Below are 144179 nucleotides of genomic sequence, written 5' to 3'. Positions count from 1 at the left end.
AAATACACCGTCGAGAGTTGGGCTAGTCTAGCTGCTTGGTAATACCTGAAAAGATCAGGGAGACCCAATCCCCCCCCCTTGTTTTGGGGCTATAGAGAATGTTGCGGGCTATCCTGTGACCTTTTTTCCCCCAAATATATTTAATAATCTTCCCCTGGAACTCTTTGAGAGGATTTTTCCTGATTGCAATCGGGAGTGATCTAAATAAATAGAGGAGCCTAGGGAGAAGGGTCATTTTGATAGAATGGACTTTACCCAGCCATGATATGTTCTAACGTGACCAAGCTAGGAGATCAGATTCAAGTTTGCGGAACATGGGAGGAAAGTTGACCTGGTACAGCTGCTCAAACTTGGGGGTAAGATTAATCCCAAGATAGCGAATTGTGGAGTCGCTTCATTTAAATTTAAATTAAGTTTTAAGTCGTTCTACTAATGAGGGTTGCAATGAAATATTTAGTGCCTGGGATTTGTCTATATTGACCTGAAGGCCCGATATTGACCCAAAAGATTCAAGGAGCTTACATATGTTAGGAAGGGAGGTTGTTGGGGAGGTGACAAATAGCAGGATGTCGTCCGCAAAAAGGGCGCACTTGTGGATGTTTGGTCCACAACGAACACCCCTGATGTTTTAATTTGATCTAATCGAATGGCCAGAGCGAAGATCAGTGGGGAGAGGGGGCATCCCTGCCTGGTGCCCCTGGCTATTTGAATGGGGTCCGAGTAGTATCTTTGCAGTTTAACCCTGGCTTTTGGGTCAGAGTATAGGGATTATAGGATCCCCAGGAAGTTTTCCCCGAATCCCCATCGCCTCAGGACTGCAAAGAGGAAAGGCCATGAAAGGGAATCAAAGGCCTTCTGAAGGTCCAACGAAAGTAGGAGGCCTTCCTGACAGGGCCTCCATCCCATCCCGATTGCAGTAGTGAGACAATGTCTACCGCCCATCTTACTTGATCTGGACCTTGTCTCCCTGGGATAAAACCAACTTGGTCCCTGTGAATATATTGATTGATGAACAAATTAATTCTGTTGACCAGGATTTTGGTAAGTATTTTTAAATCGTTGTTAATAAGGGATATGGGTCTGTAGTTTTCTACTAGTTCTGGATCCTTGTCTGGTTTGGGAATTACTGAAATGAATGCCATATTAAGTTGGGAGTCCACCGGGACCCCATCCCATTTGGAGTTTAAAAATTTAGTAATACGTGGAGCTAGGGTGTCAGAAAAGGTTTTATAATAGTGATTGGAGAAGCCGTCTGGGCCAGGTGCTGAGCCCCCTTTTAATTTTTTGATCACTTCTAGTGTTTCTTCTGTAGAGAAAGGAGTTTCCATGATTTCTATATGATCTTTACGAAGGATAGGTATATTAAGGTCAGTTAGGAAGGCATCTATGGGAGATTCTGTTATAGTGTTGCCTGATTGATATAATTTAGAGTAGAATGCCTGAAAGGCTTGTAAGGTTTTTTGGGGATTTAGGGTTGTAGATCCATCCTGTAATCTAATTTTTGGGAGTGTGAAGGCACTAAACTTGGGGGAAAGCTTTCTCGCTAGCATTGTACTCATCTTGTCTCTCTGAAGATAAAACTTTGCGTTATTCCAACTCATGGATTTCTCGGCCTTAACTGTATGAGCTAAGTTTAAAGCTAATCTGGCTGCATCTATCTGAGCTATTTGGACTTTTGAGGGGTCCCGTTTGTGTTGTTTGCATAAGGCCGAGAAATCCCTCTCTAGTTTCTCTATCTCCACTGCTCTTTCTTTCTTACGTTGTGAGGTCATTTGAATGAGCTTTCCCCCGGATTGTAACTTTATGAGCTGCCCACAGGGTCTCAGCCGAGATTCCCTCCACATCATTCAGCAAAAAATAATCTTTCAACTCCTTCTCTATTTCATTAACTTTAATAGGGTCAGTAAGCAGATTTTCATTAAGTCTCCAGTGAGAATTGGGGGGTCTGAGGAATCTACCCTGTAAAGAGATGACAACATTGGAATGATCTGAGAGGGCTGTGTCCTTGATATAGGCTTTGAGCACAGAGGGAATATGTATTGCTGAAATGAGAATGTGATCGATCCTGGAGTAGGATTTGTGGGGACTCGAAAAGTGTGTAAAATCTCTTTTTGTGGAGTTATGTTCCTTCCAGATGTCGGCTAGACCTTGTTGGTAAATCAATTTCGCTATTTTGGAACTAGATTTCATGGGGGGGGGGTGAGTTGTGCAGAGGGAGGTTTAGATTTGTCCAAGCTTTGATCGAACGCAACATTGGAGTCACCTACAAATATCACTGTATCTTCCAAAAGAGGGCCTAGGATTTGAAACAACGCTTGAAAAAATTTTGTCTGGCCCTTATGGGGAGAGTAATAGGATATAAAAGAGTACAAGTAGTCATCTAACAAGCCCTTAACCAAGATAAACCTGCCCTTGGGGTCTTTGTGTATTAGTAGGGGTTTAAATTGATATGTTTTCGCAAAAAGAATTGCTACTCCTTTTGTTTTATCCTCAGGATTAGCTAAGAAGAATTGGGGATAATGGGCATGCAGAAATGAAGGTGTATATCGCGAGGGGAAATGGGTCTCCTGGAGCATAACTACTGCCATTTTTTGGGATTGATAAGACTGAAATAGTTTTCGTCTTTTTATAGCCAAATTGAGGCCCTGGACATTATGAGAGACTAGCCTATTGGCTGTTGGAGACACAGTTTCACTTGGCATGGTGGTGGAGGGAAAGGGGCATAGGAAGATGGAAATCACTTACTTCCTCGGAAGTACTTTGAAATAGCATTGATCATGGGATGGAGCAGGACCTGGAACCTGGAGGAAAGGAGTGAAGCGACATCATCTGAAAACTGGCACAAGATAAGAAAAGATTAGTAGAAAAGAAAAGAGAAAAAGAGAGAAATAGTGCAAAATTGTCCAACAAGGACCTGCGACATCAGGAGGGAAGAAGGATCCTCCCAATATCACCGAACCAGATGCCATAGAGGCCCTCCAAAGGGGCCAACTGTCCATCACCCGAAAATGGTGCAACCATTGTCGTGAGATGGATGTAGGTGCATGACTGCTGCCCCAGCCGATGCCAACCCCGGTGGCAAAAACATTTGAATATTTTAGATAACATTATGTTTAACCAAAATAAGATCTATAACGTTATTTAGTATAAGAATCAAAGCCAGCCGGCTTTCGTTGTCTACAATAATCGATAGGGATTGGGGAGGAGAGGAGGGAGGAAAAGGAAATGGGTGGGAAGGAAGGGGGAAGGGAAAATGGAAAAGAAGGGGGGGAGGGAAAGTTCAGGAGCTCTGAGTAGTGAAGATCCCGTAATCCTGGGGTGGGGAAGGTCGTCTTCTAGGGAACCAGTGGTGTGTCTGAGCTGAAATCCAATAAAGTTTTTGGAGATTGCTTCTCAGGCAAGTTCCTTGTGCGCCTGTGTTTCTTTTGATTCAAGGGCTAATGTTGTGTATATTGATAGGGGTATGGAATCCAAAGATAAACAAATGAGAACATGTTGGATTGGCGGGGGAAGGGGAGCAGGACATGAATCAGAGTCAGAGAGGAGAACCCGTAGGAGTTCGCATGCAGGATTAGATCCTGAGAAATGAGCTATAAATGTCTTTGGGGTTTGCGTAGCAAACAAGTCATTCACAAGGTTGAAATTTATCATTCCCAAAGTCTTAGTGGAGAAAGAATGATTGGGTTTGGGGTTGCACTGACAACCTTTGAGATTACCTTGTAAGAGCAGAAAATGTGATTCAGGGGGGTCTCCAACAACAGAGAGGAGATGTTTTAGGGAATAAAGCACAAATGGCCTGTCCCTGAGGAAAGAGATGCAAGTGTAAAAGTTTCTTCTGGATTCAAGTGGGCATAGTTTCCCTCAAACGCCTGCTTTTGGGGAAATTGGACTTGCATTCGACATGTCCATCGCTAGATCTTGTGATATGAACTTCAGGAAGAGAAGCACCTGTACGCCTTCCTGTAGGGTGGTGAAGGAGTGGGTTTTACCTTTGTAGTTAAATTTTAGAGCAAAGGGAAAGGCCCACCAGTATCTGATTTCCTTCTGCGCAAGGATCACTAGAAGTGGTTTAAGGGCTCTGCGTTTTTGTATTGTCATTGGTGATATGTCCACGAATATCTGAATATCATGTCCTTGAAAAGAGATATGTGATTGCTGGTGGGAGAGTTTCATTATTTCCTCTTTAACTCCATAGTAATGTGGTTTCACAACCACATCCCTGGGGGACCCATCTTTCCTGGGAGGGCCTAGGGATCTGTGGGCCCTGTCTAACTCCAGCTTATGTGGGCATAATGCAGGTATGAGGACTTTGATTATGTCTTGGACTTCTTTAGGGACATCTGTGATGGTTTCTGGAATGCCTCTGACCCTGAAGTTCTCCCTTCTTGAACGATTTTCAAGATCGTCAATCCTATTTAAGGTTACATCCAATTGTTCTTGTATAACCTGAATATGGTCCGTGTTTTGATTGGCCCTTAACATAGTGAAATCAAGTTTCTGTTCAATTGCTTCAATTCTGGTGCCCAGATTTTGAAAATCAGAACCAATATCATTTGTGATTTTGTTGGCTGTGTGAGCCAGGCCCCTCTCAAGTAGCTCCGATAGCTTAATAAAGAGATTTCCAGCATTCTGGGGCATGTCAGGGTCTGGGCCTCCTGGAGTGATACTAGTGTCCTGGTGAATAGGAGTGTTCCCCATAGGAGTTAGCATGTAGTTATCCAGAGTACGCTCTATATATGATTCAGTGGATGTTGGTGATGGGGATACATTGAGGGGAGCAGTGGAGGTAGCTTGAGGGGTGAAGGCTAAGATTGCAGGGGCGATCACTTGACTGCTTTCTGTTTGTCCCCCCGTGACTGTGTCTCATGGCTGAGACGCAGACGCCATCTTGGATTAGGCCTGCATTCCTCCGGTGGAGAATTGGGGTCCCAGGCCCCTCCTTGCTGATCCACCCGGCATAGAGGGGATGAGGATATGTTCCCCTATCGGATCCCGCTGTGTACGGGCTGGCTGCCGGCTCCGATTCGGCGCTAGGGTGCCTGGTCGGCTCGGGCAGTGAGGAGCTCCCGGCTTACGTGGTCATATTGGAGTCCTCCACGCATGCGCCTCGTTTACTCTTATTTTTATGCTCTCTCTTAGTTTTAGGCTTATCTAACAGTAATTCCTCTTTGTCCATCATCAAAACCCTTTCTAGTCCTTGGTATATACCAGATTCATTATAACCTCGGTCCAATAAGCTCTGTTGAATGACCTTACATTCTAGTTCAAAGGTTGAGTTTGTTGAACAGTTACGTTTAGCTCGAATAAACTCCCCATAAGGGATCGCATTGATGGTGTGGGATGGATGACAATTGCCTGCAAAAAGTGTAGTGTTACCAGAGCATGGTTTCCTACAGGTGCATATTGAAACATCACCTGTACTTGGATCGCCCTTTAGGGTGATGTCTAAAAAGTTGATACTGGAAACATCATGCTCAATTGAAAAATGTAGATTTAACTGATTATCATTCAGAAATTTCAAAAATTCATGCAATCCCATAATGCCACCATCCCACACCATCACAAGGTCATCGATATAACGACCATACCAAACAATCTGCCTAGCAAAAGGGTTCCGGGAGAGAACAAAACTTGTTCCTCCCACCAACCCATGTAAAGGTTCGCCATGGACGGTGAGAATCTAGCACCCATCGACACCCCACAGCGCTGGACATAATATACGCCATCAAATAAAAAATAATTATGCTTTAATAAAAGCTCAGTGCTTAACAGAATAAACTCCTGTAGCTCCTGAGAGTAGGAACTATAGCGTTGAAGATGATACTGGATGGCCTGCAATCCAGCGCTGTGGGGGATCGACGAATAAAGTGCCCTCACATAGGTGGATATCCATTTGACAGATGTAATATGGGATAGGACTGTGCTCGTATCTCTGATGTAACCGGGCAATCTGTGTACCAAAGGCTGTAGGTGCCGGTCTACCCATTCTCCCAAATGCTCAAATAAGGAGCCAATTCCAGCCACGATTGGTGGTCCCTATATGGGATGATCAAGTTTGTGAATTTTAGGGTGATGATGGAAGACCGGCACCACAGGTTTATCCACATAGAGATACTCAGCAGTTTTGGATGACAGAACTCTCATACTGAAGCCCAACTGTAAATGTTTTAAAAGAGTTGATTGAAAAACAGTAGTGGGGTTGTTAGACAGGGGTCGATATGTATCACTGTCACTGAGCTGTCTGATGGCTTCAGATCTATATTGTTCCCTAGCCATCACCACTACTGCTCCTCCCTTATCTGCTTCCTTTATCACTATCCCTTTATTGTCTTTTAATTGCTGTACAGCCTCTTTCTCTTGCTTTGAGATGTTAGTCTTTCTACATGTTGAAGAAAGGAATAAGCCCCAGGGATAGTGCGGACATAGAGGAATAGAAAAATGTGGGTACACCTAAATAATGTAAAAAAATATTCACTTTATTGATACAAAATAATCAATTTAACAGTGAAAATATACAAAAGATAAAAACAGTAATACATCTCAATGGGAAAAGTTGCTAGACTTATAATACCGACATGTTTCGGAAGCCGAAAAAGAAATACTTTTGACATTTGTATCTCCTTCTTCAAGGTAATAGAGTAGCACACTTTTCCGTATTCTATCAAAGAAAGGGAAAGAGAGGGGGGAGAGGAAAGGGGAGTATTGTATCAGTATTGTATGAAAGTATTATCCAAAAACAATTGGTTAGAGCACAGTGGTAATGTAACACATATATGAATTTATATATGCATTTGTACTTACAGATATATGCTCAAGTCTGATAGACATGCACACCAGTAGATGAAAACGTCAGGCCAAGGGCATTTATTCAGCCGTGCCTGGATGGCTCAATTCATAAGGTATAAAATGAGGAATGAATCCCATCAGTCTCACATATAGGAGGCAGATATAGGGGAGCTGTATCTATGCTCCAAAAAAGAGGTAGTAGGTATGTTGTATGTCCCAAAGCAGCCCACCAATGCTCGCAAGGATACCTCAAATGGGGGAGACGGATGTCTGAGAATGTAATAGGATATAGGTATAAAGACAGCAACAATAATAGTGTTTATAAGAAAGTAAGCAAGACCCATTAACATTTACCTCAGAGATAATAATTCAAACACAATCACAGGAGTCTCTGGCGTTTCCTGGCTGTGCAGCAGTAAATGCCATCCACAGCCACAGTATATAAGCCCGGAGATCAGGTGAATATGTTTGAAGCTAATTAGCAATGTGTGTCAGTTTGATAATGAGGGGGAAAGGGGAGGGGCAGGGACAAGCGCTGTGGAGCGTCAACCGACCACTCCCCCAGACACTTGTCATCCAGCACCAGTTTCCCCATCTGTCTCCCATACGTATCCCCCGTCCGATGCGGCATCCGGCATCACCGCACCTAACCGTGGTGCCGTCAGACGTCGACACGGCCGCCGACACGGAAGTGGGCGGATGCGCTGGGAGATGGAAATACCCAGTGCGCATGCGTGGACAAGTACTGTCTGCACAGAGAGCTCCACCAATGCCACCCTAGACAGGGAGCTGCCCCAACGGCGGCATAAGACGCCACCAAAGGGGCCCCCCGTGCCGGGGAACCTCGATGGGCCACCAGGGACAACCCAACCCGCCCAAATTAGTCAAGGAGCAATAAGTGTATAAGCACGGCATGAAGATCAACCCGGGCCATCGGTTGACACCTGTAAAATTGGATTTGCTGGTGGTAAGCTATCTGTAACAAGAAAAGCATACACAGTTATTGAGTACAATGACATTTTTACAATACAAATGAAAATAAAAGTTAAAGTGTGCTACTCTATTACCTTGAAGGAGATACAAATATCAAAAGTATTTCTTTTTGGCTTCCGAAACATGTCGGTATTATAAGTCTAGCAACTTTGCCCATTGAGATGTATTACTGTTTTTATCTTTTGTATATTTTCACCGTTAAATGTATTATTTTGTATCAATAAAGTGAATATTTTTTTACATTATTTAGGTGTACCCCCATTTTTCTATTCCTCTATGTCCGCACTATCCCTGGGGCTTATTCCTTTCTTCATTTGTATTTTTGGGATGTGACATAAAGTGAAGGGTCCCCCTAGTCCTGGTTAGCTTCCATCTTTGTTCTCCCTTCATTTGTCTTTCTACATGTTGAGCTACGTTGTTTCAGTTGTATCAATTCCCAGTAGAGTTCCTCGCATTTACAGGGTAGAAAAACTTATCCCCATATTGTGATGTACTGCATGAAACTCCATAGGAGCCCATATGCGATTCTGAATACAGCTGTTCTAAAGTTAATGATGCAGATAAATCCTGAAACATAAAAGAAACATGTATTTTTTTCAAGGCTGATCTTTGTTTTATTTTATTTTTAGTTTTACTTCAGAATATTTTTGTGTGTGTTTTATGTGTCAAGTTACCACAACACCATTGATATCTTATATTATTTAATCTCAAGGAGATTGTTTGGTGTTCGTGTCCCTTGTTAATTTCACATTGTACTTTAGAAATGTACCTGCCTCCTCACAAACAAACTGTCCTTTTTGAAGGAAAACACACATAGGAGAGTATAATTGAAACCAAAAAGCCTTTATTAAGGAATCAGAACCAAACAAAGAGGGAGACAACACTGGAGAAACAGCAGAAATTAGCGCAGCCTTGGACCCCCAGGGCAGACATCAATTCTTTAACATCAAAATTGGTGGCCTGAGGAGTCCATATGTAAGGGAGTGCAGTCTGGTCCAGAAGTCCCAGAGATCCGAAAAGCAGCAGATGACATCTGTGTCCCCAGGCTGTGGTACCACAAGAGGCTGCATCTTTTGCCAGACCAGACTGGACCCAGGTCATCACTTTCTGGTCTTCTTTCCAAGCTTCCTTCCCAGCTGTGGCTCTGCTGTTGGAGATGTGGCAGGAGGAGGAGTAGGACCTGGAGGAGGAGGAGGACTAGTAGGATCTGGAGGAGGAGGAGAAGTAGAAGGACCTTGAGGAGGAGGAGGAGGACCATGTGTGAGGTCACAAATGTGGGTAACAGATGTTATTTGGCCCCTCAACCCCTTATTGAGAGCTTCCAACATTAATGACTCACACATGAGTTGTTGGCCCTCCTCCATCCGCTGCATTTTAGAGGCAATTATGCCAGCAAAGTCCTCCTCCACGGTGTGGGGGGCTGTCAGGGCCTCTGTAGCTTTCCAAAAGAGACCTATGGCAGCCTCCTCTAGGGTACTCCTCTTCCTGCCACTTTCTCTTTGCAGGTGTAGGGGAGGGACCTGCATCTCAGGCAGCCTGCTCCTCCTGGCTGAGACTTCCCTGTGTGTGAAAAAGGGACATGGTTTTAGTTTCTGCATCATCAATCCCAAACATAAATTAGTACTCCAAACTAACATCTAGTTAACATCATTGATTGGACAACCTGAACTATTTAGAGGAATGCTATACCTGGCTCAAGCTGGGCTCCTCCACATGTTGCTGCTTGGAAGGCCCAGGTTGGACATCAGAAGCCTCAGCTGGGGGGAAGGAAGCGTGGAAGGAAGACTGGAGAGTGATGACTCGGGTTCAGTCTGGCCTGCCAGAAAATGCAGCCTGTCATAGTACCACATCCTGGGGACATAGATGTCATCTGCTGCTCCAGATCTCTGCGAATCCTGGACCTTCTTGTGCTCCCTTAGATAAGTGCTCCTCAGGCCACCAATTAGGATCTTCAAATAGGTGGTGTCTGCCGTGGGGATCACCTGCTTCACAATTTCCAGCAATTGATCCAGTGCTTCCTTCCTCTTTGTTTGGTTCTTATAATGTGGGTGGTTTATCTGCCACAGACAAGGCAGCTCCCTGAACATGTCAATGAAGATTGCCATAAAGTCGGTATCGTTCAAGATATCAATTTTCACTGCAAGACACAACACAAGACAAACCCTAATGTCAGGCAAAACTCTCCTAATCTAGTTACAATATAGGCCTCAATCTAGAAGCAGTATAGGCCCAAGTTTGGCTCTTATCTTTGTTATCACGATCGGCGCCTCCGATACTCCTTCCTCCGCTCACAGATCGTACGTACTATGCACGTGGGTTACGCTTTATACACACTGCGCATGTGTGTAACTCCACCCGCCCCTGACGTTCTTTCTAGTCTATTCCCCGCCCCTTTTCGTTCGGGTGAAGAGCACATGGCAGAGTCAGAGCAGGTGCGTGCTAATTATAGCAACGAGGAGGAGGAGGAGGAAAGCCCGGATCCGAAAACGTCCCGATCCAGAAGGAGACGATTTAAGGCCTCAAATATGTCCTTTGGGGAGATGTTGGAGATGGTCGACATCCTGAAGAAGGCTGACTATGATGGAAAGTATGGACCTTACCCCAACCCCAATATCAGAAAGACCAAGATCATGGCGAAAGTGGTCAAAAGTCTGCACCGGAGTTCTGGGGTACGACGATCGAAAGATCAGCTCAGGAAGCGGTGGTCGGACCTGAAATTAAGAGAGTCCGAGCAGTACAGAAAGATCCGGAGAGTGCTGCAAAAAGTAAGTAGTTGTGCTGTGTTCCTATTCTTTTTGTCTTTATTACGTTTGTGCTGCTCCATGTGCTTTTCTTAAGTGTTGTACAGTTTAAAATGGCAACTTTCATGTTCATGGGCCCATTATTCGTTCGTATCAAACATTTTTCTTTCAGCCTATAAAACACCATTGTTTAGGCCATATGCATTTGCCCACATTTTTTAGGGCCTACTTGTATGTAAAAAATTGGGTTGTGTAGATGGGTTTGTGACTAGAATGAAATGCAAACTAGATTCTGTGTAAGGAGAGGACACTCAGCAGCTGTTTTCACATCTGGACACTGGAGCACTAGTGTGGGACACCAGAACACCCTTTTTATTAGGGGGCCCACACAGGTGCTCCAGTGTATACTATAGGGGGGTCTCCATCTGTGAAGCTTGTACAAGACAGGTAAAGTCTTGAAGCTTGACAACGGACAATAAAAATGCCACATCTTGGAACGCTTCCAAAATAGACAATTGTACCCCACTTCCAAGCAATGTTTCATCTTTATATTTCGGCCATCAAATATCTGTGTGTTAATTATACCATTTTTGTTTTACATAGGGGAGAAAAGACTCGGAGGACACCCCTCATCCGAAGAGACCACAGACCCCCCACCTCGGGAAGAAGGGGAAATACCCCCAACCCAAGCTGAGCAGGAGGAGGAAGAAGTCATGGTGGAAATTGGCACCACAACAGGTGAGTGTCTGCGACCACAGACTCAGGTAAGAGATGGATGTCGGCATATTTATAATACCTGTTTTTTTTGTTTTCTCTCTTTTTAGGTGATCGTGATGTTGTGGACCCAGGGCATTTCACCTCTGAAAGTGCACAGATCCTGATTGGGGAGATCATGGGGTGTAATTTAGCTTTGGAAAACATCAAGAAAAACATCAATGATGTTATTCAAAAAAATAATAACATCATTGATGTTTTGGGGAGAGTTTAAAACCCCTCCAAATCCCTTTGTTTTTTTGTACGCTACAATGTTAAAAATGTTTTAGCGATTTTTAGAAAAGCCAAATTTTGAGGATGCACACAGTGTGCCAACATGTGCTATCTGCCATCACGGGAGATCAATGGACGTGTTTTGGGGGTGCAACCCCTTCCTCAATAATAAACTAGCTGAGAGGAAGGGGTTGCTCCCCCAAAACACGTCCCTTGATCCCCCGTGATGTCAGCTAGCACATGTTGACATTTGTAAATTGGTGTGCATCTTCAAAATTTGGCTTTTCCTGGGGTGACTTCACCCCATCTGAACGCAATATCAAACACAGTTCCTAAACACTCATGTCTGATATTGCCTTCAAGTTTTACCTATTGTGAACTTTGTAAGTTCAAGATTTGTGTCTTTCTTGTTGGTTTTACACATGCCTGTTTTATCTTAAATGGACATTTCTATTTTTGATAATGCCACCCCAAAAAATTGTTATACAACAAACATGTTGGTTTGTTTTAAAAACCTTTTTTAAATGCACATGTGATTGTGTAGGTATTAAAAAGATTGTTAATCAAGAATGTGTGGATTATTGTCTCAACGCTACAACACTTTTGTGGTGATGTAATTGCTGCTTTCTGTGACAATGGGTGTTAATTCCTAAGGGCAAATCCACTTTGCACTACAAGTGCAGTTTCAGTGCATTTTCAAGTGCACTTGTAGTGCGAAGTGTATTTGCCTTTAGTAAATAACAACCAACAGTGCTTTGTATAAGGTTACACAATCACGCCATTTTCAGGACTCACCACATTTCTGTCAGGGTCAGCTAAAACAAACACAAGCAGTAAATGTCACCAAAGATTTGCTTAATTTTTTTTATTTGATCAAGGTTTCACAAATTGTCTGGCATATTGATGGCTCCCCTACCCGCAAAGAACTCAAGGTATCTTAGCCTGACATCACGGGCACTCAGGGAGGGCAAGCCAGGACGGCCACTTTCAAGTGCTGTCAGGGTTGTTTCATTTATAATTCCGGCCTGGGGCCCAACTGAGCCAGCATAGTTGGCAGAATGTTGCCGTAAAAAGTTATGTAGAACACAGCATGCCAGGATTATATGATTCAGTTTATACTCCGCCATATGGATGGGTGTAAGAAATAGGCGGAACCGGCTGGCCATGATTCCAAATGTGTTCTCCACCACTCTTCTGGCTCTGGCCAGCCGGTAATTAAAAACTCTCGGTTCCGGGGTGAGGGACCTCATCGGGAATGGCCGCATAAGATGATCCCCCAGCGCAAATGATTCATCCGCAACGAAGACGAATGGGAGTCCTTCCACATTCTCTTCTGGAGGTGGCAAGTCCAAGCTGCCATTCTGGAGATGCCTGTAAAACTCTGTCTGGGTGATGACTCCACCATCGGACATCCGGCCATTCTTCCCCACGTCCACATACAGGAACTCGTAATTAGCCGACACCAACGCCAACATCACAATACTATTGAACCCCTTGTAATTATAATAGTACGACCCCGAGTTGGGTGGTGGGATAATGTGGACGTGTTTCCTATCAATTGGCCCTCCGCAGTTAGGAAAGTCCCACCGCTGGGCAAAGTGGGAGGCCACAGTCTTCCATTCCTGTGGCGTGGAAGGAAACTGTTGAGGAAAACAAAAATAAATTAGTATTTTTGCACAAACATGGAAAGCAGATTAGACACAAACATTCTTGGCCAACATCCCGATAACATTTAATAAGGGGAATTTTACAACACCAAAGTATAAGGTACACCTATAATATTCCCCCTCCCCCCCTCTCATGGGCCATTTCTAACATTATAAGGGGGGATCTTGGACAGGTAACCCTCTCCACTTCATTGAGAGATGAATGCCTAAATAATGGGTATTACTTGGAACAGCCCCTCCTTAGTTACACTATTGGCAGACCACTGGACAGGTAAGAAGTGTCATAATACAAAGAAGTAAATACACACTGTACACATTTGAGCACATGTGGACATTCTGCTATTACCTAGCAAGATAATAATAGGATACAAAAACTTTAAACAGTACCATTTGAAAGTATTCAGGCAGGCCCTTGCACTACATGCTTTGGGGAATTCATCCATACATCTGACCACAAAAGAGGTGGGTATAGTGGCAAAGTCAGCAGATAGGTGATTGAGAATAGATAGAGAATTGGGATCAGCTGACTTAGCAGTTGGGGGGAGGGAGGGTTAAAAATGATTTGGGGACACCACAAAAAAAGCCTCTGGCACTCTGCCTGAATTTAATGCACAAATCAGATTTCTAAACATTTTAGGGGGTATTTAGGGTAAAGCACTACTATGGAGCTGATAAAATAAATTGTTAAGTGACTACATGAGGTGAATATAGGGCCAGGAGAACATGCTGGGGAGGTTAGTGAAGGCAAATATGTATGAAGGACTAAAAAAATAATTACAGAAAAATCCAGCATGCATGAGGACAAAGGGGACATTCACAGCATATTACAATCATGGTAATTAGGGAATGAGGAAAGAAATACAATATATTATGAAACATTATATACAATAAAATATGATGTTAAAGGATAAAAATCTTACCTTAATATACTCCTTCTGCAGGACCTGGATGATGGCAGAACAGGTCTCTGGGATAATGATAACCAGAGCCAGGGGGGAGATGCCTGTCGAGAACTTCAAGTCCTGCAGGCTTCTCCCCGTCGCCAAGTACCGCAGGGTAGCGATGAGCCTCTGCTCCAGAGTGATGGCTTGCTTAATGCAGGTATCCTGCCTGCTGATATAGGGGGTCAGCGAAGCCAACAAACGGTGAAATATGGGGTCTGTCATCCTGAGAAAGTTCCTGAAATCATCAGGATTATTCTCACGGATCTCACGGAGCAAAGGCATATGAGAAAACTGGTCACGCTGAAGCAACCAATTCTTGGTCCATGAACTCCTCCCCACCCTGTTCATGGACTGGACTTGTGTCAAGGTCAGGACCCCAACACCAAGCCCCCGCACAGCACGAACTCTACGAGGAGTACGTATACGCAACATGGCTAGAAAATGGTCGGCTGCTCAGAACGAAGTAACAGAACGCATTGAAGAACAGCAAGGCCTGTGAACAGCGACCTGAAAAATAGCAACGAACGAACAAGAACACAATGACTAATCCAAGTCACGCGTAGCTTGCTTGCATGCACTGAAGAGCAGATACAAACTCACAAGCACAAACTGAACTGCAGAAAATGATCTGAAAGCACGAATCGTCTCTCACCAAACTTTTACTAACACGAGATTAGCAAAAGGAGCCCAAAGGGTGCCGCGCTTGGTTCTGAAATGGCCTTTTCTAGTCTCGTTGTACGTGGTTGACGTCACTGCATTCTTGGCGATCGGAAATTCCGACAACTTTGTGCGACCGTGTGTACGCAAAACAAGTTTGACCCAAATCCTAGGATTTTGTTGTCGGAATGTCCGATCAATGTCCGACCGTGTGTACGGGCATAAGAGTTATAGATTGGAAACCCAACATCATAAATGAGTGAAATATACATTAAAGAGAACATGGGAATCTTTTGCACTGCAACTGAATGAGACACAGAGGAAGGAAGACGAAGAAGGAGAAGAGGAGCCCAAGAGTTATACAGTGTGTCTAGGACAGGGGCACATGGATGTATGTCACCAAAGGTATCAGGCTTGTTCAAACAGATTACTTCAGGCACTAATAATACTAGTAACCTTTTCATGGATCATGATCCAAGAGATTTTATGCTTGATTTGTTTAAAGGACACTGAGGATTTCTCCCATGCTCCTGCTATAGTGATGTTTGTTACCAGCAGAATTTAAGTGGGAGTGGCCACCTAGATGGTAGGTCACTTTTCGGAGCAACACAAAAACCCTATTCCAAAACCCTATTTCAAAGTCCTAATTTTGGGCATTCCCACCAGATATAAAGCATGGAAGCACGCAACTTACAACCCCGGAAGCACTCTGCGGTAGCTGTATTTTAAATCCTGGCCAGCCGAGTAGGAAGTAGATACCATCCGGTCAGCACTTTAAGAATGGCTTCTATCAGAGAAACTTTAAAATACCTTTATAGGAAACTTGAAGTCTTGACCAACAGTCCAGTTCCTCTTTACAATTTAGGTCCCTCTCCCAGGCAAGCATGTGTGGTTGTTTCTGAGTTGGGGTGACACCATAGAAATGCCCCCTCTAGTACCCCAGTCCCTAGTGCACAATTGTTCATACACTGTTAGAGAGGGAGACTCCCCTGAGGGCCACATTGAACGTAAAAAATTAGCTATTTGATAGAAACTGAACTTTTCTGATGGAGGCATCTCCAGGACTGAGGAAAAATGTGAGAGCGTAAAGGGGCCACAATGAGTAAAAAGATGACCAATACAATATAGGCCTTTATCCATTAACCATTTGAAAGCCCTAATGTCCATACTGGGAGGGAAATGAGGATTATGAAATATGTGTGCTAAATGAGTGAATGGGTTGGTCAGCAAAGGATTAGGACACAAACAATCCCATAAAGCAAAGGAATGGGACAATGTGGGGGACAGTATTAAGGGTCTATCTTTAAGAGGATGCCACAATAGAAATCAATAGTGAATGATGAAACAGCTTGTTGTTCCATCTGAATCCAGTCCTGTCTTTCGTGGTGGGAATAAACAGCCGACAGTTGCATTAATAGTATGCATAAAAGTCATGAACACCAATTCCCCCTTTTGACCTAGGAGAGAATAAGGTGGAATGCACCAATCTATGACCTTTATTGCCCCATACTATATGCGACTTTACTCTGAAAGCAGAGTAAGTCCAATCTAGTGACCGATACTGACAAGAACCAAATTAAACATTAAAGTTTGGGTAAGAGGGTCATCTTGACTGCGTGGATTCTACCCAGCCATGAGAGATCGTACAGAGCCTAACTAGAGAGCAATTGTTCCACACGCCAAAAACAGGAAGGATAATTAACTGCATATAACTTTAAGTATGAAGGGGAGAAATTAACTCCCAAACATGAGAGAGCTTTATTGTGCCATTGAAATCCTACTAAAGGCACACAGAGTCCGAAGGATATTCAGAAGCGAGGTAAGAGGGGAGAGGTAACAAAAAGTAAACATAATGCACACATATGTGTATGAGGACCACATAGCACCTTACTTACCTTACCAAACTTAATGTTTTCCCGTATAGCTAAAGCCACAGTTTCGTAGTATCCACAGCTATAACCACAGTTCAATGGAAATGGGGTCAGAATGCTATTCCATCAATTTAACCTTGGTTTGTGGATGAGAATAAAGTGTAACTAGTATGAATAAAAAGAGCACACCAAAGCCCCAGGTTTCCAAGACTTGAAACATGTAGGTCCAGGACACAAAATCAAAGGCCTTCTGCAAGTCCATTGACAGGAGAAGACCATCTTGAGGGGGGTCCCCAGCCTATCTCAACCGCAGGAGTGAAATAATATCCACTGCTCTTCTAATCTGATCTGGTCCCTGGTGGCTCGGGATGAAGTCCACCTGATCCCTATGTACATAACAGGTGATAAAGGAAGACAGTCTATTAGTTAACATATTTTTGAACAGTTTAGGATCATTATCAATTAGTGAAATGCCCCCAGGGTTCTTGTTAGGCTTTGGAACAACAGAAATATATGCCATTTGGGAAGAAGTATCTAAAGGGGTTCCACCCCTATTGAGGGACCAGAAAATCCTGAAATTTGCAGTCAAATTTTCACTGAAATATTGTTTAAGACTGATCCAAATGTCCTCACAATAGAGTCTCTCCTGCTCTGAGGTGTCTAGTTCCTCAGTACGTGGTGTGACCAACTTCATACAGTAGTATCTGCCATCTGGCAGCCCTCCTCAGAACAATGGGCATTCATAAGCTAAAAAAAAGAAGAAAAAGGAAGGAGCACCGACCTAGTGCATCACCACTGGTAAAGCTTTATTAAAGCATAAAACAACACGTTTATACTCACAAACGAGCATAGGTAACAGGCATTGGCAATAAAACAGGTTCGCAGTTCTGAACACCAACAAGCCAGGACACGACGTCAAGGGGATCAAGCGATGGCTGACGTATTTCGGGGGAGAACCCCTTTCCTCAGAGCCTAGGCGGGCAAAGGCTGCTCTCTCACACAGTCCCCTCTATATATGTGTGTTTGTGCACCTCAGTTGCTGCTAAACCCTCCCTCATAGGTCAAACCCACCCACATGGTGGAGCCCCCCCTGACTCCACCCAATTGATGGAATGTGACACCAAAGGGGTTTCAAGACAGTGACCCATACATGTATTAACCAGAGAATAGGGTAGATGGTATATAGTATTCAAAGCAATGGTGGAGGAGTGCATGGGGAGGCGGTACAGCCTCCCATTAGGAGGTGGTCAGGCATAAGATCTCTAAGTACCACTCCTATACTCCTCACATGCTGCGGGGAATAAAGGAATTGCCAGTGGTGATGCACTAGGTCGGTGCACCTTCCTTTCTCTTCTTTTTTTTCCGAATGTCCTCACACCAACTTGGGTCAGACAATAGATTCTTATTAAGCCTCAACTGATGAGCACATGGGGGAACCATAGGGCCAACAATGACATGGAAACCATAGCGTGATCCTACCATGCAATAGATTTAATGGTGGCTTATTGGATACTGGGCACCAGAGAACATGAGACAAATATATGATCAATATCAGAGTATGTGGAATGAAAACAGAAAAAAAAGTGTAATCTTGTGTTACGGGGTGAGACTCACGCCACCTTTCAAATAGATCAAATGAATGCAGCATCTTAGCCAACCGTAAGCCTGCTTTAGGGTTAGGGGGTCACTTAAGACAGGTGCGCATAGGGTTGGATTTATCTAAGGACAGATCCAGGTTTGAAGATAAGGCACAGAGTAATTTAGTGAAAAAAGTAGCTTGAGCAACATTGGGGCATAGTAGGAAACAAAGGAACATAGATGTCCCCCCATCAATCCTTTAACCAAAAGAAACCTCCCACTAGGGTCCCTAATTTCCTGTTTAAGAGTAAAAGAGACAAGTTACAAAAAAAATATAGCCCCCCTTTGGATTTGTCAACTGCATTTGCCAGAAAGAAAAATGGGTATTGTTTGTGTAGGAAGGACGGCCTGTAGAACTTGGGAAAGTGGGTTTCTTGCAGTAGGAGAATGTTCGCCTTACAAGAATGATAGTATTGTAATGTCTTCCGGCATTTGGTAGGGGAGTTAAGGCCTTGGGTGTTGTGAAAAATCACCCTACAGGAGGGCTCAGTTGACCTAAGTGTACTCATGATGGTGAAAAAATAAATAAATAATACTACGATACTTGTCGCCCCTCGCCCCAACCCAGAGTATGAACTCCTGCCCCAGTCGGGCACAAAGACTCCGCAATAAAGAATGTCCAAGCTGAAGCCTAGGTCTCCAAAGGGAAAAAGAAAGGGCATAGTTAGATAAAATCAAAAGTGGTGAAAAAGAGAAAAGTAAATATGTACACAAATACCACAGCCAGGGGACAGAAAAAAGTCCCCGGGCCAGGGCAGGAAAGGTTTGCACCCCGAACCGGCATGGCACGAAAATCAGGCCAATAGCCTTTAAGAATGGTAACCAATTCCATGACTCCTCATTTGTCCATTGGGTATCCTACTGGCAGAGGCCTGTTTGGACTGCAAACAGGGTAAAAAAAAAAAGAACTGAGTACCAACGTACTCAGTAGGGTCTGTCCCATGGGCCACAGGGGTGTCCATGAAACCGAGCAAAGGAGCAAGGGCAGCATTCGGTAAACCTCAACAGGGCATGATACAATGAGGAAAAAATTAATTACCAGATTAGAAAAATGCATATGAACAGGTAACATAAAACAGAAAAAAAACTCAAATGTATACGGAAGTTCCATGAAGCTTCAGAGGGGTAGCTCATGAGGGTTTCAAAGTTCTTGGCTGCCAAGGAGATGGAAGTGAGAGCGTGACTCACTATCCAGGAACCAAGGAGAACTTTAAGGGGGTCTAGACATTCCAGAGCGACCAGAGGATGCTGGATGCCACAATGGAGAGAGCCTCCTGGATGGTCCAGGCTAGCAGAAGAGGGATATCCCGGAGTCGGGCCTTCTTGAGAGATGAATATGAGCCGTAGTAGGAGTGCTTCACCCTTCTCAAAGGGGGAAAAAGAGTGCTGTTGATTGGAGTAAATGAAGAACAAGCAGAAAGGAAATGCCTATATGTACTTTATTGCCCTTACGTATGAGAACCATCAACAATGGTTTTAGGGTTCTGTGTTTCTGGACTGTAAAAGGAGAAATGTCCCCAAAAACTCGGATATAATAAAGCAGATACTTCTCTAGCCTACTGCATTACCAGTTCCTTAGCTTTATAGTAGTGAGTAGGGAGTCGAACACCCCCCGGTTCGGATCGCACCAGAACCTGCGAACGGACCGAAAATTTGCACGAACTCTACGGGACTTGAACGCTCGAAATCAAAAGTGCTAATTTTAAAGGCTAATTTGCATGTTATTGTCCTAAAAAGGGTTTGGGGACCCAGTCCTGCCCCAGGGGATATTTATCAATGCAAAAAAGTTTTAAAAACGGCCGTTTTTTCGGGAGCAGTGATTTTAACCACTTCCCTACCGGGCCAATTCTGACATTACTCTCCTACATGTAAAAATCATCATTTTTTGCTAGAAAATTACATAGAACCCCTAAACATTATATATGTTTTTTTAGCAAAGACCCTATAGAATACAATGGCGGTTGTTGCAACTTTTTATCTCACACAGTATTTGTGCAGGAATTTTTCGAACGCGTTTTTTTGGGGAAAAAAACTGTTTTGTGTTTAAAAAAAAACAGTAAAGTTAGCCCAATGTTTTTGCATTTTGTGAAAGATGAAGTTACGCGGAGTAAATAGATACCTAACATGTCACACTTTAAAATTGCACACGCTCGTGGAATGGCGCCAATGTTCGGTACTTAAAGTGGGAGTCCGGCGACCAATCTTTTTTTTTTTTTTTTTTTTAGGTCATTGAGACACTTTGCTAATCCCAAAATAATACTCACAGTTTGGGTGTAATATTTCCACCTCTGTCTGTTTTCGTACTGAAGAATAACTTTAAAAATGTGATGCTGGCTGTTTCCATCTTGCTTGTGGGCATGTGAAGCCCACAAGCATTGATTTCCTGGATGCGGTGAATGCTGTTCATTCACAGCTTGTTCACAAGCATGATCATTGTTCCCGCACTGAATCTTGGGAAGCCTGACACTAAGCTCCCAGGAGACAATGCGGTGCCGGGGAAAGGCAATAAACATGCCTACTCCCATGGGAGGAGAGACAGGAAGTGCCACAATAAAGTACAATATAAAGGTAATTACAGCGATAAAAAAAAAATTTGTGTGGAATTTGAACATCTATGCAATTAACTGAAGGAGGTAAGATTAAGTAAAAAATTTGAGTGGAACCCCGCTTTAAAAATTCCCATAGGCGACGCTTGAAATTTTTTTACTGGTTACATGTTTTGAGTTACAGAAAAGGTCTAGGGACAAAATGATTGCTCTCACTCCAACGTTCGCGGCGATACCTCACATGTATGGTTTGAACAGCGTTTTCATATGTGGGTGGGACTTACGTATTAGTTTGCTTCTGCGTGCGAGCACACGGGGACAGCGGCGCTTTAATTTTTTTTTTTTTTTTGTCAACTATATCTTATTTTTTTTGTTTTGACACTTTTTTGAAAAAAAAAAAACTCATCACTTTTATTCCTATTACAAGGAATGTAAACATCCCTTGTAATAGCAATATGACATGTCAGGTGCTCTTAATAGTGAGATATGGGGTCAATAAGACCCCATATCTCACCACTAGGCTGGGAAGCTTGAAATAAAAAAAAAATAAAACGATCACCGCTTCCCAGCCGAAGCGGTGCCGTTTTTTTGAAAGAAGAGGCCGGGCGTGACGTCATAACATCGCGCCCGGCCTCTGATGATCATAGAGACTCCGGCGACCATCTGGTCCGCCGGAAATATTTATGATCTACATCCGGCACCGGCGGATCCACTCTCCGCCTCACCGATCATAACCGTGAGTCGGAACAAGCACCGGAGGGTGGCGGGAGGGGGGGACGTCCCCTCTCGCCTCCCATAGGAATAATCAAGCGGCGGAACGGCCGCTATTATCATTCCTATGGTGTAGAGATTCACCGGCTGAAACCAGCAATATCTGAATGATGTCTGTAACTACAGGCATCATTCAGATATACCCGCCCAAAGCCCAGGACGTCATATGATGGTGGGCGGGCGGGAAGTGGTTAATGATGCTTAAAGTGAAAAAAAGTGAAATATTCCTTTTCATTTAAAACTGCTTGCGGCTTTAATGTAATGTAGGTTCCCGACAATATGGATGAAAATCAGTGAGATAAACGGCATGGGTACCCCCCAGTCCATTACCAGGCCCTTTTGGGTCTTGTATGGATATTAAGGGGAACTCGGCACCCAAATTAAAAAAAAGGAAAGGCGTGGGGCCCCCAGGCCCTATATACTCTGAACAGCAGTATACAGGCGGTGCAAACAAGACAGGGACTGTAGGTTTGTTGTTAAGTAGAATCTGTTTGTAATTTTGAACTGGTACATTTTTAAAGTGTAGCTCCAGCCAAAAAATCTATTTTTAAGCTTTTAAAGATTTCACCTCACTTTCTGGCCTAATGACAAATGTTTTTAGAAAATTTGGGGTTTTTAGTGAAACAAAAATTGGTGATAAAGCATCAGTGGAAAGGAGAAACGTTTTTCCCATATTAACTCTTATGCCCCGTACACACAGTCGGATTTTCCGACGGAAAATGTGCGATCGGAGCGTGTTGTCGGAAATTCCGACCGTGTGTGGGCTCCATCGTACATTTTCCATCGGATTTTCCGGCACACAAAGTTTGAGAGCAGGCTATAAAATTTTCCGACAACAAAATCCAACTGCGTCAATTCCGACCGTGTGTGGACAGTTCCGACGCACAAAGTGCCACCCATGCGCAGAAGAAATTCCGAGACGGAACAGCTCGGTCTGATAAAATTAGTGTTCGGAATGGATACAGCACTTTCGTCACGCTGCAATGTTTTAAATTGTTTAATAAAGCACACTCTCTTCTTCTTTATAATGTGAGAAGAATGAAGTTGTTTTGCTGCTCATATTCAAACAGACTTCTCACAAACTTATTTCCTTATTATTTTTCATGATTCCCTCAATATATTTTGATTTGTCACATCTGACCAAATTTCTTTTTTGTTGTTTTGGTCTTGTTTTGTATTTTTTTTTCAAGGCTGTTATTTATTTTTTTGGGGGGTTTGTATTTTTTTCAAGGCTGATTTTTTTTTTTTTTTTTGGGGGGGGTTTTACTCCATAATATTTTTGTGTGTTTTGTGTGTCAAGTTACCACAACACCATTATTATCTTGTATTATTTAATCTCAAGGAGATTGTTTGGTGTTGGTGTCCCTTGTTAATTTTACATTGTATTTTGGAAATGTACCTGAATCCTCACCAACAAACTGTCCTTTTTGAAGGAAAACACACATAGGCAAGTATAATTGAACCAAAAATTCCTTTATTAAGGGCTCAGAACCAAACAAAGAGGGAGGCAACGCTGGAGAAACAGCAGAAATTGGTGAAGCCTTTGGCCCCCAGGACAGACATCAATTCTTTTCCAGCAAAACTGGTGGCCTGAGGAGTCCATATCTAAGGGAGTGCAGTCTGGTCCAGAAGTCCCAGAGATCCGGAAAGCAGCAGATGACATCTGTGTCCCCAGGCTGTGGTCATACAAGAGACTGCATCTTTTGTCAGACCAGACTGAACCCAGGTCATCACTCTCTAGTCTTCCTTCCACGCTTCCTTCCACGCTGTGGCTGTGGTGGTGGAGTTGTGCAGGTGGAGGAGGGGGATGGGCCAACTCACTCAGGTGAGTATTGGGTGTGATTTTGCCACTCACCCCCTTAGTTAGGACTTTATTATGAAGGTCCTCACACAGCTTGCGTTGACCCTCCTGCATGCCCTGCAGTTTGGTGGCAGCTATGCAGGCAAAGGCCTCTTTAGGAGTGGGTAAGGCTCTGAGGGACGCAGAAGCCTCCTGAATGAGCCTGAGCGCTGAATCCTGAACATGACTGCCCTTCCTGGGTCTTTTGTTTGGAAGGCGGAGGGGAGGAACCTGTGATTCGGTCAGGCTCCGACTGGGCCCAGGCTTCTCCTGGCTGCCACTTAGCCCTGCCTCCTCCTGGCTGCCACATTCCACAGCCTCCTACTGGCTGCCACATTCCACAGCCTCGTCCTCCTGGCTGAGGTCTTCCTGTGTATGAAAAAGGGACATAGTTTTAGTTTTTTCTTCATCAATCACACACAATTTTCAGCTCATGACTGTTGCAAATTGAATGTTAACAAATATAACAGACTATCATTCTGAGCCCAGCATTTTTCATTCTTGTCCAAATTAGTTTTGCCCACTACTGTCTATTGATATGTAAAAACCTGTATTAAATCAGCACTTAGTGATCAATAATAACATCTAGTAAACATCATTTATTTATTGACCAGAAATCTATAGAAGAATGCTATACCTGACTCCATCTGGGCTCCTCCACTTCTTCCTGGCTGGAAGTCCCAGGTTGGACATCGGAAGCCTCAGCTGGGGTGGAAGGAAGAATGGAGAGGGATTCCCTGATTTCAGTTTGGTCTGACAGAAAACAAAGTCTCTCATAGTACCACAGCCTGGGGACATAAATGTCATCTGCTGCAGCTCCGGACCTCTGGGAATCCGTGACCTTCTTGCGCTCCCTAAGATAAGTGCTCCTCAGGCAACCAATTTTGGCTTTTAAATAGGGGATGGTTGCTGTGGGGACCACCGGCTTCACCAACTCCAGCAGTTTCTCCAGCGCTGCCTGCTTCTTTTGTTTATTATTGTAATGTGGATGTTTCACCTGCCACAGACAGGGCAGCTCCCTGTACTTGTCTATGAACAGGGGGAGGAAATTGTGGTCATTGAAGCCATCCATTTTATCTGCAAGACACAACACAAGACAAACCCTAAGGTCAGGCAAAGCTCTCCTAATCTTGTTACAATATAGCCCTCAATCTAGAAGCATTATAGGCCCAAGTTTAGATCTTACCTTCGTTATCACGATGGGCGCCTCCGATACTCCTTCCTACATGTCTGAAACTAATTTGGTTGTTTAGATGGGTTTGTTACTAGAATGAAATGCAAACTAGATTCTGTGTAAGGAGAGGACACTCAGCAGCTGTTTATACATCTGGACGCTGGAGCACTAGTGTGGGACACCAGAACACCCTTTTTATTAGGGGGTCCCACACAGGTGCTCCAGTGTATACTATAGGGGTGTCTCCATCTGTGAAGCTTGGACAAAACAGGTAAAGTATTGAAGCTTGACAAAGGACAAGAAAAATGCAACATCTTGGAACTCTGCCCCCCCAAAAAATTTGTACCCCACTTCCAAACAATGGTTCATATTTATGGTTCTGCCATCAAATATCTGTGTGCTAAGTATAACTATTTTTTTGGACATAAGGGATAAAAGACTCAGAGGACACCCCTCATCCGAGCAGACCAGAGACCCCCCCCCCCTCTGGAAGAAGGGGAAATCCACCCAAGCCAAGCAGAGCAGGAGGAGGAAGACGTGGTGGAAATAGTTACCACAACAGGTGAGTGTCTGTGACCACAGGCTCAGGTAAGAGATGGATGCTGGCATATTTATAATACATGTTGTTTTTTGGTTTCTATCTTTTTTCTATCTTTTTAGGTGATGGTGATGTTGTGGATCCAGATCCTTTCACCTCGGAAAGTGCACAGATCCTGGTCGGGGAGATCATGGGGTGTAATAGGGACTTGGAAAACATCCAGAAAAACATCAATGATGTTCAGCAAAAAATGAAGAACATCATTGATATTTTAGATAGAGTTTAAAACCCCTCCAAATCCCTTTGTTTTTTTGTGTGCTAAAAATAATTGACTTTTTTTGACAAATTTGAGAAAAGCCAAATTTTGAAGAGGCACACAGTGTGTCAACACGTGCTATCTGCCATCCCGGAAGATCAATGTAGGCGTTTTGGGGGTGCAACCCCTTCCTCAATAAAAAAGTAGCTGTGAGGATGGGGTTGCACCCCCAAAACACGTCCCTTGATCCCCCATGATGGCAGGTCGCACATGTTGACATTTGTAAATTTGTGAGCATCTTCAAAATTTGGCTTTTCCTGGGGTGACTTCATCCCATCTGAACGCAATATCAAACACAATATCAAATGCAATATCCGGATCGGGCGGCACAGTGGTGTAGTGGATAGCACTTTTGCCTAGCAGTAGGAAGGGTCGCTGGTTCAAATCCCAACCACGACACTACCTGCCTGGAGTTTGCATGTTCTCCCTGTGCCTGCGTGGGTTTCCTCCGGGTACTCCGGTTTCCTCCCACACTCCAAAGACATGCTGGTAGGTTAATTGGATCCTGTCTAAATTGTCCCTAGTATGTATGAATGGGAGTTAGGGACCTTAGATTGTAAGCTCCTTGAGGGTAGGGACTGATGTGAATGTACAATGTATATGTAAAGCGCTGCGTAAATTGACGGCGCTATATAAGTACCTGAAATAAATAAAATAAAATAAAAAATAAAACACAGTTTCTAAATACTCATGTCTGATATTGCCTTCAAGTTCTACCAAATGTGAACTTTGTAAGTTTAAGATTTGTGTCTTTCTTGTTGGTTTTAAACATGCCTGTTTTATTTTAAATGGACATTTCTACTTTTTCTAATGTGACCCCAACAATTGTTATACAACAAACATGATGGTTTGTTTTAAAAACCTTTTCTAAATGCACATGTGATTGTGCTGGTATTAAAAAGATTGATAATCAAGAATTTGTGGATTATTGTTTAAACGCTCCAACACTTTTGTGGTGCTCTAATTGGTGTTTTCTGTAACAATGGGTGTTATTTCCTGAGGGCAAATCGACTTTGCACTACAAGTGCAGTTTCAAGTGCACTTGTAGTGCAAAGTGTCTTTGCCTTTAGTAAATAACACCCAACAGTGCTTTGTAAGGTTACACAATCACGCCATTGTTAGGACTCACCACATTTCTGTCAGGGTCAGCTAAAACAAACACAAGCAGTAAATGTCACCAAAGATTTGAGTAGTTATTATTTTTTTTTGTTTGAAAAAGGTTTCAGACATTGTCTGGCATATTGATAGCCCCCCTACCCACAAATAATTCAAGGTATCTTAGCCGGACATCACAGGCACTCAGGGGGGCAAGCCAGGACGGCCACTTTCAAGTGCCGTCAGGGTTGTTTTATTTTGAATTGAAGCCTCAGGCCCAACTGAGCCAGCATAGTTGGCAGAATGTTGCCGTAAAAAGTTGTGTAGAACACAGCACGCCAGGATTATATGATTCAGTTTATACTCCGCAATATGGATGGGTGTAAGAAATAGGCGGAAGCGGCTGGCCATGATTCCAAACGTGTTCTCCACCATTCTTCTGGCTCTGGCCAGCCGGTAATTAAAAACCCTCTGGTCTGGGGTGAGGGTCCTCATCGGGAATGGCCTCATATGATGGTCCCCCAGCGCAAATGCTTCATCTGTAACGAAGACGAATGGGAGTCCTTCCACATTGTCTTCTGGAGGTGGCAAGTCCAAGCTGCCATTCTGGAGATGCCTGTAGAACTCCGTCTGGGTGATGACTCCACCATTGGACATCCGGCCATTCTTCTCCACGTCCACATACAGGAACTCATAAGTAGCCGACACCACCGCCAACATCACAATACTATTGAACCCCTTATAATTATAATAGTACGACCCCGAGTTGGGTGGTGGGACGATGTGAGCGTGTTTCCCATCAATTGGCCCTCCGCAGTTAGGAAAGTCCCACCGCTGGGCAAAGTGGGAGGCCACGGTCTTCCATTCCTGTGGCGTGGAAGGAAACTATGGTGTCAAACAAAAAAAAAATTAGTCATTTTGCACATAAACAGGGAAAGCAGATTAGACACAAACATTCTTGCCCAACATCAAGATAACATTTATTTGAGGGAGTTTTTAAAGACCAAAGTATAAGGTACACCTATCAGATCCCCCCCCCCCTCTCATGGGCCATTTCTAACATTATAGGGGGGACTCTTGGACAGGTAACCCTCTCCACTTCATTGAGAGATGAATGCCTAAATAATGTGTATTATTGGCAGCCCACTGGACAGGTAAGAAGTGTCATAATACAAAGATATAAATACACATTGTACACATTTTAGCACAATTGGACATTCTGCTATTACCTATCAAGATAATAATAGTATACAGAAACTTGAAACAGTACCATTTGAAAGTATTCAGGGAGGCCCTTGAACTACATGGTTTGGGGAATTCATCCATAAATCCGAGCACAAAAGAGATGGGTATAGTGTGTATGGGTTTGGCAAAATCAGCAGATAGATGATTGAGGATAGATAGAGAATTGTTATCAGCTGACTTAGCAGTTGGGGGAGGGAGGGTTCCAAATGATTTGGGGACACCCAAAAAAAAGCCTCTGGCACTCTGCCTGAATTTAAAGCACAAATCACATTTAAAAACATTTTAGGGGGTATTTAGGGTAAAGCACTACTATGGAGCTGACAAAATACATTGTTAAGTGACTACATGAGGTGAATATAGGGCCAGGAGACCATGCTGGGGATGTAAGTGAAGGCAAATATGTATGAAGGACAACAAAAATAATTACATAAAAATCCAGCATGCATGAGGACAAAGGGGACATTCCCAGCATATTACAATCATGGTAATTAGGGAATGAGGAAAGAAATACAATATATTAGCAAACATTATATACAATAAAATGTGATGTTAAAGGATAACAATCTTACCTTAATATACTCCTTCTGCAGGACCTGTATGATGGCAGAACAATAATGATACCCAGAGCCTGGGGGGAGATGCCTGTTGAGAACTTCAAGTCCTGCGGGCTTCTCCCCGACGCCAAGTACCAGAGGGTGGCAACCAGCCTCTGCTCCGGAGTGATGGCTTGCCTTATGCAGGTATCCTGCCTGCTGATATAGGGGGTCAGCAAAGCCAACAAACGGTGAAATACGGGGTCCGTCATCCTGAGAAAGTTCCTGAAATCATCAGGATTATTCTCATGGATCTCACAGAGCAAAGGTATATGACAGAACTGGTCACGCTGAAGCAACCAATTCTTGGTCCATGAACTCCACCCCACCCTGTTCATGGACTGGACTTGTGTCAAGGTAAGGACCCCAACACCAAGCCCCCGCACAGCACGAACTCCACGAGGAGTACGTATACGCAAAATGAGAAAACGGTCGGCTGCACAGAACGAAGTAACAGAACGCACTCAAGAACAGCAAGGCCTGTGAAGAGCGACCTGAAAAACAGTAACGAACGAACAAGAACACAATTACAGGAGTCACGCGTAGCTTTCTGCACACACTGGAGAGCAGATACAAACCCACAAGCACAAACTTAACAGCAGAAAACGATCTGAAAACCACGAGTCTGAAAAAGCACAAATCGTCTCTCTCACCAAACTTTTACTAACACGAGATTAGCAAAAGGAGCCCAAAGGGTTCGCTTGGTTCTTGGTGATCGGAAATTCCGACAACTTTGTGCAACCCTGTGTACGCAAAACAAGTTTGAGCCAACATCTGTCAAAAAAAATCCATGGATTTTGTTGTCGGAATGTCCGATCAATGACCGATCGTGTGTACGGGGCATAACAGGAGATAATTTCCCTTTCTAGGGGTAGATTTCATCTCACTTCCTGTTGTCTCCTTCTGTTTGCAAATAGGAGTCGTTTGTAAGTTGGATGTTTGAAAGTAGGGGCCTGCCCTATATACTCTGCAGAAATTGTGGCCTTAGGTGTTCGTGTTGCCACAACACTGTAGGCCCTCACAGGGCCCTGCTGTGAAATATTAGATCAAGAATTGTAATTACATGCCCCTGTTGAACAGGGACAGAAAAATTGGGCCTTAGGCACTGGTGCTGGTGCCACAACACTGTAAACCCCTCACAAATACTCTAGTTGGAGCGCAGAAACGAGCCCTGCTGCAACGAATTGCATCAAAAATTGTGAAAACATGCCCCTGTTAAATAGGGGCTGAAAAATTGGGCCTTAGAAACTGGTGGTGGTGCCCAGAAACAAAAAAATTCTTACAAGCTATCAGCATGATCATTGAGGAGGAAGAGGATAGTCACTCAGCATAACAGGATAGTCACTCTGCATCAGCATAGGCAGTCTTGAAGGGATCTGACACTTCAAAAAATGTATTTGGTTACATCAGCATCAGGTGCTTGGTAGCTGGTGGTGACCCAAGACTGATTAATTTTTATGAAGGTCAGTCGATCAACCGAGTCGGTGGACAGGCGTACCCTGTGATAGGTTACAAAGCCTCCAGCAGCACTGAATGTGCATTCCAAAAAAACGCTGGATGCAGGACAGGCCAGTAGCTCAATTGCATACTGCGCAAGCTCTGGCCAGTGATCCATCCTCAACAATAGAAATTTTTTTTCCTCTTAATTGGGATTTTAAAGGGCGGAAGTCTCCAAAAAGTATAACAAAAAATATAAAAGAATATCAAATTTTATTGTATCAAAAAATTAAAAGCATAACACATACTAAATAGAGAATAGCAAATAAAGAAAAAAAATAGATGCCAAATGTACAAATGATGGTAATACAGCAAGGATATACAGGACAGGTCGACGGAACTACACTTAACCCACAGAAGCTGTTTAAGCAAAGGAGCTAATTGACAGTGCAGGACCAACGCGTTTCAAGGTATTTTATAGTGATTGCGACCTCTTCTTCAGGAGCTGGAGGTAAGGTGTATATCCGTCTGAGGAACATTTTTGTAAAAAAAGGAGACAAGAAAAAACACACAGTAGAACATATTATATATCAAGAATAATGCATATATACAACTATTTACATGGTAAAGATATTGTAGTATAATTGAAAGAACGTATTCTAACCATAGTATTGCAAGATCAACATCACACGGCATCCGATATAGGAGAAGGGGAAGGAGAAGATGGTTAGCCACGGGGTCCAGAATATCAGCGCCACCACCGCAAGACCGAGATCATCAGCAGATCAGGACCAGGCACAAAGGGCGTCGCGTCCGTCAACTAGATAGTAAATTATCTTGTTAGCTAAGGTCCGAGCAGGTTATGTATAAAGAAAGATTGTCCCAAGAGATACTCTCATAGTTTATTAAACATACCCCCTAATGGTAAATTTGAAACAAGGGGCTCTGATAGGTGTTTCACTATACATACCTATTGATGTGTAGGGACTAAGGTTATCTCTACTCTGGCTCCGAAAATGGATGTCCATCAACTGATAACACCCCAGGTGATTGGGATTATGGAGATGTTATAGACTGAAGACAAGGAAAAAAGAGAGAGCAGAATGGTAAAAAAGTATTGCTCAAATGGGTATTTTTCTCTTATATGCAAGCATCTGCAAGAGTCGGGTAAGCATACCTAATAATGCATAGTGGGTAGTTAATCCCTGTGCTAGCTCACATAAAGGCGTCAAGGGCCGTAATCCAAGAGGAGATAACAATAGAACGCTTATGGTCAGCAGCTATAATGAAAAAAAGAGAGAGCATGAATGCTAGTAGTAAGTGCAGGCTCTTGAATAAATTGAAGAGCACATAATCTATTAATGTCATGAACTACAAAGGCAGTGCTGGTGCTCAGAATGTATATACATACTGCAGCTCCAAGTGACATTCAACGCACACCTTAAGTGTATAAGAAGGGGGCTAAATTTATTTACCTTAAACGGTCACAGCAACTGCACATTCAGTTCAGTATCCTCCCAGCGTGTGAGCTGGCAGCTTTGTGTGCAGCTTAAATAGTGCTACTCATTGAGCGCACATTCAAAACAGCTGACTCCACTAGGAGCAGCCTCATCACTGACAGGAGGGGCGCAGACCAGCCCCCCCACCCCACACACGAGTCCAATCCAGGAGCGGAGTACATCACATCCTGGAGGGGAAGGAGGACCCGTGCTGAGAGGGGACTGACGTCCGCGTCAGGCACCCGTGGCGCGCTGATCGCCATGGCAACGGGATAAACATATCCCGGTCATAGGTGATCATGTTGGGGGGGCAAGCATTGCCAGACTAATGCCCCGTACACACGGTCGGATTTTCCAATGGAAAATGTACGATCGGAGCGTATTGTCAGAAATTCCGACCGTGTGTGGGCTCCGTCGGACATTTTCCATCGGATTTTCCGACACACAAAGTTGGAGAGCAGGAGATAAAATTTTCCGACAACAAAATCCGATCGCGTCAATTCCGACCGTGTGGCCTGTTCCGATGCACAAAGTGCCACGCATGCTCAGAAGAAATTTCGACACGGAACAGCTCGGTCAGGTAAAATTAGCGTTCGCAATGGATACAGCACTTTCGTCACGCTGTAATGTTAAAAATGGTTTAATACAGCGCACTCTCTTCTTCTTTATAATGTGACAAGAATTAAGTAGTTTTGCTGCTCATATTCACACACACTTCTCACAAACTTTTTTTGTGTTTTTTTCTTGGGATTCCCTGAATATATTGTTATTTGTCACATCTGACAGAATTTTTTTTTTTTTGTGATTTCAAGCCATTTTTGGTTTAGATTTTATGTTTGTATTTTTTCCAAGGCTGATTTTTGTTTAATGTTATTTTTAGTTTTACTCCAGACTATTTTTGTGTGTGTTTTGTGTGTCAAGTTCCCACAACACCATTGATATCTTTTATTATGTAATCTCAAGGAGATTGTTTGGTGTTGGTGTCCCTTGTTAATTTCACATTGTATTTTTGAAATGTACCTGAATCCTCACAAACTGTCCTTTTTGAAGTAAAACACACATAGGCAAGTATAATTCAAACCAAAATTCCTTTATTAAGGGCTCAGAACCAAACAAAGAGGGAGGCAACACTGGAGAAACATGAGAAATTAGCGAAGCCTGGGACCCCCAGGGCAGACATCAATTCTTGAACATCAAAATTGGTGGCCTGAGGTGTCCATATGTAAGGGAGGGCAGTCTGGTCCAGAAATTGCAGAGATCCGGAAAGCAGCAGATGACATCTGTGTCCCCAGGCTGTGGTACCACAAGAGGCTGCATCTTTTGGCTGACCAGACTGGATCCAGGGTCCTCACTTTCTGGTCTTCCTTCCACGCTTCATTCCAGGCTGTGGCTGTGCTGTTGGAGATGTGGCAGAAGGAGGAGTAGGACCTGGAGGAGGAGGAGGACTGGGAGGACCTGGAGGAGAAGGAGGAGGAGGAGGAGGACCTGCAGGAGGAGGAGGAGGACCATCTGTGAGTTTGCAAAGGTGTGTCTGAGATGTAATTTGGCCCCTCATACCTTTATTAAGAGCCTCCAATATGAGCGACTCACACATGAGTTGTTGTCCCTCCTCCATCCTCTGCATTTTAGAGGCAATGAGGGCAGCAATGTCCTCCTCCATGGTGTGTGGTGCTCCCAGGACCTCTGTAGCCCTCCAAAAGAGGCCTATGGCAGCCTCCTCTAGGGCACTCCTCCTCCTGCCACTTTCTCTTTCCAGGTGTTGGGGAGGGACCTGCAGATCAGGCAGGCAGCTCCGCCCAGCCACCTCCTGGCTGAGACTTCCCTGTGTATGAAAAAGGGACATGGTTTTAGTTTTTGCATCATCAATCACAATCATAAATTAGTGCTCCAAACTAACATCTAGTTAACATCATTGATTGGACAACCAGCAATATTTAGAGGAGTGCTATACCTGGCTCAATCTGGGCTCCTCCACATGTTGTTGCCTGGAAGGCCCAGGTTGGGCGTCAGAAGCCTCAGCTGGGGGGGAAGGAAGCGTGGAAGGAAGACTAGAGAGTGACGACCTGGGTTCAGTCTGGCCTGCCAGAAAATGCAGCCTGTCATAGTACCACATCCTGGGGACATAGATGTCATCTGGTGCTCCGGATCTCTGTGAATCCTGGACTTTCTGGCGCTCCCTTACATATGTGCTCCTCAGGCCACCAATTAGGATCTTCAAATAGGTAATGTCTGCCGTGGGGATCACCTGCTTCACAATTTCCAACAAATGATCCAGCGCTGCCTTCCTCTTTGTTTGGTTCTTGTAATGTGGGTGGTTGATCTCCCACAGACATGGCAGCTCCCTTAACATATCAATGAATATTGACATGAAGTCATTATCTTTTAATAAGATATCCATGTTCACTGCAAGACACAACACAAGACAAAGCCTAATGTCAGACAAAACTCTCCTAATCTGGTTACAATATAGGCCTCAATATAGAAGCAGTATAGGCACAAGTTTGTCTCTTACCTTCGTTCTTACGATCGGCGTGTCCAATGCTCCTTCGTCCGTTCACAGATCGTACGTACTGCGCACGCGTGTTACGCTTTATACACACTGCGCATGCGTGTAACTCCGCCCGCCCCTGACGTTCTTTCTAGTCTATTCCCCGCCCCTTTTCGTTCGGCGCAGTGGGTGAAGAGCACATGGCAGAGTTAGAGCAGGTGCGTGCTAATTCTAGCAACGAGGAGGAGGAGGAGGAGAGCCCGGATCCAGAAACGTCCCGATCCAGAAGGAGACGATTTAAGGCGACAAATATGTCCTTTGGGGAGATGTTGGAGATGGTAGACATCATGAAGAAGGCCGACTATGACAGAAAGTATGGGCCTTACCCCAACCCCAACATCAGAAAGGCCAAAATCATTGCGAAAGTGATCAAAAGTCTGCACAGAAACTTCGGGGTACGACGATCAAAAGATCAGCTCAGGAAACGGTGGTCGGACCTAAAATTAAGAGAGCCCGAGCAGTACCGAAAGATCCGGAGAGTGCTGCAAAAAAGTAAGTAGTTGTGCTGTGTTCCTATTATTTTTGTATTTATTACGTTCGTGCTGCTCCATATGCTTATCTTAATTTTACAGTTTAAACTGTCAATTTTAATGTTCATGGGCCCATTATTCGTTCGTCTACAAAAATTTTTTTTCACCCTCTAAAACAACATTGTTTCTGCCATATGCATTTGCCCACATTTTTTAGGGCCTACTTGGATGAAAAATATTTGGTTGTGTAGATGGGTTTGTTACTAGAATGAAATGCAAACTAGATTCTGTGTAAGGAGAGGACACTCAGCAGCTGTTTTCACATCTGGACACTGGAGCACTAGTGTGGGACACAAGAACACCCTTTTTATTAGGGGGCCCACACAGGTGCTCCAGTGTATACTATAGGGGGGTCTCCATCTGTGAAGCTTGTACTAAACAGGTAAAGTATTGCAGGTTGGCAAAGGACAATAAAAAAGCAACATCTTGGAACTCTGCTAAAATAGACAATTGTACCCCACTTCCAAGCAATGTTTCCTATTTATAGTTCTGCCATCAAATCACTGTGTGCTAATTATATCATTTTTGTTTTACATAGGGGAGAAAAGACTCGGAGGACACCCCTCATCCGAGGATAACAGAGACCCCCCACCTCGGGAAGAAGGGGAAATACCCCCAACCCAAGTGGAGCAGGAGGGGGAAGAAGATGTGGTTGAAATTGCCACCACAACAGGTGAGTGTCTGCGACCACAGGCTCAGGTAAGAGATGGATGCTGGCAGATTTTTGATACCTGTTTTTGTTTGGTTTCTCTCTTTTTAGGTGATCGAGATCCTTTCACATCCGTAAGTGCCCAGATGCTGATCGGGGAGATCATGGGGTGTAATTTCGAATTGGAGAACCTAAAGACAAAAATCAATGATGTGATAAAAAGAAATAATAACATCATTGATGTTTTGGGTCGAATTTAATACCTCACAAAATCACTTTTGGTTTTGTGTGGTACAATGTTCAAAATTTTTTTGTAATGTTTAGAAAAGCCAAATTTGGAGGATGCACACAGTGTGCCAACATGTGCTATCTGCCATCACAGGAGATCAATGGACGCGTTTTGAGGTGCAACCCCTTCCTCAATAATAAAGTAGTGGTGAGGAAGGGCTTGCTCCCCCAAAACACTTCCCTTGATCCCCCGTGATGGCAGGTCGCACATGTTGACATTCGTAAATTGGTGTGCATCTTCCAAATTTGGCTTTTCAAGGGGTGATTTGACCCCATCTGAACGCAATATCAAACACAGTTCCTAAATACTCATGTCTGATATTGCCTTCAGGTTTTACCATATGTGAACTTTGTAAGTTCAAGTTTTTGGTCTTTCTTGTTGGTTTTACACAGGCCTGTTTTATCTTAAATGGACATTTCTATTTTTGATAATGCCACCCCAAAAATTGTTATACAACAAACATGTTGGTTTGTTCTAAAAACCGTTTCTAAATGCACATGTGATTGTGCAGGTATTAAAAAGTTTGTTAATCAAGAATGTGTGGATTATTGTCTCAACGCGACAACATTTTGTGGTGATGTAATTGCTGTTTTCGTAAAAAATGGTGGTTATTTCCTAAGGGCATACTACTCACTCTTCCTCATACTACAAGAGCATTTTCATTGCAGTTTCAAGAGCACTGGTAGTATAAAAAGTGTATACGCCTTTAGTAAATAACAGCCAACAGTGCTTTGTATAAGGTTACACAATCACGCCATTTTCAGGACTCCACACATTGCTGTCAGGGTCAGCTAAAACAAACACAAGCAGTAAATGTCCACAAAGAATTTTGTTTTTTTTTTATTGGAAAAAGGTTTCACAAGTTTGAAGGCATATTGATGGCCCCCCTACCCGCAAAGAACTCCAGGTATCGTAACCGGACATCACGGGCACTCAGGGAGGGCAAGCCAGGACGGCCGCTTTCAAGCGCCGTCAGTGTTTCAGGTATCACTCCGGCCTCTGGCCCAACTGAGCCAGCATAGTTGGCCGAATGTTTCCTTAAAAAGTTATGGAGAATACAGCACGCCAGTATAATATGGTTCAGTTTATACTCCGCCATATGGATAGGTGTCAGAAATAGGCGGAACCGGCTGGCCAGGATTCCAAATGTGTTCTCCACCACTCTTCGGGCTCTGGCCAGCCAGTAATTAAAAACCCTCTGTTCTGGGGTGAGGGTCCTCATCGGGAAAGGCCGCATCAGGTGGTCCCCCAGCACAAACGCTTCATCAGCAACGAACACGAATGGGAGTCCTTCCACATTGTCCTCTGGAGCTGGCAAGTCCAAGATGCCATTATGGAGATGCCTGTAGAACTCCATCTGGGCGATGACTCCACTATCGGACATCCGGCCATTCTTCCCCACGTCCACATACAAGAAGTCGTAATTAGCCGACACCACCGCCAACATCACAATACTATTGAACCCCTTATAGTTGAAATAGTACGACCCCGAGTTGGATGGTGGGATGATGTGGACATGTTTCCCATCAATTGCCCCTCCGCAGTTAGGAAAGTCCCACTGCTGGGCAAAGTGGGAGGCCACAGTCTGCCATTCCTGTGGCGTGGAAGGAAACTGTTGAGGAAAACAAAATTAAATTAATTAAAATTAAAAATTAATATTTTTGCACAGAAACATGGCAAGCAAATTAGGCACAAACATTCTGGGGCAACCTCCAGATAGCATTTATTAAGGGGAATTTAACAACATCAAAGTCTAAGGTACACCTATCATATTCCCCCTCCCCCCCTCCTCTCATGGGCCATTTCGAACATTATGGGGGGTGTGGAAATCTTGCACAGGTAACCCTCTTCACTTCTTCGAGAGATGAATGCCTAAATACAGGGTATTACTTGGAACAGCCCCTCAGCTACACTATTGGCAGCCCACTGGACAGGTAAGAAGTGTCATAATACAAAGATATAAATACACACTGTACACATTTGAGCACATTTGAACATTCTGCTATTACCTGACTCAAGATAATAATAGTATCTTAAAAATTCAAACAGTACCATTGGAAAGTATACAGGCAGGCCCTTGCACTACATGCTTTGGGGAATTCATCCATAAATCAGAGCACAAAAGAGATGGGTATAGTGTGTATGGGTTTGGCAAAGTCAGCAGATAGATGATTGAGGATAGATAGAGAATTGGGATCAGCTGACTTAGCAGTTGGGGGAGGGAGGGTTACTAAAAATGATTTGGGGACACCACAAAAAATAAGCCTCTGCCACTCTGCCAGAATTTAAAGCTAAACTAACATTTATAAACATTTTAGGGGGTGTTTGGGGTAAAGCACTACTATGGAGCTGATAAAACATTGTTAAGTAACTACATGAGGTGAATATAGGGCCAGGAGAGAACATGTTGGGGAGGTTATTGAAGGCCAATCTGTATGAAGGACCTAAAAAAATAATGACATAAAAATCCAGCATGCATGAGAACAAAGGGGACATTCACAGCAGATTCCAATCATGGTAATTAGGGAACGAGGAAAGAAATACAATATATTATCAAACATTAAATACAAAAAAATGTAATATTAAAGGATAAAAATCTTACCTTCATATACTCCTTCTGCAGGACCTGGATGATGGCAGAACAGGTCTCTGGGATGATGATCCCCAGAGCCTGGGGGGAGATGCCTGTCAAGAACTTCAAGTCCTGCAGGCTTCTCCCTGTCGCCAAATACTGCAGGGTAGCGACGAGCCTCTGCTCCGCAGTGATGGCTTGCCTCATGCAGGTATCCTGCCTGCTAATATAAGGGGTCAGGAAGCCAGCAGATGGTGAAACACGGGGTCCGTCATCCTGAGAAAGTTCATGAAATCATCAGGATTATTCTCACGGATCTCACGGAGCAAAGGCATGTGACAGAACTAGTCACGCTGAAGCAACCAATTCTTGGTCCATGAACTGCTCCCCACCTTGTTCATGGACTGGACTTGTGTCAAGGTCAGGACCCCAACACCAGCACGAACACTACGAGGAGTACGCATACGCAACATGGCTAGAAAACGGTCGGCTGCTCAGAACGAAGTAACAGAACGCACTGAAGAACAGCAAGGCCTGTGAAGAGCGACCTGAAAAACAGCAACGAGTGGACAAGATCGCACAGAAAACTCCAATACGAACTGACTGCACGCACTGAAGTGCAGATACAAACCCACAAGCACAAACTGAACGGCAGAAAACGATCTGAAAGCCACAAGTCTGAAAAAGCGCGAATCGTCTTTCACCAAACTTTTACTAACACGAGATTAGCAAAAGGAGCCCAAAGGGTGCCGTGCTTGGTTCTGAACTGGCCTTTTCTAGTCTCGTCGTACGTGCTTGACGTCACCGCGTTGTTGGCGATCGGAAATTCCGACAACTTTGTGCGACCGTGTGTACGCAAAACAAGTTTGAGCCAACATCCATCAGAAAAAATCCTAGGATTTTGTTGTCGGAATGTCCGAACAAAGTCCGTCCGTGTGTACGGGGCATAAGAGTGGCAGGAGGTAGGAAATAAAAGGTTTTATTTCCTCCCTCCTTGCAGTAGTACCTCCAGCCAACCCGTCTGCCTGTCCTTCTCTTCTGCTTCTTCTCCTTACTTTTCCCACATGACCATCCATGGGTTAACATTGTGTTTTTCCTTTTCATCTCAGGGGTTGAATATTTGTGCCACCGGGGTCCTGAATCCACAGCGCTACGGCCCGAGGGGACTGTGTGTGTCGATGTTCGGATCCGGCACTCGGCGCACGGGGGCCAAAGCTGCCACTCTTAGTCTGGCAATGCTTGGCCCCCCCACATGATCGCCTATGACCGGGAAATGTTTATCCCGTTGCCATGGCGATCAGCGCGCTGAGGGTGCCTGACGTGGACGTCAGTCCCTTCCCAGCACGGGTCCTCCTACCCCTCCAGGATGTGATGTACTCCACTCCTGGATTGGACCCGTGTGTTGGGTGGGGGGGCTGGTCTGTGCGCCAGGGACTCTGAGGGCGTCCCCTCCTGTCAGTGATGACGCTGCTCTTAGTGCAGTCAGCTGTTTTGAATGTGCTCTCAATGAGTAGCACTATTTAAGCTGCACACAAAGCTGCCAGCTCATTCGCTGGGAGGATACTGAACTGAATGTGCAGTTGCTGTGACCGTTTAAGGTAAATAAATTTAGCCCCCTTCTTATACACTTAAGGAGTGCGTTGAATGTCACTTGGAGCTGCAGTATGTATATACATTCTGAGCACCAGTACTGCCTTTGTAGTTCATGACATTAATAGATTATGTGCTCTTCAATTTATTCAAGAGCCTGCACTTACTACTAGCATTCATGCTCTCTCTTTTCTTCATTGTAGCTGCTGACCATAGGCGTTCTATTGTTATCTCCTCTTGGATTACGGCTCTTGACACCTTTATGTGAGCTAGCACAGGGATTAACTACCCATTATGCATTATTAGGTATGTTTACCCGACTCTTGTAGATGCTTGCATATAAGAGAAAAATACCCATTTGAGCAATACTTTTTTACCATTCTGCTCTCTCTTTTTTCCTTGTCTTCAGTCTATAACATCTCCATAATCCCAAACACCTGGGGTGTTATCAGTTGATGGACATCCATTTTCGGAGCCAGAGTAGAGATAACCTTAGTCCCTACACATCAATCAGTATGTATAGTGAAACACCTATCAGAGCCCCTTGTTTCAAATTTACCATTAGGGGTTATGTTTAATAAACTATGAGAGTATCTCTTGGGACAATCTTTCTTTATACATACCCTGCTCGGACCTTAGCTAACAAGATAATTTACTATCTAGCTGACGGACGCGACGCCCTTTGTGCCCGGTCCTGATCTGCTGACGATCTCGGTCTCACGGCGGTGGCGCTGATATTCGGCTCTGGACCCCGGTGGCTAACCATTTTCTCCTTCCCCTTCTCCTAAATCGGATGCCATGTGATGTTGATCTTGCAATACTATGGTTAGAATACGTTCTTGCAATTATACTACAATATCTTTACCATGTAAATAGTTGTATATATGCATTATTCTTGATATATAATATGTTCTACTGTGAATTTTTTCTTGTCTCCTTTTTTTACAAAAATGTTCCTCAGACGGATATACACCTTACATCCAGCCCCTGAAGAAGAGGTCGCAATCACTATAAAATACCTCGAAACGCATTGGGCCTGCACTGTCAATTAGCTCCTTTGCTTAAACAGCTTCTGTGGGTTAAGTGTAGTTCCATCGACCTGTCCTGTATATCCTTGCTGTATTACCATCATTTGTACATTTGGCATCTATTTTTTTTCTTTATTTGCTATTCTCTATTTAGTATGTGTTATGCTTTTAATTTTTTGATACAATAAAATGTGATATTCTTTTATATTTTTTGTTATACTTTTTGGAGACTTCCGCCCCTTTAAAATCCCAATTAAGAGGAAAAAAAATTTCTATTGTATATGAACACAGGGATGTGGGCTGATTGTCTCCTTCCACTAAGTCCGTGTCACCATCCATTGTTCTATGTGTTCCATCTTCAAGACCCAGTAACCCAGAGGATTTTCAGTGGGAAAGGTGTCCAAGTCAGATCTTGCCCCTAGGTATTCCTGCACCATGTAAAACAGACGCTGGCGATAGTTGCTGGAACTGATCATACCTTGGGGCTGCGGACTAAAAAATTGTCTGAACGCATCGGTCAGACGGCCACGTTCTCCACTGCTCCTTCTTTGACTGACCGAAGCCTCGGCAACACGTTGTCCAGGAACAGGAGTTTGTAACCTCCCAGTCTCTGGGAACATGTTGCACAGACCTTTCTGCAAGGCCTCCCGAAGATGTTTCATCCTCTGCTCCCTCTGTGATGGCAAGATAAGGTCTGCAACCTTACTCTTGTAACGTGGATCAAGGAGGGTTGCCAGCCAGTAAGAATCCCTCTCCTTGATACCATGAATATGAGGATCCTTCTGCAGGCTTTGCAGGAGGCCATGCAGCGTAGGTTTGCTGAGGCATTCGGTCCAGAGTCCTCTGGGTCACTAAGAACAACATGCAGCCACCTCCTCCCAGCCACGTACAAGTCCATAGGTTTCTTGGGACTGTAAATGATCTCTTAAAGACTGCTGCTGAGTGCCAGGCTCCACCTCCATTCTGACACAATCCTCCTCCTTGTCTTCTTTCTGTGTGATCGGCAGGCATGCAGAAACACTGTCTGGATAAAGGGGGCCTTGAGAGCAAAGGAAGTTCTCCTCTTCCTGCCTCTGTTCAGCCTCAAGTGCCCTGTCCATTATTCCATGCAGCGTGTGCTCCAACAGGTGGACAAGGGGGACAGTGTCACTGATGCATGCACTGTCACTGCTCACCATCCTCGTGGCCTCCTCAAATGGTGACAGGACAGTGCATGCATCCCTGATCATGGCCCACTGGCGTGGGGAAAAAAAACAAGCTCCCCTGACCCTGTCCTGGTGCCATAGTCGCACAGGTACTCATTGTGGGCCCTCTGCTGCATGTGCAGCTGCTGCAGCATGGCCAACGTTGAGTTCCACCTAGTGGGCATGTCACAGATTAGGCGGTTCTTGGGCAGGTTAAATTCCTTTTGGAGGTCTGCCAGCCGAGCACTGGCATTATATGACCGGCAGAAATGCACACAGACTTTCCTGGCCTGCCTCAGGACATCCTGTAAGCCCGGGTACCTGCCCAAGAACCTCTGCACCACCAAGTTAAGGACGTGAGCCAAACAGGGCACATGGGTCAGTTGTCCCTGTCGGAGGGAGGAGAGGACGTTGGTGCCATTGTCGCAAACCACCATTCCTGGCTTAAGTTGGCGTGGCGTCAACCACCTCTGAACCTGCCCCTGCAGAGCTGACAGAATCTCTGCCCCAGTGTGGCTCCTGTCCCCCAAGCACACCAGTTCAATCACCGCATGGCATCTTGTGGCCTGCGTACTTGCGTAGCCCCTTGAACACCTACAGAGCACCGCTGGTTCCGAAGCACAGAAAGAGGCCATGGAGGAAGAAGAAGAGGAGGGGGTGGAGGAGAGAGGTGTGTCAGAATCACCAATAGTGGTGGAACAACCTCCAACACTACTGCACCTTGTCCTGCATCCTTCCCAGCTACCAGCAGAGTCACCCAATGCACCGTGAAACTTAGGTAAGGTCCCTGTCCATGCCTGCTGGACCATGTGTCAGCGGTAATATGCATCTTACCACTGATCGCCCTGTCCAGCGAGGCCAAGACATTGCCTTCTACATGCCGGTAGATTGCCGGAATCGCATTCCGTGAGAAAAAGTGGTGTTTGGGAACCTGCCACTGAGGAACCGCACATTCCACAAACTCACGGAAGGGGGCAGAGTCTACCAACTGAAAAGGTAGCAGTTGAAGTGCTAGCAATTTTGCCAATCTAGCATTTAACCGCTGGGCATGTGGATGCTGGGAGCGAACTTCTTTCTGCGGTGCAGCAGCTGGGGCAGGGAAATTTGCCTGGTACAATCTGACGTTGGTGTACCGATAGCAGATTGCCCGCAAGTACTTGGCTGTGACACACCTAATTCTACACCTTCATTCCTCTCAGTGCAGGTCTCAGAGAGGACTGAAGGTATAGTGGGGTTGGAGATCCCAGCTGATGAGGAGCAAGGAGAGGTCCTCTTTGTTGTTTGATGTGAGTCTTTTAGGTACGCTTGCCAACGAACTGCATGGCAGGTCAACATATGTCTGGTCAAGCATGTGGTACCCAAGCGGGAGATGTTTTGGCCACGCGAGATTTGCTTAAGACATATGTTGCAAATAGCAGTGGTGGGATCTGATGCACTCGTCTCAAAAAAGGCCCACACCAAAGAACTTTTGGAATAACACGCAGAGACAGCAGCGCCCTGCACATGCAGAGCTCTGTGGTGTGATGCAGTCAGTGTGCTGCCCTTAGGCTGGCCCCTGGAGGGCATCCTGCCTCGTTGGTGATGTGCCTCCTCCTCCTCCTCTCTCCTATCAGGCACCCACGTGGAGTCAGTGACCTCATCATCCCCTCCCTCCTCATCACTGGAGCAAAGCTGGCAGCATGCTGCAGCAGGGGGAACGTGACTGCCAGATTGCTGTCCTTCTTGGGCACCCCCTCTGTCTGGGCTCACGTTACTGCCTTCCTCTAGCTGAGTACCATCATCGGAGCCTTCCAAACACTGGGCATCCTCCTGGAGCATGTACCCAACACTGTGGTCAAACAGTTCAGGGGACTCCTCAGGAGGACATGGTGGGGCTAGGGAAGGAGTCACTGATGTCATTGAGCCGAGGGAAGAGGCCGCGTTGGCAGCTGCTTTGCCAGACAAAGTACCCTGAGCCTGGGTAAGAGAGGATGAGGACGTCTTGGTCATCCACTCGACCAAGTCTTCCGCATGTTGCGGCTCAACATGGCCAGCTGCCGAAAAAAAGGACAAGCGTGTTCCACGGCCATGTGCTGATGAGGATGCACCGTGTCCATGACCAGCACTGTTGCCTCTAGACACAGAGCATGCTTGCCCTCTTTTATTGGCTTGTGACTGTCTGCCTCTACTTGTTAGCCTTCCAGACATACTATTGGCCTGCAGTGAGATGTAGCTGCACAAAACTGGTATGTATATATATACCAATTATACTAGCAGAATCAACTGCCTGCCTGTAGTATTATTAGTATGAGAACACCTGCACTTGTCTTCAGGTAGCTATACTGTAGGTGCAACTGTGCAGGGTACACAGTACAGTAACTGGAAATACGTCAAGAGCCCACACAAGCACCTGGCTTCAGGTAGCTATACTGTAGGTGTAACTGTGCAGGGTACACAGTACAGTAACAGAAAATATGTCAAGAGCCTACACAAGCACCTGGCATCAGGTAGCTATAATGTAGGTGCAACTGTGCAGGGTACACAGTACAGTAACTGGAAATACGTCAAGAGCCTACACAAGCACCTGGCTTCAGGTAGCTATACTGTAGGTGCAACTGTGCAGGGTACACAGTATAGTAACTGGAAATACATCAAGAGCCCACACAAGCACCTGGCTTCAGGTAGCTTTACTGTAGGTGTAACTGTGCAGGGTACACAGTACAGTAACTGGAAATACGTCAAAAGCCTACACAAGCACCTGGCTTTAGGTAGCTATACTGTAGGTGCAACTGTGCAGGGTACACAGTACAGTAACTGGAAATATGTCAAAAGCCTAAACAAGCACCTGGCTTCAGGTAGCTATACTGTAGGTGCAACTGTGCAGGGTATACAGTACAGTAACTGGAAATACGTCAAGAGCCTACACAAGCACCTGGCTTCAGGTAGCTATACTGTAGGTGCAACTGTGCAGGGTACACAGTACAGTAACTGGAAATACTGTAAAAACACCTGCCTGCCTGTCAGTTATTATATATTAGGAAGAGAAGAACAGGATGAACAGGATCTAGCTAAACTAAATACAGTGTAGATCAAATGACACTGTCTCTCTGTCTATCTATCTCTCTCCAGTCTCCACTGCAACACACTACACAAGGCCGCCACGGAGGAGGCCTTATATAGTGTGGGGCATGTACTAAACCCCCTGAGCCATAATTGGCCAAAGCCTCCTTGGCTTTGGCCAATTACGGCTCTCTGTACACACAGCGCTGTGATTGGCCAAGCATGCAGGTCATAGTGCATGCTTGGTCAATCATCAGCCAGCAATGCGCTGCAATGCCGCAGTGAATTATGGGCCGTAATGCGCCACTCAAATTTGGCGCGAAAGGCCCATATTATTCGTAATTCGGCGAATGACCGAACACACGATATTCGAGTCGAACATGCGCTCAACTCGAACATGAAGCTCATCCCTAGTAGTGAGGCTTGACTATTATGTCCCAAGGTGGACTCTCAGGATTTTGGGACTGCAAGGCCCAGTAAGCCCTGTCCAGATCCAGGTGATGGGAATACAGGCCTGGTATATGATCCTTCAAAAAAGTATGAACAACAGCGTCCACAACTTTTACTGACTCAGGCAGGCCCCGTATACGGAACTTATATCTCCGAGATTTGTTCTCCAGGTCATCTATCCTTGCCAGGGTCTGATCCAGTTGTTGTATGAGACTTTCAATACAAGCTGTATTTTGATTAGTACGAGAAACAGTTTCCTCAAGCTTGGTCTCAATAGTGTCAATCCAAGCCCCTAGCCCCTGCAGATCTGCTTTGATGGCAATTGTGATCTGTTGTACTGTTTTAGCTTGACCCTGATTCAATAATGCTGAGAATCTTATGAACAAAGTCTGCTGATCCATGTCCTACACAAGTGGAGAGCTGTGTATAGGACCTGAAACAGCCAGACTAACCAGTGAATGTAATGGCTGTGAGAGCAGCAAATCATCTAGAGTCTGTTCAATCTGGGGCTTTGTGAATGCATGAGAGGTATTGACATGGGCTGGGGTACAAGCCGGAGACAGGGGATTCTGGGGTGAAGCCTGTGGGTCTGTGCATTTAGCAGGCCTGTAGGAGCAAGCTCCATGTGGCATCTGCTGGGAAGAAGCAGTCACCATCTTGGATGAGGCTGTTCAGCGGCAGGTGAGAGTGGGCCTGGCGCTCACTTCCATTGGCCATAGAATGTTGGGGAGCCTACTGGGGGCTGTGCAGCACCAGGAATAGAAGCCTCAGGATCCCTGCACTTGGCGATCAGCGGCCAGGTGCACAGCTTCAAGGCAAGGCTAAGTGGCCATCTTGAATAAGTTGTTCTCCGACCTGACGCGTTTCCTCTTAGATGGCATCGACTGGGAACTGGATGTCTTCTAAGAGGAAACACATGCATTGGGTCAGAGATAGCAGTGTGATGTTAACGAGTGCTGACCGTTCTGCAGGCAACATAACATATGTTTAAACTGAAAGAATAAAGGAACCAAATGGGTTCCAAACCCATGCAAAACAATTAGAAAAAGGTATAAACAACAAGTTAATTATAATAATAATAATAAAGAGCTACACCTTTTAAAGGTAACTACGCTCTTAAAATGATGTTTCACTTAAACTACACCACAGTGAATATACAAATACATATAAAATACTTAAAATATGCCCATAATAAAATAAAAGACAATTGTGAAGTCCATATGTATCCTAAAATTGGGAATAGCATCCTTAGTGAGTATAGGAAAGACTCCTCTCCACCAGCATGCAGTCACACTATGCACTCACCAAACTTACTCGACCCCTATTACAGGGAGTCAATTTACACATATAGGGAAAGCCCAAGATGTCACACATGAAGTCACAGAGATGATTCTAGATCACTATTGCCTTCCATTCAAAACTCCAGTATTGCCTTATAAATATAGAGAGGAAGAGGAATGAGCACTCTCATAGTGTAGTATTTTGAATAGTTTATTTCAAAAATGTTATATTGCAACTGCATATAATAGAAGCCCCCTCTGATGCTATGGGGAAGCCATAGGGATGTCCCTGTGTGTCAGAGGGGACGGGGTCATCTGGCGACGTCATTGTGTGTCTCTGCCCTCAGTTATAAAAGAGCTGTCACCTGAGAGCGGCCAGTCATTACGGCGGGTGCCTCCATGGAGGCAGATCCTAGGTCACGTGCGGCTTTTTTTTTTCTTTTTCGGTCCATCGGAGCGCGAGAAGAAGAAGAAGGAGACTCCATGGGACAGTTTTATTTTTTTATTTTTTAATAAAGGACTTGTCCCAAGGCGTGTATTGTGTTTTTTTTTACCATTTTCACACATTTTTTGTGAAATGGTAGGGGTACATTTGTACCCCGTTACCATTTCACACAGGGGGGGCTGGGATCTGGGGATCCCCTTGTTAAAGGGGGCTTCCAGATTCTGATAAGCCCCCACCCGCAGACCCCCACAACCACTGGGCAAGGGTTGTGGGGATGAGGCCCTTCTCCCCATCAACATGGGGACAAGGTTCTTTGGGGGGCTACCCCAAAGCACCCTCCCAATGTTGAGGGCATGTGGCCTGGTATGGTTCGGGGGGCTCTCTCTCGTCCCCCCTATTTTCCTGTGGCCTGCCAGGTTACATGCTCAGATAAGGGTCTGGTATGGATTTTTGGGGGCCCCACGCCATTTTTTAAAAATTTTGGCGTGGGGTTCCCCTTAAAATCAAGTCTGTTATGGATTTTGAGGGGGACCCCATGCCATTTTATTTTAAATTTTGGCACAGGGTTCCCCTTAATAACCATACCAGACCTGAAGGGCCTGGTATGGAATTTGGGGGGACCCCCACGCATTTTTTTTAAAATTTTGGTTCGGGGTTCCCCTGGGACCGACAATTCATTATAGCCTTGAGTACTTTTAAATGACTTTTTTCGTTTAGAAATGTAATTTTGCTCTCAGGCTGTTGTAAACACGGGAAACATGCACCACTTTACAGGCATACTATAGACACCCCCCAGGTATGAAATTTAAAGAATTATTACACTTTTATTGTTTGACTTTAAGCATTATTAAGATCACTGCTCCTGAAAAAAGACAATACCATGCATATAAGCCTTTAAAATGAGCACTTTTGATTTTTTGTGTTCGTGTCCCATAGACTTTAACATTGTTTGCGTGTTCGAACAAATTTTTTGCCTGTTCGCATGTTCTGGTGCGAACCGAACCGGGGGGGTTCGGCCCATCCCTAGTTGTCATATTCAATTTGGGGACACCTTCACAGTCAGAAACAGTGCATCTTATAGATACACATACTTATTTCTCCTCATTATTCAAGGTTTTTTTTTTTTATTGCAGCAGTTTCTGATTTTATACTTTTTGAGGCTAATGCCCTGTACACATGATAGGATTTTCCGACAACAAAATCAATGTTTTTTTCTGACGGATGTTGGCTCAAACTTGTCTTGCATACACACGGTCACACAAATCTTGTTGGAAATTCCGAACGTCAAGAAGCGGTGATGTACAGCACGTACGACGAGCCAAGAAAAATGAAGTTCAATAGCCAGTGCAGCTCTTCTGCTTGATTCTGAGCATGCGTGGAACTTTGTGCGTCGGAATTGTGTATACACAATCGAAATTTACGAGAACAGATTTTGTTGTCGGAAAATTTGAGATCCAGATCTCAAATTTTGTGTGTCGGAAATTCCGATGGAAAATGTCCGATGGAGCCTACACACGGTTGGAATTTCCGACAAAAAGCTCCCATCGAACATTTTCTGTCGGAAAATCCTATCATGTGTATGGGGCATTAGTGCACTTTTTAATATTATTTCCAAAGGTGTTCTATTGCTGACTGATTGCAGCTAGCAATAGATCGCTATTAGAGGTAATCTGCTGCTATAGAGCAGCATGATCTTGATCTGGTCTCCAATGATCAAATCTGAAACCTCATGAGGAAAAAAGTATAAAAACCATTAATTATGATAACTCACAAGAAGAAGTTCAATGAAAACTTGCAATATTGTATAAATATTGAAATCTGATGAGACTGGGCTATTTTTTTAGCATACCATGAGAATTCAAAACAGGAGCAGTTTATTTCCCAAAAGCACCTGCATTTTGATATATTTATTCTGGTTATATTACTGTACACTGTATACTGTACATTTACAGTAAATATTAAGTCAATAAAGGCATGCTTTTAGAAGAAAGTGATATATTACACATATACAGTGTATCTCTATACTTGCAGAGGATGATTATTCAAAAAAAAAGTGTAATATCACATGAAAGTGTCAACCTTAGCAGATTAAGTAAGATAATAAAGAATGCAAGTTATTAGAACAGAACGTTTTCTTTTGTATTCATGTGTTTTTGACGTGGGAGAAATCCTTGCAAACCTTAGTGAACCACCCACACACCCACCTACACATTTGATCACTTGACTTATGAAGATAGAGATTCTACCACCTAAATTATTAAACAATGGTCCTGACAAATGTAGTAATATAATAACACATTTTCGGAAATGACCTAATTTTACAGAAATTTTGAGTGGAGAATAATATTATCCATCATTTTGATCACTCATTTCTTACACAAAGCATTTTGTACATTTCATGGTATTAAACTTTAGTAACACATCTACTCCTGCGGAAATAGGTTCTTGGAGGCAGCACTGCAGTTATAGTCTATTCTAAAAGGGTCAGGCCTTAGGAGCCAGACAAATAACTATTAGTTAGGTAAAAAATGTATTAACACCGCTTTACCATAGTAAAAGGGCTGCTAATAACACACTTCACCCTATGTGGATTAGACCTCTCAATGTCACTGAAAGTTAGTGCAGTCTCAAGGATTAAAAGTTTTAGATCTCAAACCATACAATCCCTTAATTGACCTTAATTGACTTAATTGACACAAACAATTTTTAACATCACCATACATATAATAAGAAACATATCATTAAACATATTTTCGGCTTAAAACCTATAACACCACACATTGACATATCTCTAAATCAGTTCACTAATCCTAAATGCTCTTTTAAAAAGCAAATATGTAATTAAAATGTTTAACCCTTGAGGAGAGAGAGAGAACAATGATTGCAGTGAGATTGAGGGAACTATAATGCCGTGTACACACGGTCAGACTTTTCGACCGGACTGGTCTGACAGACGCCGACGGACCAAATCCGGCGAACAATCCGATCGTGTGTGGGCTTCACCGGACCTTCAGCTGACCTTTCCAGTCGCAAATCTGACGGACTTTAGATTTGGAACATGCTTCCAATCTTTACGTCGTAACTCTGACAGACCCAGAAATCCGCTCGTCTGTATGCTAGTCCGACGGATGAAAACTGACGCTAGGGCAGCTATTGGCTACTGGCTATCAACTTCCTTATTTTAGTCCAGTGTACGTCATCATGTACGAATCCGTCGGACTTTGGTGTGATCGTGTGTAGGCAAGTCCGGTTGTTAGAAAGTCCGTCAAAAATGTGCCAAAAGTCTGTTGAAAGTCTGTCAGACAGGCTGTCAGACTTTTGTAGCTGAAAAGTCCGACCGTGTGTACGCGGCATTAGAGTCAAAGCATTTTTTCAAAGCCAAAACATTTTTTAAAGCCAAAAATGTTTTTACATTTTTAATAATTTATAGAATAGTTATACAGTTCTACAGTTGGTGCCCCATTGCCGAGAGTTTTCCCTGTCTCTCCAAAATAAGACAGTTGTTCAGATTGCTGTCACAAGAACAAGTGTCCAGGTTGCTGTTACAAGAAGAAGTGTCCCTACTGGGATTTTTCCCTTCTATTCCTGCTCTAGTGACAATCCAACAATTTAGATTTTTAGTCACCTTCAGTCCCAGTGACAATGGTCCCCAGAACAAATAGAGTGGGTGAATCTATCCAGCAAGGACTTAGATTGGCTTTAAAAAATCTTAAAGATAATTATTTTTTGGGAATGGGCTTCATGCCCAGGTCTGAGCAGGATTTGTATGAACTTTCAGTGTTCAGGAAATTGATCAGCAGCTACAAGTCATTGTTTGTTATGGTGAACTATAAGAACCAATGAAAGTTTTGAAAAAAGGGGTCTGGTATGGATTTTAATGCTTTAAAAAAGAGCATAGGGTGCTTTTTTTTTTTTTTTTTTTTTCAACAAATATAAATCGGCATAACAAAAGATATAAGAAAAAAATTATGACAATTTAACATAGAAGCACTCAAAAGCTAAGTACAAACAGTGTAAATAAGCTTGATGGGGATATCTGTACAGGTAGATGTCAGCTTCTTCCCGTATTGGGTCATACAAACAAAAAAGAAGTTCCATACAGTATCCATGCTTCTGTCTTAACAACATGTTCAAACACAAGGATGCTCAAGAAGTAGTGCTAATTGGTATCAAAAAGAAGCAAAATTGAGAGAATCAAGAGAAAATATTGAATCATCCCAAGGTTTCCAAATTTTTTCAAATTGGGGAAGTTTACCTTCAATTTTTGCGGTTAAGTGTTCCATTTTACGCATATCTGTGACAATGGAAAGAGCGTGGTGTAAAGTGGGAGCGGAGGTAGATAGCCAAAGTCTAGGGATGGCTCTTTTTGCTGCCAGAAGTACAAAAGACCCAAGTTTCTGTAATGGTTTAGGGATGCCCGGGAAAGGTAGGCCCAAAAGAAAATGTATGGGGTTTAATGGGATAGATGTGGCAAAGAGTGATTGTAATAAATTTTGTATCTCGGTCTAATACGCACTTAAGATATTACAGTCCCAGAAGATGTGAAGGTGCGTACCTACAGACTGTCCACACCTCCAGCACACATCAGAAAGAGAAGGGTTTTGGGCATGTAACAACTCAGGAGTTTTGTACCAAAAAAAATTATCTTAATAGCGGTCTCCTTTTGTGCCACACATCTGGAAACTTTGAAAGCCGACTCCCAGATTTTACCCCAATCTAACAATGAGATTGATCTATTTAGCATTCTGGACCATTTTGTCATGTATTTATGTGTGGAATCAGTTAAAGGGGGTATTGCCTGAAGTATTTTATATATAGATGAAATTAGTTTTGGTTCATATGGGCCATTTGTACACAACATTTCAAAATCTGTGGGTTTTTCTAAGGATAATGAGGGGAAGTTGGATTGGAAAAAATGTCTAATTTGTAAGTAAAAGTATTCTATAGAGTTCGGTAAAACGTGTTTTTCTTTGAGGTCTGAGAATGATAAAAGCTTACGTGTTACTGGGTGAACCAGATGTCGCAGTTGAAATATGCCTGCATGAGTCCATGGAAGTGTTCGCAAGTAAGATAGTCCATCTGGGATGTCTGGGTTAAAGAGAATATTCTGGAGAGGGGAGCAAGGTAAGGAAAGAGAAAATTTATCCATACATCTTTTCCAGATAGATAGCGTAAAAAGCATCGGGGATAGACATAAAGACCTTAGTTGGGGTATGAATTTCTTTGAGGATGGCCATAACATATAGCAAGGATGTACTGGGGCAGTAATCCCCATTTCAATTTCAGCCCATCTACTTGCGGCTTTTCTTGAGGTCTGTGTAGTCAGTACCCTAAGGTGAGAGGCATAATAGTACTAATGAAGTCGGGGACGGCCAACCCACCTTTAGCTCTAGGGGAGAGGACTACCGATTGAGCAATTCTATGGGATGAATTATTCCAAATAAAGTTAAGGCACTTTCTCTGGAGATTTTTCAACTGCGACAGAGGGACTGAGACCGGGAGCGTTTCAAAGAGATACAATAGTTTGGGCAGTACCGACATTTTGAGAACGTTAATTCTGCCAAGGAGGGAGATTGGGATGGAGGACCAATGTTGTAGGAGTTTAGCAATTTCTGCGAACAAAGGAGGGAAATTAGCCTGGTAAAGTGAGTGATATGAGGGGGTAAGATGAATTCCTAAATATTTCAGTGAGGTCTGGCACCATCTATACTTAAATCTGTTTTGTAAGGAACTGAGCATGTCTGAAGGTATATTGATGGGGAGAGCTTCTGTTTTGGTCTGATTAACACAAAAACCTGATAAGGACCCAAATATGGAGAGAGTTTCATGCAAGGAGGGTAGAGAAGTGTCGGGATGTGTGATGGTTAGTAAGATGTCGTCTGCGAATAGGGAGAGTTTGTAACCCTGTTGTCGTAGTGGGATTCCCCTGATATTAGGATGAGATCTAATAGTTGCTGCTAAAGGTTCGAGACTTAGTATAAATAATAAGGGTGACAGAGGGCATCCTTGTCTGGTGCCATTTCTGAGAGTAAAGCGTTGTGAAACATAGGAGGACAACTGGACTTGAGATGTAGGGAGGGAATATAGGGTTCGTAGAGCTTGTATAAAGGGACATGAGAATCCGAATCGGGTTAAAAATGCGAACATGAAGGGCCAACTCAATCGATCAAAAGCTTTTTGAGCATCTAAGCTCAAAACTATGGTGGGATGTTTGGTTCTAGTTATTAGGTCTATCAAATCTATGGTTCTTCTTGTATTATCTCCAGCATGTCTCGTGGGAACAAATCCTACCTGGTCCCTGTGGATCAGGGACGTTAATAGAGGGGATAATCTATTGGCTAATATCTTAGTAAAAATTTTGTAATCTGAATTTAATAAAGCAATAGGGCGGTAGTTGTCAGGTAGTGCGGGGTCCTTACCTGGCTTGGGAATTACTGTTATGTTTGCATGTAAGAATTGTGAATGTGGAATGGATCCTTTGAAGAAAGAGGAAAATAGGGATTGTAGATAGGGGGTTAGAGTTTGTGCAAAAGTTCTATAATAAATATAAGGAAGGCCGTCAGGGCCTGGGGATTTGTGGGCTGGAAGATTTTTAATCACTTCTCCTATTTCCTCCCCAGTAATCGGAGAGTTAAGAGAGGTTATATGATCGGCGGAGATTTTTGGTAGCGGTAGGGAATCCATGAATTTATCAAACTCAGACTGTGAGAATTGAGGATGCGAATCAGGACCTAAGCAGTTATATAACCGACTATAGAAGTCTCCAAAGACTTTTGACGTAGCTTTTGGGCAATATGTGGGGGTACCATCAGATTGTATCAAGTGATCGGGGATCGATAGAAGGGGCTGTGGTTTTAATTTGTTAACCAGCATCCCATGTGGTTTGTTTGCATAATCATAAAATTTTTGCTTGGCCCACAACATGGATTTGGAAATTTGGTTCAGGTCAAAAGATTTGATCCGATCCCGGATTGAGGTGACATTTCTCAATTTTTCCACCGTGGGGGAGGCCAGCAAGTTTCTTTCAGCTGTCTGCAGTTGAGTAATTAGGTCATTTTTGAGTTGTACAGAATCTTTTTTTAGGCGAGAGCCCATAGCTATACATTCACCTCTAAAAAAGGCTTTGTGGGCCTCCCACAGGGTGGAGATCTCTGAAACAGAGCCATCATTAATCTGGAAAAATTCAGTTAGTTTCTGCTGTAGTTGGGTTTGAGATAAAGGGTTTTTAAGCAATGATTCATTGAGGCGCCAGTGGCAGGATTTAGTAAAAGACTTTGTCAACAGGACATTGAGTTCAATAGGTGCATGATCCGACCAGGTAATAGGATTTATTTCAGAAGAGACTACATAAGGAAGTAGAGGACCTGTAACAAGGAAATAATCTAGTCTAGAATATGACTTGTGAGGGTGAGAATAGAATGTATAATTTTTTTGAATTGGGTGTTTTATCCTCCAAGTGTCAAAAAGATTATGGGATCTAACGAGTTTGCGAAAAGATGTTGATAATTTCTTGGAGGCAGATTGTGGAGTGGTTTGGAATAAAGTTTTCCTATCCCTGGTTGGGGACATGCACGCATTGAAGTCTCCTCCTATAATCATAAAAGGCTGGGAGAAGGGTTGTAATTTATCAAAGACTTTTGTAAGGAAACCGATTTGTCCTACATTTGGTGCATATATGTTTACCAGAGAAAAGGAAGTATTTCGGTGACTACATTTCAGGAATATGAACCGACCTTGGGGGTCTAAGTAGGAAGAAAGAATCTTAATTGGGCATGAGCGTTTAATAAGAATTGCCACTCCCGCTTTTCCAGAGGGATCAGAAGCTATATATGCTACGGAAAAGTGTCTAGAAGCGAATTTAAAGGAGCCCCCAGATTTAAAATGGGTTTCCTGAACCATAATCACCTCTGCTCTGGATGTTTTAAATTCTCTCAAAGCCTGCCATCATTTGCCGATGGAATTTAATCCTTTAACATTACAGGAATAAACCTTAAGGGCCATACTTGGTCATAAAGAAAAATGCTAGTATAGTATAAAAACTGTGAACATATAAATGAGCATCCTTAAAAAAGAACATTTGAAAACATACATATCTTGCAGTTGGTACAATATTGTAAATATAGCAATGAAAAAACATATAAAGGTCAAAAAGGGAAAAAAAAAGAAAAAAGACCTGCAAATGAAATCATCAAAGGAGGTAAAAAAAAACAGGGAAAAATTTGAATGAAGAGAGAAAAAAACAGTAAAAAAAGAAAAAGGAAAAAATGATTTTTGAAAAGCCTGAGAAAAAATTTCAGGCTGCCCAGGCAAAAGCCTTGGGTCATAGTGGGGGACATGCTAGCCTGCAGGAACTAATGGAGGAAGGAGGGAGGTGGGGAGGTCCTCGTCTCTGCTTTTTGTAAAAAGAAAAACAAACAGACAGGAGGAAAAAGATACTTAGCATATTATTATAGGCGGGCAGAAAAATCCTAAATAAGCTAATAAAAAAAAAGAGAAAATGTTAAAGGTGGAAGACGGCTTTCAATAAGGCATCAGATGGAGCCATCATTAAGAGGTGTGACCTCTCAATAAAGTGACGTAGTTACAGTGAGGTCACTGAGGTAGCCATGACAAGTGTTATCTGGTCATGTAAAGAAAAAGGGCAAAAATTGAAAAAAAAAGAAAAAAAAACAAGTCACATCAGGTTGGATATCTGTGGTTATTGGCTCGTTGTGGGGTGGAGAAGTTCTTCTGGGATCTTCGTTGGACTGGGGTCCAGATTTTGGCTGGTGTGGTGAGTGGTTTGGGATTCGGAGCTTGGAGTGGAAAATCTTCCTCGGGCAGAGGCGGAAGGCCTAGGCTGCAGATGAAGGCTTCACTTTCGTAAAGGTCTCTCAGGGAATGTTGAACGCCATCTTTAGAAACGCATAAGCGAAAGGGGAATCCCCAGCGGTAAGGAACTTGGTGATTTTGTAGATGAGCAGTGACAGGACGGAAACTGCGCCTTTTGGCCAGAGTGATTGGGGAGAGGTCATTGAATATCTGAATCTTGTGTTGTTTATAGTCAATGCGTGACTTGTTGCGCGTTGCAAGTGGAAGTGGAAGCAGATAATAACATCCCTGGGATTAGCATTAAGTTCTGACGTCTTTCGCGATTTTCCAAGTCTTCCTGTTGAAGCTGGAGTTGGGAGACTGTATGTTTCAGGCTGGAGTAGTCCTCTTCGAGAACATGTACGTATTGGGTCAGTTCATCAAATGTATTCTCCAATGTGTTGGTGCGTTCTCCTAGCTGATCAATTTCACCACGTAACTCATGCGCTATTTTGCCCACCTCTTTAGCGATGCTGTGGGTTAGATCGTGTAGTAATGAGTTCAACTTTGTATCTAGAACAGCTACTGTCGCTACATCTATGGGATGGTCAGGTGGGAGAGAGTGTTGAGATAATTGGGATCTGTTATCATCCTGAGTCAGGCAGGATATGAGAATCAGCAGTGTCCGAGGATCCCAGCTGTTCGCTTGAGGTCGGGGATCGCTGTTTATATAAAAAGCGCTCCATGTTATTGGGAGTCCGTGACGGTGGTGGTGGGATAAAGCCTCTATATATTGCCTTCTGGAAACCAATCTTCCCCATGCAGTGTTAGGGAGGGTCAGGTAGCCTGTTGTTATATCGCTCCTGTAATTAATAAGGATCTGCTAGCTTTGTAGGAGCATCTAATAAAGAGAAGGGGACCAGAGTTCTCCTCTTACATGTCTGCTATCCTGCACGCCGAACTGGAGGTGGTCACATTAGATGTCAGGAAGAGCTGAGAGAGTAGTTATGAAGTTTGCAGATAATTAATGGTTATGGTGTTTGCAGGTAATTAATAGATTGATAGATTAAAGGAATTAGGCTGGAGAGGTATTTGGAGTACCAAGATGGCCGCCGGCTTCCAAGACTAGGCCGAAGCTGGGGACTTTCCTAGTGGCCGAGGCCGGTCGGACGAGTACCGCTCTTTGCAGGCCCGAATTGGACCTTTAGGGCATAAAGTTTGAGTCCCCGGGGGTCAGTTACTGTGAGGGGCAACAGCGGAGAAAGGATCAGGCGAGTGCCTTATTACTTACAGAGTCCAGGGCTGAAGATGTCCAATTGGTAGGCCTAAAGATGGCGGTAGGCCGTAAAGGGACCAGAGATGAAGGGAGGGGATCCCGTTCGATTCTCCTCCACTGTACGGGCATCCAGCGCCCCCTGGAGTCCCGGGAGTCCCGGGTGGGGAATCTTAATCAAGGCCTGTGCTGATTTCCTGGTCCGCAGCAGTGGAAGGTGACAGGCTCCGGACGAGCCATAGGTCCCAATATGGCGGCGGGTGTCTGTAGTTCGGGACAGGCAGTGGGCCCAGAAATGCCAGACGTGACTTGATTTCAGTCGAGATCCGGCCGGATCTATAGCAGAGAGGGCTTAGATTGTTTTTTGCTGTATATAACCTTTCCTCGAAGAAGGATGAGGCAGGGATGGCAGTGGATGTTATTTGCCTGGACGGAGCACATCGTCCACACGTTCTCCCTGTATCTCGTCCGGCCACGCTCCCCCGCATAGGGTGCTTTAAAATACACACCAGACCCTTTTTCAAACATGAAGCATAACTAGTTCCCCCTTACTGAACCATACCAGCAGAAGGACCTCATCCCCACAACCCTGGCCCAAATAAGCAGTACATAGTTCCCTTGTTTACTCATTCAGAAAAATAATGACTATATAAATAAACACATCAGACATTTGAATAAAGTCCCTTCATAAAAAAGAGTAACACATTGTAAACCTATTAGCAATAACCTTGTCCAACAATGTGAAAACACATCAATCATGATGAACAATGCCCACTCACCTAGCAAATAAAAAAACATGACAACGTGTCAGTTCTTGGTGGACTACTCATCATGAATGACAGCTCCCAGGCTCACAGCAGAATGTTGTCAGGGCTGGACTCAGCTCTTGCTTCTCAAAGCTGGCCGCTCAGCTGTCAGCTAATTGCCATCTCCTATCTCTCCACAGTGACTTACCTGTTGATGATATCCTGCTTGTCAGTCCTGCCTACTTAAGCCATCTAGTCCAGATGATTTCTACCTTCGCCTTGGTCACATATCTAGAAATGCTCTCCTGTGTTCCTGTTAAAGACTTGCTTGGCTGACATTCCTTCTGGCTCCAGATCCTGCTTGCTGTTCCACTACATCTCTGTTTACCTTTTTTATTATTATTAAACAAGTGTGATTTAACTGTACTTCTGTTTCAGTCTGATTCATGGTTTCTGACAGTAGGAGAAGGCCATGAATTCAGAAGATGCAGTCAATCCACTTGTTGGTAATATTTTTTCCAGATTGGATGAGCAGGATCACAGCATGGATCAGTTTGCCACGGCATCACAAACGCTCCTGAGTCCCACGGCTCACCTGGAATCTCCCACTGTGGCTGCTCCAGTACAACCTGTGTTGCAGGCCATCCCTGCTGCTGCTCCAGTCTCTGTGCAGGCACCCGCCTCGAGTATTACCTCTATAAGAGGTATGTCTGGTTCCGCTCCGCTTCCCCAGCGATTTGGGGGTGATCCAATCCAATGCCGAGGGTTTCTCACCCAGATTGAAATATACTTTGAGATGCTGCCCCAGGCGTTTCCCACGGATAGAAGTAAAGTAGGTTTCGTGATATCTTTGCTTTCTGAGAGAGCCTTGGCCTGGAAAAACCCTCTATGGGAGACGCAAAAGCCTGTTGTCTTGAGTTACCCTGAGTTTGTGACTTCTTTTAAAAGGGTATTTGACATTCCCGCATGCTCTGCTTCTGCTGCCAAGTGCCTCATGTCCATCAAACAGAGTACGAGAACTGTTGCCGATTACGCCATTGAATTCTGTACTCTGGCAGCAGAGGTTGCTTGGAACAATGAGGCCCTCGTGGCTGCTTTTTCTCATGGTCTCTCAGATAAGCTGATATTCAGCGAGATATACCCACTGGGCTGGAGAGATTGATCACGTTTGCCATCCTCATTGACTCCAGGCTCAGAGAAAGACTCCCTTGTGAGAAGGGAGAGATTGTGCCTTTATTGTGGTCAGGCAGGTCACTTTTTGAAGTCTTGTCCTACCCGTCCAGGGAACACCTGAACGTTGAGGTCCTGTCACGAACAGACCTTAGGTGGCGTTGTTTCGTCCCCAGTTATACAGAAGGATAAGCCCCTGTTTTCGGTTACCCTTTCTTGGGCTGAGTCGTCCATCGAGATACAGGCTCTAATCATCTCTGGGGCTGCATGCCTGTTCATTGATGCTGCCTTTGTATTGAAACACTCGATTTCGCTGCAGCTGCGTGACACTCCACTTGCCATTGAGGCTCTTGACGGAAGACCTCTACAGCCTGCCCATGTGACCCATGAAACTGTTCTGTTTTCCATGGCTGTAAGGGCTCTTTACCATGAGATAATCCAATTCCAAGTTTTTTCCTCACCTAAGTTTCCACTGGTTATTCGTTATCCTTGGTTACAGAGGCACAACCACTCTTTTGATTGGCTCCATGCTGAGGTTCTCTCCTGGTCGCCACAATGGAGTATGACATGCTTCCAGAAGGTAGCCAGGGTCCTGTGCACCTCTTCACTCTCCTCCCTCCCGGAGGAGTACCGCAATTTTAGCGATGTCTTTGACAAAGGACAAGCCGGTAGTTTGCCTCCACACCGGTCGTACGATTGCGCAATTGACCTTCAACCTGGTGCCATACACCCTTGTGGACAGGTTTACCCTTTGTCGGTCTTGGAGGATAAGGCCATAAAGGAGTATGTTGCAGATGAACTTTTTTGAGGTTTCATCTGCAAATCCTCGTCTCCTGCTGGTGCTGGTTTCTTCTTTGTGAAGAAGAAGAGTGGTGGACTGAGACCTTGTATTGATTATAGGGGTCTCAGTCATTTCACGATTAAGAATGCCTATCCGATTCCATTGATTATGGAGTTATTTGACCACCTCAAGGGAGCAATGGTTTTCACTAAGCTTAGTTTAAGAGGAGCATACAATCTTGTGGGGATTAAGGAAGGCGACGAATGGAAAACTGCCGCAGTTTTCCAGGAATTTATTAACGATGTCCTCCGAGATTTGTTGCAGTCATATGTGGTGGTTTATCTCGACAATATCCTCATATTTTCCAAGTCCCTGGAGAGCCACCGCACAGATGTCTGTCGTGTGCTTCAGAAACTAAGAGAGAACAATCTCTATTGTAAATTGGTGAAGTGCGAATTCCATCGTGAACAGGTTAAATTACTGGATTATGTTCCTTCCACTACTGGCTTTTGGATGGACCCACAGAAACTTTCAGCAGTCCTATAGTGGCCCCGACCCATGGGTTTATGTCCTCTGCAGCGTTTTCTTGGCTTTGCCAACTATTATCGTAATATTCTTTGTAACTTCTCATCTTTCCCTGACTGATATGACCAGAAAGGACAGTAATCCACAGAGTTGGTCTCCGGAGTCCATTAAGGCCTTTGAGAGTCTCAAGGCTCCCTTTGTTTCAGCTTCTGTATTGGCACATCCTGATCCTACATTACCTTTTATCCTTGAGGTTGATGCTTCTGAGACTGGAGTTGGCGCCCTTCTGTCTCAACATCCTACTTGTTTTTTTCAAGAAATTGTCACCTGCGAAGTGCAATTACGAGATTGGGGACAGAGAGCTGTTGGCGATCATTTTAACCCTGAAAGAATGGAGACATCTCCTCGAAGGTACCACTGTGCTGGTTCTCATTCTTACTGACCATAAGAATCTCACATTCTTGTCTGAGGCTAAATGCCTCTCTCCCAGAAGGGCGCGATGGCCTCTTTTCTTGTCAAGTTTCAATTACATTGTCTCATTCTTACCCGGTACTGAGAATTTAAGGGCTGACGCTTTGTCACAACAATTTTCCTCCACTTCCAAGATGGAGTCGGTTCCGATTCCTGTGATTCCTCCTGATCGTTTTCTGGCTACGGTTTGCACCAGTCTTACCTCTCCTTTGAGTGACAAAATTCTTGCTGTTCAGGTCCATGCTCCTCCTGAAAAACCTTGTGACCGCTGCTTTGTCCCAGAGAGTCTCTGTACTTCCGTGCTCCAGACTTACCATTCTCCCAAGACTGCTGGCCACCCTGGGAAGAATCAACTCTTTTAGGCCATTTCCCAACAATTCTGGTGGCCTAGTCTACGTGCTGATGTAACCGCCTTAAGAAGTTGTCCACTTCTAAGAAACTGGCTTCCATTTAGGCTCAGGAGATCTTTCGCTTACATGGGCTATCCAAGGTGATTGTTTCGGACGGGGGTAGTCAGTTTGTGTCCTGGTTCTGGTGAGCCTTTTTTGCACAGTTAAGAATTCAGCTTGCATTCTCCTCTGCGTATCACCCACAGTCTAATGGGGCTGGAGAAAAAGCCAATCAGTCCTTGGAGCAATTCCTATGTTGCTATATTTCTGACCATCATAACAACTGGTCAGACCTCTTACCATGGGCAGAGTTTGCTCACAATAGTGCCTTGAATTCTGCTTCCCCATTGTCCCCGTTTATGGCGAACTATGGTTTCCAACCTTCCGTGTTTCCTGACTCATTTGTTCCGCAGAGTATTCCTGCATTGGAGGAGCATCTTCGTGGTCCTCATTCCACTTGGGCACAAGTCCAGGAGGCTTTGCGACATGCTAATAATAGGTACAGACTCCATGCTGACTGCAGACACCTGCCTGCGCCTTCGTGTTCCCTCTCTGAAGTTCACACTTCGGTTTATTGGGCCTTTCCATACTCTTCGCAGGATTAACCCAATGGCTTACGCATTAGACCTTCCTTCTAATATGCGTATTTCTAATGTATTTCATGTCTACTTATTAAAACCTTTGGTCTACAACTGCTTTACCACCTCGGTGCCTCATCCTCACCCTGTACAGGTTAGGAACCATGAGGAGTATGAAGTACAGTCCATTGTTTACTCCCGTATGTTCCTTGGGTGCATACAGTACCTGGTGCATTGGAAAGGGTACAGTCCGGAGTAACGCTCTTGGGTATCATCTTCGGACGTACATGCCCCTGTCCTCCTCCATGATTTCCATAGATGTCTTCCCTCAAGCCTGGTGGTCCTCCGAGGGGGAGGGGTCATTGAGGAGGGGATAATGTCAGGACTGGGTTCAGCCCTTCCTTCTCAAAGCTGGCCACTCAGCTGTTGGCTAATTGCCAGCTCCTATCTCTCCACATGGACTCACCTGTTGATGATATTCTGCTCGTCAGTCCTACCTACTTGAGCCGTCCAGTCCAGATGACCTCTGCCTTCACCTTGGTCACATCTCTAGAGATGCTCTCCTGTGTTCCTGTTAAAGACTTGCTTGGCTGACATTCCTTCTGGCACAGATCCTGCTTGCTGTTCCACTACGCTCATCTTTGGCTCCCTGATGTTTTGTCTTGTCTGACTATCCTTTCCGGTTCCTGAACTCCAGCTATGTTTTGACTACGTTTACTCTGTTTACCTTTTTTTATTATTATTAAACAAGTGTGATTTAACTGTACTTCTGTCTCAGTCTGAATCATAGTTTCTGACAAATGTAAACTAGGAGCAGGGGTATCGTGGATGAAGCTATTAACTAAATATGGACAATATTTGCCCAGTACCGTCATGGGGGAGTTTTTTTTTATGTGGGGTCCCCCTTAAAATCTATAATGTATCCTCATCAAGGAAAAGGGTATGGCATTCATTTTTACAGGGATAACCATGTTTTTGTGGGGTCCCCCTTGCAATCCATTCCGGACTCCTTTCAAGGATAAGGATCTGGTATTGAGAAAGGGGATCCTTTGTTTGAAATAATATTTAGGTTTCTTGGAAATGTCAATTAGCAGCTGGGAATGTAAATGGTAATTTCTTTTCCTTTCTTTTTTCTCCAGCTCACTATCACCATTGTTTGGTTTTGGGAGTCAAAACGTTTTCCAATAAAAAAGACATTTAGTAGCAAATATTATTTTTTCTTTCAAAATTTCTCTTTTACTGCAATACAACGTACAGATGCATCACTTCACAGGCAGGATTAAACCATCATCCAAGCAATTAAAGAGAATTCTGCACTTTTACTAGGCCGCTGCCCGTACCATGTGATTGTTGTGACCAATTACAGCAGAACACATGGCAATTCTACCCAATACATGACTTCTATTCATAGCCATTCATTGTGTATTATTGTGTTGATTTTTGTGATTGGTCACTGTGATCACCTGGTACAGACTGAGCAAATCATAGCCCATCTGTACCATGTGATTAACTGTAGCCAATCACAGCTTATCACAATAGTACACACTGTCGTGTCGTTCAGAAAAAATGTTTGCTTATACCAGTGATTATTACTGTTATAAGCAATCATAGTGTGTAAAAAAAAATTCTGATCACCTTCCCAGAGTAGTACAGTGTTACTATGGTAACACTGTATTGTTCTGATCACAGTATTTAAAAAGAATGTAAAAAAAATGTAATCAAAAAGAAACAGTGTTAAAAAAAAAAATGTGTGTGTGTATAATATATATAAAGTCAGTCAGTAAGTGTCCCTGATAACTGCCATACCAATTATATGATGATTCTGCACTGCACTGGTGACTGTATGTAAAAAAAATATATATTTTTTTTATTTCTTCATTTTCCCAAAAATTGTGACAAAATATTAAACCTCAAAAAAATCGCAATGCCTCTTACTAAATACCTTGGGCTGTCTACTCTACTACTAAAAACATTTGGGAAGTGTTTGCACTGTCCTGGAATTTTCAGGCCACATGAAATGAGACAGGCCGTTAGTACACCAGGACTCTATAACTTTCCTATAGTACTCAGTTGTTTCTACAGACTAAAAAAATATACACTGATTTGGATTATTTTTACCAAAGAAATGTAGCAGTATACAGTAAAGCTAAAAATTGGCCTGGGCAAGTAAGGGGGGAAAGTTTTGAAGTGGTTAAAAGAGGGGCTCCCCACAAAACAGTATTTTTAAACATTTTTGCATTTATTATATGTGCCCACTGGCAGTGCCCAGATCGACATGCCCTTTTGAAAAGTCCTTGCCGATTAGCCTTGAAAATTGACTTCAATGGCCTTAAAAAAAAGAGTATTTGCCATAGATGGGCCAGATTTTATAATCTTGTTCTGAAAATATTGAAATGGAAAGTTACTATCTATGTAAAATACAATCTGTTCTTGAGATGTGTATTTTGTAAATGTCTACATGCTAGAATACCAGAAAACTGTAGCCACTTTAAAGTGAAAATTAAATATCTATCTAAAATCTGAATTTCGGTATATCCTATTTACTTCATGAATATTCGCAATCAACCAAAAACATATTGAGGCACATGTGCATTCTGAAAGTTAGTAGGCTACCTTATGCAACCTTTGAAGGCATTGTGAGCCTGTTTGTGTCTGGCCTTGTGTAGCAGCTAGTCAGAAAGGGCATAACCACATAAAAAAGGCATTGCAGAGGAATAGCTAGCATCGGGCACCCAGGGCATGTGCTCTGCATCTCCTGCAGTGTGCACAGCGTCTCTGACACCACGATCACCCACCACTGCTGCAGTCAGCATCGATCTCTGGCAGCTGCCATAAATTAGAGCTTCCCCTAAGCTGCTCTTTGGCTTTTTTATGACACATGACACACACAGGGAGGAGCCTGTGGTTTGTGGTGGGGTGGCATTGTATTGGGGACAGACTGACCAGGGGGGAAAACTATGATAAGTGCTGGGGGTAAGAATATTGGTACTAAGAGATTGCATTTTAAGAGAGAAGATTTGTGCTCAAGAGGTCTAATTTGGGGGGGTGGGGGTTATGCTGGCAGGGTGAAGGGGGAATTTGTGGAATGGGAGAGAATTAGTGCTAGGAGGTTGGTTACTGGTGGAAAGGATTTTTGCTGGGAAAGAGTAATTTGGGGGGAGGGGGAAGGATTTGTGCTGAGAGGGGGGAGGAGGGGGATTTACATTGGTGAGGGGGAATTTGGTGGTGGCAATAATTTGTGCTGGGAGGGTGAAGTTGGGGGGGGGGTATTTGTGCTAAGAAGAGGGATTTGGTTGAAATGATTTTTGGTGGAAGGGCGGATTTGAAGGAGGGAGAATTAGTGTGGACAGGGGAGATTTTGCATGGTGAAAGGATTTGTGTCATGGGAGAGGATTTGTGCTGGGGCAGGATTTGTAGGGGAGGGGGGAGAGGATTTGTGCTAGGAGGGGTAATTTGCATAAAATATGTTTTGTGCTAGAAGCTCAGCACACGATTTTGAGATTTGGGGGAGGAAGAAGATTAAGTCCTGGGGGAAGGAATTTGGGGGAGATGATTTGTGCTAGGAGGGTAAATTGGGGTGGGGGAGGAGAGGGTTAGTGCTGGGAGTGATTTGGGGAAGAGAGGATTTGTGCTGGGGGAAGGTTTAGGGCATGAGAGGATTTCTCCTGCGGAAGGGGGAGGGGGTGGGAGAGGATTAAGGCTAGGAGAATGTATTTGAGGGAGAGGGTTAGTATTGAAGGGTTTAGAGGAGGAGAGAATTTGTTCTAGGAAGGGGAATTCGGGGGAATATTATTTTTTCTTCAATAGATTTTTTATTGGTTTTTATCAATAAAACATTACAGAAACAGTACAAAATTGAGTCTGTATGGCAATATACAAACAGATAGAATTCCAAAACATAAGTTACATAGATAGTGATTGTTATATCAACAACTGACATATGTTTGGTATTGTCCATAGTAAAAGGTTTATTACTTTTCCTCTATCTCTTTCTTATTCGTTTTAATTACCTAACTGAACTAATACATTAGGAATTTGGGGAAATATTATTGTCCTGCGAGGTGAATTTGAGCAGGGAGAAGATTCAAGTGATTGTATAGATATAAACAAACATTATAAATATCTTTTTTTTCTTTTTTATAAGTGTTGACATTCCTTCTGTTCTCAGCTCCATAATGCCGCGTACACACGAGCGGACTTTCCGGCAGACTTGGTCCGGCGGACCAGACTCCGTCAGACACTTCGATCGTGTGTGGGCTCCAGCGGACTTTTTTTCCCAAAAGTCAGACAGACCTAGAAATAAAACATGTTTCAAATCTTTCCGACGGACTCGAGTCCGGTCGAAAAATCCGCTCGTCTGTATGCTAGTCCGACGGGCTAAAACCGACGCTAGGGCAGCTATTGGCTACTGGCTATCAACTTCCTTATTTTAGTCCGGTCGTACGTCATCACATACAAATCCATTGGACTTTGGTGTGATCGTGTGTGTCCAAGTCCATTCATTTGAAAGTCTGGCAGACCTACGCTGCAAAGTCTGTCGGAAAGACTGTCGGACCTAGTCCATGGAAAAGTCCGCTCGTGTGTACGAGGCATGAGAGCTGGAGGAGTAGAAGCAGCAGCACACTGAGCTTTCTAGTGAATGGCTGTACAGCGGGGGCATGTCAGGACAAGTCTGATCATTGGAGGAGAGTACACTGAGTTCCCTGCATTGCTAGAGAACTGACCACAGTGTGCTCTCCTGCTTAGTGTGGTCAGTTTTTAATAGAAAAGCACTAGCAATAGGAAAGGACTAGCAGGAACACCAGGGATTTCCCATAAAGGAAGCAATACAAAGAGAAGTGCGTACTTTCTCATACAAGTACATGGTACAGCAGGCACATATCAGGAGTATGAAGTGTTTAACGCTTTAAGTCTTGGATGTGGGTATTTGGGACTCGGGAGGAAGCTTTGTTTTGTGGGGGAGAAAGAACTTTTGCTGGGAGTGATTTGAGGGTAGAGAATTGATGGGATTTGCAGGGGAGAAAATTTGTATTGGGAGAAAGTTTACACTGGGGGGATTTTGGGGGACGAGAAGGTTTGTGCTGTTTTTATTGAACCTTGAATTATTTGTGTCAGGGCCTGGATTTAAACACAGAAACTCTGATGTGTCAGGCAATGTCTCTTCTTGCTGAGCCACCTGGAATGCTGGACAGTCCTTTGGACAAATTCTTGAATAGTTCTGCTTTGAACCTTGTTTGTCTGGAACCTTGAACTCTTTGCTCCTCCCATGAACTTCCTGATTTAAGTCATGTCTCTGCTCTTCCTGTTTGCCAGATTATTGTGCTCTCTCCAGTCAGTATCTTACTTTTATCAACCATAGTGCTGTCCGTATCTTTACTACCACTCGTTATTGACCCTTGGCTTTTTCCCTCGACTACACTTCACCTTGATCCCAACCTACAACTACTTGTTACTGACCTTTTGCTTCTTTATTGACTATGATTCTCTTTGATCTTTAGCTGTTATATCTGCTACTGGAGCCTAAGCTGCTCACCTCCTGGTGGGACGATCCTGAGGCCTGCGACCTGGTATTAACATGCAGCTAAACCCATATCCACCATCAGGAGCCCTGGTAAACACCAGATAATAGTTAGACTCTGCACCTCAGGTGAGCCTGCGTTATTTGCCAGGGTTACCTGCTTGTTTACCATCCCTGCTGGTCGATGGTAGTCCCTCTACTGCTATAGCTACTGGTCTCTGAGCCTGACCATGATAGGAATGTCTGATCCTGATTACCTGCTATGATAGCTCCAGCGGGTGACACCTGGTTTAAGCCAAAGGCAAGGTCTTCTAGGTTACATCTTTGACCAAATAAGGACTTGACCATAATAATTATAAAATCTGGGGAGACCCCATTTTTTTTTTGCATGGGGCTCCCCTTAAAGCTCATAACAGACCTGAAGAGTCTGTTATGAATTATGGGGGGGGGACCCAACTCCATTTTCTTTTAACTACTTAAATATGGGCTAAAAGTGTTCTCACACTTTGAATGACAATAACTCAGAAAACACTGCATCCAAATGAAATAAAAAAAAAAGACAGATAGAGCTTTCTTTTGGTGATATTTAACAACTACTTGAGGTTTTATTTTTTGCGATATAAATGAAAAAATACATAAAATGTTGAACAAAAAAAAAAAAAATTTCTTAATTTCTGTTATAAAATGTTGAAAATAAATTATCTTTCTTAATAAATTTAGGGCCAAAATGTACTCTGCGCTACATTTCTTTAATAAAAAAATGACCCAAATTATTTTTTTTACATCCTGTCACCAGAGCAGAACAACCAGAACAACCAGAGGGTTACCATAACTGATACTGCACTTCTCTAAGGAGTCGGTTGGGATTGCTTACACAGCCATGATGCATACAACATTAATGCAGCCATTGAGAACGACTGTGATACCTGTAAATAGCCACAGCTACCACATGGTACAGAGCCATTGTAATTGGCCCTGTATCATGTGATCACTGTAACCACAGAGAATACAGTACTTCTCAATGGCTGTATGCAGGACAGCCATTGTTTACTTCTGGACATGTGATCGCTGTGATTGGGCACCAGGGTGTAGCATAGCCATCTAGTACTCAAATCAATAATCTCCTGTGTCCAGGAGACACAGTGGACATGAGATCACACCACTGCAAGCCCCTTGGGGCATGCATGAGGTGCAGTTCTGAGAGGAAATACAGGAAATACATACTCCCAGAACAATGCTTGTCCCTCCCAGCCACTATACATTTAAGGGTTTAAGCTATTCTGGGCAATTTGTTTTATGACTGGGGATTTCCAGGTAGTAAATGAGTGGGGCCTGTGATGTCACTGGCTGGTAAGGATGCAGTGGGTGCCGGTACATGCAGCTTCCTTAACAACCATTGACAGTATAAGAAAGAAAATCATGTTTGAATCCTGCTGAACTGACTGCAAGTCTGACACTCAGACTGAAGTTGTGTTTGGACCAAACTGGGAGTTCACCTCTAATTCCCACTTTGAAAACCAATAAATAGATCACAACAGAATCATATCAAACTGGATGGTGTCATGATTGATCAGGAGAACTAGTTTACTTTACTTGAAGTTTTGTTTTTTGGCTTCTACTAAATCATCATTATCATAAAGGCAGTGACAATAGAATGTTTGTATGTGTTTTTTATTCACTTACTGTATTGTGTTCAAAAAAATACCATTCAAACTGAGAGATAATATACCTCCAGGTGGTTGGAAAATGATATGCAGATTTACAATAACAACAATACACAAGTGCTTAATGCGTCCTTGTTTTTTGTATTTTAAATTTGTTATTATTATTGAGTTCTAATTAAAAGTTTTGTGCATTAGAAATCAAGAAATCTGTTCTGCATGTAAAAAACATATGGTATACACGAAACATCTTTAACATGTACACCTACATCCTATTATGACTGAAGTGTGAGTGTTCTCAACATACACAATAGAAAAGTTGATTTGCATGACATACTGTATTTGCAACATTGCAGAACTGTAGAACTTGTTTTTTTTCTTATTTCCAATTTGTTCTTATTGTGTATCTTGTTAATTTACTTAAGAATACACATACAGAATTTGGACATTTTGTGATTGATAATTGGCATTCTTTATAAATAAAAGTGTGAACCTTGGGAAGAGAATGACTGCACAATGTAATAATTCAGTATCACTTTAGAGCTTAAGAACTTTGTGTCAAAATAAAAGACAAGACAATGACTTTGTAAGAGGAATGGGATGACCGCACATAGGAATAGAAAGTCCAAATAGAAATCTTTATTGTAAAAAAATCCACCATACGCAGTCACAGAAGCTGCAACAAATGTTAAAATTTGTTCCCAGCTCCTGTGACTGTGTATGGAAGATTTTATTACAATAAAGGTTTTTACTTGGACTTTTTATCCTGGTGTGTGGCCATCTTATTTATCTTACAGTGTTCCGCGGTTGCGAGCCAGGCCAATACCCTTTTATGGGACTGTACATTGGATGCTGAACACCTACCTACTGTAGAGTGGTAACAGTGATTCGTTTTTTTGGGTTTTTTTTGTTTGTTTTTAGAAATGCACCTTGATGTGTTAATGTTTTAGCAATGTAATGGGTTTCCTTTTTTTAAATTGTTGTTCATACAACTCTAGTATCATAAAGCCTGGTATACACTAATGCCCCGTACACGCGGTCGGATTTTCCGATGGAAAATGTCAGATCAGAGCGTGTTGTCGGAAATTCCGACCGTGTGTGGGCTCCATCGGACATTTTCCATCAGATTTTCCGACACACAAAGTTTGAGAGCAGGCTATAAAATTTTCCGACAACAAAATCCGATTGCGTCAATTCCGACCGTGTGTGGCCAGTTCCGACGCACAAAGTGCCACGCATGCTCAGAAGAAATTCCGAGACAGAACAGCTCGGTCGGGTAAAATTAGTGTTCGGAATGGATACAGCACTTTCCTCACGCTGCAATGTCAAAAATTCTTTAATACAGCACACTCTCTTCTTCTTTATAATGTGAGAAGAATTAAGTAGTTTTGCTGCTCATATTCACACAGACTTCTCACAAACGTATTTCTTTATTATTTATTGGGATTCCCTCAATATATTTAGATTTGTCACATCTGACCAAATTAGTTTTTGGTTGTTTGTAATTTTTTTTTGTTTTCTTCCAGACTGGTTTTGCATTTTTTGGGGGTTTGTTTTGTTTTTCAAGGCTGTCTTTTTATTGTTGTTTTTGTTGTGTTTTACTCTATAATATTTTTCTGTGTGTTTTGTGTGTCAAGTTACCACAACACCATTGATATCTTGTATTATTTATAATCTGTAGGAGATTGCTTGGTGTTGGTGTCCCTTGTTAATTTCACATTGTATTTTGAAATGTCCTTTTTGAATGCAAACTGTCCTTTTTGAATGCAAACACACATAGGAGAGTATAATTGAACAACAATTTCATTTATTAAGGGCTCACAACTAAACAAAGAGGGAGGCAACACTGGAGTAACAGCAGAAATGGGTGAAGCCTTTGGCCCCCAGGGCACACATCAAATATTTTCAAACAAAATTGGTAGCCTGAGGACTCCATATATAAGGGAGTGCAGTCTGGTCCAGAAGTCCCAGAGATCCGGAAAGCAGCAGATGACATCTGTGTCCCCAGGCTGTGGTCATATAAGAGACTGCATCTTTTGTCAGACCAGACTGAACCCAGGGCCATCACTCTCTGGTCTTCCTTCCACACTTCCTTCCACGCTGTGGCTCTGGTGGTGGAGTTGGGGCAGGAGGAGGTGGAGGAGGAGGGGCCAACTCACTCAGGTGCGTATTGGGTGTTAGTTCACCACTCACCCCCTTACTTAGGACTTTATAAAGAAGGTCCTCACATAGTTTGCGTTGACCCTGCTGCATGCCCTGCAGTTTTGTGGCAGCCAAGCAGGCAAAGGCCTCTTCAGGAGTGGGTAAGGCTCTGAGGGACGCAGAAGCCTCCTGAATGAGCCTGAGCGCTGAATCCTGCATGTGAGTCACCTTCCTCGCTCTTTTGTATGGAAGGCGGAGGGGAGGAACCTGCGATTCGGTCAGGCTTCGACTTGTCTCAGGCTTCTCCTGGCTGACACTTAGCCCCTCCTCCTCCTGGCTGCAACTTAGCCCCACCTCCTCCTGGCTGCCACATTCCACAGCCTCCTCCTGGCTGAGGTCTTCCTGTGTATGAAAAAGGGACATAGTTTTAGTTTTTCATTCATCAATCACACACAATTTTCACCTAATGACTGTTGCAAATTAAATGTTAACAAATATAACAGACTATCCTTCTGAGCCCAGCATTTTTCATTCTTGTCCCAATTTTTTGTGCCCACTACTGTCTATTGATATGTAAAACACTTTTTTCAATCAGCAATTAGTGATCAATAATGACATCTAGTAAACATCATTTCTTTATTGACCAGAAATCTGTAGAAGAATGCTATACCTGACTCAAGCTGGGCTCCTCCATTTCTTCCTGGCTGGAAAGCCCAGGTTGGACATCGGAAGCTCCAGCTGGAGTGGAAGGAAGAGTGGAAGGAAGAGTAGAGAGGGATTCCCTGACTTCAGTCTGGTCTGACAGAAATCGCAGTCTCTCATAGTACCACAGCCTGGGGACATAAACGTCATCTGCTGCAGCTCCTGATCTCTGGGAATCCGTGACCTTCTTGCACTCCCTAAGATAAGTGCTCCTCAGGCCACCAATTTTGGTTTTAAATAGGGGATGGTTGCCGTGGGGACCTCCGGCGTCACCAACTCCAGCAGTTTCTCCAGCGCTGCCTGCTTCTTTTGTTTATTGTTGTAATGGGGGTGTCTCACCTGCCACAGACAGGGCAGCTCCCTGTATTTGTCTATGAACAGGGGGAGGAAATTGTGGTAGTTGAAGCCATCCATTTTCTCTGCAAGACACAACACAAGACAAACCCTAATGTCAGGCCAAACTCTCCTAATCTTGTTACAATATAGGCTTCAATTTAGAAGCAGTATAGGCCCAAGTTTAGATCTTACCTTCATTCTCACGATCAGCGCCTCCGATGCTCCTTCATCCGCTCACAGATCGTACGTACTACGCACGCGTGTTACGCTTTATACATACTGCGCATGCGTGTAACTCCGCCCGCCCCTGACGTTCTTTCTAGTCTTTCTAGTCTAGCCCCTTTTCGTTCGGCGCAGTGGGGAAGAGCACATGGCAGAGACACAGCAGGTGCATGCTAATTATAGCAACGAGGAAGAGGAGGAAAGCCCAGATCCGCAAATGTCCCGATCCAGAAGGATACGATTTAAGGCCTCAAATATGTCCTTTGGTGAGATGTTGGAGATGGTTGACATCCTGAAGAAGGCCGACTATGACGGGAAGTATGGACCTTACCCCAACCCCAATGTCTGAAAGGCCAAGATCATGGAGAAAGTGGTCAAAAGTCTGCACCGGAATTTCGGGGTACGTCGATCGAAAGATCAGCTCAGGAAGCGGTGGTCGGACCTGAAATTAAGAGAGCCCGAGCAGTACAGAAAGATCAGGAGAGTGCTGCAAAAAAGTAAGTAGTTGTGCTGTGTTCCTATTCTTTTTGTCTTTATTACGTTCATGCTGCTCCATGTGCTTTTCTTAAGTGTTGTACAGTTTAAAATGGCAACTTTCATGTTCATGGGCACATTATTCGTTCGTATCAAACATTTTTCTTTCTGCCTATAAAACACCATTGTTTTAGCCATATGCATTTGCCAACATTTTTTAGGGCCTACTTGTATGAAAATAATTTGGTTGTGTAGATGGGTTTGTTACTAGAATGAAATGAAAACTAGATTCTGTGTAAGGAGAGGACACTCAGCAGCTGTTTTCACATCTGGACGCTGGAGCACTAGTGTGGGACACAAGAACACCCTTTTTATTAGGGGGCCCACACAGATGCTCCAGTGTATACTATAGGGGTGTCTCCATCTGTGAAGCTTGGACAAAACAGGTAAACTATTGAAGCTTGACAAAGGACACTAAAAATTCTACATCTTGGAACTCTGCCAAAATAGACAATTGTACACCACTTCCAAGCAATGTTTCCTATTTATAGTTCTGCCATCAAACATCTGTGTGCTAAGTATACCATTTTTGTTTTACATAGGGGAGAAAAGACTTGGAGGACACCCCTCATCCGAGGAGACCAGAGACCCCCCACATCTGGAAGAAGGGAAAATACCCCCAACACAAGAAGAGCAGGAGGAGGAAGACATGGTGGAACTAGTCACCACAACAGGTGAGTGTCTGCGACCACAGGCTCAGGTAAGAGATGGATGCCGGCATATTTATAATACCTGTTTTTTTTGTTTTCTATCTTTTTAGGTGATCATGATGTTGTGGATCCAGGGCATTTCACCTCAGAAAGTGCACAGATCCTGATCTGGGAGATCATGGGGTGTAATTTAGCATTGGAAAACCTCAAGAAAAACATCAATGATGTTATTCAAAAAAATAATAACATCATTGATGTTTTGGGGAGAGTTTAAAACCCCTCCAAATCCCTTTGTTTTTTTGTGTGCTACAATGTTAAAAATGCTTTAGCGATTTTTCGAAAAGCCAAATTTTAAGGATGCACACAGTGTGTCAATAAGTGCTATCTGCCATCACGGGAGATCAATGGATGCGTTTTGGGGGTGCAACCCCTTCCTCAATTATAAAGTAGCTGAGAGGAAGGGGTTGCTCCCCCAAAACACGTCCCTTGATCCCCCGTGATGGTAGCTAGCACATGTTGACATTCGTAAATTGGTGTGCATCTTCAAAATTTGGCTTTTCCTGGGGTGACTTCACCCCATCTGAACGCAATATCAAACACAGTTCCTAAATACTCATGTCTGATATTGCCTTCAAGTTCTACCTGATGTGAACTTTGTATGTTCAAGATTTGTGTCTTTCTTGTTGTTTTGAAACATGCCCGTTTTATCTTAAATGGACATTTCTATTTTTGATAATGCCACCCCAACAATTGTTATACAACAAACATGTTGGTTTGTTTTAAAACCCTTTTCTAAATGCACATGTGATTGTGCAGGTATTAAAAAGATTGTTAATCAAGAATGTGTGGATTATTGTCTCAACGCTACAACGCTTTTGTGGTGATGTAATTGCTGCTTTCTGTGACAATGGGTGTTATTTCCTAAGGGCAAATCCACTTTGCACTACAAGTGCAGTTTCAGTGCATTTTCAAGTGCACTTGTAGTGCAAAGTGTATTTACCTTTAGGAAATAACACCCAACAGTGCTTTGTATAAGGTTACACAATCACGCCATTTTCAGGACTCACCACATTTCGGTCAGGGTCAGCTAAAACAAACACAAGCAGTAAATGTCACCAAAGATTTGCTTAATTTTTTTATTTTATTTGATCAAGGTTTCACAAATTGTCTGGCATATTGATGGCCCCTCTACCCGCAAAGAACTCAAGGTATCTTAGCCGGACATCACGGGCACTCAGGGAGGGCAAGCCAGGACGGCCACTTTCAAGCACCGTCAGGGTTGGTTCATTTATAATTCCGGCCTCAGGCCCAACTGAGCCAGCATAGTTGGCAGAATGTTGCCATAAAAAGTTATGTAGAACACAGCAGGTCAGGATTATATGATTCAGTTTATACTCCGCCATATGGGTGTAAGAAATAGGCGGAACCGGCTGGCCATGATTCCAGATGTGTTCTCCACCACTCTTCTGGCTCTGGCCAGCCGGTAATTAAAAATCCTCTGGTCCGGGGTGAGGGTCCTCATCGGGAATGGCCGCATAAGGTGGTCCCCCAGCGCAGCGGAGGTGGCAAGTCCAAGCTGCCATTGTGGAGACACCTGTAAAACTCTGTCTCGGCGATGACTCCACCATCGGACATCCAGCTATTCTTCCCCATGTCCACATACAGGAACTCATAATTAGCCGACACCACCGCCAACATCACAATACTATTGAACCCTTTATAATTATAATAGTATGACCCCGAGTTGGGTGGTGGGACGATGTGAACGTGTTTCCCATCAATTGCCCCTCCACAGTTAGGAAAGTCCCACCGCTGGGCAAAGTGGGAGGCCACAGTGCCATTCCTGTGGCGTGGAAGGAAACCGTGGGGGAAAAAAAAATAAAATTAGTCTTTTTGCACATTAAAACATGGAAAGCAGATTAGACACAAACCTTCTTGGCCAACATCAAGATAACATTTATTAATGGGAATTTTTAAACACCAAAGTATAAGGTACACCTATCAGATTCCCCTTCCCCCACCCCCTCTCATAAGCCATTTCTAACATTATAGGGGGGGCTCTTGGACAGGTAACCCTCTCCACTTCATTGAGAGATGAATGCCTAAATAATGGGTATTACTTTGAACCTTTCTTAGTTACACTATTGGCAGCCCACTGGACAGGTAAGAAGTGTCATAATACAAAGATATAAATACACACTGTACACATTTCAGCACATTTGGACATTCTGCTATTACCTATCAAGATAATAATAGGATACAAAAACTTTAAACAGTACCATTTGAAAGTATACAGGCAGGCCCTTGCACTACATGCTTTGGGGAATCCATCCATACATCTGAGCACAAAAGAGATGGGTATAGTGTGTATGGGTTTGGCAAAGTCAGCAGATAGATGATTGAGGATAGATAGAGAATTGGTATCAGCTGACTTAGCAGTTGGGGGGAGGGAGGGTTAAAAATGATTTGGGGACACCCCAACAAAAAAGCCTCTGGCACTCTGCCTGAATTTAAAGCACCAATCACATTTTAAAACATTTTAGGGGGTGTTTGGGGTAAAGCACTACTATGGAGCTGATAAAATACATTGTTAAAGTGGAGTTCCACCCACTTTTACAACTCTTCAGCATCCCTCACTAAACTGTGCACTGTAAACGAATTGGATATTTTTTTATTTTTTTTTCTCAGCACCTACTGTATATCTGCTATATTCATTTTTCACTTCCTCCTCCCTGGCCATGGCCCATCGCATCCTTTCCTGTTTGCAATGCCTTCTGGGAAGTGGCGGCAACTTCCTCTGACACTGCCGTTGCTATGGAAACCTGACCTGAATCCTATTACACTGCTTGTGCTGCACTGAGCATGTGCGAGATCTGCAAGGATGAGATCCAGGAAAAAATACAGTCTGGCTTCAGATGCCCACACTTAAGATGGCCACGGCCTGCTGTAAGTTTATAAAATAACAAACTAATGCTATAAACTAACAAAACAGACCTTAGTTTACAGACTAACTTTACTAGAATACATTAAGCTTGTGTATTATAGGGGTATTTTTATTTAAAAAGTATAATTTCGGCCGGAACACCACTTTAAGTGACTATATGAGGTGAATATAGGGCCTGTAGACCATGCTGGGGAGATAAGTGAAGGCAAATATGTATGAAGGACAAAAAATATTAGATAAAAATCCAGCATGAATGAGGACAAAGGGGACATTCACAGCATATTCCAATCATGGTAATTAGGGAATGAGGAAAGAAATACAATACATTATCAAACAATAAATACAATAAAATGTGATATTAAAGGATAAAAATCTTACCTTCATATACTCCTTCTGTAGGACCTGAATGATGGCAGAACAGGTCTGTGGAATAATGATCCCCAGAGCCTGGAGGGAGATGCCTGTCGAGACCTTCAAGTCCTGCAGGCTTCTCCCCGTCACCAAGTACCGCAGGGTGGCGATGAGCCTCTGCTCCGGAGTGTTGGCTTGCCTCATGCAGGTATCCTGCCTGCTGATATAGGGGGTCAGCAAAGCCAACAAACGGTGAAATACGGGGTCCGTCATCCGGAGAAAGTTCCTGAAATCATCAGGATTATTCTCACGGATCTCATGGAGCAAAGGCATATGAGAGAACTGGTCACGCTGAAGCAACCAATTCTTGGTCCATGAACTCCTCCCCACCCTGTTCATGGACTGGACTTGTGTCAAGGTCAGGAGGACCCCAACACCAAGCCCCCACACAGCACGAACTCTACGAGGAGTACATATACACATGTCTAGAAAACGGTCGGCTGCTCAGAACGAAGTAACAGAACGCACTGAAGAACAGCAAGGCCTGTGAAGAGCGACCTGAAAAACAGCAACGAATGAACAAGAACACAATGACTAATGAAAGTCACGTGTAGCTTGCTTGCACGCACTGAAGAGCAGATACAAACCCACAAGCACAAACTGAACCACAGAAAACGATCTGAAAGCCACGAGTCTGAAAAAGCACGAATCGTCTCTCACCAAACTTTTACTAACACGAGATTAGCAAAAGGAGCCCAAAAGGTGCCACACTTGGTTCTGAAATGGCCTTTTCTAGTCTTGTTGTACGTGGTGTATGTCACCGTGTTCTTGGCGATCGGAAATTCCGACAACTTTGTGCGACCGTGTGTACGCAAAACAAGTTTGAGCTAACATCCGTCGGAAAAAATCCTAGGATTTTGTTGTCGGAATGTCCGATCAATGTCCGACCATGTGTACGGGCATTATGTTTTTTTTTATGTATCAACCTGCTGGGTTGAACAAAAATGAACTGACAGATCTGATCACAGCCACTGTACTAACAGCCTGATGTTAGTACAACAATCTCCCCTGCTGAGCTGTTGTGTTCTGACAGGGGGACGGTCATTGGCTGAGAGCGCTGATTGGAACCCAGACACTGCTGGTTTTCCAGCATGCTCCTCCAACAGAAGTCGGCCAAATGGCTTCTGTCAGAATGGCTGCCATACACACAGACCAAATGTCGGAAGTTTTTTATTAAACTGGCCAATGTCACCCAACATTCGGCCCGTGTGTACCAGGCATTACTGTTATACAATTTTCTATTGTTCTATGTATGGCAAGAGGTGTTAAACACCTTGAATTTAAGTTTGTGCACTACACTTAGGACAGCAAATATCATTTGTTACCAGTCAATGTTATGCCACGTACACACAAGTGGAATTTCTGACAGAAAGAGTCCAATGGGAGCTTCTCATCGTATGTTCCAACCGTGTGTATGCCCCATCGGACTTTATCCTTCGAAAATTCAGACAGACTTAGATAGAGAACATGTTCTATATTTTTTTTTACGGAACAAATTACTATCGGAAAAAACGCTTGTCTGTTTGCTGTTCCGACGCACCAAAAATGGCGCATGCTCTGAAGCAAGTACAAGACGGAAGCTATTGGCTACTGGCTATTGAACCCCCATTTTCTAGTCCCGTCGTACGTTTTGTACGTCACCGCGTTCTGGAAGGTCAGAGTTTTGTGTGACCGTGTGTATGCAAGACAGCTTGAGCGGAATTCCGTCAGAACTCCGTTGTAAAAAACGTCAGAGTTTTTTCCTACAGGAAAACCGTTCGTTTTTACAGGGCATTAGATGCTTTCTTTACACAATCCTTTGAGCAGTTTCCAAGACCTTTATAGCATCATAGTAAAGCTAAAAAAAAACTGGCTCTAAGACATAAATCAAATGTTTAATAATGTATTAATAAATATATTTCTTTACATATTATGTATGATAATCTGGTGCCAATCATTCATTTCATTAAGCCCTTCGTAAAATGATAAAGTATGGTCCAAATTATAAGCTACAAGTTCACCATTTTGATTAGGAATCAAATAAGCAACCTATTTGCAATTACAACATTTTTCGGGCTTCAGAGTATTTTAGGTAAACATTTCTGACTGGTTTCAAGGCCAACCGTCCTCTTCAAAGCTCTGATAGGGAGGATTTGCCCTTGAAACTGGTTAGTGGTAATGCTTGCTAGAGACAATGATTGCATGCTCTAACAGGGTCCACTACAGGGATTTCTTCTGTGCAGAGGTTGAGCAGGTCTCTTCAGGAAGCTATTTTGTGTCATATAAAATGTATATAAAGTATGTTTGTTAGTACCAGATTTTACTATTTTTAACCAAGATTATATAAAGGCGTCACATGATGCTTGGGCACTTCCTATTTGTTCTATATTATTTTATGAAAATGCTGTGAGCTAGATTTAAAGTGGTTCTGAAGGATATTTTTTTTTTTACCTTTGATAAAAAGCATGTTATACGAACCTGCTCTGTGAAATTGTATTGCACAGAGCAGCCCTGAACTTCCTCTTCTGGGGTCCCCTGCTGGCTCTCTTTGCTCCCCTTTTCTGTGTCTACCTGCATAGCAAGTTGCTTGCTATGGGGGAGACATAGGGGCTTGCTCCCAAGCTAAGCCATGTGTGTCCATAGACACACACAGCACAGCTCAGCCATACCCTCCGCTGTCTGCTCATAGAATTTGATTGACAGCAGTAAGAGTCAATGGCTCTCACTGGTGCCTAAGGTAAGTATTTGGGGGGAGGGGCCCTGCTGTTACTGGGATTTTTTTTTAACCTTAATGCAGGGAATGCATGAAAATAAACCTATTATGATTTTGGAACCACTCTAAAAAGATTTTACAAATTGTACTAAGGTGTTGTTACAAGCAAGATCATTTAATGCAGATAAAAATGAATGAATGCTTTATCTAGTCTAAAAACGCAAGACCCTCTGAAAAAAAAAGCGGTATGAGTCATCTGGATGTGCTGTAGAGCACTGCCTTCAATAACAATTTAGAAATGAAAATTAAATGATCAAAGTAGTATGCAAGTATTACAGTTGTAAACCAAAGGATTAAAGCCTATTTAAAATGGTGATATCATTCACATGTGTTCAAGGCAGTTAAAACACAGCCCTTTTAATTTGCAAAGGTTAAAACAGGTTTCTTAGCTCCTTGCTATTTCAAATTTAAATTAGATGCAGATGTTTAGCTCTTTGGAATTACAGCAGAAAACTAAAGATATATAATACCAGAATTAATTTTTAAACGCATTATGAAGCTGATTTTATATTCCTATTGTGATCCCTGGAAAGAGATTTAAGTGTCTGTACCTACTTTTAATGAAATTAATGAAAACCTTTCTTCTGTACATATTATTGACTCTATCTGCATGAGTTGCTTTATATGTATGAAGTCTTCATAACTGCATGAAAAATTTCCTGCACTTTGAAACAATAATCTTTACAGTTTTATCATAATCTACATTATTATTGTTTGATCTTCAATCAAATAAAATAGTGTTGAGATTATACATATTAGTTATCTTACAATCACTGACTAAAAATAACATTTTCTAAAAACATGTCTTCATTTTTGTCTGGAAGTGTGAAGCAGCTCATTGATGCTTTACAAGTAAGTTTGAACAATAAATAGGAGGAATCTTCCTCACAAAGCCTCTGCTTGTGGCATTTACAGATCAAAAATGTTTCTATTCAAGCACGAAATATGGACAATCAAAAAATACCTGTATTGTCATACTGACAGATACAGTAATGGTCTGGTTCTTTAACACATGTGCACCAATATCTCCCTTCATCCCCATAGGAAGTCTGTCTGCCACTGCAATAAATAATAGAAGGCCTTTCCATGGACAAGGTGGGAAGGACTTGGAGAGGTACCTGGAGGAAGGGGCATTTAAAGATAACTGTACTATAAGTGTATAAGTGTAACTATATATATATATATATATATATATATAATTTTTTTTTCTGTGTGTTTGTGCATTACATTTCCATGAGGGTAGGGGTGGGTGAGGAACAAGTTTTACCTACATTCCAGTTGGACCTCAACCTGCCAGCATATGCAAACAACTGATGTCACTTTATGTGCTGCCATGGCATTTCCACACATTAAAAGTATGCTGCGGAGTCTGAGATCTGATCTGAGATCCAGCAGCCAATGCATACATGGTTGCCATGTAGGGAGGATGGGGGGCAAACAGTAATGAGCCTAGAGAGACATTGCATCCCAATACTTCAGCATTTATCCACCAGCTACGCAGTGATGGTTGGGCACTGGGTGGATGTGCAATCTGCTACTATTATAGTCCACCATTTGTAAACAGAGTCTCGCATTGCATTAACCACTACCTGACATGCCGCGGTCATTATACTGTGGCAGGTTGGCTCTCCTGAGCAAATTGCTGTAGCTGTAAGTCAGCCCTTTAAACAAACTTGAAAGGTGCGTGAGCCCACCATGTGACATAGGAGCTGATGCACGTGCCTGACAGCTGCGATGTCTGCTGGGCACCTGCGATCGCTCCTGTCAATGTAAACAGACAGATCCCCCATTCTATCAGGGAGAGGAGAGAGATCTGCTGTTTCTAGTGATTAGAAACAGCGATGTCTCTCTACTCCCAGTCACTACACTGCCCCACAGTTAGAAACACCTCCCTGAGACACACTTAACCCCTTGATCACCCCCTAGTGTTAACCCCTTTCCTGCCAGTGACATGTATACAGTATTCAGTGGCTATTTTTAGCTCTGATCACTGTATAAATGTCACTGGTCCCAAAAAATTGTCAAAAGTGTCCGATCTGTCTACCGCAATGTCACAGGCCCACTAAAAATCGCAGATCGCCGCCATTACTAGTAAAAATGCCATAAATCTATCCCCTATTTTGTAGATTCTATAACTTTGGCGCAAACCAAACAATATGCGCTTATTGCTCATTTTTTTTTACCAAAAATATGTAGAAGAATACATATTGGCCTAAACTGATGAATACATTTGTTTTCCCGGAACTAGAGGTTTTTTTGCTGACTTGGTGATTTTATGAACTGTACATGCACTTTTTTTTTATACCTATGTGAGTGTTTTTAATTATTCAATAAATACGGTACCAGCTATTATTGCACCATGGAGAAGCACCTTTCTTCTCTTTGTACATGAATACCCCCCCGTGGAGGTTTGGTTGTTTTTTCTAGTGGCGGAGACCTAGATGTCAGGAGAGCACTGGAGTAAGTAGAGCGGCAGCCCTGCAGTGATTCCTCATGCATTACATGACTGTAAAGTGTAAAGTGGGTCATGGTAGTCTGCTAAGCAAGCACATTTTTACACTTTGGGTGGCTGCTGGTGACACTTTTTGTTTTGGAACTTTCTTAATGAGCACTTTTTCACAGCCACATTGAACCCAACAATTTAGACCAACATTGTTTTGATATAGCGCAACACTTTTATATTTATGTTTTTGAAGTATTTTTGTTTTTGAGGTTTATTTAGACAGTAGCCAAAAAAGGAGCAAAAGTGCGAATTTAACTTCCTTGTCTTATGTTTCAATTTACTATTTGAACATATAATACATTTGAATAGTAATTTTGAGTTACTATTTTTCCATTGTCTTAAAAACCTAAGACTAAAGCAAAATACACCACCAAATAGTTTATGTGGAAACAAATGGATAGGGCCTAAAACTATTATATTTTTTTGTCCCGTTTATTCAACTAAATGCATGGGTTTTGATGATCCTAATTTTACCTTCTCAGAGTGGAATCAATGAGTTCTCATCTGTTTTACTATCTTGGTCATTTATTATGTTATCCATCTATAAAAATATGTTTACAAAAGGTTTTTCTATCAATCAGGCTGTTCGTAGTTCACCAAATGGTTGAACTAATTGGCTAGATTTGGCCAGTTCACCCGTCTGCACGAACCTCCAATTGGCGCAGCCAAAAGTAATTTATTTTGTGGCAATATCATTACTTTCAGTAGTCCCCAGGCTTATTTCACATTGTAAACAGGACAGCTGGCACATTGCATAAAATCATTGACAAAACATGACCATGAACATAATTGGTCAATGATGTCAGCCAGCATCCCCAACTAGTTTCTTGACATTCAGCTGCCAGGCAGGGAGCTGTCATTTTGGACAGGAGTCCAACAGGACTTGTGTCTTGTTAGTCAGGGCATCATTTATCATGATTGCTACCTAACCTGATCTCTAGTTTGTACTTGAGTATGAAACTGCTTCATTCGGGGGCGTGGCCAGCAGCCGGAGGAGATGGCCGCATAAGGAGAGAGCTCCATGCTAGCCAGCTGCACCGGCCCGTATATAGCGACTACAACAGCCGGTAAACACACTCTGAAAGCGCCAGAGAACCCCACAACATCGATCCAGCGATGGGTAAGAGAAAACCTCCAGGGGGACCCCGCAAATTGATGGACTTTTATCCGTCGGCTAACACGCCGGAGATCCAAGATGGCGCCACCGCTCACAGGCAGCTGCGCGCCAGGCAGACTGACCTCAGAGGGAAAGGGAGAGAAGATAGCAGACCTCCATCCTTTTCTCCAGGCCACAGCAGCCGCTCTTCCACCTGCAATACCCCATCACAAAGCCCACAAAAAGCAGCCCCTAAGCGTTCCTCTGCCCATACATATGCAGGGGAAAGAAATGAGGAGGACTATACATCCCATAACAGCACTACTGAGTTTATTGAGCAGATCCAGGAGTTCCCAACGTCTGGTCAGCCCCTAAGTGACACTACAATGAAAGAGATGCTGGTCTCATTATGGGGGTCCATGCACAGGGATCTCATGGAATGCATATCACAATTAAAAACAGATATCACTGAAATTGGGGAGAGAGTTAGCCACGTAGAAGACAAGATGGCAGAATTTACAACAGCACATAATGAGTTAGTGGACGCCCACAATGAAAAAGATGATGAGTTGGAAGCCCTAAAAAACAAAATGGCGGATTTAGAGGACAGGTCCCGCAGAAATAATATAAAACTGCGAGGGGTAGCGGAATCTGTACCTCCCTCTGAACTCAGGAACTATGTTCAGCAACTAATTCAAGACCTGCTCCCAGACACGCCAATCGGGGAAATTACTGTAGATCGGGCCCATAGACTACCTAAGCCGCAATACCTACCAGAAAAAATACCCTGTGACGTCATAGCTCGCATACACTTCTTCCATGTCATGGATGACTTAATGCGCTTTGCGAGACAAAACTCCCCATTACCCAATCCTTACTCCGGTATTGTTAGATATGCGGATCTATCCCAGCACACAATGCTGGCAAGAAAATAGTTACTAACACTAACAAAGTTACTACACAATAACAAACTTCCATATTCTTGGGGCTTCCCCACGAAACTCCTTGTCACTAAAGATGGTCGTACATACACCATTAGATCTCTGGAAGAGGGCCTTCAACTTACAAGAAAATGGGGGCTTCTCCCAACTGAAGAAGAAGACACCCTTACCCCCAAAACCCCTAGAGGTATATCCCCAGAATGGAAATCAGGCAACGATACTTGAATGATCTCTCATGCATTAGAAATTATCTACACACTTGATGTTTGCTCACCTAGATCAAGGGTCGAAGCTGGCTAGTAGGAGCCTGTACCCCCAGGTGTTTCTATGCGATTTTACTCGCACTATGAGGAAAATCTCCTCAATTTTTTATGTTTTGCTTTTTGTTTGAATGTTGACGTTTTTCATCTTCTCTTTTTTATTCTACCACCGACAACCACCCACGGCAAATCTGGTGACAACAATCTGGAATCTAATTCTTCTGTGCAACCACTCCTCTTGAACGAGCACCCTTCACTCAAGGTCATGACAACTTTAATCACAGGTACCCTCTTGTACTGCTCCACAACTCAAATTTTGATCGTATCTACACAAAAGAATTTTCCCCTACAGACCAATGGTTCTTAATTTTGTGACTATAAACGCTCATGGTCTCAACAGTCCTTTCAAAAGGAGGGCTATGTGGCAACAAGCGAAATCCTTAAAAAGCGATGTGTTATGCATCCAAGAAACTCACTTTGTCCAGCAGAAACACCCTATATGTAAGGACAGAAAATTTCCCCATATTTTCACGGCTTCAGGCCCAAAGAAAAAGGGAGGGGTGATGATCGCTATTAACCAGAATGTAGCATTTAATTTGCAGGAAATAGTAAGTGATAAGGTGGGAAGATATATTATACTGGTTTGTGAATTAAACAATACTATGTATACTATCATTAATGTATATGCCCCGAATTGCAGACAGATGTCTTTCTTGAATGCCCTCAAAAAAAAGGTTGAGAACATCAAAAAAGGCTTAGTATTATATTGTGGGGATTTCAACTGTGTTCCTAACAAACAACTAGACTGCTCATCCCCACGAAAATCTACGCGTACTGAAATTCAATCCTTTTTACACTCTTCTAATCTGTATGATGTATGGCGTTGCGTCAATTCAGGAGAAAGAGATTTCACTTACTACTCAGCTCCTCATAAGTCTTATTCAAGAATCGACTTATTTGTAGCTGACCTAGCTTGTCTTAACAATGCATTATCTGCTAAAATTCATCCAATTACTTGGTCCGATCACGCTCCCATTTCCCTCTCGATTAAAGAAAAAATGCAGCGTCACCTATACATCTGTGGCGAAACAATATATCTATTCTGAACAATCCTAAACACAGGGATGGTTTGCGTGATCGGATCAAAGAGTTCTTTCAATTTAATGACACTCCGGATACGAATATTTTCACGTTGTGGTGTACACACAAAGCATTCAGCAGAGGCCTACTCTTACAAATAGCATCACGGGAAATAAAGAGCAAATAAAAACATTTACCACATTAATGGCTAAACTTACATCTCTCGAACAACAGCACAAAGCAAATCCTTCCTCCCAGATAAACACAGAGCTAACTCAAACTAGACAAGAGGTGAGGGATTACTTAATTTCAGAACATCAAATATGTATGCAAAAATTTAGAGCTACACACTATACCCAAGGAAATAAGGCTGGCAAATTTTTAGCGGCCTATATCCGCAAAAAACAACAGAAATCTAACCTCTCTTACATTATAGATCCTATTACGTCACAAGCAGTATACCACCCCAAGGACATAGCAAACGCATTCCGTAGGTACTATAAACAACTATATAATTTGAAAGAAGACCCCTCAATGACACAACCCACCGACAGAGGAATTAATGCTTTTCTTCAATCGGTTAATCTCCCTTCCCTAAACAGTGACCAAATAATTTACTTAAATTCTGCAATATCAGATAAGGAAATTACCCTAGCTGTTCAATCCCTACCCCACAACAAATCACCAGGCGCCGATGGCTTCTCGGCAGAGTATTATAAAGCTTTCTCCAGTATTTTAGTGCCATATATGAATAAGCTCTTCCAAAAAGCCACTACTGACAGCATATTTCCGGAAGAAATGCTCCAAGCAGTTATAGTAGCCCTCCCCAAACCAGGGAAAAAACCAGATGCCCCACAAAACTTTAGGCCCATATCCCTGCTCAATACAGATTTAAAAATATATTCCAAAATTTTAGCTAACCGCTTAGTGGAAGTAACCCCTTACCTAATCAAAGAAGATCAAGTATGCTTTGTAAAAGGAAGACAAGCCCCGGATGGAACTCGTAGAATGTACAACCTCCTCAAAATAGCAGAAACGTGAAAGGTGCCCACAGTGTTCCTGACACTAGACGCCGAAAAGGCGTTCGATCGGGTCCACTGGGGGTACCTATCAGTGACACTTGCTAAGTTCGGTCTTAATGGTCCTATCCTTTCATCTATCTCAGCACTCTATACAGACCCAACTGCTCTGGTTTATACCTCTAACGCCATGTCTGATAAATTCCGTATAACAAATGGGACCCGCCAGGGTTGTCCTCTATCGCCACTGATTTTTTCGCTGGTGATGGAACCCCTGACGGAGACAATAAGAAAGGACATTCTTATCAAGGGCATTAGGGTTTCGGGCGTGGATCACAGGATAGGACTATTTGCTGATGACGTGGTACTGACACTAACTTCACCAACCACATCTCTTGACAGAACTCAACAAATTCTTAATGATTTTGGGAAAATATCATATTATAAACTAAATATCAGCAAATCTTCGATTCTCCCTATACACATTAATAACCCTAACCTTAAAAAGTTAAAATCTGATTTCCCTTTTGTGTGGGCCCACAAATATTTGAAATATTTAGGGATAAATCTTTCCTACCCTTCTACCTCTGTATATGACCATAACTACCCCTCCTTAATAAACACAATAAAAAATGACCTTGAACATATCTCCTCACATGAACTCTCATGGATAGGGAGGATAGCTGCTTTTAAAATGACTGTTCTGCCAAAAATATTATATTATTTCCGCACTATCCCGATCATTTTGCCTGATCACTTTTTTATCACAACTGATAAACTACTAAGGAAATTTATATGGGCTGGTAAAATAGCAAGACTTTCATATTCTACATTACAAAAACAAAGACAGAAAGGTGGAATGGGTTTCCCCAATATACGCAATTACTATGTAGCAGCGCTTCTGGACCAGGCCAAATCTTGGTTCAACCAGTCATCAGACAAATTGTGGGTGCAAATAGAAAAAGCAATAGTACAACAAAGAGACCAACCTTCACTTCTATTAGCCACATTAACAAACAGACCACTGTTTCATCCCAACTTTCCCTCTATAAATGCAACGGTCAAAGCATGGAAAACAGCTAATGCAAAAGCTGATAGCAGCAAAGCCATACAAAAGAGAGTAATTTCCTTAGGCATATATGAATACCTTATCCCTTAGCTCAAACTCCAACAACACCTACATACGCAACTATCCAGCTACACCACTATCATATCAAATATCCAAACTCCTTTCTTAGCCACAACCCTGAAGTGTGGACATATATATCTACCTCTTTCAACAAACCTAAAGGTCTTACATGGTTCTACAAATATTTGCAAAACACACATAGTCAAACTAAAACTGCTAGCATGCTAAACTGGGAAAGAGACCTTAAGAGTAATTTTGCTTTATCTGAGTGGAACAAAGCTATTCAAGCTAACCATATATATTCCCACTGTACTAACCACGGGATACATCCCTTAAATTGCTATATAGAAGCTACCTAACACCGATGAGAATCTCACAAATCTTTAATAGCTCCGATACACAATGTTGGCGGAATTGAGGCAGTAAGGGAACGATATTTAACATATTGTGGGAATGTAAATCCGTAAGAAGCTTCTGGAACTCGGTTTTCTCTCTACTAACAAAAACCACTGGAATTGTCCTTTCTCCCACTCCTGCATTAGCTCTTCTCAACTTAGGAATAGATAAAATACCTATAAATTACAGACATATAACTACTCACATATTAATAGCAGCACGTTTATCCATCACTTCAAAATAGAAATCAAATAATATACCAAATATTAGTGAAGTAATACTCAGAGTGAATACCCACTACCAATATTAAAATTTTTTCGCTTATTCAGTTAATTCAATGGCAAAATTACAGAGTGAATGGGCTCCATGGCGCTCAAGAGTTCCAGAGACTTCTCATTGATAAGCTGGTATAGACATAATAGCTATACTATTATTTGGTGGTAAGATGTTGTCAATGCAATCTTATGTTTGGTTTTACGTTTCTTTATTTTATAATTTTTATAGTTTTTGTGTTTATTTTTCCTTCCTTTCTTCTCATTTTTTCTTTAATCTGTAATGACGTCTTAAGTGAAAGCTTAAATACTTAACCATATATTTGACTTCATTTTTTTTATGTTGAGCTTCGTTAGCAATTCTATGTTACATTGCACCAGTATTCATAAGTATTTACAATGCAAAATATGGAGTGAAATTGGGAATCCCAAGAAACAATTGTTCTATCAACTGGACTATACTGCGGAACATGGGGGGGGGTACCTCTCCGGACACAGTTTCTTCCCAGATGGGGTGCCTGGGGGGGAGGCTCCCAGTCCCTACCCCATTCTTGTGAATATAAGAAAAAAGTTAGTAATACTCAATTTAACCCAGTTAAAAGTTATTATAAAGTGTACACCGTGATATGTAGAATTACGTGTTGGATGCAATTACAGAAAGAACTAAGGAATGATACTTGTAACTGTATACGGATGTGCTGTTATACTGTTGTTAATATGAAAATTTCAATAAAAAATAATGAAACGAAACTGCTTCATTCTTCAGAAATCTTTGTGCTCACTTGCCTGCCTGGAAAAATCTAAGCATAGGTTAGCAAAGTCATGCGATTATCTCTCCTCTATTTAAAGAGTTCTCTATGCTTTATTAAGCAAAGAGAAATCCATAGGATTTTGCAGGCCTAATACTGTGGTCTATATTTTATTAGTGGGTCACAAAATGCAGGCCACAGTATTGAGTAATAATACAGCACAATATTGTGGAGTATACCAGAAAATAGATATTGAAATCCACTTTCCATACCATTTATTAGGCAGGTGCGCTGGTAAAAAAATGAAATGCATCATTTTTATTACCATACAAAAAAGAACAAAGCACAAATCCTGCTGTTTTTTATATTTTTACTAAATTTATGTAAACTTATTTCTGACATCAAGTGTCTTCTTGTCTAATGAGTCCTACACTAATAGGGCGTACACACGGTCGGACTTTGTTCGGACATTCCGACAACAAAATCCTAGGATTTTTTCCGACGGATGTTGGCTCAAACTTGTTTTGCCTACACACGGTCGCACAAAGTTGTCGGAATTTCCGATCGACAACCACGCGGTCAAGTACACCACGTACGACGAGACTAGAAAAGGCCGGTTCAGAACCAAGCGCGGCACCCTTTGGGCTCCTTTGGCTAATCTCGTGTTAGTAAAAGTTTGGTGAGAGACGATTCACGCTTTTTCAGACTCGTGGCTTTCAGATCGTTTTCTGCCGTTCAGTTTGTGCTTGTGGGTTTGTATCTGCTCTTCAGTGCGTGCAAGCAAGTTCCGCGTGACTTTAGGTTGTCATTGTATTCTTGTTCGTTCGTTACTGGTTTTCAGGTCGCTCTTCACAGGCCTTGCTGTTCTTCAGTGCGTTCTGTTACTTCGTTCTGAGCAGCCGACCGTTTTCTAGCCATGTTTCATATGCGTACTCCTCGTAGAGTTCGTGCTGTGCGGGGGCTTGGTGTTGGGGTCCTGACCTTGACACAAGTCCAGTCCATGAACAGGGTGGGGAGGAGTTCATGGACCAAGAATTGGTTGCTTCAGCATGACCAGTTCTCTCATATGCCTTTGCTCCGTGAGATCCGTGAGAATAATCCTGATGATTTCAGGAACTTTCTTAGGATGACGGACCACGTGTTTCACCGTCTGTTGGCTTCGCTGACCCCCTATATCAGCAGGCAGGATACCTGCATGAGGCAAGCCATCACTGCGGAGCAGAGGTTGGTCGCTACCTTGCGGTATTTGGCCACAAGTTCTCGACAGGCATCTCCCCCCAGGCTCTGGGGATCATTATCCCAGAGACCTGTTCTGCCATCATCCAGGTCCTGCAGAAGGACTATATGAAGGTAAGATTTTTATCCTTTTATCTCACATTTTATTGTATTTAATGTTTGATAATATCTTGTATTTCTTTCCTCATTCCCTAATTACCATGATTGTAATATGCCGTGAATGTCCCCTTTGTTCTCATGCATGCTGGATTGTTATGTAATTATTATTTTAGGTCCTTCATACATATTTGCCCTTCAATAACCTCTCCAGCATGGTGTCTCCTGCCTTATATTCACCTCATGTAGTCACTTAACAATGTATTTTATCAGCTCTATAGTAGTACTTTACCCCAAACACCCCCTAAAATGTTTTGAAATGTTATTTTTTATTTAAATTCAGGCAGAGTGCCAGAGGGTTTTTTTGTGGTGTCCCCAAATTTTTTGTAACCCTCCCTTCCCCAACTGCTAAGTCAGCTGATCCCAATTCTCTATCCTCAATCAGCTATCTGCTGACTTTGCCAAACCCATACACACTATACCCACCTCTTTACTGGTCAGATGTATGGATGAATTCCCCAAAGCATGTAGTGCAAGGGCCTGCCTGTATACTTTCCAATGGTACTGTTTAAAGTTTTTGTATCCTATTATTATCTAGATAGGTAATAGCAGAATGTTCAAATGTGCTCAAATGTGTACAGTGTGTATTTATATCTTTGTATTATGACACTTCTTTCCTGTCCAGTGGTCTGCCAATAGTGTAACTAAGGAGGGGCTGTTCCAAGTAATACCCATTATTTAGGCATTCATCTCTCAATGAAGTGAAGAGGGTTACCTGTCCAAGAGTTCCCCCCCCTATAATGTTAGAAATGGCCCATGAGGGGGGGAGGGGGAATATGATAGGTGTACCTTATACTTTGTTGTTGTTAAATTCCCCTTAATAAATGCTATCTGGAGGTTGCCCCATAATGTTTGTGTCTAATCTGCTTGCCATGTTTCTGTGAAAAAATAGTAATGTTTATTGTTTTTTCCTCAACAGTTTCCTTCAACGCCACAGGAATGGCAGACTGTGGCCTCCCACTTTGCCCAGCGGTGGGACTTTCCTAACTGCGGATGGGCAATTGATGGGAAACACGTCCACATCGTCCCACCACCCAACTCGGGGTCGTACTATTATAATTACAAGGGGTTTAATAGTATAGTGATGTTGGCGGTGGTGTCGGCTAATTACGAGTTCTTGTATGTGGACGTGGGGAAGAATGGCCGGATGTCCGATGGTGGAGTGATCGCCCAGACGGAGTTCTACAGGCGTCTCCAGAATGGCAGCTTGGACTTGCCACCTCCAGAGGACAATGTTGAAGGTCTCCCATTTGTGTTTGTTGCTGATGAAGCATTTGCGCTGGGGGACCACCTGATGCGGCCATTCCCGATGAGGACCCTCACCCCGGAACAGAGTGTTTTTAATTACCGGCTGGCCAGAGCCCGAAGAGTGGTGGAGAACACATTTGGAATCCTGGCCAGCCGGTTCCGATTATTTCTGACACCCATCCATATGGCGGAGTATAAACTGAACCATATAATACTTGCCTGCTGTGTTCTCCATAATTTTTTAAGAAAACATTCAGCCAACTATGCTGGCTCAGTTGGGCCTGAGGCCGGAATCCCAAATCCATCAACACTGACGGCGCTTGAAAGTGGCCGTCCTGGCTTGCCCTCCCTGAGTGCCCTTGATGTCCGGTTACGCTACCTGGAGTTCTTTGCAGGTAGGGGGGCTATCAATATGCCAGACAATCTGTGAAACTTTTTTCAAATAAAAAACAACCAAAAGAAATTCTTTGTGGACATTTACTGCTTGTGTTTGTTTTAGCTGACCCTGACAGAAATGTGTTGAGTGCAGAAAATGTCGTGATTGGGTAACCTTATAAAAAACAGTGTTGGCTGGTACTTCCTAAATGCAAAAACACATTTCACTACAAGTGCACTTGCAACTGCACTGAACCTGCACTTGTAGTGCAAAGTGTATTTGCCCTTAGGAAATAACCCCCATTTTTGCATAAAACAGCAATCACATCACCCCAAAAGTGTTGTAGTGTTGAGACAATAATCCACACATTCTTGAGTAAGGCACTTTTTTATACCTGCACAATCACATGTGCATTTACGAAAGGTTTTTAAAACAAACCAACATGTTTGTTGTATAACAATTTTTGCAGTAGCATTATCAAAAATCGAAATATCCATTTCAGATAAAACAGGCCTGTGTAAAACCAACAAGAAAGCCAAAAAACTTGAACTTACAAAGTTCACATTAGGTAAAACCTGAAGGCTATATCAGACATCAGTATTTAGGAACTGGGTTTGATATAGCGTTCAGATGGGGGGAAATCACCCCTGGAAAAGCCAAATTTGGAAGATGCACACCAATTTACGAATGTCAACATGTGCTATCTGCCATCAGGAGGGATCAAGGGACGTGTTTTGGGGGAGCAAGCCCTTCCTCAACGCGACTTTATAATTGAGGAAGGGGTTGCACCCCCAAAACGCGTCCATTGATCTCCCGTGATGGCAGATAGCACATGTTGGCACACTGTGTGCATCCTCCAAATTTGGCTTTTCTAAACATTGAAAACATTTTTGGAAGATTGGACCACAATAATAAAACAGGTGATTTTGTGGGGTTTAAATTCGCCCCAAAACATCAATGATGTTATTATTTTTTTTAATAACATCATTGATTTTTTGCTTGATGTTTTGCAGTTCGGCATTACACCCCATGATCTCCCCGATCAGGATCTGGGCACTTTCAGAAGTAAAGCGTTCTCTATCCCTCACATCACGATCACCTAAAAAGAGATAAAGAACAAAAAAAAAGGTCTCAAAAATCTGCCACCATCCATCTCTTTTACCTGAGCCTGTGGTCGCAGACACTCACCTGTTGTAGTGCCAATCTCCACCACGTCTTCTTCTTCCTCCTGCTCAGCATCTTGTGTTTGCGGTATTTCCCCTTCTTCCAGAGGTGGGGGGTCTGTGTTCTCCTGGGATGAGGGGTGTCCTCCGAGTTTTTTCTCCCCTATGTAAAACAAAAATGGTATACTTAGCACACAGATATTTGATGGCAGAACAAGAAATAGGAAACATTGCTTGGAAGTGGGGTACAATTGTCTATTTTAGCCGAGTTCCAAGATGTATATTTTTTAGTGTCCTTTGTCAACCTGCAATACTTTACCTGTTTGGTACAAGCTTCACAGATGTAGCCCCCCCTATAGTATACACTGGAGCACCTGTGTGCCCCCCCTAATAAAAATGGTGTTCTTGTGTCCCACACTAGTGCTCCAGTGTCCAGATGTGAAAACAGCTGCTCAGTGTCCTCTCCTTACACACAATCTAGTTGGCATTTCATTCTAGTAACAAACCCATCTACACAAACAAATATTTGGCATCCAAGTAGGCCCCAAAAAATGTGTGGAAATGCATATGGCCTAAACAATGGTGTTCTAGAGGCCGAAAGAAAAATGTTTGATACGAACAAATAATGGGCCCATGAACATTAAAGTTGCCCTTTTAAACGTTACAATTAATAAAAGCATATGGAGCAGAACGAACGGAATAAAGACAGAAAGAATAGGAACACAGCACAACTACTTACTTCTTTGCAGCACTCTCCGGATCTTTCGGTACTGCTCTGGCTCTCTCAACTTCAGGTCCGACCACCGCTTCCTGAGCTGATCTTTCGATCTTCGTACCCCGAAATTCCTCTCAAGACTCTTGACCACTTTCGCCATGATCTTGGCCTTTCGGATGTTCGGGTTGGGGTAAGGCCCATATTTTCCGTCATAGTCGGACTTCTTCATGATGTCGACCATCTCCAACATCTCCCCAAACGACATATTTGTGGCCTTAAAACGTCTCCTTCTGGATCGGGACGTGCCTGGATCCGGCCTTTCCTCCTCCTCCTCCTCATTGCTAGAATTAGCACGCACCTGCTGTAACTCCGCCATGTGCTCTTCACCCACTGCGCCGAACAAAAAGGGGCGGGGAATAGACTAGAAAGAACGTCAGGGGCGGGCGGAGTTACACGCATGCGCAGTGTGTATAAAGCGTAACACGCGTGCGTATTACGTACGATCTGTGAGCGGAGGAAGGAGCATTGGACGCGCCAATCGTAAGAATGAAGGTAAGAGACAAACTTGTGCCTATACTGCTTCTAGATTGAGGCCTATATTGTAACAAGATTAGGAGAGTTTTGTCTGACATTAGGCTTTGTCTTGTGTTGTGTCTTGCAGTGAACATGGATATCTTAATGAAAGACAATGACTTCATGTCAGTATTCGTAGAGATGCTAAGTGAGCTGTCCTGTCTGTGGGAGTTTACCCACCCCCATTTCAAGAACCAAGCAAAGAGGAAGGCAGCACTGGAGCAATTGTGTGAAATTGTGAAGCAGGTGATCCCCACGGCAGACATCACTTATTTAAAGATTTTCATTGGTGGCCTGAGGAGCACATATCTGAGGGAGCGCAAGAAAGTCCTGGATTCACAGAGACCCGGAGCACCAGATGACATCTATGTCCCCAGGATGTTGTACTATGACAGGCTGCACTTTCTGGCAGGCCAGACTGAACCCAGGCCATCACTCTCCAGTCTTCCTTCCACGCTTCCTTCCCCCCCCGGCTGAGGCTTCTGACGCCCAATCTGGGCCTTCCAGGTCACATGTGGAGGAGCCCAGATTGAGCCAGGTATACCATTCCTCTAAATATTTCTGCTTGTCCAATCAATGATGTTAACTAGATGTTAGTTGGGAGTACTAATTTAGGATTGTGATTGATGATGCAAAACATTACAACCATGTCCCTTTTTCATACACAGGGAAGTCTCAGCCAGGAGGTGGCCGGGCCGAGCCGGCTGGCTGATATCAAGGTCCCTCCACCCCCCCTGAAAAGAGAAAGTGGTAGTAGGAGGAGTACCCTAGAGGAGGCTGCTATAGCATTCTTTTGGAGGGCTACAGAGGTCCTGGGAGCACCCCACACCATGGAGGAGAACATTGCTGCCTTCATAGCCTATAAAATGCAGAGGATGGAGGAGGGCCAAAAAGTCTTGTGTGAGGCCCTCATATCGGAGGCTCTGGAGAAAGGTATGAGGGGCCAAATTACACCTCACACACATCTTGGGGATGGTCCTCCTCCTCCTCCTGCAGGTCCTCCTCCTCCTCCTCCCTCTCCTCCAGGTCCTCCCAGTCCTCCTCCAGGTCCCCCCAGTCCTCCTCCTCCTCCAGGTCCTACTCCTCCTCCTGCCACATCTCCAACTGCACAGCCACAGCCCGAAAGGAAGCGTGGAAGGAAGACCAGACAGTGATTGCCCTGGGTTCAGTCTGGTCGACCAAAAAATGCAGCCTCTTGTGGTACCACAGCCTGGGGACACAGATGTCATCTGCTGCTATCCGGATCTCTGCGAATTCTGGACCAGACTGGCCTCCCTTACATATGGACTCCTCAGGCCACCAATTTTGATGTTGAAGAATTGATGTCTGCCGTGGGGGTCCCAGGCTTCGCTAATTTCTCCTGTTGATCCAGTGTTGCCTTCCTCTTTGTTTGGTTCTGATCCCTTAATAAAGGATTTTTGTTTTGAATTATACTCTCCTATGTGTTTTACTTCAAAAAGGACAGTTGGTTTGTGAGGATTCAGGTACATTTCAAATATACAATGTGAAATGAACAAGGGACACCAACACCAAACAATCTCCTTGAGATTAAATAATAAAAGATATCAATGGTGTTGGGGTAACTTGACACACAAAACACACACAAAAATATTCGGGAGTAAAAATAAAAATAACATTGAACAAAGATCAACCTTGGCAAAAATCCAAACATTAAAGAAAAAAAAAGGCTGAAAATCCAAAAAATAAAAAATAAAAAAAATATAAAACTGTCAGATGTGACAACTAATAACAATATATTCATGGAATCCCACTAAAAAAACACAAATAAAAGTTTGTGAGAAGTGTGTGTGAATATGAGCAGCAAAACGACTTAATTCTTGTCACATTATAAAGAAGAAGAGAGTGCGCTGTATTAAACCATTTTGAACATTGCAGCATGACGAAAGTGCTGTATCCATTGCGAACGCTAAGTTTACCAGAAGGAGCTGTCCCGTGTCGGAATTTCTTCTGAGCATGCGTGGCACTTTGTGCGTCAGAACAGGCCACACACGGTCAGAATTGACGCGATCGGATTTTGTTGTCGGAAAATTTTATCTCCTGCTCTCCAACTTTGTGTGTCGGAAAATCCGATGGAAAATGTCCGATGGCGCCCACACACGGTCGGAATTTCTGACAACACGCTCCGATCGGACATTGTCCATCGGAAAATCCGACCGTGTGTACAGGGCATAACACTTCACAGAATACAAAAACTGACAGTTTTTGTGTTACCTAAGCAAGTTCCCAGACTACACCAAGGTAACCCTTTTATTGCTAAAAGCTTAAAAAAAACTCAAGTATAAAAACATATGTTTTGGTCTTTTTGAGAGAACAAGTGAAAAGATTTTTTTTTAAATCCACCTGCTTAACATTTAGTATTTTTAAGGCTAAAGGTTCTTTCAAACGCGATCCCTTTGAAGAGCAATCCACGCTCGGAATGCATTTTAGAGGGTATTTGGCAAACCATGAGGAGGCCTTATATTGCCTCTTCACTGACTCATTTAACACTATAATGCTACACTACAGTGCCACAATTGCATGCGTTGCACATGGTTGCGAGGTGGCCCTGTTGAACTCAATGGGTGAATTTGATAAGCAGTGCCACTTGTCAAATGCTGTACCTAAAGTTAAAAATGCCATGGCTGCAAAGCTTTATAACTGTGGCATGTAAACAACCCTGTCTAGCTGTTATTTTGACACTGTGGGTGGGCAGCCAGGGGGCGATAAAACCATGGCTCAGCCATCTTTATTTACTGCCCATGACTGCTCATGTGAATGAGACCTAAGGATAATTTTTATAAAATAATACTGCAGGTGAATCTTCCTGGTGCAAGGGTTTTAATTTACAAGAAATTTACCACCTATGAATGGTGAATTCAATATCCCAATGAGATTGGTTTACAAGCAGTGTGCATCCCTTCAAGTAATTTGCAGTTCAAAAACGAAAAAAAAACAATGAGATCCTTGGGCCCCAATAGAAATAAATTGTGTACCACTCTTTGTGTTCACAGTGCATAGACCCAACAGTGCTTTTTCAGACTGGTGGTTTTGACAAAGTACGATCTCCATGTGAAATGCAATAACCCTTTTGTCTCCCATGTTTGTTTGTTTTTACTATTTTTGACACAAAAAAGCCAACATTGCATTGTGTGGGAGTACAGCTCGTCTTTATTTGTTCCATTAGTGCCTTTTCAGACTACCTGTTATGAGTCACAAAACAGTTGCTGTTTAGCTGCTGCATCCCGCATCTTTTTTGGGTTGTTTTATTGTGGCTTTTCTATTTTCTGTTTGTATTATATGCAATATATATATATATATATATATATATATATATATATATATATATATATATATATATATATATATATATATATATATAGGTGTGGTGAACAGCACATCAGCAACTTCACAGTGCAATGCAATCAGTTTCATGGGCCATGTGTAAAAAGTCCAAACAGGATTGCTGCACTTAAAATGTATTAAACATTACAAAATACAGAAAAACAAGCAAAACCAAAAAACATTTCAGAGGTATTCCATTTCAATAGTAGGGATGAACCTAACACCCCTCGGTTCACACCAGAACCTGCGAACGGACCGAAAGTTTGCGCAAACTTTAGAACCCCATTAAAGTCTATGGGACTCGAAAGTTCAAAATCAAAAGTGCTCATTTTGAAAGGCTAATGTGCATGGTATTGTCCTAAAAAGTCTTTGGGGACCCGGGTACTGCCTCAGGGGACATGTATCAATGCAAAAAAAAGCTGATGAACTTTTAAGCTAAGCTAAGCTAATGAGAAAAAAAAGTGAAATATTCCTTTAAATATCGTACCTGGGGGGTGTCTATAGTATGCCTGTAAAGTGGCGCATGTTTCCCGTGCTTAGAACAGTCACTGCACAAAATTACATTTTTAAAGGAATAAAAGTCATTTAAAACTGCTTAAGGCTTTAATGTAATGTCGGGTCCCAGCAATATGGATGAAAATCAGTTCGACAAATGACATAGGTACCCCCCAGTCCATTACCAGGCCCTTTGGATCTTGTATGGATATTAAGGGGAACCCCACACCCAAATTAAAAAAAGGAAAGGCGTGGGGCCCCCAGGCCCTATATACTCTGAACAGCAGTATACAGGAGGTGCAAACAAGACAGGGACTGTAGGTTTGTTGTTAAGTAGAATCTGTTTGTAATTTTGAACTGTTACATTTTTAAAGTGTAGCTCCAGCCAAAAAATCTATTTTTAAGCTTTTTGGAAAACATAGGGAAGGGTTATCACTCCTGTAACATTTGTTTTGCTGTCTGTGCACCTATTCAGAAGATTTCACCTCACTTTCTGTCCCAATGACAAAAGTTTTTTGAAAATTTGGGGTTTTTAGTGAAACAAGGATTGGTGATAAAGCATCAGTGGAGAGGAGACACGTTTTTCCCATATTAACTCTTACAGAAGAGAATTTCCCTTCTTAGAGGTAGATTTCATCTTACTTCCTGTTGTCTCCTGCCCTTTGCTATACTCTGCAGAAATTGTGGCCTTAGGTGTTGGTGTTGCCACAACACTGTAAGCCCTCACAGTTACTCTTGGTGGGCGCTAGGTATGAGCTTCGAGTTCTAGTCGAACTCATGTTCGTCTCGAACATCGGCTGTTCGAGAGTTCGCCGAACAGGAACAATTTGGGGTGTTCGCGGCAAATTCGAAAGCCGCAGAACACCCTTTAAAAGTCTATGGGAGAAATCAAAAGTGCTAATTTTAAAGGCTTATATGCATGGTATTGTCATAAAAAGTGTTTGGGGACCTGGGTCCTGCCCCAGGGGACATGGATCAATGCAAAAAAAGTTTTAAAAACGTCAGTTTTTTCGGGAGCAGTGATTTTAATAATGCTTAAAGTGAAAAAAAAAGTTAAATTCCTTTAAATTTCGTACCTGGGGGTGTCTATAGTATGCCTGTAAAGGGGCACATGTTTCCCGTGTTTAGAACAGTCTGACAGCAAAATGACATTTCAAAGGAAAAAAGTCATTTAAAACTACTTGCGGCTATTAATGAATTGCCGGTCCGATAATACACATAAAAGTTCATTGATAAAAACGGCATGGGAATTCCCCACAGGGGAACCCCGAACCAAAATTTAAAAAAAAAATGACGTGGGGGTCCCCCTAAATTCCAAACCAGGCCCTTCAGGTCTGATATGGATATTAAGGGGAACCCCAGTCAAAATTTAAAAAAAAATGGCGTGGGGTCCACCTCAAAATCTTTACCAGACCCTTCAGGTCTGGTATGGATTTTAAGGGGAACATCGCACCAAAATTAAAAAAAATTGGCGTGGGGTCCCCCCAAAAATCCATACCAGACCCTTATCCAAGCACGCAACCTGGCAGGCCGCAGGAAAAGAGGGAGGACAAGAGAGCTCCCCCCCTCCTGAACCGTACCAGGCCACATGCCCTCAACTTTGGGAGGGTGATTTGGGGTAACCCCAAAACACCTTGTCCCCATGTTGATGGGGATAAGGGCCTCATCCCCACAACCCTTGCCCGGTGGTTGTGGGGGTCTGCGTGTGGGGGCTTATCGGAATCTGGAAGCCCCCTTTAACAAGGGGACCCCCCTCCCCCTGTGTGAAATGGTAAGGGGGTACAAAAGTACCCCTACCATTTCACAAAAAAACTGTCAAAAATGTTAAAAATGACAAGAGACAGTTTTTGACAATTCCTTTATTTAAATGCTTCTTCTTTCTTCTGTCTGCTTTCTTCTATCTTCTTTCTTCTATCTTGTATCTTCCTTCGGTTTCTTCCTCAATCTTCTTCTTCTTCTGGTTCTTCTGGTTCTTCTGGTTCTTCCTCCGGTGTTCTCATCTGGCATCTCCTCCATGGCGTCTTCTTCTCTTCATCTTCTTCTCCGCGCTAGCTCCATATCCATGATGGCATGGAGGGAGGCTCCCGCTGTGTGACACTTCTACTCTTCTGACGGTTCTTAAATAATGGAGGGCGGGGCCACCCGGTGACCCCACCCCCCTATGACACACGGGGACTTGACAGGGACTTCCCTGTGGCATTCCCTGTGATGTCAGAGGGGGGCGGGGTCACTGGGTGGCCCCGCCCTCCGCTATTTAAGAACCGTCAGAAGAGGAGAAGCGTCACACAGAGGGAGCCTCCCTCCATGCCATCATGGATGCGGAGCGGCCCGAAGAAGAAGATGAAGAGAAGAAGACGCCACGGAGGAGATGCCGGACGAGAACACCGGAGGAAGAACCAGAAGAGCCAGAAGAACAAGAAGAAGAAGAATATGGAGGAAGAAACCGAAGGAAGATAGAAGATAGAAGAAAGAAGAAGCATTTAAATAAAGGAATTGTCAAAAACTGTCTCTTGTCATTTTTAACATTTTTGACACTTTTTTAGGGAAAAACCATTACCATTACCATTTCACACAGGGGGGAGGGCCGGGATCTGGGGGTCCCCTTGTTCAAGGAGGCTTCCAGATTCCGATAAGCCCCCCGCCTGCAGACCCCCACAACCACCGGGCAAGGGTCGTGGGGATGAGGCCCTTGTCCCCATCAACATGGGGACAAGGTGTTTTGAGGTTCTACCCCAAAGCACCCTCCCAATGTTGAGGGCATGTGGCCTGGTATTTTTTGCCTGTTCGCAAGTTCTGGTGCGAACCGAACAGGGGGGTGTTCGGCTCATCCCTAGTGGGTGCAGGAACGGGTCCTGCTGTGAAATATTAGATCAAGAATTGTAATTAAATGCCATTGTTGAACAGGGGCAGAAAAATTGGGCCTTTGGTGGTGGTGGTGCTGGTGCCACAACACTGTAAGTCCTCACAGTTACTATTGGTGGGCGCTGGAACGGGCCCTGCTGTGAAATATTATATCAAGAATTGTAATTACATGCACCTGTTGAACAGGGGCTGAAAAATTGGGCCTTTGGTGGTGGTGGTGGTGGTGTTGCCACAACACTGTAAGCCCTCACAGTTACTCTTGGTGGGCACAGGAATGGGTCCTGCTGTGAAATATTAGATCAAGAATTATAATTACATGTCTCTGTTGAACAGGGGAAGAAAAATTGGGCCTTGGGCACTGGTGCTGGTGCCACAACGCTGCAACCCCTCACAGATACTCTAGTTGGAGCGCAGGAATGAGCCCTGCTGCAAAGTATTGCAGCAAAAATTGTAATAACACGACCCTGTTAAACAGGGGCTGAAAAATTGGGCCTTAGGCACTGGTGCTGGTGCCACAACACTGCAACCCCTCACAGATTCTTTTGTTGAGTGCAGGAACAAGCCCCACTGCAAAGTATTGCATCAAAAATTGTAATTACACGCCCCTGTTAAACAGGGGCTGAAAAATTGGGCCTTAGCTACTGGTGGCAACGCCCAGAACCAAAAATGTTCACTCGGCATCAGCATAGACAGTCCTGAAGGGATATGACATTTCAAAAAATATTATTCGGTTACATCAGCATCAGGTGCCTGGTAGCTGGTGGTGATCCTAGACTGATTCATTTTTATGAAGGTCAGTCGATCGACCGAGTTGGTGGACAGGCGCACCCTGTGATTGGTTACAAAGCCTCCAGCAGCACTGAATGTGTGTTCCGAAAGAACGCTGAATGCAGGACAGGCCAGTAGCTCAATTGCATACTGTGCAAGCTCTGGCCAGTGATCCATCCTCAAGACCCAGTAACCCAGAGGATTTTCGGTGGGAAAGGTGTCCAAGTCAGATCTTGCCCCTAAGTATTCCTGCACCATGTAAAACAGATGCTGGCGATGGTTGCTGGAACCGATCATACCTTGGGGCTGCGGACTAAAAAATTGTCTGAACGCATCAGTCAGACGGCCACCTTCTCCACCGCTCCTTCTTTGACTGACCGAAGCCTCGGCAACACGTTGTCCAGGAACAGGACTTTGTAACCTCCCAGTCTCTGGGAACGCGTTGCACAGACCTTTCTACAAGGCCTCCCAAAGATGTTTCATCCTCTGCTCCAACTGTGACAGCAAGATAAGGTCCGCAACCTTACCATTGTTATGTGGATCAAGGAGGGTTGCCAGCCAGTATTGATCCCTCTCCTTGATACCACGAATACGAGGATCCTTCCGCAGGCTTTTCAGGATCAAGGAGGCCATGCAGCGTAGGTTTGCTGAGGCATTCGGTCCGCAGTCCTCTGGGTCACTAAGGACGACATGATCTGCAGCCACCTCCTCCCAGCCACGTACAAGTCCATGGGTTTCTTGGGACTGTAAATGATCCCTTGAAAACTGCTGCTGATGCTGAGTACCAGGCTCCACCTCCATGCTGACACAATCCTCCTCCTCCGCCACTGTCTGGATAAAGGGTACAGTGTCACTGATGCATGCACTGTCACTGCTCACCATCCTTGTGGCCTCCTCAAATGGTGACAGGACAGTGCATGCATCCCTGATCATAGCCCACTGTCGTGGGGAAAAAAAACAAGGTCCCCTGACCCTGTCCTGGTGCCATAGTCACATAGGTACTCATTGATGGCCCTCTGCTGCGTGTGTAGCCACTGCAGCATGGCCACCGTTGAGTTTCACCTGGTGGGCATGTCACAGATTAGGCAGTTCTTGGGCAGGTTAAATTCCTTTTGGAGGTCAGCCAGCTGAGCACTGGCATTATATGACCTGCGGAAATGCACACAGACTTTCCTGGCCTGCCTCAGGACATCCTGTAAGGCTGGGTACCTGCCCAAGAACCGCTGCACCACCAAGTTAAGGATGTGAGCCAAACAGGGCACATGGGTCAGTTATCCCTGTCGGAGGGCAGAGAAGAGGTTGGTGCATTGTCGCAAATCACCATACCTGCCTTAAGCTATTGTGGTGTCAACTACCTCTGAGCTTGCCCCTGTAGAGCTGACAGAATTTCTGCCCCAGTGTGGCTCCTGTCCCCCAAGCACACCAGCTCAAGCACCGCATGGCATCTTTTTGCCTGCGTGCTTGCGTAGCCCCTTGAACGCCTACGGAGCACCGCTGGTTCTGAGGACAAGAGGCCATGGAGGAAGAAGAAGAGGCGGGGTGGAGGAGAGAAGTGTGGCAGAATCACCACTAGTAGAATTTTGGAGGCGTGGTGGCGGAACAACCTCCAACACTACTGCACCCTGTCCTGCATCCTTCCCAGCTGCCAGAAGAGTCACCCAGTGCACAGTGAAAGATAGGTAATGTCCCTGTCCATGCCTGCTGGATCATGAGTAAGCGGTAAATGCATCTTACCGCTGACCGCCCTGTCCAGCGAGGCCAAGACATTGCCTTCCACATGCCGGTAGAGAGCCGGAATCACCTTCCGTGAGAAAAAGTGGAGTTTGGGAACCTGCCACTGAGGAACCGCACATTCCACAAACTCACGGAAGGGGGCAGAGTCTACCTACTGAAAAGGCAGCAGTTGAAGTGCTAGCAATTTAGCCAATATAGCATTCAACCCCTGGGCATGTGGATGGCTGGGAGTGAACTTCTTTCGGCGGTGCAGCAGCTGGGGCAGGGAAATTTGCCTGGTACAATCTGACGTCGGTGTACCGATAGCAGATTGTCCCCAAGTACTTGGCTATGACACACCTAATTCTACACCTTCATTCCTCTCAGTGCAGGTCTCAGAGAGGACTGAAGGTATAGTGGGGTTGGAGATCCCAGCTGATGAGGAGCAAGGAGAGGTCCTCTTTGTTGTTTGGTGTGGGTCTTTTAGGTACGCTTGCCAACAAACTGCATGGCAGGTCGACATATGTCTGGTCAAGCATGTTGTGCCCAAGCGGGTGATGTTTTGGCCACATGAGATACGCTTGAGACATATGTTGCAAATAGCAGCAGTGGGATCTGATGCACTCATCTCAAAAAAGGCCCACACCAAAAAACTTTTGGAATAACGCGCAGAGACAGCAGCGCCCTGCACATGCGGAGCTCTGCGGTGTGATGCAATCGGTGTGCTGCCCTTAAGCTGGCCCCTGGAGGGCATCCTGCCTCGTTGGTGATGTGCCTCCTCCCCCTCCTCCTCTCTCCTATCAGGCACCCACGTGGAGTCAGTGACCTCATCATCCCCTCCCTCCTCATCACTGGAGCAAACCTGGCAGTATGCTGCAGCTGGGGGAACATGACTGCCAGATTGCTGTCCTTCTTGGGCACCCCCTCTCTCTGGGCTCACGTTACTGCCTTCCTCTAGCTGGGTACCATCATCGGAGCCTTCAAAACGCTGGGCATCCTCCTGGAGCATATGCCCAACACTGTGGTCAAACAGTTCAGGGGACTCCTCTGGAGGACATGGTGCTGCTAGGGAAGGAGTGACTGATGCCATTGAGCCGAGGAAAGAGTCTGCCTTGGCAGCTGCTTTGCCAGACAAAGTACCCTGAGCCTGGGTGAGAGAGGATGAGGAGGATGAGGACAGCTTGGTCATCCACTCTACCAAGTCTTCCGCATGTTGCGGCTCAACAGGGCCAGCTGCCGAAAAACAGGACAAGCGTGTCCCACGGCCAAGTGCTGATGATGATGCACCGTCTCCATGACCAGTACTGTTGCCTCTAGACACAGAGCCTGCTTGCCCTCTTTTATTGGCTTGTGACTGTCTGCCTCTCCTTGTTGGTCTTTCAGACATACTAATGGCCTGCAGTGAGATGTAGCTGCACAAAGCTGGGATGTGTATATATACTGATACTGCAGGTAGCAGAATCAACTGCCTTCCTGTAGTATTATTAGTATGAGAACACCAGCAATTGTCTTCAGGTAGCTTTAGGTGCATACTGTTCACAGGACACAGTAAACTAACTGTAAATACTGTAGCTGCCTGCCTGTGGTATGAATAGGAGCAGAAGAACACCACCAATTGTCTTCAGGTAGCAGTAGGTGCACACTGTGCAAAGGACACAGTACACTTACTGTTAATACTGTAGCTGCCTGTCTGTGCTATTAATAGGATCAGAACAATATCAATTGTCTTCAGGTAGCTTTAGGTGCACTCTGTGCAGAGGACGCAGTACACTAACTGTAAATACTGTGACTGCCTGCCTGTGGTATTAATAGGATCAGAACAACAGCAATTGTGTTCAGGTAGCTTTAGGTGCACTCTGTGCAGAGGACACAGTACACTAACTGTAAATACTGTAACTGCCTGCCTGTGGTATTAATAGGATCAGAAGAACACCACCAATGTTCTTCAGGTAGCTTTAGGTGCACACTGTGCAGAGGACACAGTACACTAACTGTAAATACTGTAGCTACCTGCCTGTGGTATTAATAGGAGCAGAACAATATCAATTGTGTTCGGGTAGCTTTAGGTGCACACTGTGCAGAGGACACAGTACACTAACTGTAAATACTGTAGCTGCCTGCCTGTGGTACTAATAGGATCGAAAGAACACCACCAATTTTCTTCAGGTAGCTTTAGGTGCACACTGTGCAGAGGACACAGTACACTAACTGTAAATACTGTAGCTGCCTGTCTGTGGTATTAATAGGATCAGAAGAACACCACCAATTTTCTTCAGGTAGCTTTACGTGCACACTGTGCAGAGGACACAGTACACTAACTGTAAATACTGTAGCTACCTGCCTGTGGTATTAATAGGAGCAGAACAATAACAATTGTGTTCGGGTAGCTTTAGGTGCACACTGTGCAGAGGACACAGTACACTAACTGTAAATACTGTAGCTGCCTGCCTGTGGTACTAATAGGATCTAAAGAACACCACCAATTTTCTTCAGGTAGCTTTAGGTGCACACTGTGCAGAGGACACAGTACACTAACTGTAAATACTGTAGCTGCCTGTCTGTGGTATTAATAGGATCAGAAGAATACCACCAATTTTCTTCAGGTAGCTTTTGCGTGCACACTGTGCAGAGGACACAGAACACTAACTGTAAATACTGTAGCTGCCCGCCTGTGGTATTAATAGGAGCAGAACAACAGCAATTGTCTTCAGGTAGCTTCAGGTGCACACTGTGCAGAGGACACAGTACACTAATGCCCTGTACACACGGTTGGATTTTCCAACGGAATATGTGTGATAGGACCTTGTTGTCGGAAATTCCGACCGTGTGTGGGCTCCATCACACATTTTCCATCAGAATTTCCGACACACAAAGTTTGAGAGCTTGCTATAAAATTTTCCGACAACAAAATCTGTTGTCGGAAATTCCAATCGTGTGTACACAAATCTGATGAACAAAGTGCCATGCATGCTCAGAATAATTTAAGAGACGAAAGCTATTGGCTACTGCCCCGTTGATAGTCCCGACGTACATGTTTTACATCACCGCGTTCAGAACGATCGGATTTTCCGACAAATTTGTGTGACCGTGTGTATGCAAGACAAGTTTGAGCCAACATCCGTCTGAAAAAATCCATGAATTTTGTTGTCGGAATGTCCGATCGATGACTGACCATGTGTTCAGGGCATTATGCCTTGTACACACGGTCGGATTTTCCGACGGAAAATGTGCGATAGGAGCTTGTTGTGGGAAATTCCGACCATGTGTGGGCTCCATCTGACTTTTTCCATCAGAATTTCCGACACACAAAGTTTGAGAGCAGGCTATAAAATTTTCCGACAACAAAATCCTTTTGCGTCAATTCCAATCATGTGTGGATAATTCCGGTGCACAAAGTGCCACGCATGCTCAGAATAAATTCCGAGACGGAACTGCTCGGTCTGGTAAAATTAGCGTTCTTAATGGATATAGCACTTTTGTCACGCTGCAATGTTTTGAATTGTTTAATGCAGCTCACTGTCTTCTTCTTTATAATGCTAGAAGAATGAAGTTGTTTTGCTACTCATATTCACACAGACTTCTCACAAACTTCTTTCTTTATTATTTATCGTGATTTCATCAATATAATATTTTTATTTGTCACATCTACCAAAAAAATATATTTTTTTATGTTTTTAGATTAATTTTCGATTTTTTTGATTTTTTTAAATCCTGATCTTGTGTTATTTATTTATTTATTTATTTTTACTCCAGAATCGTTTTGGGTGTGTTTTGTGTGTCAAGTTACCACAACACCATTATTATCTTGTATTATTTAATCTCAAGGAGGTTGCTTGGTGTTGATGTCTCTTGTTAATTTCACATTGTAGTTTTGAAATGTACCTGCCTCCTCACAAACAAACTGTCCTTTTTGAAGGAAAACACACATAGGCGAGTATAATAAAACAAACCAAAAATTTATTAAGGGGTCCTAACCAAAGAAAGAGGGAGGTAACGCTGGAGAAATAGCAGAAATTGGTGAAGCCTTTGGCCCCCAGGGCACACAATTATTTTACTGCAAAATTGGTGGCCTGAAGAGTCCATATATAAGGGAGTACAATCTGGTCCAGAAGTCCAAGAGATCATGAACAGCAGCAGATGACATACATGTCCCCAGGCTGTGGTCATACAAGAGCCTGCATCTTTTGTCAGACCAGACTGAACCCAGGCCATCACTTTCTTGTCTTCCTTCCACTCTTCTTTCCACACTGTGTTTGTGGTGGTGGAGTTGTGGCAGGAGGAGGAGGAGGATGCAACTCACACAGGTGGGTATTGGGTGTGATTTCACCCTTCACCCCTTTAGTTAATATTTTATAAAGGATGTCCTCACACATGAGGCATTGGCCCTCCTGCATTTCCTGCAGTTTGGTGGCAGCCATGCAGGCAAAGGCCTCTTCATGAGTGGGGGTGGCTCTCAGGGACGCAGAAGCCTCCTGAATCAGCCTGAGTGCTGAATCCTCCACGTTACTCCCCTTCCTGGGTCTTTTGTTTGGAAGGTGGAGGGGAGGAACCTACGATTCTGTGAGGCTCCTACTGGGCCCTGCCACCTCCTGGCTGCCACTTACCCCCACCACCGCCTGGCTGCCACTAACCCCCGCCTCCTCCTGGCTGCCACTTTCCACAGCCTCCTCCTGTGTGCCACATTCCACAGCCTCCTCCTGGCTGAGGTCTTCCTGTGTATGAAAAAGGGACAGAGTTTTAGTTTTTTCTTCATCAATCACACACAATTTTCATCTCATGATTGTTGCAAATTGAATGTTAAGAAATATAAAAGACTACTATTCTGAGCTCAGCATTTTTCATTCTTGTCCCAATTATTTTTGCCCACTACTGTCTATTGATATGTAAAACACTTTATTAAATCAGCAATTAGTGATCAATGATAACATCTAGCAAACATAATTTATTTATTGACCAGAAATATGTAGAACAATGCTATACCTGGCTTAAGCTGGGCTCTTCCACTTCTTCCTGGCTGGAAGTCCCAGGTTGTACATCGGAAGCCTCAGCTGGGGTGGAAGATAGGGTGGAAGGAAGTGTGGAAGGAAGAGTGGAGAGGGATTCCCTGACTTCAGTCTGGTCTGACAGAAATTGCAGTCTCTCATAGTACCACAGCCTGGGGACATACATGTCATCTGCTGCAGCTCCGGATCTCTGGCAATCCTGGACCTTCTTGTGCTCCCTAAGATATGTGCTCCTCAGGCCACCAATTTTGGCTTTTAAATAGGGGATGGTTGCCTTTGGGACCACCGGCTTCACCAACTCCAGCAGTTTCTCCAGCGCTGCCTGCCTCTTTCATTTATGATTATATTGCGGGTGTTTGACCTGCCACAGACAGGGCAGCTCCCTGTATTTGTCTATGAACAGGGGGAGGAAGTTGTGGTCATTGAAGCCATCCATTTTATCTGCAATACACAACACAAGACAAACTCTAATGTCAAGCTAAAGTCTCCTAATCTCCCAATATAGGCCTCAATCTCTAAGCAGTATAGGCCCAAGTTTAAATGTTACCTTCGTTATCACAATCGGCACTTGTTATACTCCTTCCTCCGCTCACAGATCGTACGTATGACGCATGCCTGTTACGCTTTATATACACTGCACATGCATGAAACTCCGCCCGCCCCTGATGTTCTTTCTAGTCTATTCCCCGCCCCTTCCCATTTTGCGCAGTGGGGAAGAGACATGGCAGAGACAGAGCAGGTGCGTGCTAATTACAGCAATGAGGAGGAGGAGGAGGAAAGCCCGGAGCCAGAAATGTCACAATTCCGGAGGAGATGATTTAAAGCTTCAAATATGGCCTTTGTAGAGATGGTGGAGATGGACGACATACTGAAGAGGCCCGACTATGACAGGAAGTATGGACTTTACCCCAACCCAAATGTCAGAAAGGCCAAGATCATGGCGAAAGTTGTGAAGAGTCTGCACCATAATTTTGGGGTACGGCGATCCAAGGATCAACTGAGGAAGCTGTGGTCGGACCTCAAAATCAGGGAGCATGATCAGTATAGAAGGATCAGGAGAGTGCTGCAAAAAATGAAGTTGTGCTGTGTTCCTATTCATTATTTTTAGAATGTTCGTGCTGCTCCATGTGCTTTTCTTTACTGTTGTACAGTTTAAAATGGCAACTTTCATGTTCATGGACACATTATTCGTTCGTAGGAAACATTGTTTGTTCGGCCAATAAAACACCATGTTTTGTCCAGATGCATTTCAATACATTTTTTTTCTGGCCTACTTCTCTTAAAATAAGTTTGTTGTCTAGATGGGTTTGTAACTAGAATGAAATGCAAACTAGATTCTGTGTAAGGAGAGGACACTCACATCTGGATGCTGGAGCACTAGTGTGGGACACCAGAACACCCTTTTTATTAGGGGGCCCACACAGGTGCTCCAGTGTATACTATAGGGGTGACTCCATCTGTGAAGCTTGTACAAAACAGGTAAGTATTCAAGCTTGACAAAAGACAAAAATATTTCTTCACCTTGCAACTCTGTAAAAAGAGACAATTGTACCCCACTTCCAAGCAATATTTCATATTCCGATTTCTGCCATCAAATATCTGTGTGCTAAGTATACCTATTTTTTTTTTACATAGGGGAGCAAAGGCTCAGAGGACACCACTCATCAGAGGAGACAACAGACCCCCCACCTCATGAAGAAGTGGAAATCCCCCAAACCCAAGCAGAGAAGGAGGGAGACATGGTGGAAATTGTCACCACAACGGGTGAGTGTCTGCGACCACAGGCTCAGGTAAGAGATGGATGCCGGCATATTTAAAATACATGGTGGTTTTTTTTTATATATTTTTGGGAGATCGTGATGTTGTGGAAGAAGGTCATTTCACCAGTGAAAGTGCCCAGATCCTCATCGGGGAGATAATGGGGTGTAATAACTTGGAAAACATGAAGCAAAACATCAATGATGTTCAAAACAAAATGAAGAACATCACTGATGTTTTAGGGAGAATTTAAAACCCCTAGAAATCCCTAACGTATTTGTGCTTTGTGTTTTTGTTTTTCTGACAATTTTTTGAAAATTTTGTGACATATTATAGAAAAGCCAAATTTTGAAGATGCACACAGTGTGTCAACATGTGCTATCTGCCATCACGGGAGATCAATGTACGCGTTTTGTGGGTGCAACCCCTTCCTCAATATTAAAGTAGCTGAGAGGAAGGGGTTGCACCCTCAAAACACGTCCCTTGATCCACCATGATGGCAGCTAGCACATGTTGACAGTCGGCAATTTGTGTGCATCTTCAAAATTTGGCTTTTCCAGGGGTGACTTCACCCCCATCTGCTGAGCGCATTATCAAACACAGTTTATAAATACTCATGTCTGATATTGCCTTCACTTTCTATAAAAGTTGAACTTTGTAAGTTCCAGAGTTGTGTATTTCTTTTTGGTTTTAAACATGCCTGTTTTACCTTAAAAGGCAATTTCTACTTTTGAATGGGACCTAAAAAATTGTTATACAACAAACATGTTGGTTTGTTTTAAAAACCTTTTATAAATTCACATGTGATTGTGCTTGTATTAAAAAGATTGAGAATCAACAATGTGTGGCTTTTTCTTTCAATGCTCAAAAGCATTTTTTGTTGTAAAGTTGGTGTTTTCAGTGGCAATGGGGGTTATTTAATAAAGGCAAATCCACTTTGCACTACAAGTGCAGTTTCAGTGCAATCTCAAGTGCACTTGTAGTGCAAAGTGTATTTTCCTTTAGTAAATAACACTCAACAGTGCTTTCTAATTTTACACAATCATGCCATTTTCAGGACTCCCCAAATTTCAGTCATGATCAGTGTGACAGACCTAGCCAGGACAGACACTTTTGGAGGGGACTGGACCCCAGCCTCTTGCCCACCGATTATGGGCCCTGGCATTTGGGGGAATGGTGCTCTCTGTGAACTGTATGCCTGGGGACCCTGGGTTCGGTGTTACTTTGGATTCAGGTCCATGTCCCCCCAAGACACACAGACTCTGGGAACCCTTTATATGCCATATTAGAATAGTGACTAATTCATACCATTGGGACTCCTACTGTGAGGAGATGCTAATATCAACTCCACTCACCTGTCTGATGTCTGCTTTAATGTGTTTAATGTAAATGAGTCTAGTCTGGCTTACCACAGGTTCTAAGGGTATTCCACACATTGTTGTTTGTTCTAATTAACCCTGTGTTGATGTTTATGGTAATGTGTATTGAATAGTCAATGAGCTAGGAGATTTAAAGTCTTAAACCCAAAAGGTCATATCTCTTAGTCACCTAGGCTGTATAAAGGATTAGATAATTAGCTCATGTTAATTTGGTTAGGTTTTAGTCATCCTACTGTATATATTTGTGTGAGATCTCAAATAAAAGTTTATTCCTGATGTACTCCAAGACTGGTGTTGTCTAGTTCTTGGGGGTTCCTATAGCCAAATCCATTGGACTTATGTTCCAGGACTTAGGAAGCTGTATACTGACGGAAGCACTTGAGTGGAGTGTAGGGACGTTCCGTGACAGTGTTCCGTGTATGGCCCCCGTGACAGTCAGCTAAAAGAAAGCCAAGCAGTAAATCTAAGCAAATATTTGTTCAGTTTAAAATATATTTTTATTTAAAAAATGGCTCAGACATTGTCTGGCATATCTATGGCCCCCCTACCCGCAAAGTATTCCATGTATCTTAGAGGGACCTCGCGGGCACTCTGGGGGGGCAAGCCAGGACGGCCAGCTTTAAAGAGCCGTCAGGTTTGGTTCAATCATATTAATTCCAGCTTCAGGCCCAACTGAGCCAGCATAGTTCCAAGAATTTCTCCTTAAAAAGTTGTGGAGAACACGGCAAGCCAGGATGATGTGATTTTAGTTTATAATCTGCCATGTGTATGGGTGTAAGAAATAGGCGGAACTGGCTGGCCATTATTCCAAACGTGTTCTCCACCACTCTTCTGGTGGTTCTGGCCAGCCAGTAATTAAAAACCCCCTGGTCCGGGGTGAGGGTCCTCATAGGGAATGGCTGCATAAGATGGTCCCCCAGTGTAAACACTTCATCCGCAATGAAGACGAATGGGAGTCCTTCTGCATTGTCTTCTGGAGGTGGCAAGCCCAAGCTGCCACTCTGGAGATGCCTGTAGAACTCCATGTGGGCGATGACTCCATCATCTGACATCCGGCCATTCTTCCCCACGTCCACGTACAGGAACTCGTAAGAAGCCGACACCACCGCCAACATCACAATACTATTGAACCCCTTGTAGTTGTAATAGTATGACCCTGAGTTGGGTGGTGGGATGATGTGGACGTGTTTCCCATCAATTGCCCTGACGCAGTTAGGAAAGTCCCACCGCTGGGCAAAGTGGGAAGCCACAGTCTGCCATTCCTGTGGGTTGGAAGGAAACTGTGGAGTCAAACAAGAAAAATAAATTAATCATTTTGCACATAAACATGGAAAGCAGATTAGACACAAACATTCTTGGCCAACATCAGTATAACATTTATTTTAGGGAGTATTTAAAGACAAAGGTATAAGGTCCACCTCTCAGATTCCCACCCTGCCATGGGCCATTTTAAAAATTTTAGAGGGGGGAGATGTTTTGGCCAGGTAGCCCTCTCCACTTCATTGGGAGATGAATGCCTAAATAATGTGTATTACTTTGGCCAGCTCCTCCTTACTTACACTATTGGCAGCCCACTGGACAGGTAAGAAGTGTCATAATACAAAGATATAAATACACACTGTACACATTTTAGCACATTTTTACAATCTGCTATTACCTATCAAGATAATAATAGGATACAAAAACTTTTAACATTACCATTTGAAAGTATTCAGGCAGGCCCTTGCACTACATGCTTAGGGGAATTCATCCATAAATATGACCACAAAAGAGGTGGGTATAGTGTGTATGGGTTTGGCAAAGTCAGCAGATAGAGGATTGAGGATAGATAGAGGATTGGTATCAGCTGAGTTAGCAGTTGGGGGAGGGAGGGTTCCAAATGATTTTGGGACCCAAAAAAACCCCTCTGGCACAAATCACAATTTTACACATTTTAGGGGGTATTTAGGGTAAAGCACTACTATGGAGCTGACAAAATACATTGTTAATTGAGTAGACAAGGTGGATATAGGCCCAGGAGAGCATGCTGGGGAGGTTAGTGTAGGACAAAAAAATTTAAAAAAAACAGCATGCATGAGGACAAAGGGGACATTCACAGCATATTACAATCATGGTAATTAGGGTAATTAGGGAAGAAATACAATACATTAGCAAACATTAAATACAATAAAATGTGATGTAAAAGAATAAAAATCTTACCTTAATATACTCCTTCTGCAGGACCTGGATGATGGCAGAACAGGTCTCTGGGATAATGCTCCCCAGAGCCTGGGGGGAGATGCCTGTTGAGAACTTGAGGTCCTGCAGGCTTCTCGCCGTCCCCAAGTGCCGCAGGGTGGCGACGAGCCTCTGCTCCGGAGTGATGGCTTGCCTCATGCAGGTATCCTGCCTGCTGATGTTAGGGGTCAGCAAAGCCAACAAACTGTGAAATACAGGGTCCGTCATCTGGAGAAAGTTCCTGAAATCGTCAGGATTATTCTCTTGGATCTCACAGAGCAAAGGCATGTGACAGAATTGGTCATGCTGGAGCAACCAATTCTTGGTCCATTAACTCCTCCTCGCCCTGTTCATGGACTGGGCTTGTGTCAAAGTAAGGACCCCAACACCAAACCCCCGCACAGCACAAACTCTACGATGAGTACGTACATGCAACATGGCTAGAAAACGGTCGACTGGTCAGAACGGAGTAACAGAACGCACTGAAGAACAGCAAGGCCTGTGAAGAGCGACCTGAAAATCAATAACGAAAGGACAAGAACACAATGACAAGTCAATGGTAACTCGCTGCAGGCATTGAAGATCAGATACAAACCCACAAGCACAAACTGAACAGCAGAAATACGATCTGAAAACCACGAGTCTGAAAAAGCGCAAATCGTCTCTCACCAAACTTTTACTAACATGAGATTAGCAAAAGGAGCCCAAAGGGTGCTGTGCTTGGTACTGAACTGCCCTTTTATAGTCTCGTCGTACGTGGTGTATGTCACCGCGTTCTTGGCGTTCGGAAATTCCGACAACTTTGTGCGACCGTGTGTATGCGAAACAAGTTTCAGCCAACATCCGTCGGAAAAAATCCTAGGATTTTGTTGTCGGAATGTCCGATCAATGTCCAACCGTGTGTACAGGGCATAACTGTAAATACTGTAGCTGCCTGCCTGTGGTATTAATAGGAGCAGAACAACAGCAATTGTCATCAGGTAGCTTTAGGTGTACACTGTGCACAGGATACAGTACACTAACTGTAAATACTGTAGCTACCTGCCTGTGGTATTAATAGGAGCAGAAGAACACTACCAATTGTCTTCAGGTAGCTTTAGGTGCACGCTATGCAGAGGACACAGTACACTAACTGTAAATACTGTAGCTGTCTGTCTGTTGTATTAATAGGAGCAGAACAACAGCAATTGTCTTCAGGTAGCTTTAGGTGCACACTGTGCAGAGGACGCAGTACACTAACTGTAAATACTGTAGCTGCCTGCCTGTGGTATTAATAGGATCAGAAGAACACCACCAATGTTCTTCAGGTAGCTTTAGGTGCACACTGTGCAGAGGACGCACTACACTAACTTTTAAATACTGCAGCTGCCTGCCTCTTCTCTGGACTCGCCTAGAAGCGCCTCAAATTTTCCGACAACTAAATTTGTTCTTGTAAATTCCAATCATGTGTACACAATTCCGATGCAAAAAGTTCCACGCATGCTCAGAATTAAGTATGAGAAGGAGGTGCTCGGTCTGGTAAAACTAGCGTTCGTAATAGAGATAGCACATTCGTCACACTGGAATTTTTAAAATCTTTTAATGCAATGCATTCTCTTCTTATTTAGTTTTTTTTAGCAAGATCTCCTTGTTTTTTTTTCTAGTGCTCTCCATAATATTGTTTTTATTTTTGTGTGTCAAGTTATCACAACACCATTATTATCTTGCATTTTTTTTAACCTTCAGGAGGTTGGTTTGTGTTGGTGTCCCTTGTTAATTTGACATTTTATTTTTGAAATGTATCTGCCTACTCACAAACAAACTGTCCTTTTTGAAGTAAAACACATAGGCAAGTATTTGTGAAAAAAATAGCCATTTATTATGGGTCAAAAGAAAATAAAGAGGAAGACAACGCTGGAGAAACTGGTGAAATTGGCGAAGCCTTTGTACCCCAGGGCACACATCAAGTATTTTCCAGCCAAAATTGGTAGCCTGAGGAGTTCATATAATAGTGAGCACAATCCAGTCCAGGACTACAAGAGATCAGGAACGGCAGCAGATGACATATATATCCCCAGGCTGTGGTCATACAACAGCCTGCATCTTTTGTCAGACCAGACTGAACCCAGGACATCACTTTCTTGTCTTACTTCCACTCTTCCTTACAAACTTGCTTCCAGGCTGTGGCTGTGGTGTTGGAGGTGTAGCAGGAGGTGGAGGAGGAGGATGGTCCAACTCACATAGGTGTGTTTTGGTTGTGAGTTTACCCCTCAGCCCCTTATTTAGTGTCATATACATTATTTCCTCACAGATGAGGCATTGGCCCTCCTCCATTTGCTGCATTTTGCTAGTAGTCATGCAGCCAAAGGCCTCTTGAGGAGTGGGGGTGGCTCTGAGGGCTGCATTAGCCTCCCGAATCAGCCCAAGCACTGCCTCCGGCACATTACTCCCCTTCCTGGGCCTTTTGGTTGGAAGGCGGAGGGGAGGGACCTGGGTTTCTGTCAGGCTACTGGGTCAGACCACCTCCTGGCTGCCACTTACCCTCGCCACCTCCTGGCTACCACATTCCACAGCCTCCTCCTGGCTGCCACATTTCACAGCCTCCTCCTGGCTGAGACTTTCCTGTGTATGAAAAAGGGACATAGTTTTAGTTTTTTGTTCATCAATCACACACAATTTTCAGCTCATGACTGTTGCAAATTGAATGTTAACAAATAGAAAAGACTATCATTCTGATCCCAGCATTTTTCACTCTTGTCCCAAACATTTTTGGCCACTACTGTCTATTGATATGCAAAAAACACTTTATTAAATCAGCAATTAGTGATCAATAATAACATCTAGTTAACATCATTAATTTTACGACCAGAAATATGTTGAACAATGCTATACCTGACTCAAGCTGGGCTCCTCCACTCCTTCCTGGCTGGAAGGCCCAGATTAGATGTTGGAAGCCTAAGTTGGGGTGTAAGGAAGCGTGGAAGGAAGAGTGGAAGAAAAGGTTGAGAGGGATCGCCTGACTTCAGTCTGGTCTGGCAAAAATCGCAGTCTGTCGTAGTACCAAAGCCTGGGGACATAAATGTCATCTGCTGCAGCTCCTGATCTCATGGAGTCCTGGACCTTATCGCGCTCCCTATTATAAGTACTCCTCAGCCCACCAATTTTGGCTTTTAAATAGGGGATGGTTGCCGTGGGGATCACCGGCTTCACCGACTCCAGCAGTTTCTCCAGCACTGCCTGCCTCTTTTGTTTATGATTATAATGCGGATGTTTCACCTGCCACACACAGGGCAGCTCCCTGTACTTGTCTATGAATAGGGGGAGAGAGTTGTGATCATTGAAGCCATTCATTTTCTCTGCAAGACACAATACAAGACAAACCCTAATGCCAGGCTAAACTCTCCTAATCTTGTCCCAATATAGGCCTCAATCTATAAGCAGTATAGACCACTGATGCCCCAAGTTAAAACTGTACCTTCATTCAAATGATCGGCGCTTCCGATACTCCTTCCTCCGCTCACAGATCGTACATACAACGCACGTGTGTTACACTTTATATACACTGCGCATGCATGAAACTCTTTCTAGTCTATTCCCCGCCCCTTGTCTTTCGGCTCAGTGGGAGAGCACATGGCGGAGACAGAGCAAGTGCATGCAGACAGCACCAGCAACGATAAAAGCCCAGAGCCATGAACATCCCGATCCCAGAGGAGATTTAAGGCCTCAAATATGTCCTTTGTAGAGATGGTGGACATCTTGAAGAGGGCCGACTATGATGGGAAGTATAGACCTTACCTAAACCCAAATGTGAGAAAGGCCACGATCATGACTAAAGTTGTGAAAAGTCTGCGCCTGAATTTTGGGGTACTGCGATCCAAGGATCAACTGAGGAAAAGCTTGTCAGACCTGAAATTGAGGGAGCAGGATCAGTACAGAAGGATCAAGAGAGTTCTTCAAAAAAGTAAGTAGTTGTGTGTTCCTATTATTATTACATGCATGCTGCTCCATGTGCTTTTCTTTACTGTTGTACAGTTTAAAATGGCAACTTTCAGGTTCGTGGGCACAGTAATCGTTCATAGTAAACATTGTTCATTCTCCCACTAATACGATGTTTGGGGCAGATCCAGGTTAACTAAATTTTTTCATGCCTATTTCAATTAAAAGAAGTTTAGTACATTGTTGTCTAGATGGTTTTGTAACTAGAATGAAATGCAAACTTGATTCAGTGTAAGGAGAGGACGCTCAGCAGCTGTTTACACATCTGGATGCAGGAGCACTAGTGTGGGACACCAGAACAAACTTTTTAAGGTGTCTCACACAGGTGCTCCAGTGGATACTAGGGGTGTCTCCATTTTTTGTGCAAAAAATGTAAGTATTCCAGCTTTAGAAAGGGAAAAAATCATGGCTTCAGCTTGGAACTCTGCCCAAAAAGACAATTGTAGGACACTTACAAGCAATGTTTCATATTACTATTTCTGCCCTCAAATATCTTTGTGCTAAGTATACCTTTTTTTATTCACATGGGGAGAAAAGACTTGGGACATCTGAGGAAATCAGGGACCCCCGACCACCAAAAGAAAAGGAAATTCTCACACCACAATCTGAGGATGTGGAGGAAGGAGGGGTTTATGAAGTGTGCGAAATAGTGGCCACAACAGGGGAGTGTCTGAGACCACAGCTTCAGGTAATAGATGGATGCCTGCATATTTATGATACATGGTATGTGATTTATTCTTTTAGGTGATGTGGATGTTGTGGAAGAAGAATCTCATTTCACAAGTGCAAGTGCACACATCCTCATCGGGGAGATCATGGTGTGCAATCGTGATTTACAGAAGATCAAGGAAGACATCAATGATGTGGAAAAAAGACTAAAAAACATCATTGATGTTTTAGGCAGAATCTAAAACATACCAACATTTAAAAATTTGTTGATATTTTAAATTATTAAGAAACTTTTTTGAAGTATATAGAGAAAGCCAAATTTTGAAGATGCACACAGTGTGTCAACATGTGCTATCTGCCATCACAAGATATCAAGGTGCAACCCCTTCCTTGCAACTCAAGTAGATGAAGGGGGTAGCACCCCCGGACACGTCCATTGATCCCCCATGATGGGAGTTAGCACATTTTGACATTAGGCATGGGATCAGGAGGGAAATCCCCATTTTGACTCTCAATTTGTGTGCATCTTCAAAATTCGGCTTTCACAGGGGTGATATCACCCCATCTGATGAAGGCAAGATCAACCCAGTTTGGACATACTAATGTCTGATATTGCCTTACATTTTTCAAAGTTTATCTTTGTAAGTTCCTGAGTTGTGTATTGTTTTATTCTTTTAAATATGCCTGTTTACCACAAAAAAGGCTACTGTCAAACGCAAAAATGTTATTCCAAAAATATGTTGGTTTGTTCAAAAACCCTTTTCTTAACACACATGTGAATGTGCACAGAGTAAAAATTGAGAAAATCAACAATGTGTGGCTTCTTCTTTCAATGCTCAATAGCAGTTTTGGAGTAAGTTGGTGTTTACAGTGACAAGGGGGGTTATTTACTAAAGGCAAATCCACTTTGCACTACAAGTGCACTACAAGTGCTGTTTCAAGTGCACTTTTTCAGTGCACTTGGAGTGCAAAGTAGATTTTCCTTTAGTAAATAACTCCCACAGTACTTTATAATTTGCCACAATCAAGCCATTTTCTTGACTCACAAAAATGAATTCATGGTGCTGAAAATGATGAATATTTTTGTCAGTAATGTATTACATACATTAGCAACAAAAACAAGGTGTGTGTGTAGCAGACCCAGAACATAATAGTTTGCTGAAGAAGAGATTTTCACCTCATGTATCAAATAAATTAAGTTTGCACTGTTGAAAAAAATGGCAAAAAAGTAGCACATTGGAGAACCTAGGAGACAGCTAAAGCAACACAGTTTCTCCCCCCCAAAAAAATATTTTTAAAACGTTTAGAGATTCTGTGGCATATCAATGCCCCCCCTACCCGCAAAGTACTCTAGATACTTTTGGTGAACTTCACGAGCGCTTTGGGGGGGCAAGCCAGGACGGCCAGCTTCAAGAGCCGTCAGGGTTGTTGTATCCGGTAATAAGCCGACCTCAGTCCCAACTAAGGCCACATAGTTTGCTGCATTTTTGCACAAAAAGTTATGTAAAATACAGCATGCAAGAATTATGTGATTGAGTTTATATTCCACCACATTAATAGCTGTGAGAAATAGGCGGAACTGGCTGGCCATTATTCCAAACGTATTCTCCACCACTCCTCTGGCTCTGGCCAGCTGGTAATTAAAAAAAACCTCTGGTCCGGGTGAGGGTCCTCATAGGGAATAGCCACATAAGATGATCCCCCAGCACAAATGCCAAAGATGACGACAAACGGGAGTCCCGCCACATTGACTTCCGGAGGTGGCAAGCCCAAGCTGCCATTCTGGAGCCATCTGTAAAACTCAGTTTGGGCGATGACTCCACCATCCGACATCTGGCCATTTTTCCCCACGTCCACATACAGAGGCTCGTAAGTCGCCGACACCACCGCCAACATCCCAATACTATTAAACCCTTTGTAATGACCCTGAGTTGGGGTGTGGGACGATGTGGACGTGTTTCCCATCCATTGCCCCTCCGCAGTTGGGAAAGTCCCACCGCTGGGCAAACTGGGAAGCCACAGTCTGCCATTCCTGTGGCGTTGAAGGAAACTGTGGAGTCAAACAAGAAACAACAAAAAAATTAGTACTTTTACACTTAACATGGCAAGCAGATTAGACACAAACATTCTAGGCCAAATCAGTATAACATTTATTTTAAGGAGTATTTAAAGACAAAAATATAAGGTCCACTTATCAGATTCCTCACCCCCTCTGATGGCCCATTGTAAAAATTTTAGGGGGGTATATTTTGGACAGGTAACCCTCTCTACTTCATTGAGAGCTGAATGCATAAATAATGTGTGTTTCTTTGGCCAGCCCCTCCTTACTTACACTATTGGCAGCCCACTGGACAGGTAAGAAGTGTCATAATGCAAAAAATATAAATACACACTGTACAAATGTAAGCACTTTTTTACATTCTGCAATTACCTATCAAGATAATAGGAGAACAAAACTTTAAACAGTACCATTTGAAAGTATTCAGCCAGGCCCTTTCACTACATGCTTTGGTAAATTCATCCATAAATATGACCACAAAAGCAGTAGGTATAGTGTGTATGGGTTTGCCAGAGTTAGCAGATAGAGGATTGGTATCAGTTGACTTAGTGGTTGGGGGGGAGGGAGGGTTCCAAATGAGTTTGGGACCCCAAAAAAAGCCTCTGGCACTCTGCATGAATTTAAAGACACAAATAAAATTTAAACACATTATAGGGGGTATTTAGAGTAATGCACTACTATGGAGCTGACAAAATACATTGTTAAGTGACTAGGCTAGGTGTGTACTGGTCCAGGATAGCATGCTGGGGAGGTTAATGAAGGCAAATATGCATGAAGGACAAAAAAGGAGCAGTAAAAACTTCCAGCATGCATGAGGACAAAGAGGACATTCACAGCATATTACAATCCTGGTAATTACGGAATGATGAAAGAAATACAATATATTAGCAACCATTAAATACATAGAATGTGATGTCAAAGGAGAAATATTACCTTAATATAGTCCTTTTGCAGGACCTGAATGATGGCAGAACAGGTCTCTGGAATAATGATCCCCAGAGCCTGGGGGGAGATGCCTGTCGAGAACTTGATATCCTGCAGACTTCTCCCCATCGCCAAGTACCGCAACATGGTGACTAGCCTCTGCTTGGGAGTGATGGCTTGCCGTATGCAGCTGTCCTGCTTCATAATATAAGGGGACAGCAAAGCCAGCAAAAGGTGAAAAACGGGGTCCGTCATCCAGAGATAACGGATCTCCCACAACAAAGGCATATGAGAGAATTGGTCACACTGGAGCAACCAATTCTTCGTACATGAACTCCTCCCTGCCCTGTTCATGGGTCAAAGTAAAAACCTCAATACCAAGCCCCTGCACAGCACAAACTCTACAACGAGTACGTAACCACAACATGGCTTCAAAACGGTCGGCTAGTCAGAACAAACTAACAGAAAGCACTGGAAAACAGAAAGGCCTGAGAAGAGCGAGCTGAAAATCAGAAACGAGCGGACAAGAACGCACTGAAAAAACAGATACGAATTGACAACACACACTGATAACCAGATACGAACCCACAAGCACAAACTGAAGAGCAGTAACGATCTGAAAAGCATGAGGCTGAAAAGTGCAAATCGTCTCTCAACAAACTTCTACTAACACAAGATAAACACGAGATTAGCAGAAGGAGCCCAAAGGGTGGCACACTTGGCATTGAACTTCCTTTTTATAGTGCCTTTGTACGTGTTGTAAGTCATCGCGTTCTTGACGTTCGGAATTTCCGACAACATTGTGTGAATATGTGTATGCAAGACAAGTTTGAGCCAACACCCGTCGGAAAAAAAACATGGATTTTGTTGTCGGAATATGCAATCATGTGTAGGCAGCATAAGACAATAGAGGCCGCAGACATAATATTAGGGTGAGGGGGGTCCCTGAGAGAGTGGAACCAGCTGCACTGCCACAGACAATCTGCTCTATATTTAACAACCTGCTTGATCGTCCCGCAGACTCCCCTATTGAGATGGAGCGACTACACCACGCTCTAAGACCCCCTCCCATGATTCCGAACACCCCAGGGTAATTGCATGTTGAATCATCAACTTCCCTCTCAAGGAGGAAATACTGAGGAAAGCGAGAGAACGTGGCTGCGTTTTATTCAATGGTGCTGACATCAAACTTTTCCAAGACCTCTCGCAAATAACTTTACAAAATAGGTGCACCTTGCGCCCTCTACTGGAAGCATTATGCGCCCGTAATATCCAGTACAGATAAAAGTCTCCATTTTGTCTTTCTGCATCCTCCAGAGGCCGCACAGCACTCCTCTGGACCCTGAAAGATTTGCCTGCATTTTGTGAGCAACTCGACATACCACCAGTTAATTTACCAGAGTGGCACTCCTTTTACTTTCCCACTGAGCCATGGAAGCCGGTCTCACACAACTCATCACCCAAGGCCCAGCATCAACGATCCAGATGCCGCAGATTGGACCCCACTTCACCTGGAGACCGTCCATCAAGATGAGATCTTCCCCCGCACAACCCAGGGCTTGCTGCCACCCCACGTCGGGGACCTCATGATACATAAAATTTACTCACCTTAGCTCTCAGTTATGACTCAGTAAGTTGAGATTTCTCCTGACTGTTTCCTTTTTCTGTTTGAAATGTTTGCTTGCTTGTCTACCTATCTCTGCTAAAGCATTGGAACTCACGGGACTCTCAGCACCCAACAGAGAACCTGAGCACAGAGAATTCAACTTGGATCTGAGGCCTTGAATTTTAATCATCTCCCACTTAGGTACTGTTGTCACCCACACGAATGTAAATGAGCTGAGAAATGTCACCTAGATGGGAGACACTATTATCCTTGAAAAAAACTGAGTTCCTGGTGAAACATGTCGGATTTGGCATCACAACAGAGATGCTATATGAGTCGTAGATGATGTATCTCATCGCGCCTGTGCATACGCAGCTGACTGCTTTAGGATGGTGGAGACTGTCTCAGCTGAGACAAGCGGACATGGCCCAGAGGACCTGACACCTACATAGTGCTGACAGCAAACTGCTCACTGGAGTCCCACGGACCCAGCTTAACAAACGGAGCATACAGGATGGCACATACAGCCCCCTGGACCGGAGAAAGATAGTACAGGACTGTGATTATATCGCTCCATGAATGGTTGGGTGAGCGAACCATAGGCCTTCTTTTACTTTGCCTCCTGCTGTCTGTTACTCTTCAGCCAGTATTAGCAAGCTTCATAATAGCATCATTGACCTATTGTTTTTCCAACAGCTAGATCCTGTGAATACATGCAATCCCATTCTGAGAAACTGCATATCTATGCCTTCGGATTGGATACTAACTGTGGACTATAATCATCTCTCCACACTGACAGCTATGTTTTGCTATAATTTTAATTAAAGCTGTCTCTGTGGGACCAGCAACTTGTCTCAATCAACCACTGTTTAGCAGGAGTTTTTTGTTAAATGGGTTTCTAATTAAATATAGTGACAGAACGGACTTTGCTATGTATGGTGCATGTCACTGAAACCATCAGTATGATCCATAAAACATTATCTACTCCAATTAACAATAGCCTTGCTATAGGTGTGGGCATGCATGGTTGAAACGTGATGCAGCTGCTCTTAAACAGACAACGCTGTCTATTTTTAATATGATCTTGGTGTGTAAATAATAAAATGTATCCCTTATTAAGCAGCATAGTCTGCCTTTGTCTCTTTTCAGTTGGAATCTTTCCCCTGTAATTTCCTCTATCTATGGTGGCAGTACCCTGCCATCTCCCCTCATGTCCTCCCAGAAACCCTTCAGCGAACTTACTTACCTTTTACTCCTTCTAGAGACTGTAAATGGAAACTTGAAGGGAAGGAAACATATATGAATCTAATACTATCAGAGTTTGTGTATTATGCTCACACACAACACATTATCTATAGGCCCCGTCAGTGGCAACTGGGGAGAGACCTGGGCATTAGCCAACCTGAAGATGCTCTTCTGATACTAAAAATTTTACTTTTAATATGAACCCCTTTATTGGACCATCAAAGTAGGTGTCATATGATGGGAATGGCAATCTCTATGGCGTAGGCTTAGGCCACTCCTACATAATCTACATATGCTTTGGGTCCAGCTCAACCAACTCCACACACTGAATTCTCCCCTCATACGAGGGGAAGGTAGCTGAATTTAGACATGACACACAGAGGGAAAACATGAAAATCCACTGGAGGGGAAGGGGGAGTAAGTCTATGAGGCCCTTGGAGTACCTACCTGTTAGGGAACCCTTCAGACAACCCTCTTTTATAAAGTCCAGGAGTAAAGGGAAGAGAGATGCTGCTCTAGGAAGGGTGTCTGGAAATGTAACTCTCCTCAGAATAGGAACAGCAGGTGCAGGCTAAGCATAGGTAATTGGATGAAGGGAAGATTCTGGACAGTCACACTCAAAATCAAATGCCTTTATTGAAAAAAGGAGGTAATAATCCAAAAAGTACAAGCCACAGCAAACAACAGATCACAGGAGCTGACGCGTTTCACACTTTCAAAAGTGCTTATTCCTAGCTAAAGAACCACAAACATTAACTGCAATATATACACACTAGTCTCTATTAGACATGTGACCCAAACCTGTGAATAAATTACTCTGATTAGAGTTAATTGATGGGTGAAGAGAAATGATTAATGTGTATGGATAACATGTTAAATGTGAGAGAACCACTAAGTATACCTAAAAAATGTAAATGTAAAATGTAAAGTAAAACAAAATAAAAGTAGATGTTTATAAAAAAAAATAAAATGTATGTATATATATATATATATATATATATATATATATATATATATATATATGGATATATATATATATATATATATATATATATATATATATATATATATATGTATATATATATATGTATATATATATATATATATATATATATATAGTGAAATACATGTATTGGGAAAATGCTGCCAGCAAAGACCCAAACATATTTGATGAAAACATCCATTGAATATAATCAGAAAAGAGAAAAAATACTTAATGTTAAATATTAAGTCAAGGTGCATATTTGTGGAATGAAAATAGTGTATAACCATCTGGATATTTATATAGTATACAGTGTGAAAATAAAAATGCGTATATATATATATATATATATATATATATATATATATATATATAATATTATTTTAAAAAAGTGAACTATCATGAATATGATGTAGAAAGGTGAAAAATATGAATGGAATAATATAATGATAAATGAACATCCATGTCCATATAGACATGTGTATCTCCAGATAAGGAACATAGGTATGTAAGTATAAACATACATATACATGAATACTGTATATACATGAATATATACCAAAGTTAACTGGAATTTTATGTTTTCGGTTCCGAGGCACATAGGACTAGGAGACCGTATGCTGCAATGGATTGCTAAGGTGTATATTGCTCCACAGGTGTTGGTTAAAATAAATGGAGTATTCTCAAAACCTTTCAGGATCTCTAATGGAACATGGCAGGGATGCCCACTGTCGCCCCTGTTGTTTGCGCTCCCGCTGGAGCCATTATTGAATTAAATTCAGCAAAATCCAGATATCTTGGGGCTACAGATAGGAGATCATAATTACAAAGTCTCAGCCTATGCAGACGATTTGTTGTTTTCTATGTCTAATCCACACATTTCATTGACTAACCTTTTGAAGGAGTTTGAAGGCTATGGAGCTCTTTCAAATTTAAAAATAAATTCTACCAAATCGGAAGCTATGGGAGTGGTATTATAGAACCCAATTTTAAATTCAAATGGGTAACATCCGCATTAAAGTACTTGGGTACATATCATCAAATTTAAGCAATACTTTTGCAGTAAACTTTCCACCGTTATATAACGCAGTACGATCTTTATTGGCTAAATGGAATCAGGGGCTACACTCATGGTTTGGCCGATGTAATATCATTAAAATGAGTATCATGCCAAATTATTGTAGCTTTTTCAGGCATTACCTATCATTATTCCGGCAGTTTCTTTTTGTCAAATCCGCACTCTTTTTACTAAATTTATATGGACAAATAAACGTCCCAGGATTAGTAGATGTCTTTTGACGTTACCTAAGTGCTTTGGGGATGTAGCTGCCTCAGACACATTTAAATATTATCAAGCGGCTCATCTGGGCAGAATGATCGACTGGTGCAGACATACGGAATTCAAACTTTGGATAGACATAGAACAACAATCTAGTCTGATACCTCTGTGTACCCTGGTGCTATGCAGCCCTACCCGCCCCTCTTAAAACACATCCTATCATAGGCCCTACACTGCAAATGGGATCTGGGCTTTGTCGGAACCCTAAATTTTTCACGATGCAATCATCCTTTTTCCCAATTTTGGGAAACCCTAGTTTCCCTCCGAGCATGGAATTAGGTGCATTTAAGAATTTAATAGAGAAGGGCTGTTTTCAGGCATCGCACTTTTTGGATCATGAGAATTGGCCCACAGTGGCCACATTGACGCATCCAGGGGGGGTCGGTACGAAATAAATCTCTGGCAGGCATTGCAGCTACGTCACTTCTTTAGGTTCTTGGGACCACCGATAAATTATCAGTGCCAACTAACTATATTTGAGTCATACTGCGATGGAGATGAACCCTAAGGATGATTTCTAAGATATATGCCCTGCTTAGCATGCCCTCAGAAGATTTTGTGATGCCAGGCTTTGGTAAATGGGAGAGAGATCTGGACAGGACCTTTAGCCCAGCCCAACAACAGAATATTATCTATCTTTCGCTGAACTCATCAATATGTACGCGGATTCAGGAATCTAATTATAAATTACTGACACAATGGTATTATACTCCAGCAAGAGGCCTCAGACTGTTGTTGAAGATGTAGAGAGGATCGGGGGACACTATTTCACATATTTTGGTCCTGTCCTAAGATTAGACAATATTGGCTGAAATGACAGAGGACATCTCAAAAGTTTACAGCCTTTCCAATACCAGATGACCCCGCCTTTTTTCTGCTTCATTGTTCACAAATACCCCGACAGGTATATAAAAAATCTTTGTTATGTCATATGGTCAATGCAGCTAAAGCCTGTATTACTCTTTGCTGGAGGGATCCCAAATCTCCTTCCAATCGTTCAGTGGCTAAATAGGATAAGAAATACCGGGGTTATGAAGGATCTTGTATTGTCAGCACAAGACAGAAAAAATCAGACTGGGATCAATTTGTATACTCAGAAGAGAGGAGGAGACTGCTGGGGAGCGCTTCTGAGGAATGATGGGCCCTGCGCCTGTGTGTTTTCGCTTTGTCCGCCCGCCTCCTCAGGGAATGGAGGATGACCCCCTATTTGTTTTGTTATTTTTGTTTTCTCTTTGTTTTGTTTTGACTTGTTTTTGTTTTTGTGGGTTTATTGATTTATTTACTTTTGAAGGTTTTTTTAGTAAAATATAAAATGAAAGGGAGGATTTTTCTTATTCTTCTTTTTTTTTTTTCGAGTGGATATATACATATATGTATTGGGGAATGAAGATGTATATACGCATGCTTATATAACTATGAAATATTAAGTCAGCACAAATTGTATGGCAGTTAAAAGAAAATGTGTATGTAATTGATGGAAATTGATATGATATTGGACTACCTGCCTCCCTTCGAATAAATAAATAATATTAAAAAAAAAGAATATATACCAAAGAACTATGTATGAAAACATGAAGATATAAAAGCATAAAAGCATGAAAATGCCAATGACCACAAACCTACAGAGACATGCATTAAACAAAAATTCTAATTGGCTGCACTTCAAAGACAACTACAAATGCGGTATGAAGGGATGCAATTATTGTCGCCATATCAAGAAGGGCAAAGATGTATGTTCGAGTGCCACGAGTAAAACTTTTGATATCACATCATTTATCAATTGCAATACAAAGTTTTTTATATATGTGATCACCTGTGACCTGTGCCACATTCAATATGTGGGTCACACCACACATCGGTTAAAAGATAGATTATATGATCACCTGTATGATATTGAAAAAAACAAATCCACAAACATAGCAAGACACTGGAACCTTGTCCATCATAAGGATGTCACGAGCCTTTTCATACAAGGTGTTGAAAGGATAGTGACTCCAAGTAGAGAAGGAGACAGGTTCAGAACACTTTGCAAACGTGAAGTATTCTGGATATTCACTTTGCATACCAGGATTCCTATAGGGTTAAACTTTGAGTGGGATGTTTCCCACCATTATAATTGGTGGAGTTATTTATAAGAATTCCTTCCATTTACATTTCCTTTGGTGCGCCTTCTGCTTCTTGTATCATAATTGTCCTCTTCAGGGTCCATATCAATTTTGTCCTGTCACCACATGTCCATATAGTAGTTTAGTTATTCCATCAATCGGTGAGATCATTATTGACATACTGATTCGTTGTTTTCTACATTTCTAAGGGGTTTAACTACTTGCCGCCCGCCATATAGCAGAATGACGGTGGTTTCAATAACCTGACTGGGCATCATATGACGTCCTCAGGATATTAAGCCGCTGTGTGCCCCCGGAGGCGCGCATCACGCCGATCGTTGTTGCGGTGTGTCAATCTGACACACCGCAACTACGATCTAGGTAAAGAGTCTCTGACGGAGACTCTTTACCATGTGATCAGCCGTGTCCAATCACGGCTGATCACGATGTAAATAGGAAGAGCTGTGATCAGCTTTTCCTCACTCGTGTCTGACAGATGCGAGTAGAGGAGAGCTGATCATCTGCTCTCCTGACAAAGGGGTCTGTGCTGATTGTTTATCAGCACAGCCCCCCCATGGATCCTGCCCAGGACCACCATCATGCCACCCAGGACCACCAGGATGGCCATCCACACTTGACCACCAGGTATGCCCCCCTAGACCCCCAGGGAAATACTAATCTGTGCCAAGGAAGCTGCCAATCAATGCCCAGGCAGCTGCCAATCAGTGCCCACTCACAATGCCTACCACTGCCAGTGCCACCAGGGATGCCTATCAGTGCCTCATATCAGTGCTGCATATTAGTGCCCATCAGTGCCACGTATCAATGCCCATCAGTGCTGCCTATCAGTGCCCATCAGTGCCCAGCAGTGCTGCCTATCAGTGCCCATCAGTGCCCAACAGTGCCGCCTATCAGTGCCACCCATAAAAACCCATATTTGCAGCCTTTCAGTGCCCATCAGTGCCCATAAGTGCCCACCTGTGCCACCCATGAGTGCCCATCAGTGCCACCTATCAATGCCCATCAGTGCTGCATATCAGTGCCACCCATCAGTGCCGCCTACCAGTGCCCACCAGTGTCGTATATCAGTGCCCATCATCAGTGCCTGCTCATTGGTGCCACCTCATCAGTGCCACCTTATCAGTGCCTGTCAGTGCCGCCTTTTCAGTGCCCATCAGTGAAAGAGAAAACTTACTTATTTACAAAATGTTATAACAGAAACAAAAGCAAAACTTTTATTTTTTTCAAAATTTTCTGTCTTTTTTTATTTGTTTAGCAAAAAATAAAAACCACAGAGGTGATCAAATACCACCAAAAGAAAGCTCTAATTATGGGAACAAAATGATAAAAATTTAGTTTGGGTACAGTGTTGTATGACCGTGCAATTGTCATTCAAAGTGCAACAGCGCTGAAAGCTGAAAATTGGTCTGGGCAGGAAGGTGTATAAGTGCCCAGTATTGAAGTGGTTAAGACTCATGTCTTTTCTCCTTTTCTACATATGGATGTGTGCTGGCTCAATAAGGATATTGATACATCCTTTATTATGTGTATTTGTTTCGTAGACAGCTTTAGAATGTGTAGTTTCATTTGGACACATGAGGGCATGTTTAAATATAACACACATATGTTTACATAGTGGTTATAGTATTTATCCTTATTCTTTATTATGTCTCCAATCCTGGTTTATGTTTTTCTGTCTTTTCTTTTGGACAGGATGCGGAAAATGGAGACGCTGCTTTCCTTCCTCCTTTTTTCACCTTTTTTTACATCCTTTTGCTGTTTGCGATGTTGTTCATATATACCTTTTTACAGCTTTTGGTTGTTGTGGGTTGTCCTCATGTAATATGCATGTAATCTTCATGCAGTTTACTTGCAGTATCTCACAAAAGTGATACACATTTTTGTAAATATCTTATTATATCTTTTCATGTGACACCACTGAAGATTTACACTTTGCTACAATGTAAAGTAGTGCGTGTACAGCTTGTTTAACTGTAAATTTGTTGTCCCCTCAAAATAACTCAACACACAGCCATTGATGTCTATACTGCTGGCAACAAAAGTGAGTACACCCCTAAGTGAAAATGTACAAATTGGGCCCAAAGTGTCAATATTTTGTGTAGCCACCAATATTTTCCAGCACTGCCTTAACCCTCTTGGGCATGGAGTTCACCAGTGCTTCACAAGTTGCCACTGGAGTCCTCTTCCACTCCTCCATGACAACATCTCAGAGCTGGTGGATGTTAGAGACCTTGCGCTCCTTCACCTTCTGTTTGAGGTTTTCCCACTGATGCTCAATAGGGTATAGTATGGGTCTGGTATGGATTTTAAGGGGAACCCTGTGCCAAAATTAAAAAAAAAAACGGCGTGGGGTCCCCCCAAAAATCCATACCAGACCCTTATCCGAGCACGCAACCTGGCAGGCCACAGGAAAAGAGGGGGGGACGAGAGAGCGTCCCCCCTCCTGAACCGTACCAGGCCACATGCCCTTAACATCGGAAGGGTGCTTTGGGGTAGCCCCCCAAAACACCTTGTCCCATGTTGATGAGGACAAGGACCTCATCCCCACAACTCTGGCCGGAGGTTGTGGGGGTCTGCGGGCAGGGGGCTTATCGGAATCTGGAAGCCCCCTTTAACAAGGGGGCCCCCACATCCCGGCCCTCCCCCCTGTGTGAAATGGTAAGGGGGTACAAAAGTACCCCTACCATTTCACTAAAAAAACTGTCAAAAATGTTAAAAATGACAAGAGACAGTTTTTGACAATTCCTTTATTTAAATGCTTCTTCTTTCTTCTATCTTCCTTCATCTTCTTCTTCTTCTGGTTCTTCCTCTGGTGTTCTCGTCCAGCATCTCCTCCACGGCGTCTTCTTCCCTTCTTCTCCTCGGGCCACTCTGCTTCCATGGCATGGAGGGAGGCTCCCGCTCTTCTCTTCATCTTCTTCTCTTCTTCATCTTCTTCTCTTCTTCATCTTCTTCTCTTCTTCATCTTCTTCTCCGGGCCGCTCCGCATCCATGCTGGCATGGAGGAAGGCTCCCACTGTGTGACGCTTCTCCTCTTCTGACGGTTCTTAAATAACGGGGGGGCAGGGCCGTCTGGTGACCCAGCCCCCCTCTGACGCACTGGACATGACGGGACTTCCCTGTGGCATTCCCCGTGATGTCACAGGGAAGTCCTGTCAAGTCACTGTGCGTCAGAGGGGGCGGGGTCACCGGGTGCCCCCCCCATAATTTAAGAACCATCAGAAGAGGAGAAGCATCACACAGCGGGAGCCTCCCTCCATGCCACGGATGCAGAGCAGCCCGGAGAAGAAGATGAAGAAGTGAAGAAGTTGAAGAAGAGAAGAAGATGAAGAGAAGAGCGGGAGCCTCCCTCCATACCCTGGATGCGGAGCGGCCCGAGGAGAAGAAGGGAAGAAAACGCCGCGGAGGAGATGCTGGACGAGAACACCGGAGGAAGAACCAGAAGAGCCAGAAGAACCAGAAGAAGAAGAAGATGATGGAAGATAGAAGAAAGAAGAAAGAAGAAGCATTTAAATAAAGGAATTGTCAAAAACTGTCTCTTGTCATTTTTAACATTTTTGACACTTTTTAATGGAAAAACCATTACCATTACCATTTCACACGGGGGGGCTGGGATCTGGGGGTCCCCTTGTTAAAGGGGGCTTCCAGATTCCGATAAGCCCCCCACCCACAGACCCCCACAACCACCGGCCAGGGTTGTGGGGATGAGGCATTCACATTTTTGACCTTTCTAAATCATATTCACGATAGTTCACTTTTTTAATATAATATAATATAATATATATCCTCATTTTTATTTTCACACTGTACACCATAAAAATATCTAGATGGTTATATTTTACACTATTTTCATTCCACATATATGCACCTTGATTTAATATTTAATAATATTTAACATTAAGTATTTTTTTCTTTTTTGATTATATTCAATGGATGTTTTCTTCAAATATGTTTGGGTCTTATATATATATATATATATATATATATATATACACATATATATATATATATATTCATATATTTTTGTACACATCCACTTTTAATTTGTTTTACTTTACATTTTGTAGGTTTACTTAGTGGTGCTCTAACATTTAACCACACATGTTAGTTATACACATTAATCAATTCACTTCACCCATCAATTAATTCTAATCAGAGTAATTTATTCACAGGTTTGGGTCACATGTCTAATAGAGACTAGTGTGTATATATTGCAGTCAATGTTTGTGGTTCTTTAGGTAGGAATAAGCACATTTGAAAGTGTGAAACGTGTCAGCTCCTGTGATCTGTTGTTTGCTGTGGCTTGTACTTTTTGGATTATTACCTCCTTTTTTCAATAAAGGCATTTGATTTTGAGTGCGGCTGTTCAGAATATTCCCTTCATCCAACTCTCTTTTATACTAGGAGGGCCGACCCTCTACACATGCATAGCCTCCCTCTAGCCTTTAGCCTTTAACTTTTAATTTTTGGATTTTGATTAATTTCTTCCTAATCTTTACATTTCTACTTTGTAACTTAATGAGCCTCTTATGTACCCATTAGTTTAAGAAGACAATGCACACCTCCCTCCTAACCGTCTGGTCTAGACATGAGTACCACATACTATCACTCTACTCATCAGTGTTGTCCTTATTTTAATTTGATTTAATATACATTTTCCAAGCAACAGTTCTTTATGTTCCTGAATTTTGTTCTGTACATCTAAAGCACTACCATTCACTGCTGGTGTCCCCTAAACCTTAAACTTCAAACCTTTCACTTTAAACCCTAAACCCTACACCTATACATACCACTCAACATCTTTTGATTTACCTGTATACTCTTTTCGTCCTCCTCAGTGCTACACCACTTGATCCTTTCCCAGTTCACTGACCCCCCTCAGCTGTCCTAACGGACCATAGCTGACACTTTGGATCCCCCCACTAGGTGGATAGGTGCGCCTACAACCACCTCCAGTAATCATTCACATAAGTGGCCCAGATTTACCACTGTGGTGCACTTCCCACATTCCACAAACTACTCCTGCCCACCCTCCTCCCCGCTGAGCCTTTTACCTCCCTACACTTAATCCCAACTACTTCCTTCTCTCCTCTCCTTAACCCTTTTCTATCTTCTATCTCCTCCCTCAGGTGGGGACCGCTCCTCCCTCCCCCTTCTTGTTTGAGACATAAGACCAATACCTGATTACTACAAGGACACCTGGGCTGAACCCACTGAACCCACATAGTATTATCAACTATCCTAACAACACGTAAAATGCAGAAAGAACCAACCACCAAACAACAAATTTCACTAAAATGTCTTTCATTCAATGTGAAGGGCTTTAACCTTGCAGAAAAGAGATCTCAAGTACTTTCAACATTGACCAAACACAAAGCCCACTTCCTACTGTTACAGGAAACACACTTCCGATTGAATCCTTTTCCCAAACTAGCGAATCAGGTATATAAGCAGGTACTACATTCCACAATCCCAGCCTCCAATACTAAAGGGGTTTCTATACGCATCTCCAAACATGCAGATTTTCAACTATCAGATTCGATAATCGACCCTGATGGCTAGGGGTAAGCTTCGTGTTCGAGTCAAACCCATGGTCGACTCGAACATCATCTGTTCGCTCGTTCGCCGAATTGCAAATGGTATGGGCCGTTCGCACCAAATTCGTGTGGCGCGTCACGGCCCATAATTCACAGTGGCATCGCAGTGCATTGCTGGCTGATGATTGGCCAAGCATGCACTATGACCCGCATGCTTGGCCAATCACAGCGCTGTCTGTAGAGAGAGCTGTAACTGGCCAAAGCCAGGGTGGCTTTGGCCAATTATGGCTCAGGGGGTTTAATACACGCCCCACACTATATAAGGCTGCCTACACGGCGGCCCTGTGTAGTGTGTTCCGGCGTTGAGAGACAGAGACAGAGAGACAGTGTCATTTGATTCAAGTTAGATAGATTAGGCAGGACAGTCAGTCAGTTAGCTGCATGCACTCACAGTGTATTGTGTATATATATATACTGTATATGCATTCCAGGTGTTGTATATATATAAATATATATATATATATATATATATATATATATATATATACACTGTATTCAGTTTAGCTAGCTCCTTTCCTGTTATTATCTTCCTACTGACAGGCAGGCTTGTGTTGTTACAGTATTTACAGCTACCTGAAGATAGATTAGGCAGGACAGTCAGTCAGTTAGCTGCATGCACTTACAGTGTATTGTGTATATATATACTGTATATGCATCCCAGGTGTTGTATATATATAAATATATATATATATATATATATATATATATATATATATATATACACTGTATTCAGTTTAGCTAGCTCCTTTCCTGTTATTATCTTCCTACTGACAGGCAGGCTTGTGTTGTTACAGTATTTACAGCTACCTGAAGAAAATTGCTGGTGTTCTTCTGATCCTATTAGTACCACAGTCAGACAGCTAGACTATTTACAGTTAGTGTAGTGTGTCCTATTCACGGTGTTCAGTTAAAGCTACAAGTTAGTTTAGTGTGACCTCTGCACAGTGTTTAGCTAAAGCTACAAGTTAGGGTAATGCGTCCTCCTCACAGTGTTCAGCTAAAGCTACAAGTTGGTGTAGTGCATCCTCCTCACAGTGTTCAGCTAAAACTACAAGTTAGCGTAGTGTGACCTCTGCACAGTGCTCAGCTAAAACTACAAGTTAGTGTAGTGCGTCCTCCTCACAGTGTTCAGCTAAAGCTACAAGTTAGTGTAGTGCGTCCTCCTCACAGTGTTCAGCTAAAACTACAAGTTAGTGTAGTGCACAGTGTTCAGCTAAAGCTACAAGTTAGTGTAGTGCGTCCTCCTCACAGTGTTCAGCTAAAGCTACAAGTTAGTGTAGTGCGTCCTCCTCATAGTGTTCAGCTAAAGCTACAAGTTAGTATAGTGCATCCTCCTCACAGTGTTCAGCTAAAGCTACATGTTAGTGTAGAGCTTCCTCCTCACAGTGTTCAGCTAAAGCTACAAGTTAGTGTAGTGCGACCTCTGCACAGTGTTCATCTAAAGCTACAAGTTAGCGTAGGCCGACTACCTCTTTTCTCAAGAAGGCCAAAGAGACTGTTGGTGCTGAGCAGAGCACAGTGAACTTTGGCCCTGATAGCAGCTCTTCTGCTGGAGGCTCATCAGGATGTTCTTCCTCAGCAGAAAATCTATCAAATCCCCTGTCTCTACAACCGGTGTCTGGGGATAGATGTTCACCATTTCCTGTCCATGGAACCCAGAAGATGCTATCAGTGCTGGGCAGAGGTTATTAGAGCTCTGCCCTGTTTTCAGCACTTCAGCTTTGGGGATGGCAATCTCCAGATTTTCGACTGCTGATTCTCTGGCATGCTGCTGGACAGGCACATTCCTCCATCCAAGATCAGCCCATGCAGAAACAGGATCATCAAGGTCAGTCAGCACTTGCTGCATCCGCCATAAGACCTCCGCCTCCATAGCTGAGGGAGCAGGTTGGCAAGGCACACTATTACTCTGCCACATTGCAGACTCTTCAGCCAGGATTTCAGGGTTGTCAATTGGTATTTCCTGATAGTCCCAGGCAAAGGGAGCCCAGCCCTGGCACTGAGCAACATCTAGCAGCAGTGTGTAGGCGATCTCCAGCTCCCATTCCTGAACGGTCAGAAACTCCAAATCTTCCTGTGCCCAGTGCACTTTTGAAATGTTCAGTAGCCCTTCTCTGAAATCCATGATTTCATCCACCCGCCACTCCAAATCACTCCCAAAGTTAGGGTCCCCTGTCAGCTTCACATACAACAGTCCCAAGCCGCCATAGCTTAAGCCTTCCATTGGGCTGTCATCCGCTATCCAGGGACATGCTTGGGATACATGCCACCGGAGGGCTCTGTAGCTCTCATCCAGCTTCATCTCTGCCCAGACCAGCCTGCTTAATTCAGTTGTCTGCTCCTTGTGCGGTTTTTCTCCCAAAAACCGCACCCGCAATCCGTACTGCGACCAGTACCTTTCCTGGATGGAGGGGAGAACTTTTCCCTGGTGTCGCTGCTCACGGGCTAGCTGCTTGCCACCAATGTCATGGAACGTCCCAAACTCCGCTTGAGTGATTCCGTCAGTATACCATTTCCTCCCAGTCTGGATACAGGTATCAGATATTCCAAACTGCTCTCAAGCATAAAACAAGGCGAGACTTGCTTATATGCTAACATGGACTGTTTTATCATCACCCATGGACACAACAGATAAAATAACTCAGCGATTCTTCCCCCCACCCTTGGAAAAGAGGGCGGTTAAACTGTCCAAAGACAATGGACACACAGGTCAGGTGTGTTCAAACTTCTCCTCAGTAAAAAGTCTTATCAGCAGGGGGGCTGCTGGAGGAATCCACCCTCCCTCTACAGGGACACACATCCCAAATGATCACAGCAAAGAATCCACAACAGAATGAGACAACATACATTATATACATATATACACGACTGAGTCCAACTAATACAGTTCAGACTGGATTTCTCATTCACCTCACAAAGAGCATTGTTCCCTTGAAAATGCAGGGCCCATAATGAAAAGGCAAGAGCCTTGCATTCAGTCCTCTCCAACAGCCTCTGTCCTGGCTAGGTCTGTCACATACATTATTTACACGTTAGTCTAGTGCGACCTCTGCACAGTGTTCAGCTAAAGCTACAAGTTAGTGTAGTGCGTCCTCTGAACAGTGTTCAGCTAAAGCTACAAGTTAATGTAGTGCATCCTCTGAACAGTGTTCAGCTAAAGCTACAAGTTAGTGTAGTGCATCCTCCTCACAGTGTTCAGCTAAAGCTACAAGTTAGTGTAGTGCATCCTCTGCACAGTGTTCAGCTAAAGCTACCTGTAGAAGGTTGGTGGTGTTTTCCTGATCCTATCACTACTGCAGGCAGCTACCTTATTTACACGTTAGTGAAGTGTGACCTCTGCACAGTGTTCAGCTAAATCTACAAGTTAGTGTAGTGTGTCCTCTGAACAGTGTTCAGCTAAAGCTACAATTTAGTGTAGTGCACAGTGTTCAGCTAAAGCTACAAGTTAGTGCAGTGAGTCCTCCTCACAGTGTTCAGCAAAAGCTACAAGTTATGCCGCATACACACGGTCGGACTTTTCGTCTACAAAAGTCCGACAGCCTGTCCGACAGACTTTCGACAGACTTTTGGCGGACTTTTGGGGGACTTGCGGCAGACTTACCTATATACAATCACACAAAAGTCCGACAGAATCGTACGTGATGACGTACACCGGACTAAAGTAATGAAGTTGATAGCCAGTAGCCAATAGCCGCCCTAGCGTGGGTTTTTGTCCGTCGGACTAGCACACAGACGAGCGGATTTCTGGGTCCGGCGTAGTTACGACGTAAAGATTTGAAGCATGTTTCAAATCTATAGTCCGTCAGATTTGAGGCAGGAAAAGTCCGCTGAAAGTCCGCTGAAAGTCCGGGGAAGCCCACACACGATCGGATTGTCAGCCAGCTTTAGTCAGTCGGCGTCCGTCGGACTTTTGTAGAAGAAAAGTAGGACCGTGTGTACGCAGCATTAGTATATTGCTTCCTCTGAACAGTGTTCAGCTAAAGCTACAAGTTAGTGTAGTGCAAAGAGTTCAGCTAAAGCTACAAGTTAGTGTAGAGCGTCCTCCTCACAGTGTTCAACTAAAGCTACAAGTTAGTGTAGTGCGTCCTCTGAAAAGTGTTCAGCTAAAGCTAAAAGTTAGTGTAGTGCGACCTCTGCACAGTGTTTAACTAAAGCTACAAGTTAGTGTATTGCGTCCTCTGAACAGTGTTCAGCTAAAGCAACAAGTTAGTGTAGTGCTCAGTGTTCAGCTAAAGCTACAAGTTAGTGTAGTGTGACGTCTGCACAGTGTTCAGCTAACGCTACCTGTAGAAGGTTGGTGGTGTTTTCCTTATCCTATCACTACTGCAGGCAGCTACATTATTTATACGTTAGTGTAGTGCGACCTCTGCACAGTGTTCAGCTAAAGCTACAAGTTGTGTAGTGCGTCCTCTGAACAGTGTTCAGCTAAAGCAACAAATTAGTGTAGTACATAGTGTTCAGCTAAAGCTACAAGTTAGTGTAGTGCGACGTCTGCAGTGTTCAGCTAAAGCTACCTGTAGAAGGTTGGTGGTGTTTTCCTTATCCTATCACTACTGCAGGCAGCTACATTATTTACACGTTAGTGTAGTGCGACCTCTGCACAGTGTTCACCTAAAGCTACAAGTTAGTGTAGTGCGTTCTCTGAACAGTGTTCAGCGAAAGCAACAAGTTAGTGTAGTGCACAGTGTTCAGCTAAAGCTACAAGTTAGTGTAGTGCTACGTCTGCACAGTGTTCAGCTAAAGCTACCTGTAGAAGGTTTGTGGTGTTTTCCTTATCCTATCACTACTGCAGGAAGCTGCATTATTTACACGTTAGTGTAGTGTGACCTCTGCACAGTGTTCAGCTAAAGATACAAGTTAGTGTAGTGCGTCCTCTGAACAGTGTTCAGCTAAAGCAATAAGTTAGTGTAGTGCACAGTGTTCAGCTAAAGCTACAAGTTAGTGTAGTGCGACGTCTGCACAGTGTTCAGCTAAAGCTGCCTGTAGAAGGTTGGTGGTGTTTTCCTTATCCTATCACTACTGCAGGCAGCTACATTATTTACACGTTAGTGTAGTGCGACCACTGCATAATGTTCAGCTAAAGCTACAAGTTAGTGTAGTGCGTCCTCTGAACAGTGTTCAGCTAAAGCAATAAGTTAGTGTAGTGCACAGTGTTCAGCTAAAGCTACAAGTTATTGTAGTGCATCCTCATCACAGTGTTCAGCTAAAGCTACAAGTAAGTGTAGTGCGTCCTCCTCACATTGTTCAACTAAAGATACAAGTTAGTGTAGTGCGACCTCTGAACAGTATTCAGCTAAAGCTACAAGTTAGTGAAGTGTGTCCTCCTCACAGTGTTCAGCTAAAGCTACAAGTTAGTGTAGTGCGTCTTCCTCACAGTTTTTAGCTAAAGCTGCAAGTTAGTGCAGTGCAACCTCTGCACAGTGTTCAGCTAAAGCTACAAGTAAGTGTAGTGCGACCTCCTCACAGTGTTCAGCTAAAGCTACAAGTTAGTGTACTGCGACCTCTGCACAGTGTTCAGCTAAAGCTACAAGTTAATGTAGTGCGTTCTCCTCACAGTGTTAAGCTAAAGCAACATGCTAGTGTAGTGCGTCCTCCTCACAGTGTTCAGCTAAAGCTACAAGTTAGTGTAGTGCGTCCTCCTCACAGTGTTCAGCTAAAGCTACAAGTAGTGTAGTGTGACGTCTGCACAGTGTTCAGCTAACGCTACCTGTAGAAGGTTGGTGGTGTTTTCCTTATCCTATCACTACTGCAGGCAGCTACATTATTTATACGTTATTGTAGTGCGACCTCTGCACAGTGTTCAGCTAAAGCTACAAGTTAGTGTAGTGCGTCCTCTGAACAGTGTTCAGCTAAAGCAACAAGTTAGTGTAGTACATAGTGTTCAGCTAAAGCTACAAGTTAGTGTAGTGCGACGTCTGCAGTGTTCAGCTAAAGCTACCTGTAGAAGGTTGGTGGTGTTTTCCTTATCCTATCACTACTGCAGGCAGCTACATTATTTACACGTTAGTGTAGTGCGACCTCTGCACAGTGTTCACCTAAAGCTACAAGTTAGTGTAGTGCGTTCTCTGAACAGTGTTCAGCGAAAGCAACAAGTTAGTGTAGTGCACAGTGTTCAGCTAAAGCTACAAGTTAGTGTAGTGCTACGTCTGCACAGTGTTCAGCTAAAGCTACCTGTAGAAGGTTGGTGGTGTTTTCCTTATCCTATCACTACTGCAGGCAGCTGCATTATTTACACGTTAGTGTAGTGTGACCTCTGCACAGTGTTCAGCTAAAGATACAAGTTAGTGTAGTGCATCCTCTGAACAGTGTTCAGCTAAAGCAACAAGTTAGTGTAGAGCACAGTGTTCAGCTAAAGCTACAAGTTAGTGTAGTGCGACGTCTGCACAGTGTTCAGCTAAAGCTGCCTTTAGAAGGTTGGTGGTGTTTTCCTTATCCTATCACTACTGCAGGCAGCTACATTATTTACACGTTAGTGTAGTGCGACCTCTGCATAATGTTCAGCTAAAGCTACAAGTTAGTGTAGTGCGTCCTCTGAACAGTGTTCAGCTAAAGCAATAAGTTAGTGTAGTGCACAGTGTTCAGCTAAAGCTACAAGTTAGTGTAGTGCATCCTCATCACAGTGTTCAGCTAAAGCTACAAGTAAGTGTAGTGCGTCCTCCTCACATTGTTCAACTAAAGATACAAGTTAGTGTAGTGCGACCTCTGAACAGTATTCAGCTAAAGCTACAAGTTAGTGAAGTGTGTCCTCCTCACAGTGTTCAGCTAAAGCTACAAGTTAGTGTAGTGCGTCTTCCTCACAGTGTTTAGCTAAAGCTGCAAGTTAGTGCAGTGCAACCTCTGCACAGTGTTCAGCTAAAGCTACAAGTAAGTGTAGTGCGACCTCCTCACAGTGTTCAGCTAAAGCTACAAGTTAGTGTAGTGCGACCTCTGCACAGTGTTAAGCTAAAGCTACAAGTTAATGTAGTGCGTTCTCCTCACAGTGTTAAGCTAAAGCTACATGCTAGTGTAGTGCGTCCTCCTCACAGTGTTCAGCTAAAGCTACAAGTTAGTGTAGTGCGTCCTCCTCACAGTGTTTAGCAAAAGCTACAAGTTAGTGTAGTGCGTCCTCCTCACAGTGTTTAGCAAAAGCTACAAGTTAGTGTAGTGCTTCCTCTGAACAGTGTTCAGCTAAAGCTACAAGTTAGTGTAGTGCGACGTCTGCACAGTGTTCAGCTAAAGCTGCCTGTAGAAGGTTGGTGGTGTTTTCCTTATCCTATCATTACTGCAGGCAGCTACATTATTTACACGTTAGTGTAGTGCGACCTCTGCATAATGTTCAGCTAAAGCTACAAGTTAGTGTAGTGCGTCCTCTGAACAGTGTTCAGCTAAAGCAATAAGTTAGTGTAGTGCACAGTGTTCAGCTAAAGCTACAAGTTAGTGTAGTGCATCCTCATCACAGTGTTCAGCTAAAGCTACAAGTAAGTGTAGTGCGTCCTCCTCACATTGTTCAACTAAAGATACAAGTTAGTGTAGTGCGACCTCTGAACAGTATTCAGCTAAAGCTACAAGTTAGTGAAGTGTGTCCTCCTCACAGTGTTCAGCTAAAGCTACAAGTTAGTGTAGTGCGTCTTCCTCACAGTGTTTAGCTAAAGCTGCAAGTTAGTGCAGTGCAACCTCTGCACAGTGTTCAGCTAAAGCTACAAGTAAGTGTAGTGCGACCTCCTCACAGTGTTCAGCTAAAGCTACAAGTTAGTGTAGTGCGACCTCTGCACAGTGTTCAGCTAAAGCTACAAGTTAATGTAGTGCGTTCTCCTCACAGTGTTAAGCTAAAGCTACATGCTAGTGTAGTGCGTCCTCCTCACAGTGTTCAGCTAAAGCTACAAGTTAGTGTAGTGCGTCCTCCTCACAGTGTTTAGCAAAAGCTACAAGTTAGTGTAGTGCATCCTCCTCACAGTGTTCAGCTAAAGCTACAAGTAGTGTAGTGCGTCCTCCTCACAGTGTTCAGCTAAAGGTATAAATTAGTGTAGTATACAGTGTACAGCTAAAGCTACAAGTTAGTGTAGTGCGTCCTCCTCACAGTGTTCAGCTAAAGCTACAAGTTAGTGAAGTGCGTCCTCTGAACAGTGTTCAGTTAAAGCTACAAGTTAGTGTAGTGCGACATCTGCAAAGTGTTTAGCTAAAGTTACAAGTTAGTGTAGTGCATCCTCTGAAAAGTGTTCAGCTAAAGCTATAAATTAGTGTAGTGCACAGTGTTCAGCTAAAGCTACAAGTTAGTGTAGTGCGTCCTCCTCACAGTGTTCAGCTAAAGCTACAAGTTAGTGCAGTGCGTCCTCTGAACAGTGTTCAGCTAAAGTTACAAGTTAGTGTATTGCGATGTCTGCACAGTGTTCAGCAAAAGCTACCTGTAGAAGGTTGGTGGTGTTTTCTTATCCTATCACTACTGCAGGCAGCTACATTATTTACACGTTAATGTAGTGCGACCTCTGCACAGTGTTCAGCTAAAGCTACAAGTAAGTGTAGTGTGTCCTCCTCACAGTGTTAAACTAAAGCTACAAGTTAGTGTAGTGCGACCTCTGAACAGTATTCAACTAAAGCTACAAGTTAGTGTAGTGGGTCCTCCTCACAGTGTTCAGCTAAAGCTACAAGTTAGTGTAGTGCATCTTCCTCACAGTGTTCAGCTAAAGCTACAAGTTAGTGTAGTGCAACCTCTACACTGTGTTCAGCTAAAGCTACAAGTTAGTGTAGTGTGTCCTCTGAACAGTGTTCAACTAAAGCTACACGTTGGTGTAGTGCACAGTGTTCAGCTAAAGCTACAAGTTAGTGTAGTGTGTCCTACTCACAGTGTTCAGCTCAAGCTACAAGTTAGTGAAGTGCGTCCTCCTCACAGTGTTCAGCTAAAGCTACAAGTTAGTCTAGTGCAACCTCTGCACAGTGTTCAGCTAAAGCTACATGTTAGTGTGGTGCGTCCTCTGAACAGTGTTCAGCTAAAGCTACAAGTTAGTGTAGTGCACAGTGTTCAGCTAAAGCTACAAGTTAGTGCAGTGCGTCTTCCTCACAGTGTTCAGATAAAGCTACAAGTTAGTGTAGTGCGTCCTCCTCACAGTGTTCAGCTAAAGCTACAAGTTAGTGTAGTGCACAGTGTTCAGCTAAAGCTGCAAGATAATATAGTGCGTCCGCCTCAGAGTCTTCAGCTAAAACTACAAGTTAGTGTAGTGTGTCCTCCTCACAGTGTTCAGCTCAAGCTACAAGTTAGTGTAGTGCGACCTCTGCACAGTATTCAGCTAAAGCTACAAGTTAGTGTAGTGTGTCCTCCTCACAGTGTTCAGCTAAAGCTAAAAGTTAGTGTAGTGCGTCTTCCTCACAGTGTTCAGCTAAAGCTACAAGTTAGTGTAGTGCGACCTATGCACAGTGTTCATCTAAAACTACAAGTTAGTTTAGTGCGTCCTCTAAACTGTGTTCAGCTAAAGCTACAAGTTAGTGTAGTGCGATCTCTGCACAGTGTTCAGCTAAAGCTACAAGTTAGTGTAGTGCGTCCTCCTCACAGTGTTCAGCTAAAGCTACATGCTAGTGTAGTGCATCCTCCTCGCAGTGTTCAGCTAGAGCTACAAGTTAGTTTAGTGCAACCTCTGCACAGTGTTCAGCTAAGCTACAAATTAGTGTAGTGCGTCCTCCTCACAGTGTTCAGCTAAAGC

The sequence above is a fragment of the Aquarana catesbeiana genome, linkage group LG02 (assembly GCF_042186555.1).
Source record: "Aquarana catesbeiana isolate 2022-GZ linkage group LG02, ASM4218655v1, whole genome shotgun sequence".
NCBI classification, from domain to species: Eukaryota; Metazoa; Chordata; class Amphibia; order Anura; family Ranidae; genus Aquarana; species Aquarana catesbeiana.
The sequence above is the reverse complement of the archived record's forward strand: the minus strand, read 5'-3'. Positions refer to the sequence as shown.